Genomic DNA, 123,095 nt, shown 5'->3' with positions numbered 1-123,095 from the left:
TATATGTATATATATATTTATAAATATATATATGCATATATAATCTATATCTATATATATATATATATATGTATGTATATACATAAATAGCTATGTGCAAATGCACACAAACACTCACACTTTGCTCAGCCCATTTCAATCCATTGGTATGTTTAGCTTCCCCACATGTTGCTGCCACCTACCATTGCATTCTACATGGGGCAATAGATCAACCCACTTCAATCATTCAATATCTGATTGCCTTGCAGAGCCATGGACACTATTCATCCTAATCATTTGTGGGTGGCCTTCCAAAAGAAGTACATGCCAGTGCCAGGGCTTATGGGCCTCATTCACTAGTAATTATTTTCTTTAACTTCTTTGGTCGCCTTGTAGTTTGTAAATCTTATCTTCAGGGTATTTTAATTCGAAGCAAATAAAAACTTTTGTTTGTCTCAATAAGAATCGTATTTTTCTGTGATGTACATTGCAACTAAAAAGAGGTTCTACCCTGTTCTAAGCTCACCGGTCCATTAGAAAGCACCCGTAGTGTTCTTTTAAAACTGAATGCGATGGTTAATTATTTTTAAACGCAAGTTTATTGCATGCATTTGATCACAATGATTTGCAGCAGCATTTTTTCCAACGTTTTTTTTTTTAGCAGCATAGCCTTACAGCAAAATGTATTGCACCAGCTTGCCAAGGCCAGTATTAATGGCTTTACAAATGCTTGTTTCCTGTATAGTTCTCTATAAAAAGCTATTTAACCAGGATGCAATGGGCTACATGTTTACAGAAAGTTAATTCACACTTAAGAGGCCACATGGCCATTAGCAGAGGTTTCCCTGTGAGAAGTAAGTGTAACCTGCAATTGTGAGACTTTAAATAGATGGTTTCCGTTATCAGTTTTGCTGCACTAAAGTAATAACATTGACTCACTCTAGAAATAAATATATGAATGTGCTTCAGTAAGGTTGCTCTAAATAACTTTTGCTATGGGCCTGTATTTAGTAGGTCTAAATTTTTGAGACAGCCTTAGCTGTCATGGCTAACTTAAGTTTTTTGAACAAAGTCATACATAACATTCATGCAAAGAGTGACATTGGTTTCTTACCTTGTCACTAAAATGTTGCTTCCACCCACTACAGTAAATAACATGGAACAGGGAGTCTGCCAGCTGTGCACATTGACTCTACTCACTTTGAGCAACTGCACAAAGTCTGTGCACAAATGTGACGTATACTATGAAACAATATGTTACTCTAAGTAACTCATTTGGTTCAAAGGGTGTTTTATTTTAGTTTTTTTTAATTATCTTTAAATGCCAATAATGATGCTGCTTGCACTCAGGGTGCCCAGTTAAATTGGATTCATTGTTCATCTAATTTTTAAAATGCTGTTATAAAGTGTTTAAAGACATTATAGCTGTGTAACAGTCTGCACTTAGGTGGGTAATAAAGTGGTGATTTTTCTTTGCCAACTTTTTCAAATAAAGCTACAACTACTTATAGAAACAATACTCATCATCATAATAGTAATTTAATTAATATATTACGACACTAATAAAAAAGCCACATTAGTGAGTACCCACTCATTGCACACCTGACGTATTGTCCTCCACCCTGAAAGGCATGTCAAACTCAGATAGGCTACTTATAAGACATATGGCTGCAGGGATGGATTGGTAAGGCGGCCGCCGGGTAATGGGCGTTAGGCCGATATCGGAGATCCAGTTGTGTGACTCTTTTTTGGCCAGGGTGCTAGCTGATACAGCCTGTGTCTGCACAGGTCAGATGCTGCCACCAGCCCAGTGGGGGCCTGAGCAGCCTTTCCGGAGGCAGACGGCCATCTGTTACCTCCCTTTTACCAACGGGGCGGAGGTGTTATTCCCGGTCCCTCACTGTGTATGCAGATTGAGCAGGGGCAGTGGTCCTGAGCAGAAGTGGCCTCACTTATATTCAGGTGTGGTTCACCTAAGTAAACTAATCCGTAAACAAAATGTACTGACAACATTTGCATTTTGATTTATCTTAGTGAAGTTAAGAAAACATGCCTCTTTAGAACCCCCTCCTTCTTTTGATAACGCCTAAAAGACTGAAGCAGTATTTCGAAAAAGACGCAATCTGCAAATGTGGGTAAATTTTTTTTAGGGTGCCTGGGGCAATATTTGATCCCAATCTAACCTTGTATGATGGGAGCAGTCAAACAACTAACTCCAGTTAACTGGAAGAAGAAAGAGGCTTCACATTCCACCCTCTAGTTCCACTGGACGTTGCAAGTTCTGGCCCTGGAACAGACCACGCACAACTTAACATACACAGTGGAGAAGTGTGGCTCAATGATTAGAGCGGCAGACCTGATGCAGAGGTCTAGCCTGGGACCAGGGTTCAGTTCCCCGCCTCGGCGGGTCTTGGGCTCAAAATTCCACGGACCTGATAATTCTCGCCTCGGTGCCTATTCCAATCATGGAGTCCCACTCTGCAACTCTGGGCAATAGCTTGCTTTATCTCCACAACAGCCCCCACAACGCTAAGGATGCCTGGCCTCCAGCTTGCGGGTGCCCAGGAGTGGACGCCTCACAGGGAAAGCCAGGATGAGTTCCACAGTGGTGTTCGTACAAGCGCCTTGAGACCCTTGCGGGTGAGTAGTGCGCTATACAAGTATCAATTTACATTTACAGAGCGCAAACTCACTCGCACTGATGGATTGTATGTCTGAGCTGGAATACCGGTACTAGACCCCACTAAGCAGTGGAGCACTGCGTCTTTTTAACTCCTTTGCAAGACCAAGGCCGAAAGGCGAAGAGCACATTGGACACTCTACACGAACCACGCCCCTCACGTGCCTTCACGAGTCTAGACCTCCTCTAGAACGGTAACAGCGCTCGACCTCGGATCTGGGTTCGAGTCTCTGTAACGACGCCAAAACCTCCTGTGATTCTGGGCAAATCACATAATCTCCCCGTGCCTAAAATGAATGTGTGTCCTCATGTAACGTAACTGATGCTATATAAAGCGCTCTGATACACGCTCTGGAATGAGAGGGCTTCTGTTTTTTTTTTTTTTATTTCTGCATTTTTATATAGTGCGGACTTTACCCGAAGGCGTCAGAGTGCTTCACAATAGGAACAGTAATGATACATGAGGAGAAAATTACAAGTGAACAAATTACAAAAGCAAAGGTTAAGTTACATGAGGCAAAAGTGACAATTGTCAGTAAACAAAATACATGAGGTAGCAAACGGTGCATTACAGGAGGAAAAAGTGACGTGTGTAGGTTACAAGAGAAAACAAAGTACAATTAGAGGTATAATACTGCAATCTATGGCAGACACTCAAGCACAAGAACACACTGGGAAGGCACTTCCATAGTCATGGAGAATAGAATTTTCAGTAATGGGAGGTCTTCCTTCAGATAAAAGAGAGGGTGTGAATTAAATTTAGAGGATTTTACCCAGTGAGGGCCCCTGGGCGAGAAAACTCTGCTCCCCTACATTGGAGGTCACAGCAGAGAACTGGTAGTGACATCCTGCCTTCAAGGGGTCTCCAATCATCCAGCGCGCCCCTTTCAACTCAAGGCCAATGAATATCTGTGAAGACTCCTGGGGCTTTATTTTGCATTCTATACTCAGCAATCTTGGTGTTTGGAAGGATGGAAGGATCGAGGGTTAGAGTATAGGCTGTTGCTGGAGATTTTGGCAATGCCTACTCCTACAATGGCTTTATATGGAGGGACGGGCAGAATAGGATTAGTTTTAGCCAGGAGCTAACAACTCTGCATCACAGCACTTGTCAGGGAATCTATGATCATGCTGGCATCATCCATAATCACCAAATGTTTTTATGTTGGATGAGACAGGGAGGTTTAGCCCCAGTAATGCTGGAGGAGCGATCGAAGATAAACCCACTCTTCCTTCAACTCTAAACATAACTTCCTCGACTTTATTACTATTAAGTTGGAGGTAACTATTTTCCATCCCCTTTTCAATGGTACCCACAAATTATTTCAGTTCTGCTGTTGTTGAGGTGTCCTTCCACAATTTAATGTGAAGTTGTGTGTCATCTATCTATAACTGGACTCTGATCTTTGAGCTTTTAAATGGGTTAGATATAGGCACCAAGTGTACATTAAGGAGTGCAGGCAAGAGTAGGGAGACCTGTGGGACGACTTAATGGGGGTGCCAGAGATGGCCTCTGTCAGACATATATATATACATTAGGACTCTATTGGCACTGACTGACATAATGGAGGTGATGTGGTCTAGTGAAGTCAAGGACCACAAGCAACTGTCTGTAGTAAGTCCACCGTGCTGCCCCCCTCCCGCCCATGAGCAGGGGAGCAACAGGATGGCTTTTTACATCCCTGGTCTCCTGTGAGGCCTCCTTGATGATATCAGTCTCAAAAGCTGGGATTCATCTAGGGGTCTGCAACATTATAGTTTCACAGACAGTTTTTTGTGAACTTAGCAAGTTCACAAAGCTGAGTGAGATCTCAACGAGAGGGTGATATTTTCCACAAAAAGATCTCAACAAGCAATTTTTCTTTCATATTGTTAGAAATGGGGGTCTCTAGTTGGCAGTGGCATGCACCTTGTCGAAGTAGGGGCTCTTCCTTCTTGCCAGGATAAGGAGATTACACATATAAAATAACCCTTGCTCACCCCTTTTGTAGCTTGGCACAAGTAGTCAGGCTTATCTCAGAGGCAATGTGTAAAGCATTTGCACATAACACACAGTAATACACTGAAAACACTAGAAAAGGACACTAAACCAGTTTTAGAAAAATAGCCAATATGTATCTGTGTAAAACAAGACAAAAACCATAAAAATCCAACATACAGTAATTAAAATCAATTCAGCACTCTCATAGCGTGGTGAACAAACAAATACAACAGTTCAGGCCAACCGCGGCATTGCGGGCCAGCTCCGGTGATGGGAAGACCCGCAAAACAGTACCTAAGCTTGTCTAAGTGCAAGTAATAAAAACATTGAGTTGTCAACAGAAATAACTTTTATCTGTGATTAATTTGTGTTTTCACTGTGATAAGTTGCTGCTGCACAATCAGTCCCCACAGTATACCTTTTGTTATTTTAATATAATAACCCAGAGGGCACGGTGCAGTGTATTTAAAAGGCAGGACATGTACTTTTAGACCTTACATGTCTTGGTAATGAAAAACTCCAGTTTTTAGTGTTCAATACTGCAAGGCCTATCTCTTCCATTGGTTAACAATGGGATTACCTTATTGAATCTTTTAAGTATAATTCCCAATTGTGAAGAGATAGACTTTTCAACATTCCAATGTCAGTGGGGGCTGCTCCTGGGAAGTAGCAGTGGGGCAGGGAAGGGGAAGACGGGAAGGGAGGTTTAAAAAATATATATATTATCTGCCGGCTGCCCCTGCCTCTCCTCCGTCCTCTTCCTTGCTTCATCTGTGGAAATAAGAAGCAGGAAATACCTGTGCTCCCAGGCGCCCCATAGTCAAACACAATACTGCAACGCAGTGGTGTGATTGGGCTGAGTACCATGGTTCAGCGATTAGTCAGGGAATGGGAGCCTGGGCATGTTCTCCATGCAGGCTGTAATGCAACCTGCATGGAGAACATGCAAAGTACCCATGAATGTTTGGCCGGCCCGAAAGGGACTGTCAAATATTCTAGCGCACTTACATAGTGCCTACTACTCTTCCCCCTGCTATGAGAGCAGAGCAGATCTGCCCCGCTGAGATGCTGCAACAGGAACACATTTAATTTTTCCTTTTTTTTCACTGCGAAAACAAGTGGGGCAATGCTCCCCCACTTTAGCGGAGGAGCCACCACTGTCTAATGTTGTAATAAGTTTAAGAGGACCCTTATAGTTTAACATTCATGATTCTCTGCATCGTCACCTGTTAACACAGACCAGGCTAGGGCTTGTGTAGAAGTATTACATGTTTCCGTTGGACAGAAGGCCACATGATAATTTAGGTCCCTGTCCTTAATGCGCCTGTGCAATGGACCATGCTCTTTATCTTTTTTTTCAAATTGTACATGTTTCCACATATGAAGATTCTCAAAACCTATAATTAGGAATGTCACTTTTGCACAATGTATTCCTGCACTTCTTTATTCATAGAAACTTTCTTTACTGTTGATGTGCTGCTGTTAGTCGCTATCTTTCTGCTACTGCTGAGATCTGCAAAAGTGTGAAATTGTGCTAAACTGTATTTTTAATGGTGTTTTAGTTGTCGGATTTAATGTAAACAAATACATTTGGTATGAAATTGGACTGTTTCATTTGATGAAGGCACACATCTCTAAAGGACGATTACCCTACATACCTTTAGCCTGTAAATGGTTTTGTGTGTGATCACAGTGCCACCAGCACCTGCAGGTTTATTTGTGTTTTTATTTTGCTAATTTCTTGTTTTTTTATAAACTGCTTTGGACAGTTGTCTGCTCGACTGCCTTTCGCAAGCATTCTGCAGTGCCACCTCCTTATTTTGTCAATTATGGAAGTCACCCTTATCATAACAGCAGTGCCTAGGTATCTTAACCCCTTCCGTGCTCAGCTCATGACAGCCCCCGGCCACCATGAGTCATGGTGGGCGTGTGCGCACGACGGCCAAGGGCTCTCCGAGCCGCGCCCGCGATTGGAATGTCTAGCACAGCGGCAGAATTCGCGCCGCAGCTAAGGTGTTGAGGAATTACAATAAAGGACCAAATGGCAGGATTTCCATGCCAACAGAGAGAGCTTTTCCCTTGAATGCTTTTGGGTCAGAAGGGCTGCCTATAACTTTTCACTGGCTGCTGTGGATGACTGTGGTAATGCTTTATGGCAGTGGTTCTAAACATGTGGTCTGCGGGCTCCAAGATGGGGGTATTCAACTGTTAGGAAAATAAAATAACACTCGCAGATTCATAATGTACATATAAATTAAAACACTGAGGGGCATATTACCAAGGGGGCGATAGGCAATTATCGCCGATTTAGCGGCCGTTTTCGTCCGCTAAGCGGCGATAATTCTATCACCCTATGAGCAAGCTAATGACATGCAAAGTGGGCGTACCCAACCCGTTAGCGACTGAAAGCAGTCGCTAACGTCGCTATCGCCTATTAGCAAGGTTGGAAATATTCGTGCTAAGCGTGAATATCTCCAAATACTAACACCTGCCCAGACCAGTTCTTAGCCATGTTATCCAATGGGAGGTGGATAAACATGGCTAAGAGCATTTCGTCGCTAATGCGTGAATATAGCTCTATTCTCAGCGATATTCACACATTTCGCCGCTATCGCTGGATATTTTAGCACAATGGAGAACAACGTTGCTAATAGCATGTTTTCTCTGCTAACATATCCAGCGATAGGCAGCGATAAAAAAATCATTGCTAAGCTTATTTAGCGATAAATATTGCTACTTGTTGGTAATATGCCCCAGAATTTGCAATTTAATGTTTGAAAAAGCTTTCAAAATGTTAAAGAGTTTGAATTTGGAAGCTGAAAATCATCGTAATGTTGCCTCCAGTCATGGGAGCAGCGGAAGTATAGCAAATGAAATCTAGTATGGACAATCGGTGGACTCAACTGGAGCAGCATTGGTACCCGCCACCCACAACAGAGCATGGACTCAGGGCAAAAAAGACTCAGTAAGATGCTAGAGTCTAGCGTATTGCTTCGTTAAATAGTCTATGAGTCTGTACTAAGTATCAGTGAGAGGAGGCACATGATGGTGAACAGACCAGTTGTACAACAGCTGTCTGGAGTAAGATAGCATTTTGTACAGCATTGTTGAATGTAGTGGTGGACGTGGGCTTTCAGCAGTTCTTCAGATCGCAACTCATCATATTTTGCATAGGTATGTCATGTTATTTGGGATCACACCTGGTACATCCCCTAAGCCAAAAAAGGTAAACACAACCTTTTTGTCGAAAAGTAGAAATGTCATGGATCTCTCACTTTGCCTCAGTATACAAAGAACACTGGTCTGTACCCTTGAAATCAGTATAGACTCACAACAGATGTTATTTTACTTTATGATTATTTATTATAATCTTGAGCCAGGATACCCTCACCAGGGTGATATGTATGCGCTCAAAATTCCCTTAACATTACATACGCCATGCACTTTTTCTCGATTATCCATGTGCACTAGCTCAGAAAGGATTATGTAAATTAGGGCAAAGTTCAATCTTATTTCATCCAACATACCTATCTCTCTACATTTACCTATGTTTTAACCAGCAGCCGGAGTACATAAGGCCTGGTTACAATGTGGGGCAGACCACAACTGGCCGACCGTCTGCTGTGGTCCGCCCTACATCTGCCCATGCAGTCCTCCTGCCACATTATGAGGCAAAAAACTCAAAAGGGTCTTGACTCCTAACTCAGCAAGGCCGAGCCAACCATAAATAATCGAACAACACAATTGCCAGTGCTGAGAACTTGACTTATAGACACCAGATCTGCAAAAAATGGTTATTATGACTATAACATAAAAACCTGCTTTATAAATTGCAACAAATGAATTTTATTGATTCTTTTTAAATATTCTTCAAACTTTTTTCAAAGACACTTGTTTGGTGCATGGAAATACAAAAGTACTATATACATACTATATACAACAAAATAATAATAACAAATAATTAGAAGAACAAATACACCATATAAATTGTTATGGTGTATTTGTTGTTCTAATTATTTGTTATTATTATATATTTTCTAGGCATGGTATTCAATGGAGAGATGACTAGTTGGCTTACGCTCAGCACTTGTACCATTATAAAGGACGTAGGAAAAACGCTTTTGGTCAATAAAGTGCAAAAGGAAACGCATTGTAAATTTCCATCATTCTTCCTGCAGGGTAGAACATACAGGGGCCTCTCCCTCACAGCTATATGTAAACTGCTGAATTTAAAACTAATGTGTGTACCAAAGAATGTAAATGTTACTTTTAGGTCCTGTTAACATTTGTAAAAAGAACAAGTTTGAGTGAATCCATTAGAAATGTTCAACATTCTTGTGATAGCAGAGAGTAATTCCTACCAAGGGCTGGCACTGTCCTTCTTTTCAACAGAAAGTATTTGAACTGCTAGTCATCTTAGGTCTAGGGGTGGTCAATGCCCCAGATTCATGTTTTAACCTGACTCTTCACAGATGTTTGAGGGCAGCTCAAGAACACTTTCCATATATTGAGCTTGAGATTCAAGGGAAGATAAGTGGTTGAATATTGCACTGAAATGAACTTGCTTGGTCATAGACAGCAAAATCTTTATTTTCTTTGATTACATTCTGTAAATTGCCCTAAAGAATACTTAGTAATTTTATAAAGGAACAGTGACAGGATATAAACAACTTTGTGTTCATATTTTATACATTATTTTATTCAAAGCCCAATGGCCTGCCTAACATTGTAAGAGATTATGAATGTGACAGGCACCAGGGCATAATTATGTGCAATGCAATTGATATCATGTTTATGCTACGTTAATGCTTCTGGCTCGGCTTGCACTCCTCCCCATTAGATATTCTTTAATGTTTCTGTTAGGTCTCAAGATGATGATGTAGCATTTAGGGATAAATATACAGCAAACCAAAGCTAAACTGGAAGACACAATGGCAAAAATTTCCATGGCCACCATGTACTTGCCCTTGGTGCTGAGATAGGCTGGAATAAATGAGATCCAAACAGTTAGGAAAGCAAGCATGCTGAAGGTGATATATTGAGTTTCGTTGAAACTGTCAGGCAGTTTCCTGGCTACAAAAGCCACAATGAAGCTAATGGAGGCCAAAAATCCAAGGTATCCTAGCATGCACCAGAAAGCGAAGGGAGATCCCTCATTACACTCCACCACGATAATGCCTTGTTCAATATGGGTATTAAATTCAGTGAAAGGTGGAGCTACAATGAGCCAATAAATGCAAAGAAGAACCTGAATGAGCGTACCGCCACTAATGAGTGTATAAGATACTTTAGATCCAATCCATTTCTTCAAGTCACTGTTGGGTTTCGTGGCATTAAAAGCGATGACAACCAAGATAGTTTTAGCCAAAATGCAGGAGACACAGAGAGCAAAAGCAATGCCAAAGACAGCCTGGCGAAAGAGACATTTCTCTGAGGTAGGATAACCAATAAAAGCCAATGAGCATAAAAAACACATTGTGAGAGATATAAGTAAGATATAGCTGAGCTTGGAATTATTAGCTTTGACAACTGGTGTGTTTTTATACTGAATAAAAACTGTCAGGATGGCACAAGGTATCAGTGATGAGAAGATGCTGGTTGCTGCCAATGTAGATCCAAATATTTCTTCAAAAAATAGAAACTCTATGTTCTTTGGAATGCACATGTCTTGTTTCTTGTTGGGCCATTCATCCCAGGGACATTTTAAGCATTCAGTTGAATCTGAAAAATGAAAAACCAAAAGGTGTTTAAGACCTATGATCTTCACCTGACAGTTTCCATAGTTAAATGACTCAAATCAAATCTAAAAACCTTGGGGTCAATTAGGATGGCGGAGGACGGGACCGTCCGCCACAGGGGCGGATGTCCCGTGCCTCGAATTAGGATGCACCCGCCACAGTGGCGGGTGCATCCCGCATTTTTTACATTGCGGCGGGCGGTGCTGAAAGCACCGCTTGCCGCAATGCAAAAAATGCATGTTGTGCGTTTCAAAGCACAACATGACAGACACTGCGCGGTGCCTGCCATGTTGTATTTTGAAACGCAGGGGGGTACCATAGGTACCCCCCATGTGCACCCCCCACCACCCTTCACCCTGGGGGCCGGCAACAGGCCCCCAAAGCATGGACCGTATGCCTTTTCGTGGCAGCATTGCCGCCACGGAAAGGCATTCCCCTCAGCCCATCCTAATATGGCTGGCGGTGTCTGATCGACACCGCCACCATATTAGACTTTTTCCGCCGCGGTCGCCTGGCGACCGCAGCGGAAAAGCGGCGGACAGTCTTCCCATCCGCCACGGTCCCCCCACCATTGTAATATGGCGGGGAAATAGGTGGCGGACGGGCAAGGATGGTGAACGGATCGCAACCGCCTGCATGGCGGTGGCGATCCGTCAGCCATCCTAATCGGCCCCTTTATTTGGTGTAGGTGAAACTAGACCATGAAGTACAATCTAATACATTAAAATACAAGGAGAACAAGTAATGTTAAAGCAGTGCAAATAGTTAGAATTACTGCAATTAAAAATGGCACAAAGCTTTGGCTGCTCCAGATTTCAGCAGTCGCCATAATTAATTATTGTTTGATAATGTTCAAAAGTGCAAATTCAAGGCACTACCACACAGGTAGACACATTAATTGAACAACAAGTGCAAAGGGAGGCGAACAAAAATCTCGAATAAAGGGGTCCGCTATATGCTCCTTCTAGTGCAAATAATAAAAAAAAGACCTCAGTGTAGCACTACAAAACAAAATAATCCCAGATATATCAATTAGCATCATGCTCATAAGCCTTCCTGTGTTAAACACAGGTAAGTATAAACTGTTGCTATTGTTTAATCGGATGCTAACTTTTTGAGGAAGTAAAGTGCCTGTGTGCAATGTATTATGAAGAGAATATTCAAGAAGGCTTTAATATTGCAGGATCTGGGTTTTGAATAAAAACTACAAAAGAACATTATACGTAAAGAGCTTTTTGGGGATACCTGATTGCAAGGGCACAATTCAAGATTACACTTCTGATTGTTGCAGTGGGGAAAACCAAGTAGAATATAAGATATCACGTTAATCTAATCCTCGAAAGAATAAAGGGCTGATAGCCTTGTGCATTATGGCCTTATGTAGCAAAAAGGGCTGGGGGCCATTAATAGGGGCAGTGATAGGTAGGAAATAATGGATGGCAATGTTATGGCTTTTTCTCACCTCATAGCCCCAGGCAGTGTGTAACACATATCCCTCATTACCCCTTTGCCATCCCCAATCAATCAATCAGTCAAATTGTAGAGCACACTACTTATCCGGGAGGGTCTCAAGGCCAGTTTCCATTGCCCTGATAGTTCCCCATTTTTCTCAGCTGTTTTCTCTCCCTTCTTGAGAGCAACGTTTGAGCTGCAGCTAATGACGATTGAGATGTTCCCGTCATTGGGAGGGTAGAACTTGGGGTACCAATTGATAGTTGGCTGGATGGGGCGGGTTTCCAAGTTCGTACTTGCCTGTAATCGATCTTGTGCAGGTCTACATCAATTGAAACTGATTATTCCCACCTTTGTTCTAGTAAAACCTTGCTTTCTTGGTAACATTGTTGTATCCAACCATAAAAAGGCCTTAAAGTGGAGAATTGTAGAGGCCTAACCTCACCTCTTAAATAAAGTGTATATGGTTGTGTGTGATGCCCTGGAAAAGATGGGTAAATTGATGAATCGTAGCCCGTAAAATAATAATAAACATCCACGAACATCTGTTTAGAAAACTGAGGGACATTCTATCTAAAGATCTCAGGAGAGGAAAAAACCTAGATCGAACCCACATACTTGGTTTAACGCTCAATGCAGAAAAGCAAAAATACTCCTGTTGGTTCCTATAAAATCCAAAGATCGGATCAGTATCCATCAGGCATGTAGGAATTACAAGAGAGTGCTAAAACAACTGGGAAAAGGGGGTTTAGGCAGACCTATTACATGCAGTGAGAGATTGCGAAGCTTTCTGGGGGAAAATTGCACATGGCAGCAGCTCATCAACAGATGTAGTTTCCTTCCATGTACAGCCAGAATTGTGAGTGGATCATTTTGAAAAACTATACTACCTGCCAGAAGCTGAGAGGAACAGCAAAGGGACGGCTAGCCTTGCCTGTGGTAGCACGTTAGACCAAGTAGACACCCATGAAATATCCAATACTGACGCACAGCACTCAAATTACTTGCAGCCAAAAACGCACCAGGCCCAAACTGTGTCCCAGTCAATCTTTATGCCTCTGAGCTGGATATTTGGGTGAACCACTTAAATATCTTATTTAGAGCAATATTGAACGGAGGGCTAGTCCCAGATTTCTGGCGAGGGGCCGAGATCATCCCGATCTACAAAAACGGCCGCAGATACGAACCAGGGAATTGTAGGCCAATCAGATTAATCAATGGGTTGCAGAAAATATTTTGCAGGCAATTTCTGCCCAAACTGACTGACTGGCTTCTACCCAATAACATTCTCTCTGACCTGCAAGCTGGTGGTAGGTCAAAAACCAGCACCCCACCCCAAATCTTGAGATTCAGTATTTTATAGGAAGATATTAGCTCTGGGGAAAGGCCATGTTTACATTGTTTTCGTAGATCTAAGATCAGTGTTCGACATGGTACCTTAGACCAAAATGTGGGGAGTATTGAAAGACATGGGTGTCCCAAAAACATGTTAGATATCCATATAAGACTACATGAAAACAACAACGCTAGAGTCAGATATGGTAAAAATGGAGAGCAATCAGATCTATTTAGGATAGAGAGGGAATGCGTCAGGGCTGTGTTTTAGCCCCGACCCTCTTCTCTCTATTCATTAATGATCTTCCAGAAGTACTCAATTTTGAGAATAATGATCCTCCCAAAGTTTTTTCCACAAAAATATGCATGCTACTCATCCCAAGCACCTTGGGGATTACAAGCTTTTTGGTATCACTTTTTACAGTTCAGTGCAGACAGAGGGTTAGAGCTGAATGTCAGCAAAACCAAGTGTATGGTGTTCAACCCCTATAGGTCCTAACACCCTAAGCTGCAGGTTAATAATGTAACGCTTGACTTGTGCAAGGATTTTACATATCTAAGAGTGACACTTACCCACAACTTTAGTTGGAAGGCCGAGATCAACAAAAGCACACTCAAGCTACAGCGAGACAGGAGAAATATTAAAAAGGGAAAAGAAACTGATATCTAGCCATCTAATGCCAGCATAAGAAATATATACAGTAAAGGCAAGAAGCATAGCTCTTTATGGCACAGAGCTCTGGGGTCACGCAGAAACTGCAGAGTTGAGTATGGTAGAGAATATATTTCTCCAATAATTCCCAAGTCTCCCACAGAGCACGCCTACTCTCCAAGTGCTTCAGGATATGGATTTGCACCCTACGTCATCTACCAAAAAGTCGAGACCTTAAATTCTTTTGCCGAGGCTCTGGTGAACACCTGAACTAGAGCCTTATAGGGAACCAATGGGGTAGCTTTTAAAAAGAGTAGGCCATTTAAGTATCCCTTGGCTGTCATACGTAAAGAAGTTGCTCCACGAATTAGGCCTTGAAAACCTCTGGACCAACCCCTAAGTGGTTCCCTGCTACTCAAGTCAAGTGATTAAAGATCGTTGCTTGGATTTCTTCTGGGCAAACAAGATTAAAGCATGCATGACAGGTAGCTTAACAGATCAATTTCATGACTCTTAAGATCATGCTATTATATGAAGCAGCACTTGACTGCACACAAGGCTTCCTTTCTAGACAGCTGTATTTGAAGTTCAGGTATGGGACACTCCCATTGGCCAAATTTCCTTGTAAATAGGAGAAGCACAAAAGCACTTCTTAAGTATGCCCCACCTGCAATAATCTCTTTGAGTCAATTTCCCATTTAACATTTTTCTGCACTGCACAATGAGCCCCAGGCAAGAAATGGATTATCCCATTATAGAATCTCATTGACTCAGGACCCTTGCCATAGCTCTGAGGACTCCTAGGTCAGACAGAAGAGAAGTGATTGTGGTTGGCAACGCCAAATATCTACAGGCAGCTTGGTTAATCCGCAAACGATTAGAAGGAACATCTGTGTAATTATTTGTGGCTAAGGTCCCTGGCCTATGAGAGGGTGGGTTGTGTAATCGTTTTTGTGCCTATCCATAGCATGCTGTAACTAAGATAAGCTCATATTATGAGCTGAAATCAACTGAGTCTTCCATCTTGAAGTGCTTCTGCTTTGTTCTAACAGAAAGAATGCTGCAAAAGCGGTAATATTAGTACTGCAAACATGAGCAAGCTCCAGTAGATTACTTTAAGTGATCAAAATGTGCATATGTTCTTAACTGTTTATTACTCTTTGCTCCTAATAGTATTTTGCTATGGTTTAATGAGTGTTGTATGGGTTTGTAAGTCGAAACAATTAACTGATTGATCAATAAATATTTCAACACTCCTCTATGCACTATGCACTTTAAGCACATCTATGACAGTTAGCTTTGTGTGGAAACCCCCAATTCGGAATTTAATGCACGGTGCCTGAACGGCATAGCAGACCCTATTTGGGCTCATTCTAGGTTTCTATCTTAGGTTTTAGTACATCTGGGATTCATCTAGCTTTTTTACGTACGCTTTTTTGTATGTTCTTTGTATTCACTCACAATGGCTTGTGCTCTGCCGGTCCCCCAAATGTAGATTGTAATGTTGGATTATGAGGATGGTTCAATTGGCCCTTCCATAGATCGATTCCAGGTTTCTTTCTGAAAACTTTATTTCCTCCTGGAAATTATTCAGCTTGTAGGTACCCTATTGTTCTTCTTATTACACGCCAATGCAGTGTGATTTTAATGATCTTAACTCATGTAAATTGTTGTGCACTATGTACTTTCCTCATAATGTTTTTTTTTATCTATCATGAGATATGTTACTGTGTACTTTTATGGTTATTTCAAGCCAAAATAAAGTCGATCACGATGAAACTAACCACAAAAGTAGGTATTAGTTTTGGTAAAAAAATTAAAAATAAATAATAAAACGATTCTGATAAAGTGAGTGTTTTGTCACAGTGCATGGGGTGTAGTGTTGTATTATTCCTGTTTGCAACTGCCATGCCTCACAAAATTGCCAATACAATAACTATTAAAAGCTAAGTTAATGTATTCTTATAAAAGGCATCATGAGCAAGGGAAAGGATAAGAAATTTGAGGTTTAGCAGTATAGAGAATGTTCTATAAAAACCAGCATTGTTAATAATGTTACACAAACCTTGCCCAGGTCTGTCTTCTTAGAAAGATCCTGATGTTAGTCTAACCACAGTACCAAGCAAATATAGTACTTACTAATGTAATACACGTTATTCCTTCCTATATACATAAATATCTATTAAAAAATCTCAAAGTAGCCTACATTGAAGCAGCAAGAATGGTATAAAACCTTTCCCAGACATGGTCAGGCTTCAGAAGGGTTCTCCTTTGAACTCTGGTGGCAACCACTGGGACATATCATAGATGTGTGCCGACTGGCTTGAGATCAAGGTCCAGGTACTAAAAGACACCCTTATCTTACAAAAGCCACAATGGGAAAGAAAGAGTTTCACAGTCATACCCCACATGAGATGTTATCAACTATCACTCCAAGACTGAAGTAAATCTATGTTAGCTTATGAAAGTCTTGTGGTGGATTCTCTCCATTCTATTTCTCAAGCATCTCCAGGAGGCTACCTTACACTCAAGCACTTAATCACTTTCTCTTGCCTGTTTGGTTAGCAATCTCTCCCAGTGGGCAGGGCACACACTGAAAGCAGCAGATGGACTTTCCAGGTATTGGGACTTTTCTGAATCCACGTGGACATCTGGGACTGCACTCAGAGACAGGAATCTGGTGGGAGAAGATAAGCATTTGAGATGAAATATCATTATTGAATACATTGAATTGTTTGAAGTCCAGCAAAAAGAGATAAGTGCATCAAGGGGGAACTAGAGAACAGTGTCATAAGAAGTAAAGCACAAAGGACAAGCTATGGTCAAAATAGAAATCTTTAATCTGTACTTTCAATTTGTATTTATTTATTGGTATGTTCGAGGAAACTGCTGTGACAAAATGATAGAAAGTAAGATAAGTGAATGTATAGCATATCAAGAGAAAGTCTGCATTTGGGAAAGAGGTTGGCAAGTCAGGCATTGAAAGAAACCATTCTAAAAAGTCATAAAACATGATGCAATAGAGTCTGGGATTGATCTTGGTCCTCTGAAAGAGGGACCTAGGTAGGAGGAGTAGGGGAAGGAGAGGGCATGTGAGGTTTTTACTATGAGTGCTAAATGAGCTGGCATATATGAGTGGAAGACCATTCCAATGGATGGGGGAAGGGGTGAAAAAGACTAATCTCCTCATTAAGCCATGGACGGAATAAGGATTGTGAGTCACTTTTAGGGTGAAGGAATGGGGCAAATCAGGGTTATATGAGCAAATGAATAGCTTTAATGCCTTTGGTAGATATTTAACCAACCTATGGTACTAGAGCGGAAGGTGGATTTACGCACTAGAGTGGATCTTGGCACCAGGGCTGAAAGTGGATCTAGGGAAATTCAGTGAGGCTCACAAGTCTCACATGTGGCAAGCATGCTACATCAAAATACAACTATAGTACACTGTTTACAGAGGCGACAGTCTTTGTAAAAAGGTTTCTTAAATATATCATAAACATTGATGTCTCATCCATTTGTGGAATGCACATTCAACAGCATGATCTTTTAGTTTGTAAGAAACAATCTCGTGCCATTTTATTACAGAAATTGGAACCAGCTGTGATGTTGCCAGTAATTTTTCAACTTGGTATGGGAAATATTTCAATTCTAAATGTTGAAAATAAAAGTGCCCTCTTTTCTTTTATGCTCGGGGAGTCAGGCAGAGTACTGACTTCTGTGAGTCAATTGCCAATCGTCTCTTAATTTAAGCATGTGTGTGCCAACCTACCTTCCACATTCTGAATAAGCAAATATGCTATAGTTACTTTAGTACTATAGCACTCACATGTTCTGTACAGACCTTATTCTGCCTGCGGGCTTCCCCATCCAGGGGAAGGGATGGTATAATGCTGCCTTACTCTTCATTTCTGCCCCAAGTACTGATCCAAACTCATTTTCTCTGAGCCAATCAGCCACTGGCAGCCAGGGAATGCTGGGCTACCTGTTAGCCCACCTCCCCCGTCCACTGACGGCCCTCCATACATCTCTGTCCATTGAACATTCAGTCATCATCACGGATTGAGAAACACAGTCCCATTCCAGACCATTGACAAAATATCACAACACCAAAATATCAATCCATAAATATCATTGTCAAAAATATTGTCATACTATATTTATAATGTCATTAACAAAAATATGGATATAAACATATTGTTGTCATTAATATCCTCCAAATATATAGAAATATAAATATTAATCATTAAATATAGTAAATATTATTCATAATGTAATACAAATAAAATCTATTTAATTAATTTTGAAAGAAATATAACTAGAATACTTATTAACAAAATTAAAACACACATATATATTAACATATATATATATATACATACATATATTTAGTTACATATATATTTAAAATATTATTAAACTAATATTTTCAATGTATATTTTAATTGAAAACACATTTTAAATGTAAAAATATAATGAATAAACATATATACATATACTCACTAACATATTAAAACATACCAATTCCATTGCAATAAAAAAAGTAAACAACATAAAAAAACTATCAATTTAATAAAAATCAGTAATGATCAAACATTAAAAATATTAATTTTAAACATACTATTTTTACATATACAAACATGATAATTGAGTTTTAAATAAAGTAACATAAACTATAAAATGCTGTAAATAATACATATACTAATCCCACTACAATTTGTGCAACTGTAGGAAAATTGTTCAACTCATGATGGGTTAAATGTGCTGCTTTTGCTTCACATAGTGCAACACGATGAAAAAATGTAATTGTGGAGGAGTATGCTTATCTATTCCCACTTCAGTCAGTGCAACCGTAGGGAAATTGTTAGACTTGTGACAGGTACATTTACCTATTTACATGCATTGTATTGCATTTGTTTAATCGCAAACGGGTAAAGGTAATATTTCCACATTAATCTATGCAACAATAGGGAAAGTGTTGGATTCTGGAGAGGTAAAATGTACTATTCCCACGCCCGTCAGTGAAACAGTAGGGACATTTTTGATTCAGAAGGGATAAAATGTACTATTCCCACTCCATTCAGTGGAACGTAGTGAAAGGGTTGGATTGAGGAGGGGTAAAATGTACTATTCCCACTCCAGTTTATACAACAGTTGGGAAAGTGTTGGGTTGCAGAGGGTAAAATTTACTATTCACACTCAAGTCAGTGAAACAGAAGGGAAAGGGCTGGATTGTGAAGGGGTAAATTCTATTATTCTCACACCAGTCCATGCAACAGTGGGGAAAGTGTTTAACAGCAGAGGGGTAACATTTACTACTCCCACTCCAGTCAATGCAACCATAGGGAAAGTGTTGGATTGTGGAGGGGTAAAATTTATATTCCCACTCCAGTGTATACAACAGTAGGTAAAGTGTTGGATTGCGGACGGGTAAAATGCACTCCATTCAGTGCATTCCTTTATACCCCTACAAAACCCACATCTAAAATTGATAACACAATTAGCATAATTAATGAATTAATATTAATTTTAAAATAAATACTAATTAAATAAATTAATTTACTTCTCACACTATACCCTTACAAAACCCATAACCCACACACGGAACCTAACAACATAACTTAAAACAAAAAAACACAATTAACATAAATAGTTATAAATTATTAATGAATAATAATTAACAATTAATTATTCATTATTACAATTAATTTATTTCTCATCCAATACTCCTAAAAAAAACAAAATGGCACCTGAAATTTAATGTAAAAAAATAATAATCACACAATTAACATATGTAATTATCAATTAAATAATTAATATTAACTGCAACATAATTAATATTTAATTATAATTAATTTACTTCCCATGATATACCCCTACAAAACCCACAATCCTCTCCTGAAATGTAACATAATCAAATTATTTACACAGTTGACAATTAACTATCAATTAAAAAAATACAAATAATAAAAAATTCATTAATAATGACTTATAATTAAATGTGTTGCAACCCTGTCCTCCTATAAACCCCACAACCAGCTATGGTACTAAAAATTGCAAACATTTATTAAACTAAATTAAATACCTACAGAAAAGTAACAATTACATTAAAAAACATAAACAAGCATTATTTAAAACACTTATTACATGTACATATAAAATATAAATAAAATACATAAGAATAAGGTAAAATTATATTATAAACAACTGTATTTTTGTACATAATATTAATGATCGATATTCTTGACAGTGATAATCTTGCAGATGATATATCTATATCATGATATTCTAGATACAATGATATTTTGACTGAACACCCCGATTCCATTTAATTGATTGTTGTGCCAGTATAAAACACATTAACAAATGATGCTCACTTCTTTTCTTTTCTCTAGCACAGAAGAATAACTACTAAGTGCCAAATTACGAGTTTGGCACTCCATTAGACTGCCAAACCCATGGTGGCGGTCCCTTGAGTGACAGATTGGTATCAATACCTACTGTATCAGGAATATGGCAGTCGGATTGCCACAGGTCCGCCACAACAGCCGGGTATTATGGATCCCACGTCGGTGGGGCAGCAGTCAGAGGGCCTAATATGTTGGCATGCCGCCACAGCACAGCCAAGCATATTAGGAGTTTCCTCACTGCCACAGTTTTCACTGTGGTGGTGGGGAAACAAAGGGCCTTGGGGGCAAGGTGTGCCTGCAGGGGAGAACATGTTGTCTCCTCCTGGTTGCAATCACCCCTTTCCTGTAGAGCATAGACTTTGAAGTCCATGCCGTGTGGGAACGGGCTTTGGTGCTCCCATTGTGGTGCCTTTTTAATAGGCACCACCATGGGAATGCCAAAGGACCACCACCAGACCAGAAGAAAACTGCTAATCTGACGGGTGGGATGCAGTTCGAGTCTGGTGGTCCTGGAGAAGTACGCGGACACAGTGGCCTGCTCCAGGACCAAACTCAAAATCCGGCCTTTAGAATTATTGTAATCATATTTATGAGGTAAGACTTTCATTATTTATGAAAGAAATACAATATGTATCAGAAACTGCATAGTATATTAAAAGGCTCAAAGTGATAGTGGCTCCTCTGCTATGCTTAATCTGAAGGTAATTGATCAGGAACCTGTCTAGAGGTTGGTAATGAAATATGCTAAATGTTCTGAAGAAAATGTTAAAATTGGATGAGGTCGTACTGGAAAAATAATTGGTCTGATTTTATCAACTGTCGACTAGCTTGAAGTAGGAAATTCCACAATTGGATTATTCTCCAGGCTTCAATCTCTCCAAAAGACAGGAGCATTCTCCATAAACACCCAACTCTAAACTACGACGCAGATCTTTCCTAAAACTCTCTAGGGGCCACGCGACATGTATAGAGCCATACGTCCCTTGAATACCCTAGTATTGAATGTTGTAAGATCAAGATCCTATCCCAGCTTCCATACTTTCCTGACACTCTTTTGCAGACTAAACATGTTTAACCCTTAAACACAAAGATAACCTAGTATGAAGCCCTGAATGATAAAATTATCCACATGCCTCTCAACAGATTTTTTTGCCACTAGTGTAATAAAAAGATTTTAGTGGTTTTCTGAATGAGAGGAAGTATTTCTCTGCTGGTGAGTTAAGTTTGCTTAACCGAATAAGGACACATGTTGAGAAAGGTCGTTTGAAAAATTGATGTTTCATTGAACAGAGGGCAATGAGAGCCATACTGTACTTTGATGGAACGGCTGTTGTCAATTTCCTTCTTTAATTGCTGAGTGATGCTATTTGCTATTTACTAAGATTTGTAGGGCTCATAACGATTATTCTTTTCTGACTTGAACTAGAATAAAATGTAGGATTATGAATCAGTGATCCCACGACCATTTTTGTCATTTGCTTGTCCATGCAGTTGAGCCCTGGAGTTTTGCTGGAGATTATTATTATTATTAATATTATTAAAGTTATTGAAATTTTGGAGACCAGCGTATTATGGTAATTAGGACTGATGCAGATGATGTTTCTGACAATGGTTTCTTGATGCTGCTCAAACTGAAATAGTTGGAGTTCTCAATATAGTGTCAAGTAGCACTGGCTGGAGCATGCTACTACATTCAATTTCTGTTTCATGGTTAGGAGCTGGTATATGCACCTTTCAGATGTTTTACCACCTCCGTTAACCAAATGGACATGTCTGGATACATAAATATTCCATATTAGTTTATGTATTTATTTAATTATTTGATGAAATATTAACTGATTTATGCCGAAAAGATCTGAATATGGGCAGCAGAGATCAGTGAACTACGGTGAGGTTCACATTAAAGCAAACAGTTACAGAGCACAATGTTTGGCATAGAATAGGAGGAGAACGAAAGGGACGGCAGAACCCCCATATTAAAAAAGGCTACCAAATCATCAGTGGAGCACGTTGAATGTTACTGAGATTAATTAAATTGTTTGATGAAATTGGATTCATTGATTACAATTGCAGGAAGAAATGTCTGAAACCCTTATACTGTTGAAGGCATCTTTCCATGAAAATTGTTTGGTTGTATCATAGGCTTGTCAGACCAATTTACAAGCATAGCTTCCGAGAATATACACAGCAACACTCTTACCCTGTATATGTTGAGGGAGGGTTTATGGATGAGTAGCATGCCATGTATCTCTCCTAGACTCCCTGAATTTCTCCTCTTAGCTTGCCCAACACATCAAGATACCCCATTAATTAGCAGATCTTGCGGATCCCCACCATTTTGCGTACATTTCATGGGGGATATTGGGAAGATTAATCTGCTTCTCAATATATTATTGGGGTAGGGCTGCAGTATTAGTCACACATATCCTCATTTCAATAGATCCCAAACCGGTTGAGGAGGCAACAGGTATTCTAGCTTGGTCGGCATTTATTGTAGAGGAACTCCATATATCATTGCTTTGTTGCAAAAGTAGAGCTCATATTTGAATGATAACATCCTCTGCAAATACCGTCCCAAATCCCTCAGAGACAGTAACTTTCATCTTGTGTTCCGCAACGGTTTGAAAACATGGCTCTTGTAGGTAAACAGTTCTTCTGTTTTATCATGCAAGGAAACCTCTAGGGGTAGCTTTGCACTTTATAAAACTACAAATAAAAAAAACATCCTATAAGGAGAAGGATTTTAAATCTTTGGTTATTGTCTTGAGTTATTTCTCCTCAAAATAATTATTTATTATATTTGTAGGTAGAGATGGAAAATCATGATAGATTTCTTTATCAATTTAAATCTGCCACTATGGCGTGAAGGGATTTTACATTGTTTGATGTGGTAGGTCATTGTGTTAGTTAAAAGATAAAAGGAAACATCATTAGTTATGTTATCTGATACTCGCACATGGATGTCAATTATTTATGTAGTATTAATCATTATCATAGTTATAGTTTGAATACCAATGGATTGAATGGTATTAAACTTGTCAACAAAGGTGTCACAAAGAGCAGTGCCCCACATATGATGAAGGCAAAAAGGGGGCTTTGGAAACATGGAAAATGTGGATACAAGCTTTTTGAAAGGCCTGCTTAGTACTTCTTTTTTTCTTCAGATCTTTGTATACATGTCTAGCTTATTGCTACTTCAAATCATTAGCTATGGCCTGCAACAAACTGGGTTGTTGGTTTACTTGGGTGAACGCCCTGATCAAGCAGCAACTGTAATCCTTGTCAGGGTGAGGCACAAGCAAACCCTAAGTTAACCTGTGCTCAACCTTTGGGCAGCTTGGAACAGAGCAGTGAGACTTAAGTCAGAGGCAATGTGTAAAGTATTTGTGCAGCATTTCATACAATAACATATTGAAAACACACCACAAAAGGATCCCACAACAGATTTTGAAAAATATTTATAATTTTACATTTGAAATAGCGCCAGACCGGGACAAATTCATAAGATCTGGCTGACTATGAAGGAGCACAGGTCGGCTACTGGGACCCAGTTAGGCCTGCTGAACAGGGAGGATGCGGGTGAAGATGTGTTGTTCAGCTGAAGTGATGTGGTAGTTCTGAGATGCAGCAAGGCTGTGATGTGAGGTCCTGTGCGATCGTCCTATTGATGAGGGATTGTTTTGCGTAGTCAGGTGTCAAGGATGCGTTCCACAATCAGGATGATGCATCAATTCGAAGGAGCTACGAGGCTGACTCTGGCATCATTGCCACAGCTGCCATCGAAGAGGAATGTGAGGGCCTGTACCGAAGATTCATTGCAGAGTGGCAGTTCTGAAGGGGCTATGGACTGCGAAGGGTCTTTACGACATTCTGATCCATACAGCAGTGGAGATACATCTGTTATGTTCGAAGTTGCATCGCAAATCAGAGGAAATGCGTCAGTTCTGCTGGGCACACATGAGCTGGCACAGCACCTTAGGTTAACTTCAAAAGGTCCAGGATTGGGTTGGCATCGCTTGGCATGGTAGACTCACAGATGGTATAGTCTACGTGTTGGAGTCACAGTTGTTGGAGCCTTCTGTCCCTGAGGCTCAAGTCAGGAGGCCAGCCAACTAGCCCTTGGAGTTACTCTAGGGTCCTGGGTTCACCCAATGCAGGTCCAGTCCATCTCAAATAGGCAAGACAGCAGAAGGTCAGTACAGCAGAGCAGCAGTCCAGCAGAGAGTCAGTCTTTTCAGCAGTACAGCAGTCCTTCTTCCTGGCAGGGTATCAACAGGACCAGAAGTGTACTGAAGTGGTGGTGTCTGGGGTCCAATAATTATACCAGGCATTGTGGTTCAGTCAAAGAGCCAGGCCTTATTGGCCTTCCTGAATTGAGGGAGTGACTGTGATTGCCTGAGGTGGAGAGACAGGGAGTTCCAGGTCTTCGCTTCGAGGTAGGAGAAGGATCTTCAACCGGCTGTGGTCTTGCAGATACGTGGGACGGTAGCCAGAGCCAGTTGGAGGGAACAGAAGTTTCTGGTGGGTGCCTGGAATGCGAGGCCTGGTTATGTTATGCACGTCTCGTGTCATGTAGGGCTTTGTAGGAGTGTGTGAGGAGCTTAAAGGTAATTATTTTGGTGACTGGGAACCAGTGGAGGTCTCTCAGGTGGCTGTTGATGTGGCTGAGGCGGAGGATGTTGAGGATGAGTCTGGTGGAGGTGTTCTGAATTTTCAACAGTTTCTTGAGGAGTTTTTGCGTTATGCTGGCATAGAGTGCGTTGCTGTTGTCGATTCTGCTACTAATGATGGGCCCGGATGTGTTGCAGAGGAAATTTGATTGGTATGTTCCAGCTAGAAACCTTAGCTCCGCCTCAGCTAGATTAGTCAAGGTAGCTAGGTTTAGGAAAGTCAGAACGGGTGGCAGAACCTTTACAGTTGCAGCGGCCAGACTTTGGAACGGACTTCCTTTGGAATTAAGACAGATCGGTGATCCCCTTCCTTTTAGAAGAAGGTTAAAAACTCTGCTGTTTCCGAAAGGCTAGCTGCGATACTACTCTGTATTAGTTGTCCCTTGCCACTCTGTTTGTCTGTCTTTTTCCGTGCACTCCGAGTTTCTCAGCGCCAGGATGCCGTTAGGTGATAGAGCGCTTTACAAATGAAATAAATAAATAAATAAATAATGAGTGAGTGGGTTACTATCTATTCTGGACTCAGAGGGGTTCCACTTGAACATCTTTCAGAGCAGGCCTAGTGTGTGGAGGCAGGATGATGAGACAGCGTTGACCTGGCATCTCATGATGAGTGAGGTTTCCAGGTAGAGAATCAGCTGAGTGTTGTCAGCGTAAATGACAATATTGAGTCCGTGGTTCTTGACGATAACTGAGAGTGGGCCATGTAGATGTTAAAAAGATTGGGGCTCAGGAAGAAGCCCTGAGGCACTCCGCAGCTGATATCGGGGGATTCCAAGAGGAACAGAGGTATTCTGACTCTCTGGGTTCGGCTGGTGAGGATCCATTCCAAGGCTTTGTCACGGATGCCAGCGTCTTGTGCATCGGGTGCAGTGAGAGACGGTATCGAAGGTGGCCGAGAGGTCCAGGATGATGAGGGCTGCAGTTTCACCTCGGTTGAGGAGGGTGCGGAAGTCTGCATGTTTCCAGTCGTCTGGGAAGGTGGTGGAGCAGTTGATAATGCAGCAAAGTTTGGTAGGCATGGTGGTGCCTGCTCTGTGATGCGGGAAGGGGTCTGAGAGTGCTCCGGAGTGGATGCTCTTCAAGATCTTGAGGGTGTCATCCTTGGTAAGTGTGGTCCAGCTGAGTAGAGTTGGTATCTGGCATTGAATGGTGTAGTGGTTGTGGGTGGGTTGTGAGGGTCTAGGGTATCAAGGCTGTATGTATGTATGTATGTATAGGCATTTATATAGCGCACTACTTACCCGTAGGGTCCCAAGGCGCTTCGACCGCTGCGAAACCCTTCCTGGCTTCCCTGAGAGATGGTCCCTTAATGGGTATCTCCAGGGTGAGACCAGGCATCCCCGGCGGTCTGGTGGGGCCGTTAGTGAAGATGAGGCAAGCTAATGCCCAGAGTTGCCGAGTGTGATCGCTGATCAGAGTGGGCACCGAGGCGAGAGAATTATCGAGTCCGCTGACCCTGGTCCAGAAACCTGCCGCGCCGGCAATCGAACCCTGGTCCCGGGCCGTCCTCTGCTCTCGGGTCTGCCGCCTCTAACCAGTGAGCCACACTACTTCACTTGTCAAAGTTGTATATTTCCTTGCTTTTGAGGTGGAAGAAGGTGCCACGGTTGTTGCAGAGGCCTTGGGAGGAAGATGTCTGCTGTCTCTGCGCTGATCCTGGCAAATCCTTTGACCACGGTGAAAGGCTCTTTGCTGTTGAGTGCATTTGCATGGATCCTTTACTCAAGCTGTCTACAGGTGCATCTGGACTCATGAAGGGTGGAAGAGAACCAGCTGTCTTTCTTGGAGTGTCGCTTGCTTGGGGCTTTCTTCAGGGTAGCCAAAGTATTGGTGCAGTTAGAGATCAATCTGTGGGGGTTGCATGCTGCAGCGTTGGCGTCTGTAGATGTCGTCTGAGGGGTTTTGCTGAGGGAGGTGGTGATCTGTTCATCGGTGACCTTGTTCCTGCCTCTACAAGGGTAGCAGTGGGCGTGGTGGTATACGGTGGGTTTGGTGAAGGCAAAGGGGATGCAGCAGTGGTTGGTCCACTGGAGCTCAGTGGTGTGGCTGAAGGTGATGTTGTCAGTGGCGGAGAAGGTGGGGTCGAGCGAGTGTCCTGCTGCGTTGGATGGGAAGGTGACCAATTGTTTGAGTCTGATGAGGTTTTCCAGCAGGGATGAGGTGTTTTTGTAGTTGGAGTTTTCCAGTTGAAATTTTAGGTCACTGAGGAGGATGTAGTCTGTGGAGGTGAGAGTGTGGGGTACGATGAAGTCCAATGATGGAATTGATGATGGTTGGGTGGGGTCGGGGGGGTCGGTAGATGAGGGTGCCACAGAGGGTGGTGTTCGGGTTGGTCTGGACATGGATGTGGAGGTGCTCTATGTAGGTTGTGAGGTCATTCACGTGGGTAGTGAGGCGGAGGGTACTTTTGTGTACAATGGTGATGCCTCCCCCGGGTTTGTTGATGCGGTTCTTGTGGATGATCTTGCAGCCATTCGGGATGGCGTTGGTGTTGTCTGGGGCAGAGGTAGAGTTCATCCAGGTTTCTGGGAGGAAGGCTATGTCAGGGTTGATGGAGTCAAGCAATTCCTAGCTCTCCTCACTGTGTTTGTGGAGGGAGCGTGTGTTGAGCAGTATGCAGTTGAGGGGGTCGGTTCCGTTGTTTGTCGGTCGTGTGGTGGGTAGAATTGGTGTGTGGAGGCGGACAAAGGTGCCCTTGCAGTTCCGGAAGGAAAAAGGGCCTTGGATGTCCATCAGTGATGTCCGGCGACCGTTAGTGTGTCATCCAGTTTTGAGGGCTTGCAGGGTGCTGGCGTCATAGCAGTGGATAGTCAGAGAACCAGGATCCATGGCGCTGGGCGTGGCCCTGGAACGGACGGGAACAGATGGGCTTTCAGTACAGTTGTATACAGCTCCACTCTACCATCATGGCAGTGATAGCCCAACCAGGCACACCTGGCTTTCTACTGTGTTTGGCTGTCTAGGAGGAATACACAAAGATTAATTGTCAGCTACACCCAGTTATGTGACCCAGAGATAGGCTACATGCACTCATTGGCTAAGGCAGGAAAATGACAACTTTCTAAATGTTGCCTTTTCAAAATTTCAATTTACAATCCGACTTTACCATAAGAGAGGACTTTTCAGTACAACTCCAAAAACACCAGACATAAACTGGTCACCTCTCCTATTTGGAAATAACAGCTAATTAAATGTAATACGTTAGCTTCAATGTTATCCTTTATCCTTTGATAGAGGTTGACCTTGCAGTAATGAAAAACAAATGTAAGAGTTTTTCATTATCAGGGAAGCAAGAGACATAGGTAGTGAAGAAAATGGGTAAACTACCTGATAATGAACCAGATTTTTGGGAATCCAATTGTTCTCTAAATATGCCCTTCCTTTCTTTTTCGGACTTCATAGTAGTCGTACAGCTGTGCACCCTACCATATTGGTGCAGCCCTTGACGCACCACTTTGTGAACATTTACAACATACTCCTGGTTTGAACTGTCCCCCTGAAGATACTTAATTTACATTTGGATTCCTACCATCTGGTTCATTCTCGGGTAATTTACCCATCTCTCTCATTACCTATGTCTCTTGTTTTTCTGTCCCTGTATTCTACTCTTATTTTAAACTTTATCTCCCTTATAAAGCACCAACTGAAATCTCATCCTGATGATGACCTGAATTCTAACAGGTTAAAACGCAGTCAACTACTCACTGTACTTTTTGTCTCCCTTGGTTCCTAATATGTTCTAAATTAATTGTTTTGCCACTGCCCATGTTATGTATCCTTTTTAAAAATGTTACTGCTTGTCCGCTGTTTATCTCACTTTACCGTGTGTCCCACCTATGCCGTTCACTTTCACACAAGCACTTGTGTGTACACTGTATTGTCGGATTACACTTGATTATAATGTAATAGTGATGACATAACTAATACATACTGTATGAAGAGACTTCAATTGAGTCCGCATTTTTCAAAATTGTTGTTTTCTGTTTCTGTTCTGTCGTAATTGATTTTACACTCTACCAAATTGCCTACAAGTATTACCTGTTGAGTCATTGTTGTTTGTTATCATTTAATTTAAAGGTCATAAGGCCATGGGCACATGTAGTACCACTTTACTAGAGACTTATAAGCAAATAAAATATGCCAATTGGGTGTAAGCTAATTTTAATCACGTTTAAGGGAGAGACCACAAGCCCTTTAGCATTGGTTAGCAGGTCACAACAGGTGGGTAACCACCTAAGCTGGCAAGCTAATTGATGTAGAACTGTACTAGTGTTTTGGTTGTTCAGTCAATTGAAAGCTTGCTGCTGAAACATGTGGTGAGCTGCTGGTTATGACTGAGTTCTCCATGCAGCCGACGTCATTAAATTGGATAATTGAAATAACTGCTATTAGTGGATGGTCTTGACGGACTAACCAACATAGATGTACATATTTCATTAAAACATGCAGTGAATATTTATACAGATGGCAATGAAATGTATCTATGTTCTTGAAAGTGAAGTTGTGCTGTTGCCCTAGTCAATGCTACTGATTTTATTGACCTTGCAAGGAGGAGTTAGCCTTGTTGGATTTGAATTGGTGAACTGGCTGGGTATCAAGCCCACTGAGGCGGCTTAATATCTGCTCCCAGTCCGATGTAGCACATGCGTTTAATTAAGGACTCCATTAGTATAGACAAGACCTTGCACTATTGTTGGATACTGGTGCCGGTATCAAGGAGGTCACCTGTCGCTGGCATAACTTAACAAAACCTTAAAAATAAATAAAGAATTAGATTGATTGTAAGAAATATTTACTGGGAGCTTTCCAGATTTCCAATGTCACATCTGGAAATCTGGACCTACGTCCAAAGAAGGCTTTTGTTCGAGCTAGAAGCTTAAGGAAGGTCCCAGGTCAGAGGACACTGAGGTGGGTATAGAAACTAGATAGGCTGGAGAGTTCCACAATATTAATTCTGTGTGCATTTATCCAACAAATCTAAAATGTGAATGATTATATGATTTCACTGCAGTATTTCAATAGGTCACTTTTTCCACTTCAGTATACCACAGGATCATTCCTACTACATTCTGAAGCATGGTTAGCAGATGACTCCATCGCATCAGGAACACAATTTCCAGATCACTGTTTTCAAGTCTCAGCTATAGCAGACTGTTGGCAAAACATGACATATACTTGGAGTGGTCTTTGGATCAGCCACTTACTGGTGATTGGATGGCTTTGTTCTCTATCGTAGGTCCCTGCTATTGTTTCAGTGGCTTTCCTCCTTATACTTATGTTTGTCCCTCCCAGAAGCATTTTGATTTCACTGTATTCTGATTGAAAGAGTGGTGTCATTTCACTGCAGACTTGAGGGGACCCTTTTTTCTGTACTTTCAGACTCCATGGGAGTGCATATCATTCTTTGCTCTCCTCCCCCCCCCCCCCCATTTCTTACACTTAACATCCCGGTGCCATAGACCCTCCATGCTTTTAAGTTCTCCTCTGCCTCTACCTTCTTCACCTTCCTAATGCTCTTGATCTCGTTTTCAGTTTTTTTTATGTGTGCACTAACCCAGCTCTATTTTTACTCCCCTTCCTCTCCCTCACTTTAACTTTCCATTTCCATTTATGTAAATGTATATATTTAATGAGTGTCTAGCAGCTGCAAAGTGCTACTACACCACTTGCTTTTTATTTGCAGAGCTATGTACTTTTTTTGTAACTTTTTTTTACTTTTTAATTTATTGCTGGGGGTATACACAACACATACTCATACATGCATTACCTTCATGCTGAACTATGTATACGCATCAACTACCATCCAGGATGGGCTTCCTGGGACCCCATGCATCATGACACATGCCTACACACCAGTAGTTAGCATGATATGCCTTTTCTTTTATAGAAAACCCATTCTAAGATGATTGGACATGTGTCCATGTGCATGCATATGCATTATGATGCATGGTTTCACATGGATTTGAACAGTGGAATGTTGGGAGATCAACTAAAGACGAGGAAGGGGCTCGGGGCTGATAAGTTGGGCATAAGCCTTATGATCCAGTATTCCAATGTTTGTCTTTCAGATTCTCCCTTTTTACTTTAGAACATTCGACCCTCAGTGGATAGAATGTTCTAAAAGCTTTATAGCCCTTCTGGCACCGGCTATATCAGTTGTTGGAGGCCCTCTGCCTCGTTACATGCCCTCGCCGGGTTCAAGACATTTAACAGCTGGTATAGCCATCAGCAGTGGGTGATCAGGCCATATTGTTATGCACTGTTGGCAATCTTAGCTTTAGGAAACCCAAATGCAAACACACATTGGCAAAGCCAATAGCTCAGTCATTTAGAGCTGGAACCTATTGACTTTTGGAGACAGAGATTTATGCTACCTGTGCCTCAATCTATGTATGGTGACTTTCTGGAGTAAAAGATCTTGTTTGAATGGTAGCACTTCTGAATCTGATCTGAGTGCGGTCCTTCTCGATGGAGACACAGGAGTGGGGTATAGGCAAAAGAAGGTATTAATTGATGAATTTAGCCTGTCGGCAAAAGAACAACATTGCGTCATTACTGAAATTATTAGCCTGTACATTAAAATGCAATACAAAGCTGTTCTTGTATTTTATAATTGTAGGTATTTTCATCAATCTGTAATTTTATATAAACAGTTTTGTATGGTTTTATAAGTAACCAAAACAAGCAATAATAGTTAAATACAAACATACCTGTCATCAGATCAAAATCTGTCTTGGATTTCATGCTCTCTGGTGCCTCTCTGAGGATTCTGTTGTAAATTGTCTGCATATGCATTTCAAATGTTAAAGTGATGGAAAAGAGGAAATTGTTTGAACATGTTTTGTACTAGTTCTGGGGTCAGATGTACAAAGTATTTTTGTGGTTTCAAATGGCAGAATCGGGTTGCTTGCGATCACAAAAATGCTTGTCCTTATGTACAAACTACAACTGCGATTGCATAACAAGTTACCAAATCGTAATTTGGATTTGAGACTCAATACCAATTCGGTATTTGGAAGGGTCGTGTTTAGGGTATCTCTTCCAAATACGGAATTGGATTAGTATGTATTATTACATATGAACAAATTCCTGTTGTAAAACAAACACTCTTTTACCACCTCCTCAAAGGCGGTAATAATCCCTAGATTAGGTGGGCATACATAATGGTAAGTCTCCAATGGCCCTTACTCGGTTGGCATGTTTGAGCAGTTTAATCCCAGCCGTAACAGAGTAGTCTTTGCCGTGAATAAATCTATGGTCAACCCAAATTTAAATTGGGCAGGCATACCACAGCCATGGTGGTATGGATAGTACATCACTGGTGTGACAGAGTATCCCTTCCACCAAGATATAAATCAGGCTCTACATTTTCAAATAAGACCTTTACCTGTGAAGCCATCCAACTCCATAATCCAGTTTGCTCAATAAATTCTACTTCACACACTTAAATGGTTAATCTGGTCCACATGTATATCTCTCTGCAAGGTAAGTAGTGAATAAGGGAAATGAAACAATTGAAGGAGCTGTCTCTCACCTTTGTGACTTTTTCAGCCCACTGAATAGCGCTTGTATTGATAATCAATGTTTTCCCTGAAGTAGCGGTGGAGTCGTAGCTGCCCACCTTCACATGGCTTATGATGCTTTTGGGATCTCGATGCCAATTCACAATGTCATACCGTGCTGGTGGGTTGCCGTATTTATCAAAGAATTTCTCTGTGCCTTCTTTTTTCAGGCTCACCCTCTTGATGTAGTGGAAGAGCTAGGGACAGACGGAAGATGACATCATTTTTCGGGAACTGTTTACATAATTTCATGCTAAGTGTTCTTTTCTGCCACCATTAATATTATTGGTTTAATTAAAATAATTATTAGTTATTAAGTGCAGCATTGATTGAGGCATCTTGGCTCAAGGAACAAGAACAAGAACAAGAATTGAGGCATCTTGGTGCCAGGAACAAGACTATAAAACATAAAATGGACTATGAAAGGGTTACTCCATTGTAAACGTGACAAATATCCCATCCGCCAAGCTTGGAACTTGTAATTTGGGGGACGGGATATCCGTCACATTTGAGACAGAGGATCCCATCCGCCAAGCTTGTAATCAGGTCCTAAGTCTGAGAAACAGCAAACGGGTAATGTACCCACTGTGGACATAGATGAGCTTTCACAACACTTTGTACCTTTCGAAATTGGAGCTGTTACCTGTTGTGGAGCCCTAGGGAGGACAGAGAAGCTGGGCTAGTCTTAGAGAAGTTTCCATGGGTTAGCTAGAGTGCCTTGAGATGGATCCTTGGTTTAGCGATAGCCGGTTGAGATTACATGGAAATAAGTGACTATTATCTAATATAAGAGAGAGAAAGAGACCCTCACCCACCCAGCAGGAAGAGGTAGTTTATCTACAGTTCTGGTTTTCTGATAACAATGGCAGTTTAGTGAGAGACTTAGGAGGCTGCAAATAATTGCATAAACTTCTGCATGAGACCACTTTTTGACCTTTCTGTGGAACATTAATTATTTATTAAATCCTGCTTCTTGTCCTGGAGGTAGTTTTTAAGAAGATTTAAAGATCTGATTTAGATTCCACTGGTGAATGTACATCCTAATTTTATGGAAGAAGATTTCGGAGGAGACCCCACCAGGCTACCGTTAAGGTTTAGGCTGTACTTAAAGAAATTTGAGGATTTTTCATCACCACCAAACTCTATATCAGACTCTAGTTCTGTATTTGACTTCAAATACACAGGCCATGATTTCAAGCAGATGGGTGTTTTGGGACTCCTTGTGTAAACATCTGTTTCTGCAGGGGTCAGAATTATGAATTTGGTCGTATTTACCAAATCTGATAATTAACAGGTGCATTAAATATCTCACCCTTTGCTAATGATCAAACCTGTTTGAATTTAAAAGGGGAAAGGAGTACAGTATTTACCGTACCAAAATCTGCATGTCATTCCCCAGAAAATCATAATAGGTGCTATGTATTGCACCTGACAAATAAAGCACCCCAGGGTCCCGTTATTTATCTAGTGCAAAAAAAGATCCTTGATTCTGAGAAACTCTGTATCAGAGCTTTAGGCTGCAAAAGGAAAGACTCAAAAGTATTGACACAAAAAAAGGACTATGAAAAAATACCAGCCTATGAAAAATTGCTAAAAGGATCCAAAGGCAAATTTTATCTATTGAATGATAGGGTTAAAAATGTACTTGTACTCCAGTCCAAGTAGTTAAATAGTTCTCCTTGTTTATTCTATATATATTTTAACAATCTCATATGTAATTATCCATATTAATTATTCATATTTATTTAGATTTAGCCCTTTTTTTTGGTCTCACCTACACATCTCATGCACTGTGAGATGTATTGTTTACAATTCAGTGGACTTATAACGCCCCCACAGTACACTATTAGTTGTTTTTGTTGTCACTCTCCTCTGCTATGTTTTGACTGGTTAGCTCCTGTAGCTTTCCCTTGCTTTCTTGTGTTAGTTCCTCCCTGGATTATGGCCCAAGTACATGTGATCGTTCTTGTATTTTTGTAGTACACATTTTCTTTTATTTAATAGGTGTTTCATTATTATTCCTGCATGTGCAGTGTGCTTTCCTAATTTTAACACAGGTGTTTGGCTTCTTATTTATGTTGCATTACCCTTGTCTACCATCTCTATTGACACTTTAGTTACTTACACCCACAACTATACTACTCTATGCCACTCTACTCTATGCTATTCCACTCTACACCACTTCACTTCACTCTGTAGTACTCTACACAATTTCACTCTATGCCATTCTACTCTACACATCTCCACTCTACTCTACCCCACTCGATTCCTCATCACTCTACGCCGCTCCACTCTATTCTACACCACCCCACTGCAAGCCACACAGTGCCCCTCTACGGCACTCTATGCCACTCTAAGCCACTGTAATCTACGATACTCAAAGCCACTCTTCTTGACTCCACTCCACGCCACTCTATTCTGTGCCATTCCAATCTACGTCGCTCCACTCTACTTTATGCCACTCTACTCTTCTCTACGCCATGCCACTCGACTCCACTCTACATTATGAAACTCTACAGTGCTCAATGCCATTGCACTCAACTCTACACCACTCCAATCGACTTTACTCCACTCTACTCTAAGCCATTCCACTTTATGTCAGTCCATGCCACTCAAGGCACTCTCCTCTCTGCCACTCAACCTCACTCTATGACACTCTAATGTATGCCACTTAACACCACTCTACTCTAGGCACTCTACTACACACCACTCTGTTTCACGCTAAGCCACTGTACTCTACTATACTCCAACCTGCATAACACCACTCTACTCTATGCCACTCTATGCACTGTATGTCACTACAGGCCACAATACCCTATGCCATTCTACTCTATGCCACTCCACTCTGCCCCACCCTACTCTATTCAATGTCACTCTGTGACACTCTATGCAATCTACTCTACACCACTCATGCCACTCTACTCCACCCCATTCTAAACCCTTCTACTGTATGCCACTCTATGCTACTCCACTCTATGCTATGCCACTCTTCCCTACGCTAGTCCATACCTCTCCACTCAATGTCACTCTACGGTACTCTACACCACTCCAGTCTATGCCACCCTATGCTACTCTACTCTAAGCCTCTTCATGCCATCGTACTTCACTGTACGACATTCTACTACATGCCACTCTACTCTACACCACTCCACTCTATGCCACTCTACTCTATGCCACTCTACACCATTCTACACACTCCAGGTGTGCAGAGATAAATATTGAGTTGCACAACTATCGAGTAAATATATTGTGGTTCAGAAATATCGACAGCAAGAATATCGTGGTCAAGAATATTGACTCAAGGTAAGTAATATTGACTTTAAACATATCAAAGTCTTTAATATCATTTGCAAAAATATAGTTGTTAAAAATATAGTTTTTTGAAATAATGTTAAGTATTTTTGTATATATTTTATATGTATGTGATGTATATTTTTTATATAAGAATTGTTTATATTTTTATTATTTGTGTTGCATTTTTAGTAGTTATACTTTTTTTATTAGAATTTTGTGTTTTTAGATCTGTAGCGGGTTGAGGGTTTGTAGGGGAATAGGCTGGTAGGTACTTTAATGTTAAATAAATTAATTGATTATTTTTATTTATTAATATTTAATTAAGATTGTATAGCTTTAAATGTGTAAAGTAATGTATTATTAACTAATTATTAATTGGTTGTTAATTAATTTAATTAATTAATTGGTAATTAAATATGGTAATTGTGTTCTTAAATGTAGGTGTGTGTTGTGATGTTTATAGTTGTACAGGGGGAAGACATATATTTTTAATTAATGAATGAATAATTGGTTGTTAATTAATTTTAATTAATTAATTGGTAATTTATTATGGTAATTGTGTAATTAGTTTTATGTGTGTGTTGTGGTGTTTATAGGTGTAAAGGGAAGAAAGTAATTTATTTTTAATTTATGAATTAATAATTGGTTGTTAATTGATTTTAATTAATTAATTGGTAATTAATCCTGGTAATTGTGTAATTAATGTTAGGTGTGTATTTTGGGGTTTATAGGGCTAAAGGGTTTTAAGCACTTTATTAATTGTTTATTATTAATTTTCTGTTAATTGATTTTAATTACATTAATTAAAATTGTATTGTGGTAATTGTGTAATTAATGTTAGGTGTGCATTGTGTTTATAGGAGTGAAGGGTGGGAAGTAATTTGTGTTTAATTAATTAATATATAGTTGTTAATTAATGTTAATTATTTTATATTTATTTTGGGCAATTGTTTATTTGTGTGTGTGTTGTTTTTACTTTATTTTGAGTCTATCAAGGAGGAGATACGTTTGGCAAAAGCCTTCCATGGAATTGATCCTAAACATAAGTGCATAATAACCACTGATGCAAGCCATAAGGAAAATGGAGCTTTGGGGTGCTAAAGAGGCCAGAAGCAAGATGGCCACCACTCTGTTAGGCTCTGCAGGAGGGCCGGGCAATCCGCCAGGATCTGTCTGTTGCAGCAGACATATGCATCTTATTTTTGCGGGAAAGTGATCACCTCTATATTGTGCACATACCTGTGAGCAGTGTAGCTGATTTGCAGTTCGGATGTATGATACAACCCTGCATGCATTTTCTATGCATACCTTTACTCCGCAGTCTCTACCCTGACTGTGACATTACCACATGCTTCTTTACCACGCTAGTTGTTACAACTCCTTTCCTTAGGGGGCCCTGGATTTTGGAATAGTATAAATTACTATTCCAATTCCAGTCAGTGTATCAGTAGGGAAGGTGTTGGACAAAAAAACACTGCACCAGTCCAACAACATGCAATTGCAATGACTTGCGTGATAAAGGAATAAATGGTAACATTGCAGTCGGAGTAGTGACTGTGGAGTAAAGGCATGTCATGGTTCTGCCTGCGGGGTAGAGGATATTTCCCTTTTTGAACAGTTACACCGAGATTTGCCAGGTTTTCCATAAGACTTGTGGACTATTATTACAAGGTGTACTATGTACCTGATGTGGAAAAAAAAGTTGAAGACTGCCTGAGTTGTTTACCTCTGACATTGTTTGAGGTGCCTGAGGATAGCTGGGAGGTATTGAGTGTGGCTTGACCTGTTGGAGAAGAAAAGGGTGTAATAACAAAGAAGGAATGGAGTGAAGCTGTGAGAAAAGATGTGACATTGAGTGAGTGATCTTGTATGTGGTGGAAGGTTGGACGGAGAAGACATTTTTTGAGGAAGAGTGTCAAAAGTTCTGGGAAGGTTGTGGGGAATTTTCCATTTTGGGTGAGAATTTGATCGGAGAAGAGAGAATGTGCCACCACAGAGCTTAAGGAATAAAGTAGTTGAGGTATATCATGAAGGGCATTTGGACATTGCTAAGAGCAAGAAAAGGATTAAGGAGATGTACTGGTGTCCAGAGAGGAATGTTGATGTGGAACGTGATGCGAGGGAGTGTTCTGGATGTGAAGTTGCTTACAAATCTAAAGTCACATTCAGAGTGCCTTTGGTTCATGTAGAAGAGCCTGGCATGGCTTGGGAAACTGTGTGTGTGGACATTATGGTCCCTGATATGAGGGAGAATGGAGAATGTGTCCATGTTTTGGTGGCCATTAAGTATAAACTTTATATTGATAACAAGTCTGGAGCAAATATAGTGCAGTTACAGGTGGAAGAAATGGTGCAGGTAAAAAAACAGATAAAGTGAGAAAGGGAGAGAGTACATTTTCTAAACCGATGAAGGTAAGGTAGAGAAAGTCTATGTGATTGCAGCTAAGCTGAGTGATGGACATGTGTGGCATATGAATAGAATGGCAAGATGCAAAGGTGTAGTGAGAGAATAGGAAGGTGATGAGATGAGGAGGCAATATGATTGGTTGAGTGAGGATAAAGCTGGATACGAGTTGGTAATTTAAGAAAAGCACGGCGAAATGGAAGGCATATGCTGTAGAGGTGGTATGGATGTGGGTGAACGGAAAAAGATGGATCAGTAAATGTGGTCGCCTTGTCAAAAGATCCATGCACTTAAAAGTTTATGGGCCAGATGTATGTAGCTTTGGGTTTGCAATGACCTATTAGCGATTTTTTTTTATTCATTATTTGCTAATCACAAACAGCAATGTACAAATGAGCGTTTAACACATTTAGCAATTTGCAGTGGGTCACAAATAGACCTCCCTCATTAATATTCATGAGATAGGTCTCGGTTTGTGACCTACTGATAATCGTAAACATCACAGGGATGGTGGCCTACTGGGCTCAGCAGACCACCATGTCTGTGATTGCTTTCAAATCAAATTTTTTTTAATGCAGTCCCTTTTTCTTATAGGAAAACAGGATAGTTTCCAAAATGAAAAAAGAATTTTCAACGTATAAGAGTAGGCAGTGCTCCCACGGACCACTGCCTGCTGTTAAAAAAATGTTTTCAGCAACATTCACAAAAGGGAAAGGGTCCTTTGGGGAAACCTTCCCATTTGTAAATGGGTCATCACCAACTCGGAGATGGTGGTGAAATGCAAATATTTTGAGCCCGCATTTCGCCCTAAACATGCCCCTTCCTAATACCGAATTGCAAAGTCAATTCGCGATTCAGTAATAGATTACCAAATCACAAATTGGGAATTTGTACGTAAAAAAATATTTTTTGCAGTTGCAAACGGCCTGATTATGCCAATCGGACTGCTAGCAACCTCAAAAAAGCATCATATATTTGGCCTTATGTTACTTGAACTTTGATTTGTTCTTTTTGGATTTATCAGTGGTGGGTAGGACTTTATGTAGGTAAGTTTTGTTTTAGTTTTTCAGTTAGGGATGTTTATCATATATTGTAAATGTATGTACTCTTTGTGAAGGGAATGGGTTGTATTGGGTTCTTACACTCCTTTTCTTCCTGTGTAGGACTTGGGTTTTGTGTGTTCTGTTCATGGTGTTATGGAGGACTTTATTTCGAAGGGGATTCGGAGGGTGGCCAGATGAAGCTGGGCGGGAGGAGAGGATTATAGAGGTGTGGGTGCTGGGGGACTCCCAGGGCTGAATAAAGTGTGAACTTGCCCACCAAGGTGTGGATGGTGTCTCCCTTTGTACACAATGCTAAGAGCCTTATTTATGAGACCCTTACGCTGTTGTTGCATCCCTTTTTGGGATGCCACAGCAGCTTAAAAAATGTGTCACACTGTGCCATATTAACAAAGTGACGCATCTAGGCAGATGCGTCCCTTTGTAAACCCTTGCGCGACATTATACCTGCATCAGGAATACTGTATGCAGGGTGGGCGTTCCAACGCAGGAAAGCCATGTTGAAGTGCTGCAGTGAAATCTACGAGATTCTCTTCGCCACTTCTAGGGCATCACTACATCCAATCCTTATTCCTTCTTGAAACAGGCATAAAGATTGATGCAGGGCTTCACATGGGGCTTGCTCTTTGTGAAAAGACACATTGCTGGAGAGGCATCTGCTTTCAGACACACTACAGCAATACGCCAATTTTGTGTTTACAGATACTTCAGGAACTCTGACATCTCTGAAAATCCTTGTGACATGGAGCACTGTACCGTAAATACAGCCCATCCATGGTGTTTAATGGTAACGATTGTGTAACAGCACAGAGGGAAGCACACAGATGCATTGTATTGTTGTTAATACGAGGCACTGTTGTGCTCAGTGCTGCAAAACAGCTTGCAGTATCAAGTTACGACACTTTTTTTTTAAAAACGAGACCCCAATTGTCTTGCTTCTGTGGAGGAATACTAAAATAAGGTAAAGGGCCAACAAGGGGATCATTTACAAAAAAGTGATTGAATAAATGTATTTTTATTTCCTAAAAAGGTAACATTTGGATGAAATCATACGTTGCAAATCAACAAAATGTATAGGAACAGTTAGGAAATGTAGGTGTATGTAAGATTAATTTATTTGAAATAGATTACTTTATGAGTTATGTATTAGAACAGCATATGGGGTACAAAACATGCAAAACAGCATGCATCAATCATGACCGGGAAAAAATTACTTACGGTAATGCCGAAGGGGCAGTTTATATTTGTTCAAGATAAACAACATTGATTTAGATGTATAACCTGGATGTAAGCAAAGCCTTTCAGGCCATATTTGACTAAACCCTGATTTGAGCTCTCAAGATCCAATTAAGTATAGAGCGTCATGACATAGACAAGAACGGTAGCAGAAACACTTACAGTCAGTACAATAAAACCAATTTTACTTGATACCCAAACTCACAAGGAGTAATATGACAGCTTTACCATCCACCTTGTTACAAGTGTCAAAGGATATAATGCTAATATTGTAATATTGCGTTTGTGACTTAGGGCCATATGTATGAAACAAATTCGCATTCGCAAAGGCCAAAATTCGCAGAATTTCGGCCTTTGCGAATGCGAATTAGGATAATGATATGTATGAAGTAAAATCTGGTGCAAAATAAGAAATCATAAAAAAATTGTGATTCCTTATTTTGCAATTGCATTTAAGGAATCACAAATTTTGCGAGTCCTTAAATGCAATGTATGAAGCCCAAAATAATTCCGAAAAGCCCTTAAGGAATCGCAAATTACCACCAACTTCTAGTTGGTGGTAAGTTGCGATTTCCTTTAAAAATGCACATTTCAGCATTTTTCAAAGTGCCATGTGACGCACATACATGCCCTTAGGACATGTATGTGCGCCACATGTGCACCCATGTATATTTCAGGGGTGCAAAAGGGTGTCCTTTGGACACCCCTGCACCCTTGAAATTATTCTTAATTTGCGATTTTCAAATTGCGAATCGCAAAATTGAGAATACCTTCCCATTCATTTCTATGGGCCGCCTGGCCCATTGAAATGAATGGGAAAGTATTCCTTAATTGTGATTCGCAATTTGCTAAATCGCAATTAAGGAATACTAAGAATTCGCCAAAAAAAAGCGAATTTGTACATACATACCAATTTGTGATTCTGAAATCGCTATTTCAGAATCGCAAATCAGTACCTTCATGCATATGGCCCTTAGTAGCACATTCACCAAACTTTAAATCAGATTCTCTGTGTGGTCTATGATGTTAAACCTTTGCTTGTAAGTAGTTCTACCCCTGGTAAAAAGCCCTCTATGGAAGATGAAGGCTTTTGACTTGTATTCATTTGCCATAGTTAGCCAATGTGATGTGGCCAAGAAAGGAGAAATATGGAAATGTCTCAATAAACAGAACAATTCATAAAGAAGGGTGAATTTAGATGGCATGTACAAATGGTTGTTTGAAAGCTGCTTTTTCTAGTAAATGGGCAGTTTATGTTGCTGGCTGATTTTCTGCAAACACATCTAATGTGATTCTGTGATAGATAGGGAAAGGAGTCAAAAGAATATGGACAGAGATATTCAACATATTTATATGTGTCTCTTTGCATAAACAACATTTGAAACATCCGGGCCACAGTGTCCCTTATATTAGTGAAACTGATAATCCTGCAACGTTGCCCTGATCATTTCTTGTGTTACAAATTAACAAATAAACACACAAGCAGTGAGCTATGCATATTTTATGGGCTGTATTTCCCTTAAAGAGCCAACCAAAAAGGTCCAATGTGGCCGACTGGGAATGTATAATTTGTGCTAGAAATGCTAAAATAACTTTGTTAACCCTTTCGATGCTGATGACGAGCTCAGCTCGTCATCACCCACGGGTGTCGTGTGCTGATGAGGAGCTGAGCTCGTCATGAATATATGACATCCTGATTTTTTCAGCACAGGACGGGAAAACTGCCAGCAGCCATGTGGTTAATGCATCGCAGTCTGCATTCTGAAATTCACAGCTAGCTAGATTGCAGTCTCTAAAAATATACAAACTTTGGGGCGTATTATCAAGGGGGTTTATCTCCACTTTTTTGGCTTTAAAAGCCAAGAAAGCGGAGATAAAATGATCTCCCTATTACCTAGCTGTTGCTAACACCAGTTAGCGACAGCTAGTAGGAGATAGCCACCATCTTGGGCCCCGCTTTGCATGTCAGTGATATTTATCACTAATGACATGCAAAGTGGGCGTGCCAAGATGTTAGCGACTGGAAACAGTCGCTAACATCGCTATCTCCTATTACCAACTTTTGGAGATATTCGCGCTATGCGCGAATATCTCCAAAAGCTAACACCTGCCCCTGAGCAGTTCTTAGCCATGTTATCCAATGGTAGGTGGATAACATGGCTAAGAGCATTAGCTCGGTAATGCATGAATATCGCTGACTTTTCAGCAATATTCATGCATTTCGGCCGATTTTTATCGCTTAGGAGATATACCTTGATAATATCAAGGTTCCTAAGCGATAAAAATCGCCGCAGCTTGGCGATAAAAATATTGCTGCTAAACCAACATAGCGATAATTATCGCTAGTTGTTGGTAATATGCCCCAGAATCTTTTCAAGCTTACAATAGAAGGTTGCATTTGTCGTGTCTGATATCACACTTTGGTTCAACAATTTCCAATCTGTCGAAGGAAGGTTAATCCTTTCTCAGTCAGAGTGATTCTGTCATACATAATGAATTTGACACACTAAAAGTCCTCTAACACCATCCAAGACAAGCTGCATTCATGCTTATACTATAAATTTCCTAATACAGTAAAGATTAAAGTTTGCATATCTGAATTCCTTATTGGCCTTGGCCATATTTTATGATAGAACCACTGTCTGAGCAACTAGTTGTATTTGTTTATACCATGCATAAGACGATCTAATGAATTACACACCTGCCATGGATGGAAGTTTGAGACATTTGCACAGGCCTCTTGATGAAAACGCTCTTCACCGGGCATGCAAGTCCGTAAATCCTCTAGCGCCAGAGCAGTGGCATGGACTGCATTGTAAATATTGTAGGTGATCCTAAAGTCTATCACGCTATTTTGTAAAAGTTCATCCAGTTTCTCCTCACCTGTACATCTCCTTGTTTTATTCTCTTTGGTCTGCAAGGGATTCTCCTTGTCCAACCACACACAGCCAAAGGTTTCTTCCCAGAACTTCGCCACAAAAGGATCTCTTAGTGAGGTTGAAGGTTTGATGCTGGTGAAATATTCTTCAAAGCCCCTCATCTCACCACTGTGGATTGCAAATCCAAAGGTGCCGGCAAGAATGTCTGAATATTTTTCAACTGAGAGTAGAGATGAAGTTGACCAGGCTTCACTGGCAATCCAGATTCTACCAGTTACATTCTGTCTCAATATCTCATCAAAAAGAGGAACCAGGTAAGCGTTGAAAGCAAAAACAACGATGGCATTAGCTGTTGAGTTTTTGATCACTTGGACAATATGAAAGGCATTCTTATCAGCTTTGTTTCGGAGAATGCTCTCAGTGAAGGCCACACAAGCCCCAGATTTGATGAGCTCTTGCCGTACAATGCTACTGCCCTGTTGTCCATAGTCATCATCCACTGCAAGAATGCCAACCCAGGTCCATCCAAAATACATCACCAACTGTGCCAGTCCCGCAGCCTGGAAGTCATCACTGGGGATGGTGCGGAAAAAGGAAGGAAATTGGGTCCGATCATTAAGGAGAGGGCTTGATGAAAAGTAACTGATCTGTTGGAAAATTAAAATAGAACTTTCTCATGATAAGGCTCTTGCAATATTCTGAAATGGTAAACAGCGTTTTGTGTCTTGTGAAAAGGGCTGATGGCTGTGAATCTTGTTTGCTTAGTGAACGCCAAAACAGTATGTTTCATGTAGTATCACTGTGTTTCGGTGCAGTAAGTACTTGCACACTGACAAAAAAAGGGCAATCAATCAAGTCTAGTTGGTTCCAATCTGTTGGAGGGATGGGAGGCAAAGTAGATGTTGGTTGAGCAAGCAGAGTTTCTTTTCAAAGATCTAAAGTAGATTTTGAGACATTTTGTGGTTAGCAAAGCAGAGGTATGGGTCTAAAGGAGAGATGTGTGCCCTGTGACTATGCATGATTGACCCTGTAATACTGTGTGCAGTCTAGTTGCTGGTGGGTGGAGTTAGAGTAGGGACGGGGAACAGGACAGAGCTATAATAAAGAGGTCCTTAACAATATATAGTGTGCAGTGTCCTTACTGGTAGCACGACGCTACAGCTGGCGACGAGGGTGGGATGCCACCCCTGGACCCCTGTAGATGAGCGCCCCGTCCCGGGCAGCACACTAAGGAAGTCGCCGTTGCGACACGTGTGCCTGGCAGGAACCGCCTCTAAGAGGGACGCGGCCAGCGGTGAATACAAGCTGCCCTGCGACCAGCCGGTCGCGTGAAGCCCCAGCAAGAAAAGCGCGGTCGAGCGCTGAAGCTGCCCTGCTGAGAAAGCGCTGCCCAGCACTAGCATCGGGTGCCCGCCCCAGATGCGTGAGGAATTGCAGGCGCAGTAGCGACGTCGGGAGCTCACCCCGGTCCTACCTGTTGGGAGGAGATCCTGCGCGAGTGGAGGTGGCGGAGAGCGGAGGCCCCAGCATCTGGTGTAGACCTCACACACCCAGTGAGTGTCTGAAGCCTGCCGGTAACCGAATTGCATTGGAGGGAGCCAAAATCTCGTGTGAAACGAGATTTCGAGCACAGCGGCCATTTTGAGGTCAGGCTGTTGCCACCAATCCCCTTTTGAGGCCAAGAAGCGGCCATTTTGAAGTCAGGCAGCCTTCAGGTTCAACATCAAGCACAAGCAAGTGCAAAGAAAATCAGGAAACAAGCACAAGCCGCTGCAAGAGCCAAACTAATAAACAAGCACAAGCCAATGCAAAGGGTGAAATAAGCAAACAAGCACATGCAAAGGCAAGAGGTGAAACAAGAAAACAAGCACAAACCAAGGCAAAGACAGTGACAAAAAGAAAGACAAGAAAACACGAGCAAAGACAGAGCGATAAAGTAATAAACCAAAATGTCGACGTCACCGCACCGAAATGTCGTGGGTACAGCGACCACACCAAGTACAGCAGGCGTCTCATACTTGCGTGCCCCAGAACAACTGGCCCTGATAGCTGGAGGGGCCATGGGCCCCAGATGGCACGAGTGGTTCAAAGACTTTGAGGACTATATGAAAGGTTCGAAAGTCACGGATGATGAGGAGAAGTTAATTGCATTACCTAATCTCGTAGGAAAATAAGTCAGTAAGTTAATCAAGGAATTGCCGACTGCTGAAACAGGATCATATATCAAGGTGCGAGATGCTTTAAATAAAAGGTTCTTACATAAAAGAAATGTGGATTATGAAAGATACATGTTCCACCAAGCCCGTCAAGAAAAGGAGGAATTGATGACCACGTTTATAATGAGACTACGACAACTGTCGTGGTACTGTGAGTTTGACACGTTTTTTATGGAGGGTGCCATAAGATTGCGAATAATTGAAGGTTGCCAATCGGAAACGCTCAGAAGGTGGCTACTGAGGAAGAGTCCTACCCTTGACGAGATTGAAGAGATGACCCGGGTACATGACCAAGCAGAGGAACATGCTAGAAGAATGGAGACGGGACACGGTGAGAGACGGGAACAAGCATATCGTGTACAGGCCAAGAGCACTCGCAGACACTCTCGAGATCGACAGCGGACATCCAGGCCGTCTTCCCGCCAACATTACACAGGGCGCAGACGTCATGAGTCTGGCCGTGGAGACAAGAAACGAGAACGCCCATGAAAGTGTTATCGATGTGGATACGACTTTCCGCATACAGATGTCTGTCCAGCACTTGGTCAGCAGTGTCGTAAATCCGGAAGGGAAAATCACTTTGAGGCTATGTGTGGAGAATATCGCAAAGATAGGATGAAAGAGCCAATGAGATCGTCTCGACTAGACACAAGGCGGCATCATGCAAAGGCGGTACAGGATCGGCCGGAGTCATCCTCTGTTTCCTCACACTCCAGCAGAGAGTCTTGCAGGTCCCAATAGGTGAGAAGGTCTCCATTCAGAGAATCCCGGTCAGCGTCTCTGGAATCGGTGTACACTGATGAGTATGCCAGCATGGTAGCTGATCCAGACCAACTAAAAAAATACCCAAGATTGGACATCAGTGTGGGAACTCATGAAAACAAGTTTGTACTGGACAGTGGGGCATCACTGAACTATATCCCTGTAACTGAGTACAACAAAATGAAACCGCAACCCACTTTGAGAACGGCCCATGTCAGAGTGTTCACGTGGATGTTGAAGAAACCTCTCCCATGCCTGGGAAAAGTTGCAACTACACTTAAGCACAAAACCACCTCTGTGCCGGCCTATATACATGTCATTGAAGGCCCGGAAGCTGACTGTCTCCTCAGTCTGCCCACTGCAGAGCGTCTTCGGCTGGTCGAAATTTTGTATAGGGTAAGCGATGATCCGGACATCACACACAAGTTCATTAAACTATTCACCAGACTTGAAAAAATGAACAAATGCCAGATCCGGGTGCACATTAATGAAAGAATACGTCCTGTCGCACAACATCAGAGGCGAGTGCCCTTCCACCTTCAACAAGCTGTGGAGGATAAAATTCAGGAGTTATTGAGAACGGACATTATCGAGCAGACAGAGGGGCCAACACCGTGGATTTCACCAGTGGTCATCGTGCCAAAGAAGGGCACACCTGAAAAGGTGCGCCTGTGTGTAGATATGAGGCTTCCCAACACCGCCATCGAAAGGGAGCGCCATCCAGGACATCATTTAAGTGACATGATTTCATCCCAAAATTGCGCAAGAGTCTTTTCCAAACTAGATTTGAATAAAGGATACCACCAGCTGGAACTACATGAAAAGTTGCGCTATATAACAACATTTGCCACTCATCTAGGGTTGTTCCGCTACAAACGACTCAGTTTTGGAATTTCATCCGCTGCAGAGATCTTTCAGGAAGCCATTCGCCAGACCATACAGCACATACCAAATACACTAAATTATAGTGATGACATTCTAGTGTACGGTTCGAATGTTCAAGAGCACGAAAAGGCACTAGACCGGGTGTGCCATGCTCTCCTGGAGGCTAACCTCACACTCAACAAAGAAAAGTGTGAGTTCCATCAATTGACTCTTAAATTCTTTGGACATGTGTTTTCTGGAGCAGGGATGAAGCCTGAACCTGAGAAGGTTATAGCACTGAACGATAGCAAAAGTCCACAAGATGTGAGCGACATTCGATCGTTCCTAGGCATGGCAAGCTATTGTGCCAGATATATAAAGGATTACGCCACCATCAGTCACCCGTTACATGCCCTTACCAAACAGGGGCAACCATTCATATGGACCAACCAATGTGAGCAAGCGTTCCAGGAAATCAAACGAGCTGTTGAGTCAGCGGACAACCTGCCATATTTCAGCCCCAAGAGAAACACCGAAATCACTGTTGATGCCAGCCCGGTGGGACTGGGTGCAATACTGGCTCAATTTGACAACGCAACAGACCAGAGGCACATTGTGGCATATGCCAGCCGGAGTTTATCGGACACTGAGAAGGGAAATTTTAGACTCAGAAATATGGATTTGCATTTACGGGGAAACAAATAGCGATCTAATTAGCTTGGGGTACAAATGTCTCTGCCAATCTAAACCTGATGACTGTGTCAAAATCGCACAGAAGTGGACTACTACGTTAGGATTGCCCATTTCTTCAAATAATATTTCCACTTTTTTTCATAACAGTAACTCTTTAACTAATTCTTCTAGCTTAAGACTTCAATCTTACAAGACTGTATGCCAGCTATAGTACACGCCGCTTCACTTCCTTAACTGGTCACGGAACAATGCATTACCCGAACGTATAAAATGCCCAAAATGCGATCTACTAGCAGCAGATATAGTACATATAATTTTTTCATGCCCTGCTCTGCAAACATTATGGGATGAAATAGAAAAAGTGCTGAAACTGCATAAATTGTTCTTTGGTAAAATCTCCGCAGAGATTATACTTTTGGGAATACAACCAAATACTGCTACTTACAAGGACCTAATGTTTATTCTAATTTCTTGTGCAAGATTGATAATTGCTAGGGCTTGGATCTCTGTCAAACCACCAGTGGTAGCCGAATGGTGGCTACTGGTAAACGAGATATATGATATGGAATTTTCAACTGCCAAAATTCGAGGGATTGGGTCTTTGAAGAAAGTTGATAAAATTTGGGGTAACTTGTTCCCTATTCACGATTTGTGAATAGTTCCTGATGTATTTTCTTTTTCTTTTTTAATATACTGTAGATCTCCTTGCCTATTTTTTATTTGATTAAGTTTTTAAGGAATTCATGTATTTTAATTTTCTTCTTTATTTTACTCTTGTTGTAAAATGCTTTATTTTTGAAATGTAAGTTTGCTTGTGCTGTCAATAAAAAAGTTTAAATAAAAAAAAAAAAGAAGGCCTATTCCCAACCCGAAAAAGAAAGCCTTGCTGTCGTGACTCGTGTGGGCCTGTGTGCATTTTCACATTTTCATATACGGCAAGAATTTTACACTAGTGACCGACCATCAATCGCTAGTTACCATTTTCGGAAACCCCAGAGCCAAAATGCCACCTCGAATTGAGCGCTGGGGTTTGCGTCTACAAGAGTATACTTATACAATAGTGCACAAACCAGGAAAACCAGCGAACCCAGCTGATTACATGTCGAGACACCCACAAGCATCACAGGTTTCACGTCCATCTGTGGCAGAAGAGTACATCCACTTCGTAGTGGACCAAGCAAGACCACCGGCGGTTCCCTTGGAGGCGATATGTGAAGCCACAGCTCAAGATGATGTCCTTCAAAGGGTGCTGCGCCGATTGCAGACCAACCAATGGCGCCATTTATTTATGTATTTATTTATTTTTCACATTTATTAAGCGCGCTGTTACCCAGAGGTCTCCTGGCGCTGACTGATTGACCATGGGCCATGACAATGAGGAGGAAGGGTGAGACCCACATGTCCGTCAAGAGATGCAGGCCTTCAGGCATGTGAGTGAAGAACTGTCTGCCACCTCATAGGAGCTCCTACTGAGGGATCAACGAATCGTCATTCCTTTGCAACTCCGCCAGGGCGTCATCAATCTAGCCCATAAGGGCCACCGTGGAGTGGTCGCTACAAAAAGAGCACTCAGAGAGCGAGTATGGTTCCCGCTACTTGACCAGATGGGGGAGCTCACTTTAAAGGATTGCCCCCAGTGCCAATTGGTCAATCACGAAGATCCTCCAGCTCCTCTACAGATGTCAAAGCTACCTACTAGTGTCTGGCAAGAGCTCGCCATGGATTTTTATGGACCCCTTCAGTCGGGCAATTATGTCCTAGTAATAAAGGATGAATACTCGAGATTTCCAATAGCACAGTTTGTATCATCCACCAGTGCCACGAGCACCATTGCTGTGTTGGATGAAGTGTTTGCTGCCTGGGGTGTCCCTAAAGAACTCAAGACAGATAACGGCCCCCCTTTTAATGGAAATGAGTTTTAGAGAATTTGCGAAGCACCTCAATTTAAAGCATCGCAAGATCACTCCCCTATGGCCTCAGGCCACTGGAATGGTAGAAAGATTCATGGCAACACTGAAGAAAACATTCCAACAGGCCAACCTTGATAAGAAGGAATTTCAAGTGGCTCTCAATGAAGTCCTGAGAGCCTATCGAACGACACCCCATGCCACTACAGGGAAATGTCCTGCCACACTCATGTTAGGACGACCGATCAGAACACAAATACATACGTGGGAAGGGGCCCTGCGGCCTGTGTCACCAACACGTGTACATAAGGAACTAGTGGTAGCTGACCACAGGCACAAGAACAAAATGAAGTCCTATGCTGATACCCGGAGGAGAGCCAGATCTTCGTCCCTTCATGTAGGGGACTGCGTACTGGTCAAGCAGGAACAACAGAAAAAGACAGATTGCAAGTTTAGAGCCGAACTCCTAATGGTAACTCAACAGAATGGTACAATAATAACAGCTGAGTCGGAGAACAGGAGAATCCCTAGGAATGTCTCGCATTTTCAGCGATGCACTCTGGCTGTTAAGGATGCCCTCAGCAAAACAAATGAACGACCAGACGCAGAGAGATCTGGCAGAAGCTGAAGAGGGAGGTGTGGTCCTACGACCCAGACGAGATATTTGACGACCTGGGCGTCTGATCGAAGAACTATAATCAAGTCAGACTTTTATTTCATCACTTTTTGTTAACAAAGGGGGAGATGTAATACTGTGTGCAGTCTATTTGTTGGTGGGTGGAGTTAGAGTAGGGACGGTGAACACAACAGAGCTATAATAAAGAGCTCCTTAACAATATATAGTGTGCAGTGTCCTTACTGGTAGCACGACGCTACAGACCCCAACGCCAAGCTTGACTTTTGTAGGAATATCTTGAGCTTTTTCTGGTAGATGTTTGTAGATTCTGAATTTAAATAGAACAAAGCTAGTTCTGAGAAGGAACAACAAACTGAATTATTTATGCAGGAATTAGGGCTAACATTGTGAGAATGTTGGGACACACACTTTCTGGTTGGCTGAGGCGATGCCCTAGCCAGGCAGACCTTACCACTCCCATCAGGGATGGGAATCACTGAACAACCTACGCTCACCATTGGGTAGCTTGGCACTGGCAGTCAGGCTTATCAGAGAGGCAATGTGTAAAGCATTGACACAGCACTCACACACAATAAATACAATGAGTAAAACAAAAGAGACTTCACACCTGGTGTATGTAAATACAGTTTGTATTCTGCACACATATTAGTTAACACAACATGAACATCATGTTATTCTGGGAATAAATCACACTTGGAAATATTACTAGCAGTACTAGATCCAACCATGTAAAAAACACATCAGTAGTATGCACACTTGGGAAAGATCCTACTTTACCCCCAGCGCCCTTATGCTGCGCAAAACATTGTCATAACTAGGCCCACCATGGCAATTATTATAATTCAAAGTCCACAATTATCGGGTGCACCCCAGATCACACCAATACCAAACATATGAACATACTAAGAATTACAATACTTTTAAGGAGCACCGTGGGCCGAGGTTGCATGGGTAAAACCAATGTTAAATGTAGAATTCCTTTGACAAGGAATCAAGGTATAAAGCAACACTGCTGGGCGGTGAAATGCATTACAATCTGGGCATACCCTGCCAACTTAGGGTGAACAAAGTAAACACAAGGGGATGATAAACGGAGCGCAGAAACTTTTCAGACACTCACACCAGTCACACATCTGGGTTGAATCCATCATCGTTCTTGACAACTTGTGTTTGCTTTGTTCACCCTAAGTTGGCAGGGTATGCCAAGATGTGGGTCCCTTGCTCACTTTGCCACTGGATTCAAGCTAGCCTGGCTGATGAGGGGTGTTACCCCAAAACCGGTCCCAGGTTGCTGGTTTCTAGTCCAGGGAAGACCTGGCTTGGCAGTTCGCGCTGGACTGTTCCCATGAGGAACAGGTTCAAGCCTGATTTGTATATGGCTGTGTCTGAACTGGGGTGGCAAAGTGAACTAAAGACCATTGATGGATTCTACGCAGCTCTGTGACCGGGGTGAGTGCCTGAAAAGTTTCAACGCTCTGTCCATCATCTCTTTGTGTTGGCTTTGTTCACCCTAAGTTGGCAGGGTATGCCCAGATGGGGGTATGTTACTCACTTTGTCACTGGATTCAAGCTAGCCTGGCTGATGAGGGCTGTTACCCCAAAACCGGTCCCAGGATGCTTGTTTCTAGTCCATGGAAACCCTGGCTTGGCAGTTCGCGCTGGACTGTTCCCATGAGGAACAGGTTCAAGGCTGATTTGCATATGGCTGGGTCTGAACTGGTTTCAGACTGATTTGCATATGGCTGGGTCTGAACTGGGTGGCAAAGTGAGCTAAACAACGATGAAAGATTCAACCCAGATCTGTGACCGGGGGTGAGTGTCTGAAAAGTTTTAGCGCTCTGTCCATCATCTCCTTGTGTTTGCTTTCCCCTAAAGTTCAGGCTTGTCTGCTTTGAGTCCATGGAATGCAAATCTTAATCAAGTGTAAGTGTAAACATTTCTCCCTCTAATTTATCCAGCCAGGCCTTCAAATGGCAGAGGTCTGTCATTCCAGTTTCATGCCCAATGTTTGTAACTGTCACTGGAGAATGCCCAGATGTGCTCGCCCAGTCTCCAGTGTGGGATGAGTCAAACTACAAGGCACACAACGTTTTAGAGCAGAGAAATGCCCACTTTCCAGAAGTGGCATTTCTCAGCTAATCATGACAAATCCACCCGTACAACAGGAGAGGGTTTGGCATTGTGAATCCAATTATAGGAAACATTATGGGGCTGCTCCACTGCAATCCACTATTGCACTCTGAAGTAATTTCAGTCATTCCCCCATGTTAGCCTATAGGAATATCTAACCTCATACGTAGTGAAAAAACACATGGGTATTCTTTACCACCTGGGCAGGGTACACACGTGTGTACCTGCCCTGCCTTTTACCTCCCACGTTCTTCAACCCTCAAAATGTACCCTAGAGGTGCTCTAGCTGTAGGGAAAAGACCTCTCAGGATTGGCTAGGGTTTAGAAAGGCAAACCTGAGCATAAGTGCAATTGCACACATCCAGGCCTGAAATGGCAGGCTAGACTCATGTTTAAAAAATCCAGTGGTGCAAGTGTGCACACACAGGCCTGCAAAGGCAGGCTTGTGACATGTTTAAAATGATCATGTAAGTACTACTTCTTAACATGTGTAGGACTGATATGTGCACTTTCACACTGTCTTTACAGTAGAAAAGTGCCCAGAGCCCTAAGGCCACAAACAGAGAATCAGCAACACCCTGTTGGTGTACCTTGGGAAGAGCCAACACCCTAGGTAAGGGAAAACCACCTGGGGATTCTTCACTACCTGGGTATGGAACACCCATGAATAACTGCCCTGTCTTTCGCATGCCACCTACTCTGCCCCTCGGGCATTACCATGGGGTGTGCTAGTAGTAGTTGAAGGCCCACTCAGGGTTGGCTAATTAGTGAGAAATTCCATCTTGAGCACAAGCACAAAGGTGCACCCACAAGTCTGCAATGGCAGGCCCAATGAATGTTTATCATGCTATTCTGGTGGGTGACGTTATCAGTGCTGCATTCCACTACTTGCCAGTGCAATACCTGCACTGGGTATGTTGTGTATCTTTATACAAGGCACTCACCGGCACAACACCTAAACCAATCAAGTGAGCCCCATTTCCTAGCATGTGTAGGAAAGGTGTGCCCGTTTTTACACTGCATTACAGTGGGAAAGCGCCCAGAGTCCTAAGGCCATGATGAAAAGAGAGTCAGCAAAAATCAGGAGGGAAAAAGTAAAATGTTTTAGGGCTTGGGTATGCAGAAACATTAGCTTCCCTTTTAAACAAAGTTACTGAAATGTTTGAAAATGAGTAAAGTATGCTAGGCTGCTGCACCCGTGGAGGGATATGTTTACGGTTTTTAGTTACACTGGTTACCATTCGTTTTTTGGCAATGAATGATACTGTTATAAAAGACAGGATCTCAAATCCAATTCGCTCACACTGCCTGGAACATGATAAAATATGGGCAGACACATATACTTTTTCCTGTCTACGGCACTTGCACATGATGTGCAATATAGCAGGAGGAACTATAGACTCTGGTATGCGAGATATCACTTGGTAATCCCTCAGAATACATTTGATTATGTGTATGACTCAGATAATATATGACATTTTGATTAACTAGGTGTGTTTTGTTTATGGGATTCAAGCCATGTGAGTGGTCTCCTTTGTAGGATATCCCTGCATCATTAAGGGAAGGCGAGCATTAGGTCTGGATTGCAAAATCAAGCAGTGGATTTGTAATGGGGCACAGTAAATGGGTGACGTGTTTGGGCCACTAAATAGTGCTACTATCTCTGTGGATGGATTGTGGTGCCCGGAAAATCCCCAACCTATGGTGTTGGTGGATGCTAGCTCCATAGGAGCTCACACAGAATAGGTTTAGCAGCCCAAGTCCAGATAAACATGGCTCAAAGAATCCGTTTTGTAGATGAATGTACCCCAGTTAGTAGTAAGAAAGAAATTCTTGGTTAGTCACTCAGAGGCAGAGGCATAGATTGTGTAAGCCTGTTCTATGGCTGCTATGGCTGACCCAACACTGTATGGCTGCGGTGACACACTAGAGGCATAATTGGAGCTGGTAGCCTGGCATGGCCCGTTTAGCGGAAGGCTTCGTTAGGAAAGTCTGAGACCTGATTATAGGGATAGGGCAAGAAGATGGGCAGTAGGATGCTTAAATGTGGATATAAACCATGACATATATTCAGTATATTGCCATGGGTGAGCCATGCAAAACCAAAGAGGATGATGGACGGAGTGTTGAACATTGCACAGAACTCACCCCCAGTCAAGTGATCTGGGTTTAATCCATCATCATTCTTTAGCTCACTCCACCACCCCAGTTCAGACATGGCCATATGCAAATCAGTCTGACCCTGTACCTCATGGGAACATCCAGCCCGAACTGCCAAGGCATGTCTTCCCTGCACCGGAAACAAGCATCCTGGGACCGGTTTCTGGTTATGGCCACCCCTAAATGGATCTCATTTTACTATATTATGTGGGTGCTGACTGGATCAATAATTGTGAAAAATTAATCTCAAGTAAATGTCTTAGTACTAGACTTAAAGGAAATGTCCTTTAGGACGCAGCCCAAATCATGCTGTGGCTTCAAAGCACCAGCAATATAATGAGCGCATCTTTAGCACGCATTCCTTCAGCATGCAAGTCGTAACAGCAACTTGCTTTAGGGGGGGCGCATTGGTGGCATGCTGTTGGATTTAAAGTTCAACACCTTCCCTACTGTTGCTCAGACTGAATTTAGAATAGTAAATTAAACCATTCAATAATCCAGCGTCCCCCATGGCAAGTTGTTAAAAAGACCTGAGTTCTGAACGAATTAGTGCTAGAAACGCATTTGTTCTAATGACGGCGTTCCAAAGGCATGCGTGTAAATGCATGCAGAATACGTCAGACGTTCAAACTTACAGAGAATGTGCTTTTATGAGCATCTAAATTGCTTGGTTTTAGTTTGTGAAATATTTTTATGGTAATCCACATCCAACGTACTGAGCAACAGCTGGGAGAGAAACAACTCTTTGTAGTTAGTGAGATAACCATATCAACAGGAAACCATTATAGTAACATTATATCTGAAAAAGGTAAGAAATGGCCCAGTGGGCTTAGAGTAAATAAAATATCCAGAGCTACAAAAGAATAAAATCAAAAATATACTAGAAGAGCATTAGCTGATCCGAAAATGTGTGTAGATCAGATTTGTGCCTAAGAAAGAATTCTAAGGAAATTGAAATCTGATTTGGTGCCTATGGTGGACAGCTGGAGTTCTGGGGCGTCTCTCCTGTCAAAATGTAGAATAACCATTGTAAAATGTTTTTAAACATTCCAGGATGACTGCCCGTGCCTCAAAGATGGCTACAGCGGATGCATGCACATCGATGGCAGCCATCTAGGAACTAAAATCAATCATTGCCTATTGAAGACCTATGGCTTTACCAATGCTTATTTTAATTCCTTGCTCTCTCTAAACAAAGTGATAAGTCTGCATGTTGCTTTTAGTGAGGGCATAGGCACAGGTCAGTGTACACACATTTCACATGCACGCAGGCACTAGGGGCTCGATTCACAGAATTACCTTAAGACAAAATCCTAAACTTACTACTTTTGGTATTCACAGAATGCACTTACTACTTTTTGTATACACAGAATGGATTTACGACTACTAACTTTAAATCCGCACTCGGGTCAAAGATTCCTGCCCGGAGGCGGAGCTTCCGGCCCGGGGGCAGAGCTTCCGGCCTGGAGGTGGAGCTTCCATCCCAGAGGCGGAGCTTCCGGCCCACAGGTGGGGATTCCGGCAGGTGGCAGAGATTTAGTCATGGCTGAAATCTCCACCTATGGGCCAGAAGTCCCACCTCTAGGCCGGAAGCTCCGCCTCCGGGCCGGAAGTTCCACCTCCAGGCCGGAAGATCTGCCCCTGGGCTGGAATCTCCGACCCAAGTGCGGACTTAAAGTTAGTAGTCGTAAATCCATTCTGTGAATATCAAAAGTAGTAAGTGCATTCTGTGAATACCAAAAGTAGTAAGTGCATTCTGTGAATACCAAAAGTAGTAAGTTTAGGATTTTGTCTTAAGTTAGTTATGTGAATCAGGCCCTAGGTTACTACTCCTGTGGGAGACACAGGGTAGCCACAACTCGCTGTTCCACAACGGAAACACTCTATACTGTAATGTTTTCTCCCTAACATCCTGTCATAACCTTTCATCTGGAACTTAAATTTGTAAATTACCATCTCCTAAGCCATCTCCTATGTCTTCTACGCTGACGACACCGAGCTCATTCTTTCCCTCACCAAAGAACCCAACATCACTAGACACAACTTCCAAGAAGGGATGAAAGCCATCGCCACCTGGATGAAGAAGAGCTGTCTGAAACTCAATGATGAGAAAACAGAAGTCCTCATCCTTGGCTTCACCCCCTTCATGTGGGACGACACCTGGTGGCCCCTGCCCTCCGAAACCCCCCAACCCGATGGACCACACATGAAGTCTCTGCATCATACTTGACTCATCGCTCACAATGAACCACCAGATCAAAGCTGTAACTTTGGCCTGCTTCAACACCCTCCACAAACTCCGAAGAATGTTCAGATGATCCCATCTGAATCCAGAAAAATGGTCATGCATGGCTCCTCAGTAGAAGACTGTACTACTGCAACGTTCTCTATGCCGGAATCAACAAGAAACTACTCCGCAAGCTCCAGTCAGTCCAGAACTCCACAGCTAGACTGACCCTAGATATCCTCCATCACAGCCACATCACCCAACACCTCAGCAATCTCCACTGGCTCCCCATCGAAAGAAGAATAACATTCAAGCTCCTTACTCATGCAAACAAGGCCCTCCACAACATCGGACCTGTGTACCTGAACAACCGTCTCTCCTCACACACCCAAGAGACACCTCGTTCAGCTGACCTCTTCCTAACCACCATCCCACGCATCTACAAGACCAGAACAGGAGGAAAGTCCTTCTCCTACCTCGCAGTCAAGGCCTAGAAGAACCTCCACCGTCAGCAAGTCCCTGCACTGCTCCTGTTCAAGAAGGACCTCAAGACCTGGCGCTTCGGATGATCCCAGCACTCTTCGGAGCCATCTACTCCCCCTCCATAATGCTTTGAGACCCTCTTGGGTGAGTAGCTGCGCTTTATCAACCCTGTATAGTTGATTGATTGACCTTTGTTTGTAAGAATAAACCTTTTTTTAAAGTGTCTTTGTAAAGAATATATTTTGCAAATGCATTCTGCACAGATAAAAACAACGGCCTTAGTAAAAGAATAGCAGTATCTGTTCCCTGCAGTATTTCTTTCCCTGCTCGATTAAATCTTCATAAATCATTTTGCAAATTCATAACTCGCAAACTCCAATTGTGATGGATTTTTTACTACTATTATGTTTGTCATTTTTGTTTGCAAATTTCAGTATTTTGCATAATATAACATTTTGTGTGAAAAAAAATATGAAGATAAAAAAATTAGATAAAATCGACAATGGTTTAGTGAAAAAGAGCAATAGTGTTCCTTGCAGTATATGTCTTTCACTGTTCTAATTATTATAAACATTACGTTTTGTCCATTTACAACTCTCAAATTTCCAATATTGTATGATTTTCGTCTGTTAAACCGTTCATTTAAATGTTGCAAATTTATTGGAATAATCATAGTACTTTGAACAATTTCACACATTGTGTGAAAAATACACTAGTGAATTCACCCACAGCTACTAAACACATTGTTTGGCCATTCCATGAAAGCAGTTTTACAGTCTCCTACCTGGGGATATCTGTACAGGCCCAAGATGCGCGCGAGGAGGATGGAGCGCGTGGATCCAGACTCCCCTATGACGACTGCTGGTGGCAACCCTGCCCGGCACCTGTAGTTTGGAATTGGCTCCTCCTGTCCAGTGAGAATCCACAAGCACCCCTCAAGTGCGCGTTGAAGCATTCCACACGAGTCGTACATCTGGAACCCCAGGGTGGTGTTTGGTAACACATTGTGGTCTTTGTTAATCTCTTCAATGGCGAACACCATGGCCTGGATCCACTGGTAATTCTGGAGCCCAAACCTGGAACAGGCAAGACAAACTCTGTCTCACTGGTCACAGAATGATTTTACAATTGGATCTGCCCCAACTTCAGAGAAATATCACAGTTCCAGATGTCTCTCCATCACTAGAGCAGTCATGGGTTTAGAGAGGAGCAGGTGTTTCAAATAAAGGTGAAATACCTCTACGTTTTGCTTTCAGAGGCTGTTCCTGTCTTTACAGTAAGTGATACATTTCCACTTCTGTTTAGTTTACATACCACGAACATTAAATTCATACATGAAGGAATACGATGATTCTCCAGCTTCTCCGGTGGTGCACTTTAGCAACACACTGCACTCAGTTTGCAACCCTCTGAGCCACCGATGGCAAAGATTGCTATCTAAATAGCATGCTCTCTCTTTACTCAACCTTTTGGTAGGTCCTGTTGTGCTTCAGAAGAATGATTCAATAGTCAGTGTCATGTCTTTGCTTATGTTACTGATTATAAATTATGCATTCGTGGTGCTCCCATCACTTTAATATGCAGGTCTTTTTATCTGAGATTACAGATGAAGAAATATACATGGAATAAAGTGCGGGCTGCCACATATTATAAGGATATTGGGAGCCACAAGAAGAATGAAACAAGAGTTCCTTTCTCCGATGAATGAACTCCCAATATTTCTCAAACCCCCGACAAGAAGCATCATCTAAAGGAACATTCTAGAAGCTTCTTGCTGGTTATTGTTAGTGATGAAGGGCGGGGCAAAGAGAACTGCTATTTTCTACTCATTGAACGGCCCCGCAAGGTCTCGGAAATGCAAGGTGAAAAACCTGTATAGGTTCGAGTGTAGTAATCAGTGGCGGCTGGTGACATTTCAAAGTGGTGGGGCGTAAAATGGTAGTCATACTGCACTGTAGCGAGCGAGCGTAGCGAGCGAGCCCGAACCCCCCAAGGAGGGTTCGGGGGGAATTCCCCCCGAGAAAATTTTGAAAAAATAGTGGAAAAATTGTGCATTTTCAAGCAAATTTGAGGAAGCAGGAAGGTTAATAAAGGTAATCTATGGGTCCAGCAGGCAGGTGGGCGTTGGACTTGCTTTTGTGACTGGTGGCCTGCTTCTATACTCCTCCTTACTCACTGCAGGGGCCTGATGGGAGCATGTAGGCTTTACTGCTTGTTGCAGATTGGTGATCATATGGACTAACAGTTAAGGAGCAGTGGGAAACGGTGGGGGGAATATGAATTTTGTGGCACAGAAGACAATTGTGGTCAATGAAAAATGAAGTGGAACAGAAGTAGGAAACCTAGTGAAGCGGAGGGCAGGATATATGAGAAAAGAGACAAGAGCAAGACAGAGAGAGTGTTGGAGACGGAGCACACCACACACCAGAGACAGACACATACTCTATGGCAAGTACACACACCAGAGGTGCAGCACACACCTGGGACACACACTGCCAAGCACAAACACAGGCACAGCACACAGCAGGGACAGACACGCTCTCTGCCAAGTACACACGGGGACAGACAGACACTGACACACATACACACTGCAAAGCACACACATCAGAGGAGTAGCACACACCAGGGACAGTTACAAACTCTCTGCCAAGTACACACATCAGACATGCAGCACACACACACTGCCAAGCATACACACAGGTGCAGTACACACCAGGGACAGACACACACACACGCTCTGCCAAGCACACATCAGGCCCAGACACACACACCTAGTACTCTGCCAAGCACACACATCAGAGACGTAGCAGTAGCACACACCAGGGACAGACACACACTCTTCTCTCTGCCAAGTACAGACATCAGAGGCGCAGCACACACCGGGGACAGACGCACACTGCCAAGTACACACACACACATTAGAGGCGCGCAGGACACCCCAGGGACAGGCACACACACTGGGTTCCCCAGCGGTATACAGCGCCGGGACGTCGCTTTGCTGGGGCAGCTGTGCGCTTTACAAGTATACAACATACATTCTCTGCCAAGTGCACCCAGGGACAGACACACACACACTCTGCACTTATATCCCTACACTGCCCCAGGACAGAGACCCGGGGCGCTGCGGCCTGGGGCAGACAAGAGGGCTCTGTCCCTGGCATAGGGAGCGATTCACCAATCACCAGCTCCGGGGTCCCAAGACTCTTAAGGGCCCTTGTCGGGGCCGAATACCACATTTACAGGTCACAAAGGCCGCTGCGCCCTATAAACACCCCACTTCCAGCAAAGGCTGGATGAGGCAAAGGGCAAAGGCTGCAATTAAGGGTGATGCGTCAGACGGCCGGATGCCTTGGGTTGTAGAGGGCATTCATTTGTACTGGCTGTTCTGCATGGACCAACTCTCCTGTAAGGCATCAGGAAAGCAGGAAGAAAAGCCATGGGGTTAGCAGAGTAATCAAGAGGCTGCACTTGTGTGATATTAATAATACACGGGCCTGTTGTTCATGAATGGATGGATGCACAGGGCCCCTTAACAGAACAAGCTCCTCCCCATGGGGAGCTCGGTTTACCAAAGGCACAAAACATCGGATGGTTTCCAAAGACTACTCCACACACAGCCTCATAAGAAAGATTTAAAGTACATAAGAGAAAAGGAGCGAGAAAGTAAACACACATCAAGTAAGACTGAAGGAAAGAAACTTTATTAAGGCTCCGCATGGGTGCTCGCGTACCGCAGAGTGTCGCAAGCAGCACAAAGCATTGCACCAATAAACTAACTTACCCTTCTAAAAACCTGCAGATGCAGCGCAAAACTGGACAGTGACACACAAGCGCCCGCACCGCTCTAGTAAATAACTGGTCTAGCAACAATAATAGGTAAAACCATTTTAAGGGACCGATTTGACAAAGCCTCCTTCAGCTGAGCCCATATTCCATGATTTAAACATACATTCTGGAATGTGGAGCCCTCCGCTCCGGAGAGAGAATTAGAGCAATACAACAGAATTTATTGTGCACACTACACATTCCCATATGATAGTGAATAGAAGCACGGACAACTAGGTTTGGAAAAAAATCAGCACACAATTGCCAGATAATTGTCCTATAATGCAAACTGTAGCTACAGTAAACAATAACATTACAAAGAAAAATATATATTGGAATACAGAGTGGACGCACCGCCACTGCTCAGTAGGTTCTTCTTTGGATGTGTGTCTGGAGCTTTTCCCTCACCCACAAATAAGACAAAAACATGTCAGTGAAGCCTGGGCTGCGTACATTGCATGCGTTAATGCATATACTATGTATTTATGAATGGGTGGCAAAATATTTTATTCTCTCTGACAACTCATACCATTTCGTATTATTCCAAGGTGCCGTTCACTGCTCTGATTGTACACTGTGAAGCCACCCCGTATTTACATCATTAGCTCTCTGAACTGGTACTATCAGACGCAACTCTAAAATGCCTTTAGGCAAAACCAATAACCCTAAAACTTTAACGTTCCTAAATGGCACGTCTGTCTTGCTTTCAATCTGCTGTTTTCTTATGCGCCCATGCATAAACCTAATCTGAACAAATAAATAAATAGAGCATAAACTTATAGAGGAGGTAAACTAATGTTAATTTAAAAATGCACGTCCTTGAAGTGTTGGGTGCACTATAGATTCACGGCCGTTTCTGATGAACAAACGATCTCCTTTGAAGGGGTTTCACACCTGACCTGACCCTGGAACACTGCATCAAATCCTTGTCAGTATTCAGTGAATGTCCCTGGCGGCTTCGTCGCCAACGCTTTACTGCTGAGGCAGGTTTTAAACCAGTTAGCCGGTGCATGTGAGGGCCGAGAAACTGGCAGGTTTTACAGAAGTAAGAGGTTGCTGATTGAATATAAAAGCTTTTGTGCAGTCAATACAAATTGTGCCAGTGAACGGACCTCGGCGCGTGAAACTCGTGACATCATTAACATTTAGTGACCTTCGATTCAGCAGTAATTGAAGATTTGTGATCTAACATTTGACCAGTGTGATGACCTTCGATTCTGGCCCTGCCTGGTAATGAGCCACCTGTTTAATAACCAGCAGCTGGTGTCATCTCTGACTTTGCTAAGTGCACTGGCAGACGTACTGCCTGCAACTCTGACTGCTATGAATGAATTCATATCCAAAGGCCTCATCGCCCCTTTAAACACATACCTTTGGCTTGAAAACATATAAAGCAGAACAATAAATGCAGCATAAATAAAACCCATCAGAGATGTGTTTGAGCATTAGGCTATGAAAACATATTGAGAAGGTTCATTATTGTTTTCCGGACTTTCTTTGATATAGCGCCAACTGGCCACTGGAGGATTTGAGGCCATTGCAAAAGTCATGTTTCTCCAATACACAGAAATTATGAAGGAGCATGTTTTTTTTTAAGTTCAATACGCACAGATAAACGTGTCAACCCTGTGCTGCTTCAGGCATTTTTTCATTTGATGGCTTTATCAGGCCGCTTGCGAAGTTACACTATGTCTATTTGTTTCTAATTAATATGTAGATTTTCTTACTTTCCAAAACCAGGAAGCACTGCAAACTAACTGAAGTGGAACAATCGATACACCTCTGCAAAATCTTGCCAAAACCTTTCCATTGGATACTCCTGGAAGGCCAGGTGTTTCATTTAGAGCCGGAGTCCAGAGAGATACTCTACTCATTGAGCCTTAAAGAGCGACCCTCAGCGAGAACAAACATATACGGGTGCTGCTGAGAAGCAATGCTGAAAGATGCTGGCCATAGCAAGTATTGACCCAAAGGTGTCAGCACTGTCTGACTGACGAGGAACGATGAGGAAGCTAAGCTAGCCTAGATTAGCACTGACTGTGACTGGTTAACTTAGGGATGGCACTGGCACTGGCAGTCCAGGCAAGTATCACGCATCAGACGTGACTCTAACGCATTTCAGTGTGGTGATCCGCATCACCGCACTGAAATGCATTGTCACGCATTTGCATAGTGTCTGTGCACCAGCTAAGCACTGCCTGAAATGGTAAAATTACGAGTGAGCTACAGCACCCCGAGCCTGCCGGCTTCGGGGTGCTGTAGCTGAGCTAAGGCTGCTGTTAGGCAGCTCACTGGCTGCTACAATGTATCATAAATGTCCGCTGCGCGGCTCTCAGCTCTCGCAAGGTAGTTAAGTGCGGCTGCGCAAAAGTTACGAATATCACATGGCGCCGCCGGGTGACATCACCTCCTGTTGTTTAAGGCGGGCAGTTTGTTTTGGGAAGCGCGATGGAACTAAGGAGTACTTGCTGAAAATCATCATGGTCGCGGGGCCGGCAGCGCTGCCTGCTCTCACCCGCCGCCAGCCGCCTCTCCGACAACACGCAGGGCAGGAAATGTGCAAACATGGGGCCCTCGTGTTGTGCTGAATAAAGGCCTAGAAGCTGCAGCCAGAGCGATCGGTAAGTGAGTTTTGCCTTGAATTTATTCGTAATCGCAGGGAGAACTCCAAATGCTTCCCCAGCACAGGCAGCGAATGCTCCATCGCTCCCACCCCCCTGATGCCAGTGTGATACTTGGCAGGACTGCCTTTGTCACTGTGTGCCTCAGCTATCTGTGTGAGGAGCTGAACAACTGCTGTAAATGTGACTCCCAGCCGCCGCCGCAAATTTAATTGCTGAGAGGAACTGGCTGGCTGGGAAACTCGGGTACACTCTCACTGAAATGTAAAAAGTGAATGGCATGTGCCAGTGAGGGGCCCTTCGAGAGGACGCGGAGTTTCTACCAACCGACCTTGGTGGTAAACTACTCCAGCCTTTAAAAATGATGCATCCAGATATACAGCCTAAAAGCAGCACAAAGAGAATTTAGTCTAGGCTGTGTCTCTAATAGGCTTAGCGAGTTAAGGGACAGTCTGTTACTCGTTAGAAAAGACTGACGTGTGAGTGAGTCATCCCCAGCCCTACCTGTTTTTCAGGGATACATGCATCCAGTGAAATCTGCAAATTTCCTTATGAACCACTCCACCTCCGGATGCCTGTGAAATGTGGGTGGAATTTATTTTTTAGCTGTGCACGTGTGATTTTAATACCTCATGGCAACTTCGAGCGTTCAGTACTACAGTGTCCTTGGTCACTATTGTGGGCGCTGAGGTCATTCAGTAATTTGTTCTTCAGCAAAACGAAAGCTGCTCAGTAACAGCATTAAAGGGAAATGATTTTTTTTTATGGATGGCACATGCATCACGTGGGCTCTCATGTGAGATCATAAACTGTGCTGCCTGAATTATGCAGAACTTCTCAATAAATTATGTGACAAGACAAATTATGCAACATAATGCAGCTCTTTCTCTGCCAATAGTATTATTTGGAAATGTTAACACTCTAATACTGATTAAGGAAGAATGTTAACGGATTAGTACCAATTTAACACTTAAGTTCAGCAACTGACCAGTGATCAATTATTTTTTTTGCGAAGGCTTCGCTACTTAAAGATATGAAAAACCGTTTTAAAAAAAAAATTATTCAAAATGTTGGGACGAGTTATGGTAAAATACGTACATTTTGTGAAGTACAATTTGTGTGGAGCTTTCTAAGCTAAACAGTGCAGTGCTTAGAGCTCCAGTCTTCTTGTTCATGTTTGCGGACTTGTAGTTATATGTTTGTAATTTAAAATATAGACCGTGAACAATAAATCATTAAAAGATGTACTCACACATCAGTCATTGCGGCCATGCCCTGCCAGTTGCTGCCGGTTCGCCTGGCAAAGAGTAAGAGCCAGAGTGACAGGTATCTCCAAAGCTAGATGAGTTGCTAATGCTAATATAGAGTTTCTTGTTGCGGAAATGGCACAGTAAAAAACTTACGTGGGTCGCTGTGGTGGTGATGACCGTGACGTCGAGACTTCTCTCTCGTCTCTGGTGATCTGCTCCGAGTCCTCGATGTCTGTCTTCCGTTCCGACCGACGCAGCAGCAGTAGACAGGACACAGGAGGACTCACACAAAGCACCAGGCGGTCCGGACCGTCCATAGTAGATGTAGGCAGCAGGCAGGCAGGCACACAATAACAGCGACGACGACTGATCACTACTTTCTTCTGCTTTCAATTTCGCTCTTGTTGTGCAGCACGTCACCATCCTGCTGCAGCAGCCAATCCTGGCGCAGCGTTAACAGCGCCACTGCGCCAGGATTGGCTAACGAGCAGCCTACTATCTGCCCATATTGTGCCCGGGACCCCGGGTCCCTGCCTGTGTCTCTGGGTGACATGGAGGGGCGTGGGGGGAAGGTGTACCAGTGTACGCATGCGCGGGCAAGTATGAATATTGCCTTCTCCTGGATTTCACTTGCGCAGTGTTTGTGAGTGTCATACGATATTCTGGCTGCCTGTGCGTCGCAGCCCCGCCCCCCCCTCCTTCCCCCGGCCCACTTCCTTAAAGATGCCCGATTCTATCGGGCCGGTAGTGCGCTTGAGTCAGTGCGCGCCGCTATTAAAAAAAAAAAACTTTTTTTAATGCATGTTGGCACTGCAGTGCGGTCGTCCATGGCTAGTGGGGCAACGCCCCAACGCCCCCAATGGACGCACCGCCACTGGGATTTCATCCTGCATTTCCGGGGATATTTGTCCCCTATCCTATTTTTTCACAGTGAAAATGCCTGGCACCAAGGCCTGGGCCAGGGGTAGCAGTACCGCTCACCACTAAGGGCGGGTAGAGAACTCCGCTCCGCCCGTGCAGTGAGCAGGGATTTGCCTACTCCGTGTTCCCAAGAGTTGGCCAGCTCCCGCCTCCAACCCCCCTATTAACAAATAATTCTACATTAATTAAAAGTAATTTAAAAAACACTTACCTGTGCTGCGACGTCCCCGGGCTGCCCTCCTCCTCCTCTTCACCATCTGTGAGTGATCCTTGAGAAAACTGTGTGCGTGACCGCATATTTCTCGCAAGAAATGCGCATGCGCGCATGTGCAGTTTTCACAAGGATTACCCAGAAGGCAAGGAAGAGGCAGAGGGCAGCCCGGGGACGTCGCAGTACAGGTAAGTGCTTTTTCATTTACTTTTAATTAATGTAGAATTAATTGTTACTGGGGGGGGGGGGGGGGGGGTGGAGGCAGGTGGCAGAGCGGAGCGGAGTTCCGCGGAGTTTGTTCCCAACTCCGTGGGCCTCCGCGTAGCCCCCCTATGCCAACTACGCCCAGGGCTACTCACCACCCTATAGTATGGCCCACGTCATAATAGGGAAATGCTGGGTCCACTGCCACCTACGCGTCTTTTCTGTGCAAACAATCAGCTTTTGGGGCATCCCAAAGTGTAAAGTCACTCTGTCCTCATGGTCTCCTGCCCCCCATTCATAGCTGACACATTTTCAGTGTGCTTATGTGTGTCATTTTCATTATTTCAATGGGTTTATGTGTGGGATTTCAGTGCATTTTATATTGCACTTTATAGCAAGCATAACAAGGCAGTAGGATGTTGGATAAGATTATTATAAGAAAAGATTCATTTACTGGAATATTATGGACTAGAAACTGCCTTAGAACAGCTGCAATGCTCCGGATGTGTTTATGCAAGACTGTAGCCTTACATTTTTCTACTGTGACATGACCCACCTTGAAGTAACGCTGCACAACTAAATGTCCTTTCTAATGTGTACTTCATGGCCATGTGCTGGTAAAAGATGCTGTATCGAAAAACATCCTGTATGACCATCACCAGCTGCCCATATTAAGCTTGCACCGCAGCAGTCATCGGTTGCTCGCAGGAGCAGCCGCAGCGTCTGCAGAGGTGGACCAGTCCCAACTTTTTTACAATCTTACCCCTCTTTACTTCCAAGCTCTTCCCTTCCCTCTCACCTCTGTCTTCGATCTCTCTTCCACACTCATCTCACTCCTCTTCTCCCTGGGGTGATTTGCGTCCTCGGTGTTCTTTCCTCATTCCTCAATATGTCATCTGTCCTACTGCATCTCCCGTGGTCTCCACGCCAATCTTCTCTCTCTATTCGCCTCTTCATATTTTCTCTCTCTTCTTTCACTGCACTCTCTCCTCCGCCAATGTCTCTTCCTCCTATATCTCTTCCTGTCTCCCTTTTCCTTTTGTCTCAGTTTGAAACCCTGGTGCGCATTACCATAAACATCTGTAAAATCTTTTTCTGAGTCGGCTGCTGTGATGGGGGAAGAACAGGGGGCTACATAGAGCTGGAGCAGAGGCCCTCTTGGGTCCCCATCTAGACATGCCGCTGATGAGGATCTGTGGCTGTCTGTATAGAGATAGCATTAGAGAGGACATGTATGCTTTTCAGTCAACTGTAGTGCAGGCCGCTCTATGCAGAAATGCAGTAATGAGGAAACTGGAACATTATGCATAGTGCCAATATAGGCAATTCACCCCACCATGGAGACATAGCATGTACAGCAGTAAATACCCACATGAGACTTGTTTGTCGGAAAACATTTTGCTGCATGTTTATTTCCTACAAGAATTATGCCAACATGGTGGGTTAACCTACAGGTGATCATAGGGAACGCAGCGGTGGCTAACCTAAGCTGCCCTGCCCTCCCTGCCTGATAAGCCAACTGCACCATGGCCAACCCAATCAGTGCTAATATTTTGTGGGGTTCATCCCCCATAAGTACAGTGGACCATCAGTCCATCTCTTTACTCAAGCCTTTTAAGGGGCAAAGCGTGTTAAGGCAAGCCCCGAACTAGTGGGGCACCATTGTTTTCCAAAGGGTCCTGCCGTAAAGACTCCTGGGGTTGTTTGGCTTCTGCACCCCTATTGTGCTCCTGAAGAGGGTACCCCTATGTACCATTCAGCCTCCGAATTGCCCTGTAACTCCGCCTGCAACAAAAATTCACAAGTTAACATGTTTGTTCCCTGTCTACGCACCCCAGCTAGCATGCTGGGTATGCTGTAGGGAAGGAGAAGGCATGACCAGGAGGAACCAAAAGGACTGCCAGATGGGCGGGGTCAGGTATAAGTACCTTGCCCCCACCTGCACACATGCCGGAAATGACGCATGAATCTGCGCCGGACGTAGGGTAGCTATGAGGAGTCTGTGACACTAGACCGGGTCATGCCAAATGTGCACTAAGGAGTCGCCCTCTTAGGTGGCACACTGCGCATGCGGCGGGCATCCTCATTACTCTAACCGCGATGAGTGACACTTGGTAGGGCTGGCCCTTCTGCCTCTTCTGTTAGGAGGTGGGATTATGTACGACTGCTACGAAGGAGGTCAGTGTTGGTAAAGGTGCTTAGTTGTTAGCTGCTTTATATATGGGTTAAAGTTTCGAGTATTTCGGTAATGGCATGTTGAAGAACCAATGTGGACAGCGATGTGTGCCCTACAGAGTTTTGGATGGGAGGATTTTGCAATATACCTATAAAGGGGTATGAATATCGCACATAAGGTTTGGAGACGACCAATAGTTGATGAGACCTACCCAATGCAAGAAATATAGAGCACTACATCTATACAAACCCCATGCTCTCAAACAGAAAAAGACACTGAAGAAGTGGTCCTGAAGAAGGAGTGAACTTTTAAGGCCGCCGAAACGTGCGTTGACCGGGTGTTGTGTTATACCCCTGGCCAAGACACATTGATGGGAGACTGAGGAGGGGTCTCCTTTTTGTGTTATTATGAGGATTTCCGGTGGGGGAGGGAGTAGTTTTTCGAGTTTCTGCTTTGAGTGATTGCTATGAATCATGTGTGATATATTGGGATTTGTGGGTTTGTTTGAACTTATTCTCTTTTGAATTTGATGAAATCGCTATGATGAAACATTGTATTTTCAATTGTTTTGATTGTACCTATCAAGGAAGTCAGTGTATGTTACTGTCATGACGTTTCTATGAACAAATCAAAATCGTGAAAGAAAACGTTTTTTTAAAATAATGGTGGGTTAGAAATGATTAAAGATTGGTTCTTTGTAAATACACTGGCTGGCTAGTTTATGAGTGCATATGTTCATGTGATATCCCCTGTGCCATTAAAGGATGATTGAGCGTAGGTACCCTTCAGTAATAGTTCCTTCGCCTGCTTCCTCCAGTGCACAGGTGTGCCTGAAGATCACTTGGCCTGGGTCAAACCCTTATCTTGTGCCGTCTAGAGGCATGACGCTGCTCAGGTGCCGCTGTAATAAATATACAGGCTTCCTTTACAATGTATACATCAAATGTACAGAAGCAGTGTAGGGCCGTCAAATCCCATAAGGCTAGGGGCTAATGCCATCTCTGTCCTTCCATTGTGACGTCCCTTCCCATGCACGCGCTTTGTTATTGAAGGAAGAGTCGCACCTGTTACCTCACCTCAGTCTTGAACTCTGCACCCATTGGCTGTCTGACAGGTGTGCCCTGGCACCGCTCCATTAGCTCACCTCGAGAGAAATCTGCAAGTTTCCTCGATTGCACAGCCATAGTCAGCATGTAGGTATCCTTAAGCACCCTCCCTTCCCTTGGACAAACTTGACATTCCCGCACGAGGTCTCCACAAAACTGTGCCCATACAACCATTCTGGACCTCCACCATCCCTTGAACCTTGTCACGCATACATAGTTAAAATGCAAGTCCCATTGTTACCCGAAGTTGCTCTGTGCTTACCTCTGACAGGTGGGCGGTGCCGGCTGCTCTTGGAAGGTGGGCTCCTGCTGCAGGGCTTCAGTGTGGAGGAGGAAGACCCCGCCCAGCAGGATGTCTCCATCCCTTGAGAACCCGCTCTCTTCGTCTCTCTGCAGCCTGCACCCTGGCATCGCGCCCGCGGCCACACAGACTGGCATACAAAAGCATGACAGGAGGTACAGGACCGCACGCTGGCAGAGGGGAGGCCTGGCACATGTCCTTGTTAGCATGCTGGTGCCAGGGCTGTGCCCAGTGCTCCTGTGTTAGAGCTTCGAAGCAGTCAACAGGGAGGAGGGCTGTCCATCAGGGGAAGCTGCTGGAGCGAGAAGGGTCCTGGGACACCATCTTTATTCATGTCATTTAACTGCATCATCAATACGGATTTTCTTTTCTATAAAGAAGTGACCGCCGCCGAGAGGGACACTGCAGCATTACATATACAGGTATATAAACCTGCACAAGGGTGATTAAAACAGCTGGTCACGATCTACACTAAATTAGACACGTTTTCTTATGCTTGCGGGCCTTCAGAAGGGGCGTCCCAGGGTGGTGGGAAGTGGGAACACTAGAGGTCATCGTTTGACCTATCCCGGAAGGAGTTTCATTGACTCTGAAGCGATGCTAGACTCAGTCGCCGTGCTGCAGACTTGTCGGTGTGTGTGTGAATTATGCAAGTTGCAGACTTTTCCATGCCAACTAGCAGGAAAGAGCTCTTTGCCAGTGCATGCGACTGACAAACTAAATATATTTTTCAGAATCGCTTAAATGAGCGTACACGTTTAACGCCAGGTTTAGGAAAACGGCAGGTCCTGACGAGCGGACCCTTCTTTAGCTATGAGACGCGCCACGCGCTCCGGCGCCACCTTCTCCTGAGATGTTATTGCACGTCCAATAAAGTGCGCTTGCTCATGGACACGCACGTGCAGAAACCCCTTTTATGCGTATGGTTGAGTCCCCGAGACAGGGATGGGCGGGCCCGCTGCCACGAGACTCACACCAGAAGGGAGGGGCGTTCAATGCGCAGATGTGGACGGCCTTGGGGACCACGAACCGATCAGCATTATCAGCTGCCTCTGGAGTCTGACAGGCCCCCCGAGTGCGAGCAGGGGGGAGGCTGTCAGGGCTTCCATATACTAGACGCTGCAATTTCCCTCACTTAGACACCATCCCTGTTTTAAGGCCCGCCACCAGACCCCATTCGTTTTTAATCATTAGACCAGAGGTCTTCAAACTTTTGTCGGATGAGCCCCCCCATCTAAACCTTTTTACACGTCGAGCCCCCTCCCGCCCCCCACCTGGCAAAAAGTTCTGGGAGATGGTACGTTGATGGCCATTCCCTCCTGCAGATCCCAGGTCGTACAGGGCAAATAATATTAAATGAAGTAAGAGTTTTTAGTAAACTGAAGTTTTTTTAGTGCTTGTGCTTATTCTAAAGTTCAAATGAAAAGTCTCCAAGAAAGAAAATGAGCACAGAAAATTACATTGGTACTTTATTTTTCAACTAACCCTATTTAGCGTCAAGACCAGGCCTTTGCAGGCTCTTTAAATAACACATGGCTGGCATATTTCTTCTGGTAACTGTACTTTATATTCCTATTCATTAAATGCATTCTCAGAATAAGGCAGTAAAATGTAAAATCCAAATGTAAGGAATAGGCAGAGTGGGGCCCCAGGGGGTACTAGAACCAGAAAACAAACATCCTCTGTAATTAGTTTACAAAATATACACATGGTCTTTAACAGGCGCGCAACGCCCATAGGGCTCAGAGGGCTTAGCCCCCTCCCGTGTCGTGTGTGTCAGCCAGTGCCGAGACAACGTCCCGGGCACGCACACAGTTTTTGAGCTGCTATAGGTTGGCTGATCTGGTGTCCGTCTTATCGCAGCCGCACCCGAGTACTTCACAGGTCTGTAAAGACCATTTACTTGTTAACAAGGTTTTGTTGTTTTTTCACCCCTGTATTAGCCCCTCCCCTCCAAAAAATGCATTACCCGCACCCACCCCCCCAAAAGAATGTTTGGCTCTAGTTGCACCTCTGGTGTGGATCATTTATGGTTTTAAGTTTTACAATTCAATTTTAGGAATTTTTTTTTAACTTTGAACGCTGCCTGCAATTTGCAATTTTTTGCCTAGATAGCCTTTCCTTAAGTTTCTATGACTTTGACACAGGCTCGGATTAGGCTTTACTTTCTTGGATTTCACAGCCATAAGTCAAAACAACAACAACCAGCATTCCAGTGTGATAGTTACAACAAACGTGATCAAAGTAAACAAATAAACATCCATAAAGAAGCAGATGGGCACATTGTCGTCATTCTCTAGTGCTCTTTCTTTGCTGCTTGTGCTAGCCAACATAAGTGCCATTCCTTGTTTTCTTAGTTTAAAGTTTCAGTGATAAATGTAGTAATATTTATCCTTGATTCTGGAATGAAATCTGTTGGCATCTCATTCTGGGCACTGTGCAGCTCCCACTTTGACGTGGAGCTAGTGTGGGTGCGGCCAGTGCTTGAAATGGAAAAATAGAAGTGCAGGTACTCTGCTAGAGTACCTGCATGTTTCTGAGAAGGGCTAGTATTTCTTTTGCGAAGTGCCAGTACTCTCCCTCTCAACATAAAAAAGTGCTGGTACTTCGTACCGGACAGTACCGGCCCATTTAAAGCACTGGGTGTGACTGTGGTTTGCTACAGTCATGCTGCGACAGGTGCCACCGCTTTAGCACATGTTGCAGCAGAAGGCCACGCTTCCGGTTTTAGACATCACATGGATCAAGGAGAGCTCCAGTGGGCAGTGGGCAGAAAACCGGATCTGCAGATTCTTTCAGAAGGAAGGAGTTAGACCGTGACACCTGTTTTACATATCACGGACACAACGCCTTACCGATCGTGTCAACGCTGTATAAATAATCGATACAGAGATCTAAGAATTATTCCGATATTGGCTGAGTCGGCTGATCACCAATACTACGTATATAGGACCAGGTACCCAAGAGAAGCCGAGGTCCAGAAAAGGCTGTCCCACAACCGTACAGTGCTGATGAAGATCCGCCCCTGATGTGCACAACCAGCACATCGCCCCCCAGGGTCGAAACGTCGACGCATTTTCTTTATCGTGAAATCAACTTTATAAAATCTACTAGGAACCAAGAATTGATTGATATGCCTAGTGGATTATTGCTCTTATAGTTGATGCTACTAATAATTTTGTGACTTGACAATTTTGTATGTTGTTTTAAATGTATATGAGTCCTACTCAAAATGTATGCGATATATATGTTTTGTGTTTGTCTGGACAGCTATAATCAATGTTTTAATACAATTCAGAGAAGATAAAAGTATATGACTAAAACTTTACTCTAATCTTCATTGTGGTCAGTGTGGTCAGTGTGTTCTGTTTCATATTGGTATAGGTACCGCTATCGTTGTACCCTTATAGCAGAGGTCTTCAAACTTTTGTCGGATGAGCCCCCCCATCTAAACCTTTTTACACGTCGAGCCCCCTCCCGCCCCCCACCTGGCAAAAAGTTCTGGGAGATGGTACGTTGATGGCCATTCCCTCCTGCAGATCCCAGGTCGTACAGGGCAAATAATATTAAATGAAGTAAGAGTTTTTAGTAAACTGAAGTTTTTTTAGTGCTTGTGCTTATTCTAAAGTTCAAATGAAAAGTCTCCAAGAAAGAAAATGAGCACAGAAAATTACATTGGTACTTTATTTTTCAACTAACCCTATTTAGCGTCAAGACCAGGCCTTTGCAGGCTCTTTAAATAACACATGGCTGGCATATTTCTTCTGGTAACTGTACTTTATATTCCTATTCATTAAATGCATTCTCAGAATAAGGCAGTAAAATGTAAAATCCAAATGTAAGGAATAGGCAGAGTGGGGCCCCAGGGGGTACTAGAACCAGAAAACAAACATCCTCTGTAATTAGTTTACAAAATATACACATGGTCTTTAACAGGCGCGCAACGCCCATAGGGCTCAGAGGGCTTAGCCCCCTCCCGTGTCGTGTGTGTCAGCCAGTGCCGAGACAACGTCCCGGGCACGCACACAGTTTTTGAGCTGCTATAGGTTGGCTGATCTGGTGTCCGTCTTATCGCAGCCGCACCCGAGTACTTCACAGGTCTGTAAAGACCATTTACTTGTTAACAAGGTTTTGTTGTTTTTTCACCCCTGTATTAGCCCCTCCCCTCCAAAAAATGCATTACCCGCACCCACCCCCCCAAAAGAATGTTTGGCTCTAGTTGCACCTCTGGTGTGGATCATTTATGGTTTTAAGTTTTACAATTCAATTTTAGGAATTTTTTTTTAACTTTGAACGCTGCCTGCAATTTGCAATTTTTTGCCTAGATAGCCTTTCCTTAAGTTTCTATGACTTTGACACAGGCTCGGATTAGGCTTTACTTTCTTGGATTTCACAGCCATAAGTCAAAACAACAACAACCAGCATTCCAGTGTGATAGTTACAACAAACGTGATCAAAGTAAACAAATAAACATCCATAAAGAAGCAGATGGGCACATTGTCGTCATTCTCTAGTGCTCTTTCTTTGCTGCTTGTGCTAGCCAACATAAGTGCCATTCCTTGTTTTCTTAGTTTAAAGTTTCAGTGATAAATGTAGTAATATTTATCCTTGATTCTGGAATGAAATCTGTTGGCATCTCATTCTGGGCACTGTGCAGCTCCCACTTTGACGTGGAGCTAGTGTGGGTGCGGCCAGTGCTTGAAATGGAAAAATAGAAGTGCAGGTACTCTGCTAGAGTACCTGCATGTTTCTGAGAAGGGCTAGTATTTCTTTTGCGAAGTGCCAGTACTCTCCCTCTCAACATAAAAAAGTGCTGGTACTTCGTACCGGACAGTACCGGCCCATTTAAAGCACTGGGTGTGACTGTGGTTTGCTACAGTCATGCTGCGACAGGTGCCACCGCTTTAGCACATGTTGCAGCAGAAGGCCACGCTTCCGGTTTTAGACATCACATGGATCAAGGAGAGCTCCAGTGGGCAGTGGGCAGAAAACCGGATCTGCAGATTCTTTCAGAAGGAAGGAGTTAGACCGTGACACCTGTTTTACATATCACGGACACAACGCCTTACCGATCGTGTCAACGCTGTATAAATAATCGATACAGAGATCTAAGAATTATTCCGATATTGGCTGAGTCGGCTGATCACCAATACTACGTATATAGGACCAGGTACCCAAGAGAAGCCGAGGTCCAGAAAAGGCTGTCCCACAACCGTACAGTGCTGATGAAGATCCGCCCCTGATGCGCACAACCAGCACATCGCCCCCCAGGGTCGAAACGTCGACGCATTTTCTTTATCGTGAAATCAACTTTATAAAATCTACTAGGAACCAAGAATTGATTGATATGCCTAGTGGATTATTGCTCTTATAGTTGATGCTACTAATAATTTTGTGACTTGACAATTTTGTATGTTGTTTTAAATGTATATGAGTCCTACTCAAAATGTATGCGATATATATGTTTTGTGTTTGTCTGGACAGCTATAATCAATGTTTTAATACAATTCAGAGAAGATAAAAGTATATGACTAAAACTTTACTCTAATCTTCATTGTGGTCAGTGTGGTCAGTGTGTTCTGTTTCATATTGGTATAGGTACCGCTATCGTTGTACCCTTATAGCAGAGGTCTTCAAACTTTTGTCGGATGAGCCCCCCCATCTAAACCTTTTTACACGTCGAGCCCCCTCCCGCCCCCCACCTGGCAAAAAGTTCTGGGAGATGGTACGTTGATGGCCATTCCCTCCTGCAGATCCCAGGTCGTACAGGGCAAATAATATTAAATGAAGTAAGAGTTTTTAGTAAACTGAAGTTTTTTTAGTGCTTGTGCTTATTCTAAAGTTCAAATGAAAAGTCTCCAAGAAAGAAAATGAGCACAGAAAATTACATTGGTACTTTATTTTTCAACTAACCCTATTTAGCGTCAAGACCAGGCCTTTGCAGGCTCTTTAAATAACACATGGCTGGCATATTTCTTCTGGTAACTGTACTTTATATTCCTATTCATTAAATGCATTCTCAGAATAAGGCAGTAAAATGTAAAATCCAAATGTAAGGAATAGGCAGAGTGGGGCCCCAGGGGGTACTAGAACCAGAAAACAAACATCCTCTGTAATTAGTTTACAAAATATACACATGGTCTTTAACAGGCGCGCAACGCCCATAGGGCTCAGAGGGCTTAGCCCCCTCCCGTGTCGTGTGTGTCAGCCAGTGCCGAGACAACGTCCCGGGCACGCACACAGTTTTTGAGCTGCTATAGGTTGGCTGATCTGGTGTCCGTCTTATCGCAGCCGCACCCGAGTACTTCACAGGTCTGTAAAGACCATTTACTTGTTAACAAGGTTTTGTTGTTTTTTCACCCCTGTATTAGCCCCTCCCCTCCAAAAAATGCATTACCCGCACCCACCCCCCCAAAAGAATGTTTGGCTCTAGTTGCACCTCTGGTGTGGATCATTTATGGTTTTAAGTTTTACAATTCAATTTTAGGAATTTTTTTTTAACTTTGAACGCTGCCTGCAATTTGCAATTTTTTGCCTAGATAGCCTTTCCTTAAGTTTCTATGACTTTGACACAGGCTCGGATTAGGCTTTACTTTCTTGGATTTCACAGCCATAAGTCAAAACAACAACAACCAGCATTCCAGTGTGATAGTTACAACAAACGTGATCAAAGTAAACAAATAAACATCCATAAAGAAGCAGATGGGCACATTGTCGTCATTCTCTAGTGCTCTTTCTTTGCTGCTTGTGCTAGCCAACATAAGTGCCATTCCTTGTTTTCTTAGTTTAAAGTTTCAGTGATAAATGTAGTAATATTTATCCTTGATTCTGGAATGAAATCTGTTGGCATCTCATTCTGGGCACTGTGCAGCTCCCACTTTGACGTGGAGCTAGTGTGGGTGCGGCCAGTGCTTGAAATTGAAAAATAGAAGTGCAGGTACTCTGCTAGAGTACCTGCATGTTTCTGAGAAGGGCTAGTATTTCTTTTGCGAAGTGCCAGTACTCTCCCTCTCAACATAAAAAAGTGCTGGTACTTCGTACCGGACAGTACCGGCCCATTTAAAGCACTGGGTGTGACTGTGGTTTGCTACAGTCATGCTGCGACAGGTGCCACCGCTTTAGCACATGTTGCAGCAGAAGGCCACGCTTCCGGTTTTAGACATCACATGGATCAAGGAGAGCTCCAGTGGGCAGTGGGCAGAAAACCGGATCTGCAGATTCTTTCAGAAGGAAGGAGTTAGACCGTGACACCTGTTTTACATATCACGGACACAACGCCTTACCGATCGTGTCAACGCTGTATAAATAATCGATACAGAGATCTAAGAATTATTCCGATATTGGCTGAGTCGGCTGATCACCAATACTACGTATATAGGAGCAGGTACCCAAGAGAAGCCGAGGTCCAGAAAAGGCTGTCCCACAACCGTACAGTGCTGATGAAGATCCGCCCCTGATGCGCACAACCAGCACATCGCCCCCCAGGGTCGAAACGTCGACGCATTTTCTTTATCGTGAAATCAACTTTATAAAATCTACTAGGAACCAAGAATTGATTGATATGCCTAGTGGATTATTGCTCTTATAGTTGATGCTACTAATAATTTTGTGACTTGACAATTTTGTATGTTGTTTTAAATGTATATGAGTCCTACTCAAAATGTATGCGATATATATGTTTTGTGTTTGTCTGGACAGCTATAATCAATGTTTTAATACAATTCAGAGAAGATAAAAGTATATGACTAAAACTTTACTCTAATCTTCATTGTGGTCAGTGTGGTCAGTGTGTTCTGTTTCATATTGGTATAGGTACCGCTATCGTTGTACCCTTATAGGGACGGATGTTGTGAGTAGCAAACCAGGAAATACTATATTACTGTGTATTTCAGTCCGACAGAACCATTATTATTGTTCTATTACCCACCCAGGTTCTGAGGGTTACAGGGTCACCCCATTACATGTAATGCTTTTTAAATTAAGCAGTTTTTTTTTCTAAAAATGCAACACATTTTCCTTAAAAGGAAAACAGGATGCATTTAAAAAAGAAAAATGAAAAGTTTCTGTTTCATTTATTACGAGAGCTCTTAAAATATATTTTCACATCAATTTACAAAGGGGAAGAGGCCCCTTGGGGAACCATTCCTATTTGCGAGTGGCTTACCACCTACTTGAAGTATGTGGTAAACTGTAAGTGTTTTGCGACCTCAATTGTGGCCGCAAAACAATCATACATTGAAGTGCGAGTTGCTATTAGGAAGGGATGCCCTTGGCATGTCCTTTCCTAATAGCGAGTCGCAAACCCTATTTTGCGAGTCCATAATAGGTTTCCGACTTGCAAAATAGGGTTTGTACATGGGGCAGACAAATTTTGGGTTGCAAACGTGCCGATTTCTTGTCTGTGGCCACAAAAAACGGTTGTACATCTGGCCCTGTATGTATGTGGGTGCTACATTAGTCCACACTCTTGCTACGTATAGAGTACAACAAGAATGTGGTAAGACGCCAAACACAGCATAATTGTGTGTGGCTAAAAGCACATCTAGCCCAAGATTAGAGTCCATAGTGGTGGTATTGGTAACTGAACACCCATCCACACGAGCCACAAGTTTAACTTTTTATTAAAAATTCATATTGTCAAAAATTCCTAGTGTACTTAGCAAATGTTGCTGTATGTACAATAAGTTTGTCTACAGGCAGAACTAGCAATACAATCCTGCAGATGAATACAATCAAAGATGTCTTATCAGATAGTTAACAGTTCAATAATCTGCTGCCCGTACAGTTGATGAGTTTTTGAACAAATAATACAGCTGACCCATGTTTCCTCTGAGTGACTTTCTGAAGGCTGTAAGATATGTGCACTATTATAATTTGGCAAGTTAAAATAGTTAGAAGTAGGCTGCAGATTAAAGATTTAGTAAGACGCTAGTATCCAGTGTAAGATGGTAAGTTGATCATGAATGTTTGTTAAAAGTGATCCTATCGGTTGGAGAACCCATCCTTGAGAGGATTAGTCTACCTGGAGGAAGGAACCTGGTTTAAGTATTTTCATTATTTTAAGGTAGGGACCATCAAAAATTGCAGACTCAGTGAATATTGTCCAGCAGGATTGTATTCATAGGTATAGTGTGGATCCTGGCCAAATATACGGACGGCTACAGCATCACATAAGTAATCATAAGAGAAATTCCTTTGATGAACCTTTGACTACAAACGTTTCCATGCAAACTCCTCCATGGGGCTCTCACTATTTTGAGTTAGGGACCACCATAAATCGTAGACTCAGCGAAAATTGACCAGCATGATTGTACTCATACGTATAGTGTGGATGCTTGCTGAGGGATGAATAAACACCACTATAGAAAGGAGTTAGGAGAGTAAAGATCTACCTCCTGAGGAAAGCCTCGGAACCTCAAGTGGGGCTGCTCAAATGGCTGAAACATGTTGACCCATTGTGATGCTGGGATATTCATCAGTGTCAGGCATCTCTATAGTTTTATTTCATCCCTTAGGCCCACCCTCATTTAGGGGAAAATCTTGGGTCTAGGGCATGAGAACCTTTACATTTTCTAGGTCCTGGCTACAGGGATGCCCTCCCCAAAAAGCACTCCCTGCTAGCCCATTTACCATTAGATTTTTCTCTAGCAAATGTGGAGTGGACAATGATGAAGCTTGGCACCCAGGGAGTAGCTAAAGCCACACATATCAATTTTTGTGGGAATCCTGTTGGTCCGTCACATGTAGTTAGACACTTCATTGATAAGAAGGGCTCCTGGACAATACGTAATTCCCTTTAAGTCAGACTGTACTTTGTTTAGTTTCTAGGTCATTCGAGATCAATCGTGTTTGCTTTTGCTTTCTTGTGCCTAGATAGGGTGGACGCAATCGCTTACCAGCCCATTTCCTCTTTTTCCCTTGGATGTATTTCTCCATTTAAAACTAGGTCCATTTGTTTACAGAAGTACAGTGTGACTAGAAATCAAGTTTCCTAAAATAAGGTTCAGGCCACTTGAATTTACCAATGACACCACAATGAATTTATTACTAAGGTGATTTTAATTGAAAGTTGCAAAGTTGACTCATCACCATAAACTAGCTTTGGCAAAGGTATCTTACAGAAAGCAAGCACAATTCATTAGATTTGAAAAAGTATGTATGTAAATGTATAAGTTGAACCCTCATCCTCTCAGCTTTTTGTAGGTCATTTAAAGCACTTGCATCTGACTCAAGGGGGACATCTAGTAATTACTTAAAGAGCTTCTGCTTTATTAAGGACTTCAAGCTTTTGCTTCTGACTCGAGTAGGACATATAGTAGTAGCTTGAGGTACTGCAGCCGTGAGAAAGGCCAGGCCTCTTTGCTTTGCCAATGCTTCTATATTGTTGAATAGCACTAAGCACAATGAGGAAACATTACAAATATGTCTATCGATGTAAAAATCAATAAAAAACAAAAGAAGGCCTGTCTGTTCTGATGTAAACTAACCTTCCACAGAATTGTGTGAAAAGCCTTTGATTCTCCTAGATAACCCTGACCCACTAGGGTTGTCCCTTGGTGGCATACTTCATGAACGGATTCTTCCCATTCCGCTGTGGAATGGGCTGTGTTGCAACCTGTGAGGATCACAGGAGTACTGAGTGGTATATTAAAATGATGCAAGTGAATATGAGTGGGAGGGGTCTTGTGTAGAAGGTTAAAACCTATAGGAAGGCAGGTACATTATCACCTAGACTTTTCATTTCTCACGCTTTTTTAATCATACCACCTGGACGAACAATTACATAATTCACTAACCTTCTAGGCAGGCATTTTTTTCTTTTAAATAAAGGTTTTCTCACCATTCTGTGGAGTGCCAGTTTATGTCAGAACAGACAGACCTTCTTTTGTTTTTTGCACTTCGATGAGTAGGAGTACAGGCAAATTTTTGTTGACTTTCCTTTTGTCGCCCCGTCTCCCCCTGTTTTTAGGTCGAACCTATAGCAGCAGTGCGCATGCGCTGCTCGCTCTGAGAGGCATGCAGTAATGGAGTATGCAGTGGAATCTCCGCCCACTCTCTGCCTATGTTTTTAATTGGCTTGTGTCATTGTCTTTCATAAATGCTGCCTTCTGATTGATTATGAGGCTCGTTAGTCCCTCCTTATTGTGGCCATGTCGTCATTTGTTCCCTCCCATGGCTACTGGCCCCTTTACTTTAAGTGTTACACAGTAGGGTACAAATGTATTCAGACAGTGAGCACTACTTAGTCTGTGCCTTCTCACCCCCTTCTCTCCCGTCCCCCCGCCCGCACTCCAGTTGTCTGTGTTTCCCCCTCCCATTGTCCGTGATGTAATGCAATAGGTCTTGCTTAAATGCGAGTCCTATTGCATTGCAAATGCTTGTTTGATATAATGATGTAAAAAGTCTGGATAGCTATAGAATTAATATAAATACACATATAATTGATTAGCCAACTGAAAGTAACCATAAAAGTACACAGAAGAAAGAAAAAACTGATAATTGAAACAGCAAGTTCTTTCTCTTCAATCAATGATTACCTATGTAAGAGAGATCTAAGAGTCTCTAAAACAGTGTAGTGTTAAAACTTCTGGGCTGACATTAATTGCTGTGCCCGCACAGCAATTTGTAAGAACAAACCAACACAATTAAAAACATCCTTATTATTTTGCTAGAGCAATATTTCATAGGCTTCTCTAAAATCAGCGATGTGTAGCCTCTTAATTAATGGAAGTAAAATACTCTTAGAATACAATGAATAAAAATCACATAACAATAAAAAGTGTAATGTTGATTGGCCTGACCTACTGTTGCATGGGCAGGGGCGAGTATCCATATTTGTGTGAAAGCCTAAAGGAAAGCTAAGTAAATGCTTGATTGTGCCTTCCCTAAGATGGAACAACAAACTGTGCTCCCCGTAACCCATAGGACTAGTCAGGTAAGTTTGGGGTGGGGCATGCCCTTCCGGGTTTCTACCCAGATATGCTGTCATTCCTCATCAACCTCTCTACGTGTGTAAACCAGGAGGTCTGCAGTTGTTTTTTATTAATGGTGTGTGGAACCCCAGGATTCTCAAACAGCCTTGTACATGTCAGATTCAATGTACTTCAACCATGGAGTTTTCCTGCCTTTGACACAATAGAGGAAGTCTTTTATAATGACTTTCGTGAGGGCACCCTCTGTATTGTTCCAGATTGCCTAACAAAGGAGCAATGGGCGGGCGTATTATAATCCTTGACATAGGGGATGCCCAGCTCTCTATTACATACGAATTTGGAACTAGAAATCGGTGCCCCCAGAATCTTTCTGCAAAATCTGTGCTCCTCATGCTGGATTTGCAGGCAGTTCTCAGTTCCCCAGACTTCGGCCCCATCGGTGGTGATGGAAAGACATTGAGACGTATACATCCGGAGTAGGGGGAGTAAAGCACTCCCTCTCCTGGGGCGAGGTAAGCTAAGTTGCGAGCCTATGGCTTTGGGGAGTTTACTCCCGCTGTTTGCTATATGTACTTTCCAGAAGCCATTAACGCTAAAGTTTAAGCTAAGATAAGAAAAAGTGCTTTGCAATGTGAACTAGAGCGCCTTCATTTAGAGATGATATGTTATGTTTTTTAGGGCCATAGGACATCATGAAAAATTTGTTAAAATTTGTTCGCAAATCTAATGATGCCATAAACTTAAAGCCGCTCAATAAGGAGGAGCTTTAATAATTAATATGCAGCTGCCCTACACACAATCAGTTACATTTTATTTTGCGAATGCAAATTTGATGACCTCTTCTCTCCTATGGAATAAAGCCAGCACAAGAACAGCAATGAACAATTTATATAGACATACGGAGGAAGGGGGCGTTAGTCCTCTCTTGTTTTAAGATTTATTATTTTGCACACTTTGCACAGTATATGCTTAGGTTTGATAAAACATTAATTTTATAAAGTCACCTTCAGAAGTAATTTTTGTTAAAATGCTAGCAAAAGCCAAATTGGAGACCTTCTAAGACTTACAAAACACCAACTAAAAAATAAAATATAAGACTGTACAAGACCTCCTTAAAAAAAAGAACACAGGGCATATGTACAAGGAGTTAACACCACATTAGCAGCACTTTTCAGACGGGTTTGGTGGGAGATTTTTAGCGCTTTATGTACAAACTGTTCCGAACCTCTGTTAGCTTCTGTTTTCCGGTGAAAAAGTCTATAGAAAATATTGTAACTTCTGTTAGCGATAATGACATGCAAGGCAGGTGTTCCCGTTCAAAAACAGCAGCTAACCCCACTTCGCAAAATTTACAAGGGAATTCTTGAAGGTAGGAGGACCAAAAAATCTGCCTCTAATTGCAGTTAGAGGCTGTTGTTTAAGACCAGAAAATAGCTGGTCTTAAAAATGGAGATAACCCTTGAGGCCTCATTTCAGCAGGTTTTGTTGCTGGACCGTGCTGTAAGCAATGTTCCTGCGCTGCCTTGAGACAAAACTACAGGGCAGGACTGCGCACCATCAATAAGATAGTGCGCATTCCTGGGTCTCACTCATGAAAAGTGTTGCAGCGCTGCGACAAGATAGCGTTGCAACACTTTTCACTACCCCCTTCTTGCGACTCCACGGATGCGCTGTATTCACTGGACAGTGCTCCATGACAGAAGTAATGACAGATACATCAGGAATCCTGACGTATCTGTCTGCTCTAAAGTCACGCTTTGCTTCAGTCATGTCACAGCCATGACGCAACTCCAACAATGCATGAGGCCGGCCTATACGTGTGGCACTACATCAGCCTTACGCCGGCCATCATGCAGGCGTAAGGTACTGACGCAGTGCTGTTCTTTAGGGGAGCCCAGGTGTCAGCTCAGTTGGAGATCCATCGGTGGCAGTTGCGCGCTGCGGTGTCTTCGTCTGTAAGCATTGGAGGAGTAGTGGTGCTGAGGGAGTTGACGAGACGTACTTCGTTGGCCTTGATCCAGCTGAGAGGGGGGCAATGATGGTGGTTGTGTACAGTGGGCATGGTGAAGACATGATGTATACAATGATTGTCGGTCCAGGAGTGTCTGGTGGTGTTGCTGTAGTTGAAGGTCACACTGGCAGAGAAGTGCTCAACCATGTGTCCTGCTATGTGGCTTGCTGCGGTGACTAGCTGCTTGAGTCTGATGTTGGGGAGCAACCCCAGGAGGCGGTGGTGTTCTGGTCACTGAGGTTGTCTAGGTGGAACTTGAGTTTGCAGAGTATTATTTATTTATTTTGTGTACTTATAGAGCGCAGTCCTGTCACCTAAAGGGCATCCTGGCGCTTTGAACTTCGAGCGGTTGCACTTTTCACTGCTCAAACAATTTTAGGAAAAAGATGCGTTTTTAACGCTTTCCTGAACGGCAAGTAGTCCCTGTGGCTTCTCAAAGAGAGTGGCAGGGAGTTCCAAAGTTTGGCCGCTGCAACACTAAATGAGCGGCCGCCCATCCTAACTCTCTGAAACCTCGGGACTACAAGCAGTTGTGCCGAAGAAGAGCGGAGGGGCCGCGAGGCAGAGTACCATGCAAACATATTCTGCAGAGGTACTGGGCCCTGTTGATGTACTGCCTTAAACACCAGACACGCGGCTTTATACAGCACTCGCAGGTGTACCGGGAGCCAATGTAGATCTCTTAAAGCTAGAGTAGAAGAGCTAGACCTAGGGCGGGAAAGAGCCAACTTGGCGGCCATATTCTGCACCCGTTGTAACTTCCCCAACAGGTTTTTTGGGGCCTCCAGAAGTAGCGCATTACAGTAGTCTAGATGACTTAGTATGGTACCGCGAACTACTTCCGGCCTGGCCTGGGCGGGGAGAAGGGGCAGAACTTTACTCAACATGTGTAGCAGCATCATGCACGTAGAAATGGTTTTATTGACATGCATGTCAAGCTGTAAGTTTGGGCCCAAGATTACCCCCAAGTTACGAGCTGATTCCGCCGCCGACACTGGCTCGGGAAAGGTGGCAGGCCAAAAGTTCTCTGGAAGTACCCCCGGGATCCTATCTACGGAACAATAGAGCACCTCCGTCTTTGAGCTGTTAAATTGTAAGGAGTTGGCCCGTAGCCAGTCCGCTGTGGCTGCCATACAGCGATGAAATGTCTCCAGCGGGACCGCATTGTTTCCTTCCAAAGAAAAGACCAGCTGGGTGTCGTCGGCGTAATTAAAAGCCGAGACACCAAAAGATTTTATAAGCTGGACCAAGGGGCGGAGGTACAGATTAAAAAGTATAGGGCTGATGGCCGAGCCCTGTGGGACCCCCTGCCCTACTTTCCTTGGCTCAGAGCAAAATGGAGGGAGCAAGACCAACTGTTGCCGGCTGCCAAGATAGGATATCAGCCAGTCTCTTGCACCCTCTGTGACCCCACACTCCTCTAGTCTCCTGATAAGGGTCCGATGGCAGCCCGTATCGAACGCGGCCGACATGTCGAGCAGCACTAAAAAGGCTGCCCGACCACTGTCGACACGCAAACGAAGATTGTCCAATACGGTTACCAGTGCGGACTCCGTCCCGTGCCCGGGCGGAAGCCAAACTGTGCCTCATCGAACCATCCGATATTCTCCAGGAAGCCTGAGAGTGAGCGGGTCACCCATTTTTCCATGATCTTAATAGGAAAAGGGAGCAAGGAGATTGGCCTATAGTTGGAAAGGCAGGCAGGGTCCAAAGTTGGTTTCTTGAGCAGAGGTGACACTACTGCTAGCTTCCAGCACTCGGGAACAGATGCCAACTCCAAAGACTGGAGACAGATGGAATACAAAGGCTGAAAAAGTTCCGCGTGGAAAACCTTCCAGAATTTGGGAGGGAGTGGGTCGAGCGGAGAGCCCGAGGACACCGTATGTGCCAGGCTGCAGAATTCCTCAAAGGAGGGACAGGGAAAGAGTCTTAGTTGGGGTCGACTGGAAGAAGTATCCGGAGCTCCCAAGCAAAGAACTGGGTCGCTCAGCTGGGGTCGACTGGGTGATCCGTCCGGAGCTCCCAGACTAGGGCCAGGGGCACCCGTCTGGGGTCGACTGGGCGGGCCAACCGGAGCTCCCGAGCCGAGAGCTCCCAGTATGAGAGCTGAGTCAGTCGGCTGGGGTCGACTGGGTAACCCGTTCGGAGCTCCAAAGCCAAGGCTAGAAACAACTGGCCGGGGTCGACTGAACGGGCTAACCGGAGCTCCCAAGCCGAGAGCAGCGGGCAAAGAGTTTTTTAAGCCCTCTAAGATCTTTGCAGTCTTCTCCTCAAAAGCACCCGCCAGGGAGTCGCACAGGGCCACACACACAGGGTGGGACAAGTCCCTGACAATTTTAAACAGGGCTTGAGATTTATTAGGCGCCTGGTTCAAGGTGGATTCCAGAAAAGCCGCCTTAACCAGCTTAATCTGCGCCTTGTAGGTCTGCAGTGTGAGCCTGAACGAGGCCTTTGCTGCGGTTGAATACTGCTTCCTCCAAGCTCTCTCAGCGCGTTTGCAGCTCAACTTCAACTGTCGTAGCTCTTCCGTGTACCAGGGAAAAGCCCGGTTCACTCTCCCTCGAGACTTACGAAGGGGCACAACCTTGTCTAGTGTGTCGGTAATGGACCGGCACAGAGTAAGATAACTTTCCTCCACCGAGTTACTCAGACAGAAGTTGTCTGGTAGTAAAGAAGGCAGTGAAGATGAGCTGAGTAGTCGGGACCAAGGTCTACCCAGTTTCGACAGTCCTACACCGGCTGCTTCAGAGGGATAATCCCCTATGCACAGGGAGAAAGCCACCAGTGCGTGGTCGGTCCAGCAGTGGCATAGGATATCGTTGACCACTACTGATTGAGCGTCTGCGAAAATCAGATCCAAGACATGACCTCCCCTGTGAGTCGCTGAACGGACCAGTTGCTGCAACTGAATGTTGCCAAAAGCTTGGCAGAGTGTCGTAAACGCCCCATCCAGTGGACCACCCTGCCATAAGTTGAAGTCCCCCAGGACCAACAGCTTAGAGTGAGTGTTAGATAGGTCATATATCAGGTCAAGGAAGTCTGATAGGGAGGGTGCAGAGCCCGGTGGACGATAGCATAGCACGCCTGTGAGCAGTGTTCTCTCCAGATCTTTAATAGAGAACCCCATCAGTTCGAAGCCCGAAACCTCACTAATTTTAAGCTGGAAGAGACCCAGCGTTTCTCTATTGATGATACCAATTCCACCACCTCTGTTCTTCGGCCGAGGGGTGTGAATGATTTTAAAGCCTGGGGGGCAAGCCAATCCCGATTCAACTAGACAGTCTTCCCGAGTCCAAGTTTCGGTTAGGAACAACACATCCAACCCTGAGGATTCGATCAGGAAGGCAATCTCTGTATGGTGCTTGCAAAGCGACCGAACGTTAAGCAGTCCGCAAGACAGAGATTGAGACGGGAGTAGAGCAGTAGCCCTCTGAGTCGGGGGCACCTGAGTCGGTCTTAGTCCCAAAAGGGCAGCCCGGGAATAAACTAGGCGGGGAGAATGCGAAAGACCAGAGGGAGCGGCCCTATGCGCGCCCGTTGCGCGAACGGGCGCAAACGGGCTTACCTCTGGCGCACCTCCGGCGTGCCTACGTCGCGCCCGCTGCGCGTGACCGCTGCGCGCTTGGTCCTCAATCCTTATATGGTATTTGGCCGAGTGGAAGTCCGCCTCCTGCGTCCCTTGCCCTCAGCAAGATGGCGCCCGAAGTGCTCCCAGCCTTGACCCCCACCCAAGATGGCGGTCGGACCCGCTACACTGTCTGTATCCCGCCAAATGCGGCTGAAATCCAAATTAGAGTGCAGGTAAGCCTAAACTAATTCCCCGGCCTAATAATCCGACACCTAGGTAGCAGCGCGATTTAAATGAGCCTGACTACACCCCCGGTAGCTTTAATAAGCTTACCAAGTGCGGAAGTCCGCCTCCTGCGTCCCTTGCCCTCAGCAAGATGGCGCCCGAAGTGCTCCCAGCCTTGACCCCCACCCAAGATGGCGGTCGGACCCGCTACACTGTCAATATCCCACCAAATGCGGGTGAAATCCAAATTAGAGTGCAGGTAAACCTAAACTAATTCCCCGGTCATTGGTGGATGGGAGAGCCTGGTGTGCAATGAGGTCTACAATGGTATTGAAGAATGGGTGTCCATTGCCCTGGGGGTCTGCAGATGAGGGTGCTGCAGTGGATGGAGTTGGGGTTGGTCTGGATCTGGAAGTTGAGGTGTTCCATCGTCCCTGGTGGGCCATTAGAGTGAGTGGTCTGTCAGAGTGTGCTTCAGTAGGTGATGGCAATGCCTCCTCCTGGACCGTCGGGGTGATTTAGTAGCCGTCAGTGATGGCGATGGTGATGTCTGGTCTAGAGAAGATGTTGGTACTGGCAGCGGATGTGGCATCCAGGTTTGATGGCAAGCAGGGTGCTGGTGCTCTAGGGGTGGAGTGTCCGAGAGGAAGGGTCCTTGGTGCTGAGCGCAGTCCAGGGGCAGACGGATGCAGATGGGGTTGCCGTTGGCACAGGAGACATCCATTACAATGCAGGCATTACATTGTACTGCCTTTACAATGCAAATCCAACAATGCAGGTGCCTTTACATTGCATTCCAATCAATGCATTGTGAGGTCAGTAATGGGGTATTTTTATTTTTTACGGTGGTTATGGGTTTCGGGTGTTGGAGATGAAATGTGGGGTGTATTATGGGGTAAACTTTAAATTTGGGATGTGCTTTGGGGTCAGTCATGAAAATTGAGTTAGGAATCAACAATGGGAGCACACTGCTAGCCTCTCCGCCGGTTGGCCCCTCTGCATTCTGGTATATGCAGTGCATATAACTTGAAGAGTTAGGAAAAAGTTTGTGAGTGGTTCACCAAGATTGGTGCAAGTAAGTACTTGGTATTTCCAGTATCTCTCACCCCACTCGGTTTGATTCTTCTTGATGCTGAAAAAGCGTTTGACCGAGTGGGGTGGGAGTACCTATGGGCTGTGCTTGATGCATATGGTATTAAGGGTAGATACCTTGGCTGGATCCAGTCATTATACGATCACCCAATGGCCACGATTAATTATGCGGGCAAAAGCTCTGCATCTTTTTCAATAGAAAGAGGAATGAGGCAGGGGTGCCCTTTGTCGCCCCTGCTATTTGCTTTGTCATTGGAACCCTTTCTTAATGCTTTGTTAATATCTAGCAATATTATTTCTTTCAATCACAAGGGAAACATCTTAAAAATCACCGCGTATGCGGATGATATCGCTGTATTTACTACTGATGTGTCCAAAGCTGTTCCGGCTCTAACTAAAGAGGCAGAAAGATTTGGTAAGGTATCCGGCTATAAACTAAACGCTAAAAAAACTCAGGTTGTTGCAAACTATAAGCCAGCAGGAATAGTATCGGGTATATGTAAGAACGCTACCTATCTTGGTGTTAAGATCTCGGCCAAGTTAGAAGACGTAATAACCCTCAATTATGACTTGCTTCTTAAAGAAACAACGGCATCTTTAAAAAAATGGCACAAGATTCCATTAAGCCTTGTAGGTCGCCTTAACTTAATAAAAATGAAAATTCTATCTAAAGTTCTCTACCTATATAGATCAATCCCTTTGCGTCTTAATATTGTTTTTTTTTAAAAACTTGATGGAATATGTAGTAGCTTTTTTTGGGGCTATAAAAAAGCGCGAAGAGCTCTTAATCAGCTGAAACTCCCAATTGAAAAAGGGGGTCTAAATTTTCCTGACTTCAGACTTTACTTTTTTTCCTCTTTTATTGGCCGCTTGCGGAGTTTACTATGCACTGAAAACCCTTTTTTTTATCATAAATTTATGTTAGGTCAAGATAGCAATCAATTTCTTTCTAGAGTAAACGACCCTAACTATTTTAAAAGAGTTAAGTTTAAGACTGCTAGACACACCGCCCAAATTTGGAAACAACTAATGGCTCATGAGAAAATCTCCTTTTTTAATGCAGAATTAAGATTATGGGAAAATCCTGGATTACCTGGAATCTTTTCGGATGGGGCAGGTATAGCTTGGACAAGGCACGGCATAATCACACTGGGGGATATGTATGGCACTAACGTTTTTTAGGATTTGAAGCACTAAAAAACATATATAAACTGAATGATGGAATGTACTTCAAGTATATGCAAATTCATGATTTTATCGTTCACAAGATGAAAGTCAGGGAAGTTCAGCAATCAGACATTCTTAAATGTGTGTACTCAAAACGGACTAAGTCCCTTATTTGTGAAGGTTATTATAACTTGAACAAAGATAAAAAAGATGATTGTGTTAAATTGGCTCTTAAATGGTCCAATCAGCTGGGTGTTAACATTTCCGCCAAACAGATCTCTACTACACTCACTCAAATCAATAGAGTGGTGCATTCTTCTAACATTAGGCTGCAAGCATATCGTACGGTTTGTCAACTTTATTACACCCCAGAAAGGATTGCTAGCTGGGCTCTAGAGAATCAGGCTAATGAGCGCACCAGATGCTCTAAATGTTTTATTAGAAGCTGCAAACATAGAGCATATGCTTTTTTCATGTCCCGCTTTAACTAACTGTTGGAAAGGACTAGAAATTATACTTAATATGAATTTGCTTGTTTTCCCACCTTTATCTGCTCATCTGATTTTATTAGATATCCAGGATGTGAACTGTCCCAACAGGGACCTTATTTCTGTTATTTTTGCTTGTGCCAGACTAACTATTGCCAGATCTTGGATATCGCCAGATCCTCCTCATACAATGGAGTGGTGGAGTCTAGTAAAGGAAATTTACACAATGGAGATTGCTCTGGCGAGACTAAGGGGTCCTAACTCTTTGAAGAAAAAAGAGAAAGTCTGGATTAATTTATTTGGATAAGAATTGGGGAAGATGTTGGTTGGCTATTAGAGACATTTTTGCAAACTGAAAGATCATTGTTTTTCTGTTGTAAATGATGTGTTAATTGGTGTTATCTACTTCTGTTTGTACATATATTGTTTCTATTTACCTCTTGCAATATCAATAAAGAGATTAAAAATAAAAAATAAATAAAAATAAAAATAAAAATAAAAAAGGTATTTCCAGTATCTCTAGACACGAGACATGGCTCGTGTTTCAGGATAGTATCCCTCATCAGTAGAGAAAAGTTCTGGGGTGGCCGAGAAGGCCGCCAAACAACCGTCACAGGCTTCGTTGCCTCTTAGGCGCGCAGGTGCGTCTCAAAAAGCTCGTCAGCTTGGGGGCTCTACTGATGAGGGAAGATATCCCGAAACCCGGGCCATGTCCCGGGTCTAGAGATCGGGGTAATAACAAGTATCTACTTGCACCTACATAGGTGAACCACTTACGAACTTTCAGTAATTCTTCGGACTTCAGGCACTTCACATACCAGAGTGCTTATGGGCGACCCGGAGGAGGGGCTAGCGGTGTGCGGTCCATTTCTGTTTCTTCATGAAAATTGAGTTATGCATTTGGGTCAAATATGAATTTTAGGGTGTGTTTCGGGGGCTCAAAGATGAATATTAGGGTTCAGGGATTGCTTTGGGGTGCAAAGGTTAGTTTTAGGGTTGCCCTCACTAAAGTCGGAATAGTAATGTTTACATCTCCGCAATCCAACACCTTCCCTGCTGTTGCAAAATGCCTAGTATTAGATCGCACTGTAATGGAATGCAATGTAATGGTATGCATCATAACTCCCTATATACCTTTGGCACATCAGTGGGATGCCCGCTGCGCATGGTTGCACAGCAGCTGCCATTGAGAAGTGCTATCGGGGGACTGGACAGCTGGGAGGTGGAAAATGCCAGAAAGAACACTGGATGGGGAATGGACGCGGGTGTGTGTGTGTGAGCGGGTGTCGTAAATATTTAAATGAGAGGAATCTTATCTCAAGGACGGGTATCATGTCTTCGTTACTCCTGGTCTCCTGAGTCTGATTCCAGGAAAAGGAAGTGTAGTGTAGTTCCTAGTTTCCCACTAGGCCCTGCGCATTGGAATAACATAAACAGTAGTATCGACGTGGAACTGCGGATATTCCAGGCCTCCACTGACTATGCTAAACTTAATTGGGTTGTGTTACCAACTAGCTCAGAGGTCACTGGAAACTTTCTTCTCTGCATAGGAAGTGATCAGCTTCCTTGGCACAGACAAGAAGGGATTCAGCTTTCCAACAACCGTGCAACATGACAACTTTGCTCCTCAGATCAAGAGTCGATCTCTAGGGTCGTGTGAAACAATAGACATAGATTTCACTCAGTCAGTCTAGTGCAGTTTACTTTCACAGTATGTAGAGAATAGAGAGACGGGCGTGTATCAATAAAGGTTAACATTTATTGAACAGTCTTCCTTCTCATACAAGAGAAATGTATTGCCACAATTGCAATAACTGTTATTATAAAAAGTACGTACAGTAAGATAAGTATTGCGAAATAGAACTGTAAAAGCATTGATATGGTTTCTTAGCCATACAATGGTTTAAAAGTAATAAAACATATATACAGTCATATATACATTAGGCTAACATACTCAACTGGTGCTTCTAACTAAGCCTACCCCAGTGTGCCTGACCTAAGCCTAACACGTGAAAAGGGGAGCAAGTAAGTAGCTTTAAGTTAAGTTGGTTTTGCCAAGGTTTGTTTCAAGAATTCTCGTCTAAGGGTTTAGTCAACACCATACCTCTGAATAGAATGATGGAGGATTGGTATCTCCTTCAGGGGTCTCTCTCGATATCCCAGTCACCCGCGAGGGTAAACTGGAAGCGCCGGGACTGGATTTCTCTGCACGAGAAAGGCAGCGGCTTCTCTCAGTACGTCGAGGAAGGAGGGGTGACAGCGTCCGCGGGCAGCTGGGCTGGATGTCTTCGCAGAGGACGGCTGCACGGCTCCTCAAGCGTACTGAACCATAGTTCGCGCTGTAGCGGCGATAATGGTAATCAGTAGCTTCACCACCACAGGATAGCAGGCTGCAGCGACAGAGTGCTAGTTTTTACCAACACGGGGTCATGCAGGCAGCTGGCATCAGCAACAGGTTCGCTCATTGCTTAAGGCAACGTTGGTAATATTTATACCTGACAGGTGCCGGGTTTGACGCAAGTTTGCTGGACATAAGACGTCAATTAAAGATGTCACTAGGAAGTGACAGTTATCAGTTGCTCATTAGAGTTCCTATTACTAATCAAAACATAGCAAGCGGGGATTTCCAGGTTTGCTAAGTTTTTATCTTGTTGAAGAACTCGGAGTGTTATCTAGGAATATCAGATAGTGACTGCTGCTCTGTCATTGCACTAATTGGTCGCAAAGGAAGTAGCAGAGAGTCATGCTGGAATGTGGCTCTGTTCGTGTGAGGCCAGAGATGACTTTACAGAAAATCGCACTTGAACGGTTATGCCAATATAGGGAATAAATGGATTTATAGCCGAATAGGGGCATAAGGTCACAGTATCGATCAGGAACCTAGATAAGCACGCAACACCCACTCCACGTATACATGTCCATCAAAATTACTAAAACTAAGCAATAAGATGCATGTGTAACATTGCCCACCCCAAAATACATAAATGCATTCGAAATAGGCGTACTTGTAATACATGGAATTTAGGTACTGTACGTTTTTTAAAGCATAGTAACCATTCAAAAGGTATTGCATATGAAATCAATGAACGATTATGCAAAAGGAATTACACATGAAGTATCTCTGACAGAAGAAATGCGAGATAAATCATCACATAAAAATGCATTGTAATAACATGTGTGCTAGAGGCTGGTGTTATGTTGTTATGTCTCTAGATGTGTTTAGAAATAGAAGTGTGAAGCTTCTGTTCTCTAAGAATAGTTTTTACGTTAAGCAAAGAATTGTTCGTGCCAAAAAGGGGTCAATATTAAAAAAATTGTCCAATTCAAAGAAAAATAGATTTCCAAAGCTCCTGGCAGTTTTTGTTGATCAAAACTGAAGGCCGAATTCAGAGTTCATGGGAACGCTGTGTGTCGGAAAGCTTCTCAAAAGTTATTGTTTCTCTATGGGTGAGAACATCGTATCAGACAGGCTCGCAAAGAATTGGTCTACAAAATCAGGTGATAGTTCAACCAAAGTAGATAGCGCTGTAACTTGGCAGGTGTGAGAATGATTGGTGTCATCGAAGGCAGGACCAGCAATGCTCACAGAACGTTGTACCTGGATGATGTTGCTTTTGTCACTCGCTCCACTGTTACCACTTGGCTGTAGTACAGGAGTCTCCACGAATGCCGTCATCAGGATTGGTAGCCGCTGGGGACAACACAATGCGTGAGCCGTTATTGGACTTAGCAAAGTATCGACGTCCATTGGTACTGCTGATGGAAGTGAAAGACAGATGTCCAACACGCATTCCTCGCCGCAAAGCATACACCGTAGCACAGGTAAAATGCAATTTTGCCATATCGGTCTGAATGAAAGGAACCAGGTCATGTTTAGATCTCTCAGCCTGGCCAATCCGAGGACGTTAGTTATCCTGTCCCTGTAGCGCATTGCTAGGATTGTCTCTTCCATTCCCATGGGAGCTATGTCTGAGCCGAGGCTTGCCATAACGTAGCAGGATGGTCAAAAATAGAATCCCTGCGATGAGTCCCAAAAATAGTGGTATGCCGCCAAAGATGGAGTGCACAAAATTAGGAAAGATTCCCAAAATTGCATGGAAGGGTGTTAGCAGTCCCGTAAAGACTGTCTTAAATATGCCTGGGATGCTTGTTGCACTAGACATGTTAAGGAGTTGGCTGAACATTTCTACGAAATGCACGGGGCAATTTGTTGATAAAAGGTCATGGACTTCAGTAGCCGTCCTTGCGACTAGAAGATCATACGTCTCTTTAGATGACGTTATAGGCACTGTTGTCTGTAAAAGCACAGATTTCATTTTGCTTAATGTATCAATTCGTATAGAATAGAGATTCAGACGAGGCCAGAGGGGAGTCACTATGTCTGGAGGCCCGCTCGGAAACAATGCTTGCATACAACATTTGACCATGGACGTTACTTGTACTAGATAACTTTTCCCTGGCGCGAGGCCACAGCACCTGTGATCCGTTCTAAGAATGTAACTCCCGTTTGCGAGTTGCATAAAGAAGGGCTCTATCTGAGTTGCAGGTGTGACTAGCTGGTGGCACGAGAGGTTGTTTGAATTTCCATCACATGCTCCGTGTAAATTAATACCCTGACACAAAAGTATACCGCTTAGTGAGTGTTTACAGTTGTCACCACTAAGAAATACATTTTTGTCGCTGTCACTATAGCAAGAATGAGTGTATGGTAATTTCCATTCGGATTTAACATATCCCTTACCCAATTGTTCATATTGGCCAGCAGGTATGTACTCAAGGCATTTATGAAATCGGAAAGTTGTTATCGGAATTGTGATAATTCCGTGTATTATCCATTCAATGACAGGGCTCTCTGACATTGTCAATGGTAATCTCTCGAGTTTCTCGATGCTCAAGATTGTATAGTCTGCTCCTTTCTGTGCCAAACTGATCTGTTTATCAGTAAGGTTAAAAATGGAAAATAATGACGTTGTGTTGATTAAACGCCAAGGCACATAGCCTGAACGAAGATTTTGCAGCGTCCAGCCTAATTCTATAATAGAGCGTAATTGAGACTGGCCATGTTGTAACATTAGCAAATCTCTGTCTATCACATCAAAGGCAGAGGATACAATATTGTCCAAAGAATATATTCTGGAAGACAGAGTCATTAACCCATTGTCTACTACAGAAAGTGATTTCTCCAAATTAATACGATCAATTTCTCGTATTTTCTCAGCAGTTTCAATTTGCTTTACTTTCCAAGCCTCGTTGTAAGCAGCATAGATACTGGTCGCTATGAAACGCTTTTGACGCTGTTTGCGTGGTCCAAGAATGAAGTCGCGCAAATCAGCACCATCTTTTAATAAAGACAAGTGTTGCTTAATTTCAGCTAGTGTGGATGTAGTTAGCCATTCTAGGCAGAGTTTCCCTACACTGTATGTTGTTATAATTCCTGGATGTTGTCTCTGGGAATATCTTGAGTCTAATCTGGTCATTTTCAACCCCTGTGTTTTATTCAGGAATCTATCTTGACAGCTATTTGTGTCTGTAGGCCAGATTAACCACTTTTTCCAATCAGGATGTGTTCTGTTGAAATGTAAAATTTGTGACACGTCTAACTCAATATCAGCTGTTGTATTTTCAGGAATTGGCTTTGGTATAGACGGTGTTTTAAGTTCTTTGTTCTTAGCTAGGCCAAGACAAGATGTTTGGTGTATTGTGTCATTTAAAAACAACATTTGTTCTGGTATCATGCAGGTTCTAAAAAGTGCTTCTATGCCTTGCACCTGCCAATCTTTTGTACCCCAAATCGTTTTTGTTTCAATATTATTTTTCCAATAATCAAAACCAAATGTCATCATTTTGTCATAAAATGCTTCTGAATATATCAATTTAGAATTTGTCAGCATTGTTTTCATTCCTGTTTTATCTAACAGTTTATAATAAAACGTTTCTGCATCACTGGTGTTAAACCCAGAGAAGTATTTGAATTTCTCAAAAAATGCTTTAGAACTGCTTTTAGGTGGTGTAGCACAATGTTCCCATTGATTATACATAAAAACATTTCTAGGCTGTGCAGATTTATGCAAGTAATGATCCCCATAATGGGTGTAACAGAATAACTGCTCATAACTAGATGAACCATGTAAATAATCATGATCTGTGAATCTAGCTGACATTACTAAATCAGACATCATGTCATTAATACTGTTAAAGTCCCAATCATCAGAGAATGTACTTGGTGTCACAAAGTCACTTAAGGAAACCTTTAGTTGATGTGGATACTTCAGGATTTCGACCGGACCATAGATCTCATAGTCTGTTTTCTCCCATACTACCCCACCAGGTATTGGAATTGCTGTGACATTTACTGTTGACAGTTCTCTTTTCTTCACGTGGGATGATCTGTGTGGTTTCAGGACTAGGTTGATGTTCTGACTTGCTGTGTCCATTGTAATATATTTTCCTTCAATGAATTTTCCCAAACACAGTACCATGATGAGCCAAAGCAGGAGGAAAAATACACCTAGACCGAACCAGAACTCTAGCCAAGGGGAAATAAGGTAGATTTCCTTCAGTTGATGAAAGAGTTCCGTTGCTTTTTCTTTAAAAGACTTTTTTGTTTCTGGCATCACTTCGGGGTCGTTAAAATCTTCAGAGAAGTTGTCGAAGTTGATGAAATAACCAGAGGCAGTTCTGTCAATTGATGGGATTGTTCTTTCAATCTGTCTCTCGGTAGCACTTTCTGATGCCACATTAGTGTAGACTGGTGTTGTTTCTTGATGAACTGTTTCAATCTGTCTTTCAAGAGGCACGAGTTCCATGGCATTATTGCATAGTCCTTCATTGTGCACTGCAGGCTGATCGAATGTGATTAGTCTTTCAGTTTGAACCTCTTGGATTGTTGCAAGTTTGGGTATTCTGTTGTTTCTTGGGAGTCCACTGGGCCTACTGTTGATTATAGGCCACATGCTTGTGGTTTTACCAGATCGATGGACACGACTCTGTTCTCCTTTTTACCAGCAAGGGGCGGTAGCACAACTGATCTTGTTCCGGTGACTGCTAAGACAGGTACTGCTTTTCTGTAAGAAGGCCCAAATTCCTTCTTAACCGCGATCTTTTCTCTGACTAGATCCCCAATCTTTGGAATCCAGACAGGCCTTGCTGGGGCTGTTGCGGGTGGTGCCTCGTCAGTGGTACTTGGCTGTTGCTTTAACTTTATGTTGCTTAATGATTTTCTTGTTTCATTCAGTTCCTGTAAAACAGCCAAACGGTCTTTTACATCAAACTGCGTTTTTTCTTCTTGTACCACTGACATCTGACTATCGAGGTCCTGAACGTTCATTCTACTTCCGAACAATAGTTCGTATGGGCTGAAACCTTTTAGAGAATTTCTTGGCATGTTGTTAAGACTAGTCTGGACACTTATTAAATGTTTGACCCACCCAGCGCCTGAACCTAATACCTTCGCTGTTATAGATTGCTTTATATCCCGGCTTTTTCTTTCTACCACACTTGTGCGACGGACAAGAATACCGCAACCCAATTCCCATGCTGGCCATGGCCTCCTTATAGGCTCGAGAGCTGAAAGCAGGACCCTGGTCAGAATGGAACGTGGTAATTGCGCATGTGCCGATATGGACTCGCAAATCTTTTATAACCGTTCTAGCGTCAGACGAGCGCTGGGGACCTCATTTTTTAAGTGCTTTTCGCCTTAACTGTTAATAGGACGCAGGGTGGGGTGTAGGCAGCGTTACGCTCTTTCTGACTGGTAGCCGGTAGCAAGGTTCCTTACTGCGATCCCTATTGCAGTTTTCACAGTTGTTTGCATATATTTGGTGTTCTACACTCATTCCCGGCCACCAGAATACTGATTGTAATTCAGTCAGTGATTCCTTGATCTCTCTGTGCCTTAGACCCAAACCCATGTGTGCGTCTGCTATTAAAAATATTCTCCTGTTCATGTTTGGAATTACTCTGTCCCCCACTCCAGGGATTCGAGCAAAAGGAACGGAGTTTGCATCGATTATGTATGCATAATTGAGTGGATAGTTTACGGGTAGTGCTGCACAGTCGCCTTTTACGGTCGTTCTTACTGCCAGCATGGTTTCCCCGTCTATGTACTTATCTGTACGCTTTTTTGTGGCTACGGAAGCCGGGTTAGTTGCTTCCGCGGTGGCTGTATTAGCCAATGAATTCCCTGCAACGTGAACGCCATCACGTTGAAGACTCTGTGCGTGAATCACGTGAGTCTTTTGTAGTTCTTTGTGTAAAAGAGCTACCTCGTTCCAGAGCAATTTATGCTTTATTGTGGCACCTGTGTCATCTTTGTAGTCGTTTTCAATCCAACTCTGCAGCTTATTGTTGTAAGAGTTGACGCAAAAATGAGAATCGCACACGATAAGTGTGGGGAATTCGCGTTCTGCATTTTCGAGCGCCATCTTTAAAGATCTGATTTCAGTTCTCTGAACCGAACAGTTTCTTACAGATTCAGTTTTTGTTACTTTCGGTCTGAATTTACCGCACAGCCAACGACCTTTAATGATCGCACATGCTGCATTGTAGTATTTACCCTCTACATTAAAATGCTGTACAAAGCTATCTGTATAGATTATACAGGCATATTGTGGGAGAGGCAGGATTTCGATTGGCAGAGGATATTCTTCTTCATATTCTAAATCATTCAGTTCTTCAAATTGCGGGGCAAAATAGTATTTCACGTCTTCCGCTCCTAGAGAATCTATACACTGTATCCATTTCGGATCCAGTGACACTGTAGGCAGGTTTACTGGGCTGAATAGCGCCTCGAAGGCGGATTCCGCTGTAAGGATATTAATCCGTTTGCCGTGTGCTAGTTCTCGTTCATTTGCTAATGCGATTTGCACTGCGTTCACAGTCCTTTCTGTGCGACTGAATGTTTTTTCTGCTTGTGTGTACAAGTGAGATTTAATTGAAATTGGTACCTTTTCTCCCTCATTAGAGGTTATGTACGTGAATCCGCATCTTCCTGGGATGACTCGGATTACTAGATCGATCGTGTTGTCACGTGTATCTAATTTTGTTTTTGCTAACATGTCTGTTTGCAGTGATCTCAAAATTTCTGTGTGTTTTTGAGTCCAATTGATTTGTTTTAAATCAGGTTTTATTAGTTCGTAGAGAGGTTTAACCCTCTCTGCGTAATTTAGGATGTAAGTTCTTCCGAAATTCAGAAAACCTAGTGTGGATTGTAAATTCTTCAGCGTTTTTGGAGCTTGGAGTACAGCGCACTTCTCTAAGAAGTTGTCCGCTAGGCTTTTCCCTTCACTTGATAATTCGTACCCTAAGAACAGTACTGTCAGATGGACAATTCGGGACTTTTTAAAGTTGAATTTGTAACCCTCTGCTGCGAACCCAAGTATAATGGTGTTCACTCTTTTCAAGTGAGTATCCAAGTCGTCGTCTGTGAGATAAATATCATCTACGTAAGATAATGCTTCATCATCATAGATTTGTAGTAACTCTGTTACCCTAGCTGAGAATAGTCCTGGGCTGTTCTTGAACCCCTGTGGGAGTCGACAGAATTTTTTCTGTGACCCAAATGCGGAGAAAGCGGTCAAGTATCTGCTTTCTGGTGCAATGTTTTGACAAAAGAAACCATTAGAAATGTCTAATGTCGTTTTGTACTTTTTCCTAACTATGTTATTCATTAGGGCTGCACTATGCGAGTTTTGTACTGCAAAAGTTTTGCAACATGTATTAAGATGTCTGTAGTCCAAAACTAGACGATATGAATTGTCTGGCTTGGAGACAGGAAACAAAGGATTGTTCATTTGAGAGGTGCATGTTTCAATCACCCCCTGGTACTCAAGTTGATCTAAGATCTCCCTGACTTGTTTTTTAGCTTCTTGCTTTATGGGATACTGCCGTTGGGCAGTTGGTTCATTTTTTAGTTGGATTTTGTGAGGCGGTGAATCCTCATCCCATCCTACATGATTTTTATACAATGCAGGTGCCTGGGCTACAGCCCATTTCCTTGCATATGTGTATTTTTTATGAATCGGAATGTGATTCGAGAAGGCAGGCATAATCACTTCTTCGCCACGAGGGCACTCCCTGACAAACTCTGGGGGCCAATCTTTTTCAGCTAACAGAATATCATAGCCTTTTGAGAGCTTATCCCAAAATAGACCCCTAATTTTCCTAGTCTTATCACCCTCTATACGCAATGTTATTTCGTATATTTTATGGGGCTCGCTAAGTCTGGCGTCGGCAGTTTCAACCTGAATGAATTCATTCGTGTCCACTGTCTCCAGATGACTCATCAAGATCTTGCGCGCTATACTGATTTCTGCTGCACTGTCCAACATTGTCAATGCCCACTCCCCGTTTTTCAACTGTGTCCTCAGTATCCTCGGCATGGTTGATTACTCTAATACTGGCTACCTTCTTTTTCTGAAATTGAGATTTCTTATTTTGAGCAGGTTCCTTGTCTTTGGACTTGGTGTGCTCTCCTGGGTCTGACCGTCCTCTTCTTTCCGAATTCTGTGGAAGAGATCGAGAGGGACGTGTATCAATACTTTGATATCTATCAGGTTTTTTTATATTATCCCTATTTCTAAGGTTATATCTTTTCTCAGAGGGCTCCCGTTGGGGAGACTGGCGTTCTCGAGTCGGAGTTCTCTCCCTCCGTCGAGGAGACCTTCCTCTGGACTGGAAAACTTTTTCCTTGGGAGTGGATTGTTTATTTCCATCCCAGCTCTTTTTAGGAGTGTTTAAATTATTTTTAATAAATAATTTTTCAGGATTTTCGAGCAGTTGGGGCTTAACTGGTTTTCCACCCAAGCTGTCTCTACCTAATTCTTCATAGCATTTTTCTATGATTTTTGCAAGCTCAACAGGATCTTTTATATCTGTTTCCCTCAACTTCTGGCGAATCGCCACAGATGCTGCTTCTCCCTTTATGTTGGCTAATAATATAGCCGTGACCTGCTTGAAATCTTTCAGTAATTTCATACCTAGATTTAAAGCGTGCTCTGGACCGAATTCATTTTGAATCTGTTTTAGCACGTCCGGTATTACCGCCATAGACGGAACACCGTGTGTTTTTGTGTAAATGGAAGCAAAGACTGTACCCCAAGTGTCACAGTCCTCCACGTGTGGTGCGATTCCCATAGGAAGGCAGATGGTCAAGATTCTGTGTTTCTCAATAGGGGTAGTATCAGGAAATACTGCCTCTATTTGAGTGATTTTCTGGGCTAACCAGAAAGGAATTTGTTCCCGTTTTACGGGTGTTTTACCAAGACATGACTGTATGTTCTGTGGTGTAATTTTATTTGTGTTCCCCTGATGAGGGGTCAGCTGTGGTGTATTAACAGCTGGCTGGACTGTTGCAGTCCGTATTACATATTGGACTAATTGCCTATGTATTTTTATTAATGTGTTTAGCTGTGCTAACAGCTCTTCTCTAGACATTCTTGTAATGTCAGGATGTGGTGTGTAGCTGGCTAGAACCGGCCACGTGGCTCCTGGTCTACCTAGTGGACCGAGCCTAGTTATGTGATCATTGTGTTTTAGGGCGCCATTAAACCAGAGCAGGTGCTCTTGAAATTTAAGTGGAATTTCAACCTCCTCGAAAGGGGCGTACTCATCCGGAGGTTCCTCTATTTTGTAATAGTGAAACTCTTGTGTTATAGCGTTTACCGCTGGAAAGTTTATCCATGAATAGAATACCTCTGTCTGCCGATACTCGTGAGCCTCTATCACGAAAATTACTGTACCACCTTGAGGTGGCAGTCCGTTTTCTATAAGTTTTAAAGTTATAGATCTTCTTAACTGGACCGGGATGATAATAGCACCCGGGTCTGTGTATTCGGGACCTTGCTGAGTCGCATCTACTGCGGCCCCAGGGGCTCCGTTTTCTGGCATTGTAAAAATGCGAGGTTTGCAGAGTAGGTCTCCAAGGAGACAAAGATTAGATGCACAATATTTTGGAACACTGTATCCTTCAACGTTGAATAAACCAGAGCTTTACATAGGAATCTCTTCCTACTAAGGTCGGGCGGATTTTAACCTTTCACCCACTCCAAACGTCTATTGGAGTTTTTACGGGAGAAAGGGGTGTGAAATATGCACGACTGAGTTACTCTACAAGTCTTGCGTTAGTTTATCGCCTTACCAAACGTTGGGCGCCATGTAGTGTAGTTCCTAGTTTCCCACTAGGCCCTGCGCATTGGAATAACATAAACAGTAGTATCGACGTGGAACTGAGGATATTCCAGGCCTCCACTGACTATGCTAAACTTAATTGCGTTGTGTTACCAACTAGCTCAGAGGTCACTGGAAACTTTCTTCTCTGCATAGGAAGTGATCAGCTTCCTTGGCACAGACAAGAAGGGATTCAGCTTTCCAACAACCGTGCAACATGACAACTTTGCTCCTCAGATCAAGAGTCGATCTCTAGGGTCGTGTGAAACAATAGACATAGATTTCACTCAGTCAGTCTAGTGCAGTTTACTTTCACAGTATGTAGAGAATAGAGAGACGGGCGTGTATCAATAAAGGTTAACATTTATTGAACAGTCTTCCTTCTCATACAAGAGAAATGTATTGCCACAATTGCAATAACTGTTATTATAAAAAGTACGTACAGTAAGATAAGTATTGCGAAATAGAACTGTAAAAGCATTGATATGGTTTCTTAGCCATACAATGGTTTAAAAGTAATAAAACATATATACAGTCATATATACATTAGGCTAACATACTCAACTGGTGCTTCTAACTAAGCCTACCCCAGTGTGCCTGACCTAAGCCTAACACGTGAAAAGGGGAGCAAGTAAGTAGCTTTAAGTTAAGTTGGTTTTGCCAAGGTTTGTTTCAAGAATTCTCGTCTAAGGGTTTAGTCAACACCATACCTCTGAATAGAATGATGGAGGATTGGTATCTCCTTCAGGGGTCTCTCTCGATATCCCAGTCACCCGCGAGGGTAAACTGGAAGCGCCGGGACTGGATTTCTCTGCACGAGAAAGGCAGCGGCTTCTCTCAGTGCGTCGAGGAAGGAGGGGTGACAGCGTCCGCGGGCAGCTGGGCTGGATGTCTTCGCAGAGGACGGCTGCACGGCTCCTCAAGCGTACTGAACCATAGTTCGCGCTGTAGCGGCGATAATGGTAATCAGTAGCTTCACCACCACAGGATAGCAGGCTGCAGCGACAGAGTGCTAGTTTTTACCAACACGGGGTCATGCAGGCAGCTGGCATCAGCAACAGGTTCGCTCATTGCTTAAGGCAACGTTGGTAATATTTATACCTGACAGGTGCCGGGTTTGACGCAAGTTTGCTGGACATAAGACGTCAATTAAAGATGTCACTAGGAAGTGACAGTTATCAGTTGCTCATTAGAGTTCCTATTACTAATCAAAACATAGCAAGCGGGGATTTCCAGGTTTGCTAAGTTTTTATCTTGTTGAAGAACTCGGAGTGTTATCTAGGAATATCAGATAGTGACTGCTGCTCTGTCATTGCACTAATTGGTCGCAAAGGAAGTAGCAGAGAGTCATGCTGGAATGTGGCTCTGTTCGTGTGAGGCCAGAGATGACTTTACAGAAAATCGCACTTGAACGGTTATGCCAATATAGGGAATAAATGGATTTATAGCCGAATAGGGGCATAAGGTCACAGTATCGATCAGGAACCTAGATAAGCACGCAACAGAAGTAGGCAGTCAGGCTCCCTCCCCTAAGCCAATTAGAATGCTGCAATGCAGCATTGGGATTGGTCATTGGTGCCGGGACAAGGTGTTCTGCCAGGGGCTGGAGGTGTGGGCATGTTCTCCATCCAGGCTGTAATGCAGCCTAGATTGCAAACAGGACAGTGCACATGACAGCTTTGTGTGGCCTGAGCAGGCCGACCAAACAGTCACTGCACATGGCATGCCACTCCGCCCCTGCCCTATTCCGTGAGTGAAGCAGCCCTACCCACTCTCCCGCCTGCAAAGGAAACATTGCACGATTATATCAGGAAGTTATTATCATGTGATGATTGTTCCTCTTCTTGCACTGCTTGAAAGCAGTGGGGCGATGGTCTACTGCCAAGGCGGGTGAGCGACACTGGGGGTGCATCATCTACAGGTGCTAGGCCTGGGCCACTCGACCCCTGGGCCGCCTTTTCTACGTGTCCCACCTTCTCCTAACCTGTACATTGACACTGTGGAGCAATCTTCTAAACTCTCTCCAAATCTGTGACTGTGCTAGAAGGAGCCTCAGGCAGATGGGATTTACCAAGCCTGGGCACAGCTGTCACTGCCAAGTCAGCTGGTGAACATCCTGATGCAGTTAATGCAGCAGGGCCCCCTTCGGCGTGAACTTGCACTCTCACAGCACAAGTTTTGCGCAGCTTGGGGTCCTCACCCTCCACAGCGTCTGGCCAGCGCAACCTCATCTGGCCTGTGATGCAGAGAGGTGCCACCCACCATTGGTAATGCCTTCCGTGCACCCCAGTGTAGTGGTGGCTTGTAGTATGCGATGCTGACCTCCCTACATTGGTGCACAGGAGCGCCTCTACCATTCACAGCTCCAAGGGTGTAAGGCGGTCTTTGCACACAGGTCAGCAACGTGTCTTCATGCGACCGGCCATACTTCACCACCAGGTACGGGCGATCGCCGCACCTCAATGTCTACCGCCACAGCTTGACTCCACAGCTCCTCCGCATCCCACTCTAGGCTCCAGACGCAGGTCTAGCTAGGCATCCAGGCTCCAAGGGCAGGTCCAGCAAGGCATCCAGGCTCCAGACGCAGGTCCAGCAAGACATCTAGGCTCCAGGTGCAGGTCCAGTGAGGCATCCAGACTCTCCTCCTGGTCATCCTCGAGGTTGGGTCGCTTGAGGGGGTTGTTGATGTGTGCTGCACTTGGCCCTGGCTGTTCCACTCTGCATATCATTGCTTTTTTTGCCTTTTTTCTATTGGAGGTCGACTGATAGGCTATTTTTTCCATTAGAGGCAAAAAAGCTCATGTTGGGCTGATTAACGTGCATTTTTTGCAGCTAATGGGCCTTTCGTTGGTTTTCAGCGCTAATGGCGGAATTCCTATTGCCATCATGCAAATGTTAGCAGCAGTTTTTGCCGCTGATCCCTGTAGCTATCGCCATGTTGTGATGGCTTGTACATACTTCGCTAACAGGGCAATAAGTTTCAGCGGTACAAGGCGATAAGAAAACTGCCGCTAACTAACTTTAGAGATAGTTTTCGCCAGTCCTTGCACATATCCCCCACAGTTCTTTAAGACTTTTGGCATTTCCATATTAGTACAGAAACTCAATTCAACCAAATTGAATTAGAGAGAGGGGCCATTATGGATCCAGCAATAGTAGCTAAGTAGGGAATGAATGGATTTCTGAAACTGGATGATTTTCTTCAGAATGATAGAGCAAAACCTTTGTATGAGATCAAGCCACAGGTATCCAGTGAGAAACCATGGCTGCAGTGTTCCTGCTTGGGGTACTACGGAGCATTCATCACAAGGTCTTATAAGAGAAGAAGGAGGTTGTGCTAAATCTAGTTGATGATTGGGACATGAAGTAAATACACCTGTGGAATATATTTGGGAATATTGTACCTGGTTAGACAAAGTTTACTTTTAAAACATAATGCAATACTTCATCGAGCAGCACAATTACGTTGAATATCCAAATCATTCAATAGTCACAACACATATCACAGAAAAATGCAAGAAAATTAGTGTCAAATTCCTACTTCTCACATGAGCTTTAAATCAAAATACATTTTATGTTGTTGGTCAGATTTAAGTGTCCAGGAATTAGAGTCCCATCTACACAAATATTACAAATGTACATGACTAAGCAAATGTGCACCGTATCTGAGTATGATTTCATAAAGTAGTTGAAATCACTATTAGGTGGCTCTACATATTCAATGAATCTGTTAAGATTTTTCCCAGAGGCACACAGATGCAGAGGTCACCAAGCCTGCAGAAAAAAATAAATGCTTTGGGTCCTCAATAACCTTGGATACTGAATCTACAAAGAAATGTCAGCATCCTTGATTCTCCTGCTAGCCACAACACTAAATAATATTTATCATAGTTGCTATAAAGGTCCCAATGTCCAGCTGCAAGTGTAGGTGAACAAAACGTTAATAATAGCTGAGGAATATTTAAATCAATTTACAATGTTAATAGTTGGTCAAGTGGTAGAAAGTGTCAAATACTAAATGCACAATAAAAGTAGTACAGTATAATAGCTAGGCGAGAGCTGTAGACTTTGCACAACTTAGTATAGTGCAAAATCATTACATCAATGGTAAAACAAAACATGAAAATAAAGAAACAAATATACACCAAACAAAAGCTCAGATATGGAATAATATTGTTTCATTCACAATCAAATATAGAATTTTTTTCACATTTTCAATTGTGCTTCCTTATTTCATGTACTTTATTACTTTTAATTAAAATTTTAATAATATTTAATTTTGTAAAACAGTTGGTGACCTCCTAAGTAGGCCTGGCGGTTACCCAGAGGTCCTCGGACCACAGGTTAAGAACCACTGCATTGTATGATTGTAAACCTCGCCAGATTCCTGCAATGAAAATCACAAATTCACCACATCACAGTTAACTGTTAAAAGGATTAAGAAATTTGAACATGTATGGTGCATTTATATGGCACACTCCTAGCCAAAGTCAATAGAAAACTACACAAAGGCAAAAATGCCATCAAGAAGTGATTTGAGAGGTGGCTGATTTGCGGACAGTTAGTAAAACATAATGCAGTGTTCTTTAAAGAAGAACGTCTTCATCTTTTACCTTGAATAGGGCAAGGTTGATGTGCTCCTGATGAAGATGCTCCCAAACAATACAATGGTTGCCATTAACATCTGACAATGATGTATGCTCTACAAAATGGAGGACTGGCATTCCTCCTGCTAAATTGGTCTACATCTTTACAAGCCAGTAGGGTTAATTGAATGTGCCTTAGTACCCACAAACACCTAAAATGATACAAAATAAATCAAAACTAATGGCAGTGAACCTAGTAAACTAGTAACCTGCTAAAAAAAATTGACAGCACATTGACTGTCAAGTTAAGTAAGCCTACCTCACTGGTTTAGGTTAGGTGATGTCAATCAGCCTAATGACTGTATCTTACTTGGGAACCAATCTCAGTTATGATGCGATGTAGACCAATGTCTGACTCACAGAAACAGAAGGAAGGACAAAGGAATGGATCTCCTCTATGGACACTCAAGCCTCTTACAAGACCAACACCTTGCAGGCCAACAGGGTCCTGGACCAATGCAAAAGTAGCAGAGTCAAATGATCACCTGAGTGTAATAATGGATGGTGCAGAGATGCAGTGCGGACATCAATCCCAGTGCCTACACTGCTGACCTGCACTTGTAAATGTTGTGTCTTGCGGCGTCAGTTAAGGAGTTGTGGGATCAAAGGTGCCATGTCCACATCCATGGATTCCTTGGGCTGGAGAAGGGATTTTAAGAATTGAAGGCCTGCACAGGGAAGGCCAGGAGTGCTCGAGGAAGGGCCTTCTGCCTTTTTCCAAGCCAGGAGGAAACTTGCAGCACTCAGCTCCCCATTCTGGAAACATCAGCATTAGCAGGATCTGCAGGTCTCGGTCTGAAAAGCGTTCTATAAGTTAGAATGAAGTCCTAAATGTATATTTCAAGTTACGACGGCTGGAAGCCAATCTATTCTCCAATTCAAAGGGTCCTCCCAAACAGGCTGTGAAAGAGCCTATTTCCAAACAGAGGAGTCTCAGAAAATACTTTCACCAGAATTTGATGATTATTTTAAAATTTGTTTTGGGAAACATATTCATTTTATAGTGAATGACAATATTAGATCAAACTTGAAGAAGTAGATGCAGTAAAAACATGCCAGAAAGACAATTTGCTCAGATTCATAAAGAGCGTCTCCAGTTGGGTTAGTCGTATTTTTGTAGCAAATGTCCAACTTTCTTACAGTTCTCAAGCACTTCCATGTGTTCTCCTGAGAAGCTCCAACAGTTGGAACTTCCCTGGAATGTTCACTGATGAAAATATGTATTTATTCAGAAATGTAACAGGTGCACAATTTTAAACAAAAAATGAAATCCTAAAGTACATATGCACTTCTGAAGGTTTTTCTTTTCCCCCCATATGTTAATTTTCCCTCTAGATGGACCTCTTTTCTATCACACCCTCTTAATTTAGATGCAATATATTCCATTTCCACCATGAAAAAATAGATGTACCAGTGCCTTTAGTATTAGTAAATCCCAAATAGTTTCAGAGTGGAAAAATCCCTTGTGACATTTTATTAATTCCTACAAAACTGCAAGAATCTATCCACAGCCTGAAATGCTCACCTTCAACCCCTGGGAGGAGATTTACTCACATGTAAAATTACACTTTTCTGGTGCAAGCCCATATTTTGTTAGTGCCAGAGCTGAATTTGGGTTTATAAATTCTGATAACTATTTCCCAACTTACTTCAAATCTGTGTTGAAACCACATTGTTCCCTGCTCAGATTCCTAAACTCTGGCAAAATGTCTAACCGTTGATTTCGTAAACGAGCATCGACACTGAACCTAAATATAACATATGCAGTTATCATTCTAGATAAAGGACATTGCACAACCATGCACTTCAACCAGGAAATAGTAAAACAATTCATTCCCAGAAGGGCTCACCAAAGGAGTCTGGCTTACTTCAGACATGAGGTGCAGGTCTCAGTAGAACTTTAGTTGAACTTACTGAAAGGCTGGTGTAAATGTACTTTGGCTAGAATGGATGCATCCCGGAGCTCGTTATTTTGTTTCGTTACTTTATAAAAACTTTTAATTATTCAAACATTTTGGTGTCACCAGCATCTCATGCTCAAAGTGATTCAAAACAAACAAAACAAAAATGAGTCAAAGTAAGTTTATTTTCCAGTTTATGACTCAAACAGCAAATGTGCATCCTTTCCTAACAAATATTGTTATCTAAATGCATGAAATATAATATTGTAAGATGTATTCATCAATGTGTTCAGTATCTGTAATGCAATGCAGCATTTGAGTACTTGGTCTCAAAATTCTCTAGAGACAAAAATAAAACAATGAAACATCCATAGCAGCTGACATGTTAGTTGTATATTTTAACAGCTGTTAAGAGGTAAATACTTTGTAAATTGCACTGATTAACTTAGTAAACTAAGAAAAAAGAGATCTATTCAGAAGCGAGTTCTAATCCACTTGAGATTCTATATGATGAAGTTTAGCTTTTCAAAAGCCTTTTTCATGATGCATTTATATGGAAAATAATGGATGTGAAAAGTAAAAATATAAAAATAGTCATGGCATGCACAAAAACAAAAGCTTCAACTGGATAGCAAATTTGCAATTCTCAGGCTGTGTGTCTTTTGATGTTGGACCATCATGCAGCATATCTGTTATTAATTTATAAACAAATAATATTAATAAATGGCTAAAGCAACATTGATTTGTACCATAGTTCAAGGACTGCATAGGCGGCACAACAATGCTCTCCCCACCTTAAAGAAACATGTATGTCCTAATGTGATATAGCTATGGTTACAATGTCTTCTTGGTGTGACCTGGATCCCAGCCCATTAGATATGCTTTTGTGTTTCTGTTTGGTCTAAAAAGGATGATGAAACATTTTGAAAAAAATATACAGAAAACTAGAGATGAACTTGAAGATAAAATGGCGAAAATCTCCATGGCCACCATGTACTTACCGTTGGTGCTGAGGTAGGCAGGAATAAATGAGATCCAAACGCTAAGGAAGGCGAGCATGCTGAAGGTGATTAGTTTAGCCTCTTTGAAGCTGTTGGGGAGATTCCTGGCCAGAAAGGCAATTACACAAATTATGGTAGCAAGAAATCCAAGATATCCCAGCATGCACCAGAAAGAAATGACCGATCCTTCGTGACAATCTACTGTGATGATACCAGGGTGAATGTGGGTGTTATAGACAGGAAAAGGAGGTGCGACAACCAACCAAATACCACAGATTAGAATTTGGATTAGAGTGCAGAAAAAGATGATTGTGTATGACAACTTAGGCCCAACCCACCTCCTTAAGTCACTGTTGGGTTTTGTGGCAGCAAAGGCAATCACCACCATGATGGTTTTGGCTAAGATGCAGGAGACACTAATGGTAAAAGTGATGCCAAAGCCTGCTTGGCAAAGAAGGCATTTCTCTGATGTTGGGTAACCAATAAAAGCCAACGAGCAAAGGAAACACATGGTGAGAGACAGCAGCAAGAGGTAGCTAAGGTAACAATTGCTTGCTTTGACAATAGGCGTGCTTCTGTAATGAATGTAGAGTCCAAGGATGGCAACAGGAATTGCTGAAGACAAAAGACTGGCTGCAGCCAAGATGGCTCCAAAGGTTTCAATGTACGAAAGAAACTCAGTGATCTTTGGGATGCAACAGGTACAATTTTCTTTGGACCATTGATCCCAGGGACATTTGAAGCATTCAAGAGAATATGAGAGATCACAAGAAATAAACTTATATAAGTTTGTATTTGTTGACCACAGAAACATCATAAATCAAGCTCTTATGCCACAGCTTCAATTTCCTGTTTGGTTGGAAATCTCTCCCTGTAGACAGCGAACACACAGGTAGCAGCAAATGGGCTTTGTTGGTACAGCAGATTTTCGGAATCCAGGAGGGCACCTCGGACTACAAACAGATTCAGGTACCTGTGGACAGCAAAAAACAATATATGAAAACAGTGGTGAAACATAATTCTCATTCTGAATACAACTACTCCAAGGGGAAAATCTGCAGAGACTAAAGACAAAATCAAAGCACAACATGATTAAATGCATGTATTTCTAAGAGTCTGTAGGTGTTTTCTTTTTCTTTAAGTAAGAGATGATGTATGTTTTCATGGCAGGAGCTGCCGCAGCTAGTGTTTTGTTGACGGTGTTCATTTATTTAAATATGTATTTATAAATGAGAGCATGAACAATTCATACAATACTATTAACACCATCAGTGCGGCGCATTTTCCCACTGTGCGCTGAAGATTCGAAAATCCCGCGGTTCATGACGAGCTCAGCTCATCATGAGCGTATGAGAGGTGTACTTCATGATGAGCTGAGCTCGTCATCAGCGTCAAAGGGGTAAAACAGCAGTCATCTTGGAAACAGCTGAGTAAGGTCCAGGGATCCCAAGTCCCGGATAGTATTGGCAAATATAAATGTGGATCAATGTGAAGGGGTTCACTAAAGGCACTGGATAAATAATAAAATAAAACTGTGGGGGATAATTTTGAGTGTAGACCCCTCCTTCTCTTATTATTTGTTAAAAAGCACGAGGAAAACTCAAATCCATGTTGAAGGAGTGATTTTTATTTTCTGTTTTGTTTTTTGATCCTTGTTTTAGAAAATCCTTTGTGAAGTTCAATACATTGATAGCATCCTTGTTTGTCAGGAAACTTTAACAGCGTTTTACTACAGCTTCACCAGCTAACACCTGTTTCGCCCATCACGATCATTTGGACCTGGGCTTTCTCAAGGCTGAAAAAGATCATGATTGTGCAATATCAGTCATGAGAAAGCCCAGGTCAAAATGACCGTGATGGACGAAACACATGTCGACTGGTGAAGCTTAAGTAAAATGCTGTTAAAGTTTCCTGACAATAATCAAAAATACTCCCTCGTGACATAAAAAATTAGTTCAGGGTATAACCTCTGATTTGCAGGGCAACAACACGTCACAATATTTTTACTTTTTTACATTTGTTTATTTTATTTAAGTTCTTTTTCTTTCAATTAGTTTCTTTTCTAAGGGTGGCCGTAATGCCGTTTCGCGGGCGAATTTGCGGATTTTCCGTGATTTCGCGATCCGCGAATCTCGCGAGATCGCGGTAAAATCCGCGAATCAGTGGGGACAAATTTTCAGCCAAGCAAGGGTTACAGCAGAAGGTGCAAAAGTTGAACCTAATTTCTTTGTAACCTTTTACAAAAGGGTTACAAACAAATTAACTTCAACTTGGACACCTGCTGCTAATTGCTTCCTGGCGCCTCGTTGCCTACTTGCAACTATTCTCTGACCCTGCTCTGACCCTTGAAGCAGGGTCAGAGAATAGTTACAAGTAGGCAACGAGGCACCTGTCCAAGGAATTAAACCTCATCAGGAAGCTCTTACAGATATAAAAAACAGGAAGAAGGGAGAGGATGGCAAATACACCCATTTTGAGTTGTCAGGAGGGGTTAAACTAAAAGAGACCTTTACAGCACAATTTTCATATGCATTTTGCTAAAAATAAAAAGCTGTATGTTCTGTAGGGGCAATTCAGGAATCTGGCCCTTCAGAGATCCGGCCTCTCTTTCTTTCTCTCGTTCTCTCTCTTTCTATCTATCTATCTATCTATCTATCTATCTATCTATCTATCTATCTATCTATCTCTCCCTCTCCCATAAACGACTGCATGGGTAACTTCGCTATGCAAGCGGCTCGCGAAGATGCAAAAATCCCCACGAACACGCAAAAAACCCCGCGAACACGCAAAAAAACAAAAATCCGTAAATTCACACAAATTCACACAAATTTGCGAATTCGCAAATCCGCAAATTCGCGGATCGCGAATTCGCAAAATTCACCCATGCTTATTCTTTTCTCTTATTACAACATTTACATATTATTTTCTCATTTGAAAAATCATTTGTTTTCATCTCAGTTTACATTGTTATACACAGTTCTACAAAAGACAACATATACATAAATTACATTCCAGGTAGAGAACACCCTATTCACACGCATTCATACACGCTCATTCCCATGCATCACTTAAATTACTCAAAATCACACAACAACCCAATTTCTTTCTTTATCTGTTGTCCAATATATACCCATATGGGTAAGATTATCACTGGGATTTGGCCAACACGTTTCAGTGGAAAGAAACAGCAATGTAAGCCACCTTCATCAAGACCTTCCAGATAATTCAATTTTTCTCTATACTCTGGGGTGTTAATAGCTCTCACTTCTTTGTGAACCTTCTGTTTGAACCCTTGTTACTTTGAAAAGCTGGAGTGGGAGGATTTCACAAGCTTCTTTCTTATTTTGTCTTGAAGAGAATTTTTTGTTTTACAAAGGTTGTAAAAAGGTTTGTCATCAGTAGATTTAAATCCTGATGAAACTGCAGTTTTGGAAAAGGGGTTGGGTTGTATCCCAGCACCCCGTTTGGACCGCTTCAAATTGCTCTGTGAGCTCAGCGATTTCTTCAGAAAACTTAGACTTAAGACCTTTTTTGAACATCAGAATCAAGGTGAGAGTCGGACTACAACTTGTGACACAACTTTCAGAAAAAGTCTACTTTTACACCCCTCTCACATCAGGTTCCGGCAGAACTAATTGCCTTCGAACAGGCTGTGTTTCATGAAGTAGAAATAATGGAAGAACCTATACCGTATAGAAATCTGTCTGCAAACCAATATAAAGCCATTGAATCCCTTGCTAAGAATTCCAACTTTGTGATCAAAAGCGCAGACAAGGCGGTGGCATTGTTATTCAAGACACCATTGCATACGACCAGGAGTGCAGACGCCTTTTGGATGACACCAGAAATAACCTGGTCCTTGACCAAGACCCTTCGTCTTTTTTGAAAGACGAAATATTTCAACTTGTAATGACAGCGGAGCGCAATGGTTTTATAAGTAAGCATGAAGCTGACTTTTTAACGATCTCTGAAGGTAGGATCCCGTACTTTTACTGTTTACCCAAAACTCACAAAAATCGTCTTCCACCACCTGGAAGACCATATGTTTCGGGTATAGATTCCTTATTGGAACCTCTTTCCAAGTACTGTGACTTTTTCTTCAAGCCACTTATTCAGGCCACGAGTACCTACATCAAGGACACCAAAAGTCTATTATCCATGCTCTTAAATGTCAAGATGCAAGAGGAACCGTGTTTTTTAGTCTCTCTAGATATAGAGAGTTTATACACCTGTATCCCACAGGATGCAACTCTTATAGTTTTGGCTGATGTCCTAGACCATGGTACGTGGGATTACACTACTTCCCGTACTTTTGTCATTGATTGTGTCACATTGGCCCTTAAAAGGAATTTTTTCCAATATCAAGATAAGATGTACCTTCAGAAGACAGGGACTTTTATGGGCAGTACTTTTGCTCCAAGTATAGCAGGGTTGTACGTGTACAATTTAGAAAAAACCCATATCTTGGCAGCAACGAACCCCTACGCTCTCAATGTGATCCTGTGGCAGAGGTACATTGATGACGTGCTTTTAATTTGGCAAGGGTCCGAGGAAAGTCTCCTGGCCTTCTTTGACTGGGTCAATACCTGTGACCCTCATTTGAGATTCACTCATCAGTACCACCCGGAATCCATTGTGTTTTTACATGTCATCATTACCAGAGCATGAGATCATTTGACTACAAAAATTTACTACAAGCCCACTAGCAATAATAATTTGCTCCATTTTTCGAGCTTCCATCCTCGTCCCCTACGGACTAATCTTCCATTTGGCCAATACTTACGTATTCGTAGGAATTGTAGTGATGTGACAGATTTTAAGAAACAGGCTCAAGATCTAACAAACAAGTTGCGTACTAGAGGTTATCCTACCAAAATTTTAAAACAAAGTTGTAAGAGGGCCCGTAATCAAAATCGGGAGGCCTTATTGGAGGACTACCCTAGGGATCCTGAAACTGAAACCCCATTTCCTGTGTGACGACTTATAGCAATATCTCTAATGCTGTCAGTCGTTGCATTGGTAAGTATTGGAAAATTCTGAATAGTAATGGGCGGGAATGGCAGAAACCCCTTGTTGGACTTGGCCCTTTTCCCGGAAATTTTTTGCTTTTCGCTTCCCTAATTCTGGAAGTCCCCCCTTGTAATAAAATTGTATAGGTCCTGTGTAGTTGAGATGCCCCGTGTATTATTAAAATCTATGCTAGGTGCAGGTGCCCTCTACCTTCAACATGGCTGCCATAGGCCCCTGTTACTGCAGTGTGGTCTTGTTAAGACGCATTCTAGTTGCCAGGAGCTGGCTGAGACCCCAAACATTGTTGCCATTCCAGCCTGCCTTGCCCACTCACAGTTAGAGTAGCGGTACAAAAGGGCCATCAAGTGCCAAGAAAAAGAAGACCTTCAAATTACCACAGGACTGCGGGGGATCAACCAGGTACAGGACTCTGCTGCATGGCCCTGTCCTGCCTAGCTCCCCCTTGACTAAACTGCCTGAATTGCTGTTAGGCGCTCCCACTGTTAATTGTCCTGCCACTGTCCTGTGGCCTGTCCTGACCTGCCTGGACTGCATGAACTGTTTTAACTGCCCAGGGTGAAGAGACTGCTAAGCGCTGGCCCTGCGCAGCGCTAGCCCCCAGAACTACCTGATTCACTACAGTTGACTGAACTGCCTCGAGTGCTCCCCCGCTGTGACGCTGAGGAGCACTGTAGTCTGCCAGAATCGTTGTGCCCCCAAAAGCGCTATACATGTGCCCCCAAGCGCTAACTCTGCCAAGCGCTTGCATTTGAGGATCTGCTGTGCCGGGAAGTTCTGCTGCCCCTTCGAGCGCTGTGAGCCCCGTAGCTGTGGTGCTGCGAGGCGCTCCCAGCCTCCAGCACCCCCTGCCTGCTGACGCACTGTCCCACGTGGCGCTATTGTAATCCCCACTCACCTGAGGGGAGACTGCCCGGGAGGCGCTGGGTCCAGAGCGCTGTTTCCTGCCCCCAGCGGCCCTCGGTGCCAGGAGAGGGCCGCCGCTGTGTTGAGAGGGCCGGGCTAGGCCCAAAGACTGCCCCATCACCGCCACCGACGGCCCAGAGAGTGAAGAATCCTCGCGGCGGGCCCTCGGAGCCAGGAGAGGGCCGCCGCATTGAGGAGAAAGGCCGCATTAGGCCTCACTAGGCCGACGAGGCCGGGAACCACCATCACGGGACAGGTGCCGACGGCCGCGTCACTAGGCCACACCCCGCCAGGCTGTGATTGCCCGCGCTGCCGAGCCCCTGTCAAGCGAGCCTCAGATTGGCTCTGGGGCTCGGCACACGCTATTGATGCCCCGCGATTGGCCGCTGGGGTCGAGCCCCTCACCAGCCTTGTCCTGATTGGTTCCCGGGCCATGGAGGCTGTGGAAGGCCCGGGAACAGCTTGTCGGCATCGGGGAGGGCTCCGAGAAAGTCTGAGCCCCCCACCTGCCAGTGCAGACCCCAGAAGATCACTGGAGCAACGTCTGGGCTGAAGGGAGGCCCAGAGGAAAGCGCCGGAGTAGCGCGGGCCTCCCCTGACTGGCCCACAATTCCCCGGAGGGTCCTTAAGAGAGTACGGGCCCTCCCCCCAGCACCTCAAAAACCTCCCCAAGGGCCCGTAGGGGCCGAAGATTAAGATAACTCGCCGGAGAGGCGGGCGAGAGGCCAAGAGGAGGAGGGGGGCCCCCCAAAGAGTCAAGTGGGAGCCCCGTGGCCGTCACTCCCCGGGGGAAAGTTGAAGTTGGGCCCTGCTGGCCCTGAGAGCCCTTGAGACTGAAAGCTGGTGACTGGGCCCCGTTGGCCCCATACAAGACCTGGAACTGGGCTAGAGCCCGGAGTTAATGAAGTTACCCCCGTGTTGGGTGCCTGTTTGCTCAACCCTGGCCCAAGGCAGGCCACAAGGATAGCACTGCTGGGGGGAAATGTTACGGGCCCTTTAGGCCAGAGGCTAGATAAAGTTAAACCCCTGCCTGGGGTGAAGTTAGTTACTCATTTAAGCCTTAGGCATGGTTCCCCCCTGCCTGATGAGTTACTCCCCTCGGCTTGATGCCATGGTTATTACTGCCTAATGAATTGTGGCCCCATCATTAATGGAAGGTTCAGGCCTCATGTGATACTCCTAGTTGCCTGATGCAATGGTTACCTTGTGTTAATGAAATACTCATTTAAGCCTTATGTAGGGTCACCTTCCATAGTGAGATTGTGGTAAATAAAATTACCGTATCATTTTTCCATACAATTAAAAGTAAAAGGATAGCTCAATTAATGAGAGGCAGAGTCCGTGGAATCTGAGTCATACGGGCTTTAATGAAAATAATACCTCGAGGTATGGACATCGAGTTCCATCACCACGAAGGCTCAGGAAGGGATATTCAACTTTTTATTAACATCACACATTATATATAGTAAAACAGTATACTTGATTCAAATACAGTAGGCGTAACAGGTGAAAAGAGAGAGATAAGAACACATGTGCGTAACAGGAGGCGTGTAAGAAGGCGTACATATGGGCATGCACTTGACATGTCAGAGAAACGTCACATGAAACGTCACAAGTGGGTGGATGCTTAGTGAAAGTTTGCAGAGTCGGCAGAAACTTCTGACCTAGATGCGCGCGCAACTGAGCATGACGTGTAACTGGGGAGAACTGGGGGCTTTGACTTTTGCACGAGTAGAGGAGACTGATGTCTGGGGTGTCAGAACGACCTGCACCTATAGCATATCTGGTATCTCATGTTTGGAGGATGTAGTGTCTGAAGTAAAAGGTCTCTCGGGCATCACTGAATGCTAGTGCGTGCATATGAATCTTCATGTAGAGTGCGGGGGCCATGGGCCTACCATGGTAACGGGAGCAGTAAATTACTTGCATGGAGACAGGAAGGCAGGGCCCTTTGCTCTGCAGCCGGGAATATGTTTACCTATTTCACTAGACTGGAATGTGTTTTCGCGGAGGCTGAACAGATAACTGTAGGCAAAATAACGTTTTGGCAGGCAAGCAGGCCGAGCCGGGCACCGTTCGTCTGTGCAGGATGTAAGGCAGAGGTCAGGGAGGCATACCTAAACTGCAGCTTTCAGAGGCAGAAATGAACTTGGAGACTCGTTAAGGGCCTGGCTCGACTGGGCCAGGAAACATGGAGAAAATGTGTGCTTTATTCAAAAGTGTACCATGTAAAGACGTTGGCATCATAGGCCTAGAAGCCTAATGAACGGGATTTTCATGTATGACTGGATAGCTGACATGTTAAGGTTTGACGCAAATCCATATGCGTCTTTCTAGCATGAACAGAAAAGAAGTTACACGACATACAAGGAACATGGGTGCATGGATAGGGTGCGAGTTGGGGGACACATTGGCTACCTGAAAACTTCTATTACCTCATTCCCTCCTTGGCCCCTACTTCACCCTTTAGGATATATCTATATTCATGAGACCATCTATCTGTTCATATAACATCATTTGCTCATCTCTCTTCATTCGGGAACGGGAACGTGAACTTGGACGGGGAATACAAGCTGTGGCGCACAAGCCGCAAATCGCTGGCCCACATTGCAGACAGAGACAACAACTGAATAGAATAAGCAGTATTATTCCTAGGAATGATAGCAATTTCCATCCCCAGGCGGACAACACACTCCAGAGCCAACCGGAACAAGTCCAGGTGCCTGGATTCTGGTGAATCAGGTGAGCTATTTCGTGAAGCCTTGTTATGGCTTTATACACGGATGGCGCGTTATTAGGAATGAAAACACAACAACTGGATCCGATGACTCTACAAGCCCCGCCCTTATCGGCCAGTATGACGTCAAGGACAAGGCGATTTTGAAGAACTACAATCCTCATAGCAGATTGTTCTTCAGTCAGGTTACCTAAAGCAAAAGTAGTTTAGTTCACTACCACTTCAAGGGTTCGCGTTAACCTGCGTATTATTTTACTGTTCTGGACAGGACCTATGAACCAGAAGTATCCTTTAACATAATCCTTATACTGATCCCATGCTGATTCGGAATAATCAATAACAGGAGGAAGGTCTCTTCTGTGTCTGATATTCACAAGGCGTGAATTTCGATAATAATCAGGCGGGGCTAGGAAAACAGGTGGCAATAGGAACGCAATATAACACGTCCCATCCCAATCAGGGGGCAGATGTACATAGGCTTTCTGTCCACAAATAAAATAAGAATGGCGTGAGGCTTTGAAAGTAGACTTTCCTTTATCGCTGAATTTGACCACAGTATTACAATCACTGTGTCCTAGATGTACTGAACCATTCTTTCTAACACATAATTCACCTTTCACTGGTAAAACTGTTATAGACGGCAAGTTCGAATTAGTCTCGGACTGGACGTTCAGGATCATGAGATTGAGGGAAAAGTTACCTAATGCATACACTTCATTTTCTAGATCAGTCCCTCTCCTTTGAGGGAGACCGTCTGCGTCTGGGAAACATGCTTTATTCATAACTGTATTCAGGTTCCCCCATATCCAATTGCCTTGGGAAACATGGGACTTACTATCTAAGGAAGACATTAAAGCAAACCATGCACCACATGAACCATTATGTGTGAACGGGTAAGGAAAGAGGGGCAGAGCTCCCTTGTATTTCTGGTAAGGGGGGAGTCGGCCGCATACCCAACAATTCGTGGCATTGCTGGTCTGGTGAGTATGGTGTAACATACGAATGAATGTATTGTTGCGCATTGCTAATCGATTGGATAATTCATGAGGGGGCAGGTCGCTGAAAGTGTGCTCTGCAGAATGATTAGAGAAAGTATGTACATGAGAATTGAAAGGAGGAAAGAAATCATGTAACAAGAAGCTTACACATATTATCGAAATGCTCAGAATAAACATGAAAATTAATGTTATAACGCATCGACTATGCAAGTTCTTACAGTATTGTTCTCTCTTTTTGATACTCCTATCTCTCTGACTACTGGGGTCTATCTTATTCATGTCAGAAACCTGTCTAACCGCTTCACCCGAGGGGGACTTAAACAATTAAACGCTGTCTGACTTACTAGACCTCAACTTGGAACGATACTCCTGTTGGGGAGTTTTTTCTATCAGGGGAAGTTTAGAGTCAGTGTCCGAAAGGGGGCAGTCTTTGATAGGAGTCTCTGGACACAGTCCGTGAAATTTCTTTATGTGGCTGGAGTGTAACCACCCCTTGCGTCCTTCTAGCTTGACTGCGGTCCTCGTTGTCATTAACACCAGCTTGGGCTGCTTCCATCTGGGTTCCAGCGGACTTGCTCTGTCGAAATTCCGGACATAAACCAGCTCTCCAGGGACGACTCCATGCGGTTTCACTTGGGTGTTATCCGGGAAGGCAGCCGCAACCTGTGAACGACAAGATTGTAGTGCAGACATCAAGGAAGCTAGGTAATCTGTCAACATAGTACTATCGACATCTGTAATCTTTTTAGGCATAGGCGTACCCCACATATTGGGAGGCCGCCCGAAAACAACCTCATAGGGAGATAGTCCGGTTCTGGAGTGAGCTACCATGCGCACATAGAAGAGTGCAACTGGCAGTGCTACGATCCAATCTACACCTTTTTCTGCACAAACTTTGCCTAATCGTGTTTTCAGGGTCTGGTTGTGTCTTTCGACCAAACCAGCTGCTTCGGGATGTCGTACACAGTGAAATTTCCACTGGTAACCTAACAGGAGTGATACCTTTTTCATAAGCTCGGACGAGAATGGCTGTCCATTATCTGAGTACACGACACGGGGCAAGCCGCATCGCGGGAAAAATTCACGAACCAGCTGCTTGGCAGTGGTTGTGGCAGTGTAATCAGGGACTGGATATGCTTCTGTCCATCTGGAAAGGGCACATACAACTACAAGGACATATTTGAATCCTCTACATCGGTCCATCTGGATATAATCCATCTGAAGGACTTCAAAAGGATGATCAGGAGGGTGAAAACCACCTTGTTCCACAGGAACACCTTTGCCTGGATTGAACTGACAACAGATCATGCAGGTACGCACTTTCTGTTTTGCTGCTGCTCGTAAATGCTTGTTGAACCATAAATTCTGAATGCTGTCTAACATTGCTTTTTCTCCTAAGTGTGCTGGACTATGTGCTGTGTTAATGATAACTTGAACCATAGAGTCGGGGAGGAACCATGTGGCTCTTCCCTTCGTCATCCATCCCTGATCTGTTTGGATCCCTCCTTGTTCAGTCCATTTCTTGATTTCGTCTGGTGTGGCATGTGTCTGTATGTCGAGTACTTCTAGTGTGGGATCTTTCACTGTCATACAATGTGTCTGTGTTGGTACCTTAGTCTTTGTCGAGTCTGTCTGAATCTGAGCTGTGAGTTTAGCTGTTCGATCTGCCAGGTCGTTACCCTGGGAAATAGTATCAGTGACTTTCGTATGTGCTTTGCACTTCATGATAGCAATGGATGTAGGTAAGTGTATTGCTTCTAACAGAGCTTGAATAAGGGGACCGTGCTGTATCTTGGCTCCATGAGAAGTTAAAAAACCTCTTTCTTGCTAGAGGATACCGAAGTTGTGAACAACTCCGAATGCATACTGTGAATCTGTATATATGTTTACTTTCAGGTTCTTGGCTCGAATGCAGGCTTAGGTCAGAGCAATGAGTTCTGCTGCTTGGGCTGACAGTGTGTCAATACGATGTGTTTCTAAGACTTCAGTTTCAGTGGTCACTGCATAGGCGGCCACTAACTCTCCTGTGCTTGTTCTCATACATGAACCATCCACGTAAAGTGTCAGGTCTGGATCGGGCAATGCGATGTCTGTCAAGTCTTGTCTGGGCTTCGTTACAGTATTGATGACTTCTACGCAGTCATGTGGTGGCGGGTCAATTGTACTCGAGGGTAACAATGTGGCAGGATTTAATGTATTGCAACGTCTGATCTCTATGTGTGGCTGAAATAATGTCAATTCGTATCCAGTCAGTCTTGCTATGGTCAAGTGTTGAGTCTGGGTTCGGTTCAAAAGAACTTCCACAGAGTGTGGAACTTGTACTGTCAGGGGATGTCCTAAAACTATTGTATCGCTTTGTTTGATTGCTAGAGCTGTTGCTGCAACTGATTTGAGGCACGCAGGCAGAGCCTGGGCCACTGGATCTAATGTACTAGAAAAATAAGCACAGGGCTTGTGTTTTCCTGCTTGATCTTGTGTGAGCACAGAATGCTGTGCCATCGCGTTCAGTAACAAAAAGTGTAAAAGGCTTGCTATAACTTGGTGTCGCTAAAACAGGTGCTTGACATAGGGCTTTCTTTAATTCATCAAAAGCTTGTGTGTGTTCCTGAGTCCAAGGGAGGACAGTCGAAGTCGCTGCCTCCTGTGTTGTCAACTGTATGAGTGGTTTGGCTAGATATGCATACTGAGGGATCCATTGTCTGCAGTACGAGGTGAGGCCAATAAAGGCCCGTACCTCCTTTTGTGTCTTGGGTTGTGGCAGATGTGCAATTAACTGAATGCGTTCTGGTGTCAGCTGTCTCCCCCATTTGGACAGCAAGTGCCCAAGGTAAACCACTTGCTGGGCACAGAATTGTAGCTTCGAAGGGGACACTTTATGCCCCTTTTCGGCCAAAAAACATAGGACAGTCAGTGACGCGTGCTCGCAGTCACGTTCGGTCCGTGCAGTGATTAACAGGTCATCAACATATTGGAGCAGAGCAGTGTCAGCAGGCATGTGAATACTGTCTAGTTGTCTCTTCAGGGCTTGACTGTAAATACTGGGACTTTCCGTGAACCCTTGAGGTGCACGTGCAAATTTGAAGCTTCGGCCATTTAAAGAGAGTCCGAATAAAAATTGAATTTCCGGATGAATGGGGACACTAAAGAAAGCGTTCTTGAGGTCAATTACAGTAAAGAACGCAGCTTCGGAATCAATGGC

At 43.3% G+C, this 123,095-nt stretch overlaps 1 protein-coding gene across 1 annotated transcript; it reads right to left on the bottom strand.

Annotated features, from left to right (window-relative positions):
- Positions 1-9,339: 9,339 nt before the first annotated feature.
- LOC147678560 (extracellular calcium-sensing receptor-like) lies at positions 9,340-70,140 on the bottom strand. The gene is made up of 7 exons (XM_086945692.1): positions 69,992-70,140; positions 61,101-61,113; positions 58,200-58,478; positions 43,159-43,983; positions 32,435-32,659; positions 16,371-16,494; positions 9,340-10,361 (listed from the first exon to the last, which is right to left on the bottom strand). Exons 1-7 carry the CDS (start codon positions 70,138-70,140, stop codon positions 9,433-9,435), a joined length of 2,544 nt encoding a protein of 847 aa, XP_086801818.1. The 3' UTR covers positions 9,340-9,432.
- Positions 70,141-123,095: the final 52,955 nt, after the last annotated feature.

Source organism: Lissotriton vulgaris, chromosome 12 (assembly GCF_964263255.1).
Source record: "Lissotriton vulgaris chromosome 12, aLisVul1.2, whole genome shotgun sequence".
Lineage (NCBI taxonomy): Eukaryota > Metazoa > Chordata > Amphibia > Caudata > Salamandridae > Lissotriton > Lissotriton vulgaris.
The sequence above is the reverse complement of the archived record's forward strand: the minus strand, read 5'-3'. Positions and strand labels throughout refer to the sequence as shown.

Coding starts and splice junctions, on each gene's coding strand:
- LOC147678560 (XM_086945692.1), bottom strand. CDS start 70,140: ATGCCAGGGTGCAGGCTGCAGAGAGACGAAGAGAGCGGGTTCTCAAGG. Junction 43,984..58,199: donor GCCTGTACAGATATCCCCAG/GTAGGAGACTGT, acceptor ATTTTCCAACAG/ATCAGTTACTTTTCATCAAG. Junction 10,362..16,370: donor AGAGATTGCTAACCAAACAG/GCAAGAGAAAGT, acceptor TTCATTTTTCAG/ATTCAACTGAATGCTTAAAA.